Below are 138,240 nucleotides of genomic sequence, written 5' to 3' on the forward strand. Positions count from 1 at the left end.
TATGTATGTATATATATATATATGTATATATATATATATATATATACAGCATCTTCTCTTGTATATAGAAGATGTGTAGATATGTGTATATATATATATATACACAGCATACATTTGTGAGCTATACTGGATTTCTAAATTATGTACAGTAGCTCTACTATACTACACTAGTCTACACCTCTTCAAGGGTTATTTTTCTATAATTTCCCACAAAGCATACACCACAGTGTGCAGCATCTTTTTTAGAGCCTTTCATGTAAGAATTACAGGCTATATATCAAATAATAGTCTTGGTTTAGGATTACACATACAAAATGATCGTATCCCTGCAATCTCAGCCGTACCCTGAATGTAGCAGCTAGATATCTATTGTTGTGTTTTATGTGAAATGGAAAAAAAAAACATAGTCAATGTTAATGTGAGTTCACAACCCTTAACAACAGCTGGTAAGACTTGAAATGGCCCAATTCATTTAAAGTCCTCCTTTAAGAATAAATCTTTTTTATTGGGCTGTTCTTGAATGTGCTTTCATTTAAGGAACCTCTGTCAATACGTGGCACTCCACAAGGGCAAAATCGACCATCTTACATTTACTGAGAAAGATGGTTGCCCTCGACGCAGTAATACATTGACTTTTCTGTAACATCTGAGTCATTGGCTGTTGAAAGAAAGCATTGACCTGATCGCAATGACTGCAGGTACACACTTGTTTCATACAGCAAAATCAACTGAGGAAGCTGTTTTGTTTATGCTTTACAGATTACACCAGCATTGTTATCAGTGATCACTTTAGAAAATGACATGGTTTTCAACCCTCACCTAAGGTAATGTTTTTTTTGTAAAATTATGTTGTACTGCATGTTGTATGGCCATAATAGACATATGAACACATTACGGTCCAATTAACTATATGAGCTCCCACAGTGTGTGTAAGAATATGTAATAGATCATGTTAACCCCCTGATGGCAACAAATGGAGAAATAGCTACAGTATATTGCTGATAGAGGTTTATAGAGGCAAGCACTTAAAAATTTATCCAAATGTGTTGAGCAATCACGCAGAGAAGCTGAAAGCTTACTTAAGCTTGGTATCAGGGACAGTTCAAATGTTTGTGGATGCTGATTTGACCCAGCCATTGCAGACTTGTGGAGGAGATTCATTGAGTAAGAGATTGATGGAGGATTGTTTCAGATTGAGATTGATTCCGGAAGGAGAAAGATGTAAGCGAGCACGCTGCAGGCTAACGCTGGTAAGCCACACTACCACACATAAAACACTATTGGAGAGAAAGACTTGTCTACCCACAATACTACTTTTGTAAATACATCTTTTAAAACCTGAAATACACACCAAGGAGTGGCGGCGAAGGCAACGAGAGACGCTGGAACTGCTCGGAGCACGCGAGCAGGCTGTAGCTCCTGATGTCCAATGCCAGGAGGCCCGCTCCAGAACATTAATCAAAATGCGGCTGGGTGAAACAGTTTAACACAACACAAAGCCCCTCTAAAAGTAGGAAAGATACACTCATCCAGGCCAGCTTAGTCTCAGTCTGACATTAAACGCAATACGCAGGGAGAGGAGACAATATAATTAACATTACGGGGTATAGTAGCTGTGTTTTGTTGAGCCCAGGTTAGCTTAGCCTTGTAATGGCAGAAAGTAATTCTGATGAAAACTGTGAGCCTAGAGGATGTTCAAGTCAAAATTACTGCACTCTGTCAAGGACAGGGGCACAAATCAAAGAGTAATTGCTTAGCACCAAGTTTGGTGTTCGTCTGCTAGAGCGGATTGATTTATGTTCCATAAAAGTTTAATGGGATTTCAGCAGGCCTTATATATAAAAGGAGGGCTGCAAGACTGAGCTGCTGCTTTGGTCCTTCCTTAGCTCTCTGCTCTCTGTACCATCTGAGACAGGCTTACTGGTCAGGATGCTGCCAAACAAACAGCTGAGTGGACACAATGTTTCATGGTTTGGATTTTGATTCACTGACTGAGGCACATTAAATCACAGTCAGGCAAACATAAGCACACCTTTTAATGCTGACGCCATGAACATCCTTAGCAAAAAGCTTTGCACTGCTTTCCCCCATTTCAGTGCTAAGTGGTGTAATAAGTGTGTTTAGTGAAGGTCCACATCTTACTAGGGTCAACAATTCCACTTAAAACACAGTCATTCAAAAGTGCACCTCACATTTTGGCCTCCGACACCTAAACATTTCTGTGTTTAATTAGCTTGTTTTTTTCACTGAGCCACTTCATGATCCACTTTTCCTTATTCGACAGGCAGTTTATCAATACAAAAACATCCACTGAATTGAGATTTCTTGGTAGTAAATAGTTGTCAGGTACGCATACTGAAGATCTGCAGTTGTGACAAAGTTGTCATTGAACACACAAAAAAGAAGTAGGCCTCATCAAAATTTCTGAGTAGACACACAATTATCTTTGTGCAAATGCCTATTAATAACAACAAGTGGTAAAGACTTCATGTCAGGGATGTTCATGGATGCCAAAGGCTGCTATGGTATTTGAGGATGATTATTGATTGTTGTTGAGTTTTCTTCTTGTACATTCCATATTTTAAATGCATTTCCCTTTTAAATGCAATTTATTTTTAAATTTCCAACAGAAAACAAAGCCTATTTTGGAAGCTTTGGAAGCTTTGGAACCTTATCGGCTCATTCCCACCTTTTATAGCATATTACTCACAAAAAAGGTAGTAATGCACTGAATATTATGAACTCACTTTTGCAACATCTCCAATCGTTTAAATGTGCAAATATATTCTGAATTAATGTATCTTTTATAGAAAACACTGTTGCAACATTTTGGTCAGACATTTCTGAAGTCTTCTCAGACTGTCTTTGGCAATTCTTTACACAATTGCTTTCCTGTCTGGCCTGACTCCTGATGTGCCTAATTTACATCCAGATGCAGGCAGTCCCAGGGCACTGTGGCTAGGTAATCTGGCAGACTTCTTGTTTAAGAATTGTGCTGTATACAGGACACGTAAAACAAATATACGGACAATGATGTTTTAGATATTGTCGCACAACAAAAAAAATCTTCAGGACAATATGTACAATTTGATTACAGTGTGTCACGGACATTTAAAAACATTCAATCAATGCAGCCTTTTTCTGTTGCCTACTTACAGTATGCATTGAGACTACAGCTGGATTTATATTTCATTGCTTTTTTGTCACAGTTAACAATAAAAATGGAACACCACAATAGAAAGCAATGCAAAGTGCTAAATGTTGTAATTGTTGTTTTTACTTCCAAGCAGAGATAAGTCTCATTCCTAAGTGGACAGCACAGACAGAATATTACAATATCTAGCTGTTGCAAAAGCATACTACTACTGCAAAGCATGCAGCAACACATGCATCTGTACTGCTGAAAACACGTTGCAGGATCCCCAAGAGTGCACTGATCTTCAGCCCTGTTTCCATGATTCATGCATTTACCAGTAGGATGTGTATAGGAAGTTTGTAATAAGGAGGCACAAACTAACATTTTCTCTTTAAGGCACAAGCCAACATTGTCTTAACTTCTACATCAGCCAAATGCTAATTTTCTCTAACACATCAATGCAGCAGCTTTTCCATCATGAAATACTAGAAAATGAACCAGTTGTGACTGTGTGCTAAAGTCTAGGTGTCTCCACTGACTGGTGGTTATCTGCTGCAGAATCACTTGAATTAAACATCCTGATCCACTGATATGAACCATATTTAACTGCAGTGTACAGGGTATAGACGAGGTGCAGAAATTATCCCATACAACTTCAATTCTCATTTTGCCTGTGTTCATATTGCAGGGCAGGGAATTTGCATTTGTCTCGTAGATGAAGCGAGACAAATGTAAATTACAACCATGTTTCCAGACACAACTCACAGAAAACCTACTGCTGAATCAACCCGTCCAGAATACGTTAATAGCTACACATACATAGCTTATGGACGGAATATGGCAACAAAAGGCTAAATTTACTGAAAAACACTGCAAAAACACATTCAAAGACAACAAAACCACTGTATATATCTACAGTAATTATTACTTATTGGGCATCATAAAACATTAATTTATAACATGGCAATGGCTACGCCAGAGTCATAGCATCCCTTAATTTGACTTATTCTGGCAGCTAGCATAAGCAGTAGACCAGTGGCCAACTCCATGCTGTAGGAGAGCCAGGCTACGGTTAAGGACCAGCCGAAGGACACATCCACACGGGCGAGGTTCTCTGGAGACACGATACGCTGGAACTCCACCATGGCCAGGTTCGAGTATTTGATGTAGATGCTCACCCCAGACAGGGTAAAAATACCTGTTATAGTGCACAGAAACAAACAGATGACACCATTGGGGAAAAAAAGACCTCCAGATTTAAAGACATTCCCTTGTGCCTGTTACATGGAAATGGATCCATTTTGAAGAATTGTAACGAGATCTCTTACACCAGTTTTTACAATGAAGTCATTAAGTTGATCATGCATTAATTAGAAAATAATCCTTTTCCAACATTATTGTGTTCACTTAACTTAATGGATTGTATTAGATAATATACACTAAAGCCATACATAGGAAACAATTAGTAAAATTGTAAAGCATTAAAGATTTAAAAGCCATTTCACACAAAATAATTATCTCATTCATATGCAAATTAATCCAGCTAAAGGCTTCTAAATTAAATCTTAACATTTACTCTACAGGAGGAACCTGTGGTGTATGTTTGAAGGTTCTATTAGGTTTCTTTTTTGATTCCAAAACAGACTTGAGGTATAGTCTTTAAAATTACTGCAGAGGTGTGCTGACAAGAATAACATACGACTGAATGTCAACCCCAAAACACTTTGCATACTGAGCGAACACCACTAGGAGCACAATTTAGACTGACCTTTAGTGTGGCAACATAGAAGGAACCACAACCAGTTTTGTATAAAGTACTTGAAAGCAATACTTGAGTAAAAGTACAAGTATCTTACCAGAAAATGACTTTGGTAGTTAAAGTCTCCTTTTAGAATATTACTTGAGTAAAAGTCTTAAAGTATCGATATTCACTGTACTTAAGTATAAAAATAAATTTTCTGTTATTCACTGTACTTAAGTATAAAAAGTAATTTTCTGATATTAAATGTATTTAAGTATTAGAAGTAAAATTAAAAGCAAAAAAAAAAACTTTGATGATGAACCTAATGGCCAAAGGTGTGTAATGTTATCTTCATCACCACTGTTGTCGGGGTGGTCATCATCTGTTACCATGGCGGCAGAGCCTGCACCAGGTGCTTCCATGACACTATCAGTTATTATGCTTCCTCCTCTTTTTCTTTAGTTTTGGCCTATGTTTGTTTTTTACCACTTGGCAACAAACAGGCATTAGGGCACCAACTGGAATGGAGGGTGCATTACCTTGGCAATCTAGGAGCAATGATTTGCCAAATCTGCTTTTTTCCAGTGTAACAAATTTCTTCTGATTTTATTTTGTAGTAATGAGTAACTAAGATGCTTAGGGGAAATTTAGTGGATTAAAAGTAAAAGTTTCCGGAAATATAAATAATGAAATAAAGTACAGATTCGTGAAAATTCTACTTAAGTACAGGAGTGAAGTATTTGTACTTTATTACATTACAACACTGACCACAACACACTGAACAATCACCTGCTGCAGTTCAACTAATTAAATAATATTTAATTAATTTGAAATCACAATTGTGGACTTGTCTCTCAATATCTATCATGTAGTGTGGCTAATTGGCAGGCAAGCAATTAGTAGAGAGAGAGAGGAGAGAGAAAGAGAGAGAGAGGAGAAAGAAAGAGAGAGAGAAAGGTTAACCAATACAAGTGTCATACACAGTGCTATAGGAGGTACAGCGGGTTCTGCAGACCTGCCTTTCATAGAGGGCAAGCAAATCCTTGTCACAATGGCTGCATTTCCACCTGGTATTAAAATCCAATCTGAGTGACTCAATCACAAGTGGACAGTTCTAAGCAGCTCTGTGTTTCCAGCCGCTGCCTTGACAACTCAGACTCGCTGGAAGTAACGATGTAAGAACATGAATGTCTGTAGTAATATCCTACATATTTGTCAAATCTAGGACGTTTTATGAAACTAAAAAAGGGGTTGTTATATACCGGCGGGTGCCTTTTCCAGGCAACCGCGGGGCACAGAGCTCAAGACAGCTGAGTATATAAAAAGAGCAGGCAGCACTGGAACAAAAAAAAGTGAGACATCACCAACAATATAATAATAACATCCAAAACACACACTTCACAGTGGTTTCTGTGACATGAGATATACATTGAATTAGTACATAGTTCTGCTTACAGTTGAGTAAGCTGTTTCTGTGCGTGGAACTACCCATTCAACTATAAGACGTGGTAATGTGATTAAATCAGATTATGGATTAATTTGACCCAGTTATAGACATAATGTTGTTAAACTACAGTGGTAATTGTAGTGTGCTGGAAATAAATGGAGTAAATACCTACACTGATTTGTACAAGTACTTATGAACACAGTCTGTCTTCCACTCAGGTTCCCATTGCAGTTGATTAGTACTCCTACGTGGGCAAGTTTTCACCTTTAGTTCTCCTCTACAGTTGATCCATTTTTCATGTAGTCTTCTGTGTACAGCATGACTTCCCTTGCACTTTATGTGAGGTCTGAGCTCTTTCTGCACCGATACCACACTAAGGATTTGTTAAACATCTATTGTGCTTCCTTAGGAGAAGCAATACCAATTTTAACATTTTAATGGAGTGAAGGTAGCTTTTTAAAACAATTTCGAGTTGCAGAGCTGCAGAATAAGACCTGAGGCCAGATTAATCAGCAGTGCTGTACATGATGTGAGTGTTCAGAGTGGAATTTCAAAGACATATTGACAAATGGCTCAACATTAAACTTGTGTTTGGATATAGGCATATCTGTCATACTAAAATTTCAAACTGAGAAATATGTCAATTTTGGGTTTGTGTGGACTAGAGTGCACCTGAGTTAGCTAGCGCCAAAAGGGGCGTTTTCTTCTTCGCTAAAGTAGATTGAAAAGGTGTCCTGCTGTCCTGCTGTTCAAGCAAAGGAGAGAGTCTCACAGAATAAGCAATTCCCATCAGCGGAGAGAGAGACAGAGCTAATTGTCCTGGAACAAGCAATTCTGAGATGAAGCTGCAAAAGAAGCATCAACAGTTTGTGTTTAATTGCTACGTGCTATGTTATGGTAATAAATGAGGCAAAAAAATTCTCATTATTGAAGTTAACTTTCAGTGTGCACAGTTGAATGCTGTTTCATCTAACTCTATTGAATCTGAACCCAGGTATTACTTCTCGTCTATTACCTCTCTTGTAGGACTAGATGGTCGGAGATGTTTTGCTGATGAAGGCAAGAGGTCAGGATGTCTTGGTGTACAAGGCAAACAGTTCTCGGAAGTACAGCACTAGAAGACAGCTTCTTTGACATTTGAGTTATGCATAATTAACAGGTACAGTACAATAGGCAAACCAGTGAGAGAAATGTGAGCTATAAGTACATCTCTTAGGATACTTCTCTTTATGCAGGCGGACAGGAGGATCCTAAGTTAGAGGGAGAGGTATGCTTTGGCTATTGTTGGGTTGATTCCCACTTTGAAGGATGCCTTCTCTCCAAAGGGCTATGTGAGTATTGATTAGTTTGGTTAGTATTTTGCTGTTCTACAAAACTATTTCAAATTGCATACAGTTTTGTGTGTATTTGAGACATAAATGTGGAAGTTCCAGAAAATGATTGGGATTTACATTCTAACAAAGATAAAGCATGTACTACATGTGTCCCCTGATAAACATTTGCATTATTTTTCGATTAATGTTTCACAATTCTGTTTTTTAATTCAATATCATAGTTCTATGATGCTAAAAAGGGTAGTTAGGTCATAATGCTTAACAAAGGCCTATAATGTTTATGAGAAAAATATTGAGGAAATTTGCAGTGTTTTTGTGTTTTGTTTTCCTTTTAACTTTTATGAACATTTTTATTAGGACTGTCAATCGATTCAAATATTTAATCATGATTAATCTCATGATTGTCCATATTTAACTCACAATTATTCGCAAATTAATTGCACATTTTTTATCTGTTCTAAACATACAAATTTAACACTTAAATAACTGAAGTTTCTTGCTACTTTAAAGTTTCTATCCACAGCACTTAAAGAAAACACACTTTTAAAGTAAACAGCCAGAAGTGGAGTTTTCAATTAAAGTGCCCATATTATGAAAAAATCACTTTTTCTGGGATTTGGGGTGTTCTTTTGTGTCTCTGGTGCTTCCACACACATATAAACTTTGAAAAAAATCCATCCATGCTGTTTTGAGTGAGATACAGTTTCTGAATGTGTCCTGCCTTCAGTCTCCTAGTGAGCTGTTTAAAATCGGCTCGGACTGTGACGTCACAGTCCGAAAAGAGCTGGCTAACCACAACCGTTAGCTCGTTAGCATGCTAACCGTTAGCATTAGCATGCTAACGCTAATGCTAACGCTAGCATGCTACGTCGTTCTCAATAGCAAAGCACTGCTACAACACACACAAGTTCACCATAATCTACAAAAGAACTACTTATACGTGTGCCCTCATTTAGAACTCTCCCAGCTAATCCTGCCTTGTAACTGACCAAAGTTGGAGAAACAGGCTTTCTTTTACTGTCTCTAGAGCTAGCTAGCTGACATGATCTACATCTGAACTACTGAGCATGTGCGAGTACAATCAAAGCTAGTACAGAAGAAGAAGATGAAAAGAGGTCTCACTCTGTAGCTAAAACAGAAACCAGGTGAAAAGAGGATCTGCAGCAGTGAGAGAGAGCTGTGCAGTACAACAAAAATATGGTGTTTTTTGAAAATGAAACCATGTAAACCTATTCTGGTACAACCTTAAAATATAGTTATGAACCTGAAAATGAGCATAATATGGGCGCTTTAAAGAAAATTATGCACGTTAACGTGCTGCAGATTGTGGTGTTTTTAGATTCGATTAGAATATTCAGTTAAGAGAGATTGGCTGCTGTTTTGCTCTCATTGTTCACTGTGAAGTTAACTGGAGTGAATGTAGCCCCAATGTGTAATTTTATTCAACCTCAAACATACCGAAATCGAGATTCAAACTCATTCCCTTTTGAGTTCGGCCCTCATCAAATGCATTCTTTGATGGATATTCTATTTATTGTGACTGGTGAACAGCTGAACCCTTCACATTGAAGGAAAAAAACAATCTTTTTGCCACTGTATTGCTGATGAAAGCATATCCTTGTATTGCCACATAGGGATCTAGCAGATCAAATCTTCTTACTGTATGGACCACACCGAGGACATTTGTGCACAAAAAGGACTCCAGTTTCATCAAAGACACTGAAGAATACTCAGTTTGGTCTTTGAGCTGTCTTTGAGCTGTTGATATTAAGTTTATATTTTTGAACATTCAATACTTTTATTCATTCAGATATGAAACGGTTAGCAATTATAATTTTCAATTTGAGCTAAATGCTATACTAGCATTGAAACATGCTCACCAATGTTATTACATTTAAAGGGGTGATAGAATGCAAAACTGATTTTACCTTGTCATAGTTGAATAATGACAGTTTAGTGGGTAACTGGGACATACATAGAACCTCTAAATCCCATTGACACCTCTTTTCTCTGCAAATCTCACTATTTGAAACTGCCTCTGAAAACGGGCGAATCTCAACGAGCCGCAATAGTTGACGTCAGCTATTGCGGCTCCTCCTCATTTGGCTCTAGTCTGTGTTTGTCACACCCCAACATTTGCATAGGCTACACAACTGACCTGAGATCAGTTAGTCTTCTGAATCTAGGTCGTGCAGATCTCAGAAATTGTATACATTGTTCATATGGTATTTTACCATTAAATTCACTTCTGAGACTTTTTTATGCGAGAAATCAACTATGTAGAGGTCAAATGTGGACCGTTTTACGAAAATTGATGTCTAATTGCAAATTTTGTCCGACTGTGTGTCGGACTTCAGAGGCCGGTGCTGCCTGTGTTGCCCCTCGCCGCCGCCCGGCCTCCTTCACAGCCCCCGGCCTGCTGTGAGCTCGAGTGAGCTCCGTTACGACTAGCAGCCCACAGCACTGCGCAGAGTCACCGGTAACACCGCTAATGGACTACTAAACGCCGGTGCTCTGACAGAGCTCCAGGGCCTGCAGCTCCCCTCTTCCTGCTAGCTAAATGGCCCGTGTGTGTGAGTGAGAGCGCGGTCAGCGAGCTTGTTACACCAGCAATCTGTTATCACAGGTTCCAGTTAATCTTTTAATGTGTGTAATTATAATGTGTTGAGTTATTTAAACAAACGATTGGGGAAATAAACGCCGCTTGTCCGTGAGTCTCATTGATAGAGCCTGCAGCTGGATGGAGCTCTATCAATGAGAGCTAGCTAGCCTCCTCTTAGAATTCCTCTGAAATTCACAAATATTCATCAACTTGAAATCGGACACCGTTGTTAGCTTTATAAGACATTTAGTTAAATGTTGTGTAACTGGCGTGACGGAATTCAAACTGTAAATATACTCGAATTAAGGCGAAAAGGAAGCTAACTATCCGTGATTTGTAGCTAGGATTGAAGGGACAGTCACAGCTAACGAAACCCTTACAGCTCACAAATATTCATTCACTTGAAATCGGACACCGTTGTTAGCTTAATAAAACATTTAGTTAGATGTTGTATAAGTGGCGTGACGAAATTCAAACTGTAAATATACTCGAATTACGACCAAAATGAAGCTAACTAGCCTCAATGTGTACACATAGGATTGAAGGGACAGTCGCAGCTAACGAAACCCTTACAGCTCACAAATATTCATTAACTTGAAATTGGACAACGTTGTTAGCTTTATAAGACCTTTAGGTATGTTGTATAGCTAAGTGGCGTGACATGTGTGTAACATGTGGTAAGAGATTGCTGGTGTAACAAGCTCGCTGACCGCGCTCTCACTCTCACACAACGGGCCATTTAGCTAGCAGAGAGAGAGGAGATGCAGGCCCTGGAGCTCTGTCAGGGCAGCGGCGTTTGGTAGTAGTCCAATAGCCCAAACGGTGACTTTGCGCGGGTATGAGGTGCTGTGGGCTTCAGGGGAACATGAATGTGTGTACCAATTGCATCAAATATCTGGGTTTATGCATAATGAGATCAAAATTACATTTTAGGAAGTTTATGATTGGACTGCCCAAGATTATCGGGACAACAATTTGTGTAATAAGCCACAATATATCTAAATATATATATATATATATATATATATATATATACAGACTGTCTATGTGATCACACTCAATTTCAACAAAAAGGAAATTCTGTTTATATTTTACAGAGACGCCATTTGAAAGAGAGAATGACACAAGAGAGCGTGCCCTAATGATTCCAGAGCAAAGTCTGACTGAGTTTTTCAATCAAGAACAAGCTTCCACATTTTTGGGTCACTTTGTCATGAAGAGCAATCACTCTACATGCTGCGATCAATACTGATATTTATATCAATTTCCACAGTAAGAATGTTTGGTGGTTTGGTGTCACAAATCATGTTTAGGCTCATCAGAAACCAGCTTGCAATTATGATTTATTTTATGGTAATATTACTGGCAAGTGCCATGAAAAATTTGTCAGTAGATCATAACTACAATCCTCCTTCTCACCTACACATCCCTCCAAGCCCTGGCCACACAGCACCTTTCTGACCTTCTGCATCCATACACCCCACCCCGAAACCTGCGGTCCTCAGACACTGGCCTGCTCTCCATTCCCCACACCAGACTCTGTACCTTCGGAGACAGAGCCTTTAGTGTTGCAGCCCCATTCCTCTGGAACACCCTCCCTCCAGATATCCGAAATGCTACATTCCTGGACAAAACTCCTCAAACACCACCTGTCCGTCACAGCCTACAACCTCCCCTAGCTCTGTTTCCCCTGTAATTGTGTAAAGTGTCCTTGGGTTTTATGAAAGGCGCTATACAAATAAAAAAAGTTATTATTATTATTATATTATTATTATTACAAACTGTTCACACCAGTCTACATCATTGTTGTAGTGTTTGGTAAAGGGTGTCAACACTGTGATTTAGCATATGGGAGTCTGATCTCTTACAGATGGTTGAGCTGAATCAATCATGTTTTTTTAAATTACAAAATGTGACAAACAGATTGAATGAAGTGTCGGAAGTCTTGTACAGTACGCTCTCACCAGTTTAATGTATCTTTCTCCTTATTTCCTTTATAAATTCCCCATTTTCACCCTTCCAATAACAGGGTGAGCAAAACGATCCTTACCTAGGGCAACGCAATTAAGTCAACTGGGATATTGAATGTCCATACAGAGATATTTATTATGAGGCTGCAGATTCTACCAATAACAGTCCTTCCCTATTGGCCCTTAGTCTAAGTAGGTTAGAATGGGATTTTTGCAGTTGCCTTAAGTCAGAAGTAGATCAGAAGTGAGAGTGAGCAGTTGAAATATATATACAATATGCCAGCCACACACCTTTTTCTTCAGGACATCTTACATACTGACTTAACCAAGCAAAGGATTTGCTTTAAAGCAGCTTACACGCACATGTAATTTGCCACAGGCTCAGACAAAAACAAACAATTCTGCGTGGACTTACTGCAGAAGAGAACGTAGGCTGCTGATCCAGCCAGCAATTTGGGACTGCTGGCTAACGAACTGACAAGTCCAAAGATCCAGCCGAACACCAGCAGGACTAGGCTGAGGGGCAATATGATAACCACCACCTTATGCAAGCCTGCAAACACAAACGCACATACAAAGACACTGTGGTTACTGTGCTTAACGATTATAACTGTGCTGTGATTTGGTTCTAGTGCCCTAACTACAAGCCAGCTGGATATACTACTGAGTTTGACCCATTTGCCTGCAGGGAGCCATTTCAATTGTCAGTTGGGTGTGAAAATCAACTGGAAGAAGTGTTGAAGTGTTGAGATTTGCATAAGATAGCTTCTGTCACAGTATACAATTTATTGCTGTATTTCATTGTCCAACCTGCAAACAGGGACTGTTTCAGAAAACACTATCCTTTGCAAAAATGTTCATGTTTGCTTGGGTTTTCTCACAGCATATTGTTACTTGTAAATGTAATCTCTTTAGCAGCCAACTACACCTATACATTACATTTGTCAGGAATCACTGACTCAGTTCTTTAAATCCACCTCATTATCAACTCCTAAGCCAGTTGATAAACAAAACCACTCACCAAGAAGGTGCCTTTCCACTTCTGACAGGCTGGACATATTTGCTGTAAAAGAAGGGATGACTGAGCTCATGTTTGCTCCTGAAAATGTCAAGGGAAAAGGTTATTAATGACAAGTCGTGTGGACGGAGCTGAAGGACTAGAAATTTGCTACTGGATACCAAACGTCACTTTTTACATAAGAATTGTACAAATAATGATCAATCTATTTAGAACTTCAACACATTGTATGCTTAAATTGATCAAACCAATTAAAGATGTCTCTGTATGACATATAAAATATATGTCATACAGAGACATCTTTAATCTACAAAATGAATTTCCTCAGCCCTGAATTTTCAACAGTTTTGCACCTCTGCGCAAATAAAGCTCAAGTTGCTGCTTCTGTGAGTTTAGCCAGTGCAGTTTATAATATAACAATATTGTGTCAGCGCATGTTCCACTTTTATGTCAGGTGCAATGCTTGAAGAGCTTTTCGTTAATTGGCATTTGCTTCTGAACTGCTGGCGGCACCAGCAACACATTGGACACATCTGGGACCTCAAACTGTGCAACCAACAAGCAGATTATATTGCAGCTGTGTATCCAAGAATATCCTTTTGAATCTTTTTGCAGCCTCCATGAATGTTCGCCTGCAGCTGCCTACAGGGTTTGATACAGATGTGAGGGGTTACAGTTGCTACAGTTATTACATTTATTATACTCACTGAATGAAAAGTGAGTTTTCAAGAATCTTATTGTGGAGTTAATAATTCAGCTAATAACCCATCTTTGCCATATATTTCTCCAAGCTAAACGCACTGGCATGTCGCCTCTTCTGTGCATTAGTGTCACACAGCTAAGATTCACTGCAAGCAGTTTTTGCCACCCTAGCATGTAAGGAATGAATCAAGGCAAAGAGCATCGGCCTTGCCTTGATTGCTGCTGAAAATGAACATGGCTACGCAGCAACATGAAAGAGACAAAGAGAGAGAGACAAAGAGAGAGAGAGAGTGAGAGAGAGAGAGAGAGAGAGAGAGAGAGATGATCCGTGAACAATGTATGGATGTTTTAACGGCATTACATATAACAGTTTTTTTTTCTTTTTGTCAACATTACAGACGAGCAATAGCCTACTGTAATTTGCACAGGTGGGAACAAGTGTTTTACGAGTTTTAGGTTGATGCCACATGATGAAGGCTTCTCACAATTACCCAACGGTGGGAAGCCGCGCAAAACTTATTCCGGAAAAATGAGGGCTGCATCTGATTTTAATACAGCTGAGCTCACACAACATATAGGCTACTTGAGTAAGACGTACCCTCTGAATACAAACTCATAAACTACAGACTATGTAGGCTTAAGTTGAGTTTACATACCTTCATTAATTCTCCACAGTCCAGAATGTGAACTTAGGTCGTCTGAACATGAGCAGTTGGGTTTATTCACATCGACGATAATGTACCAGTAATCAGTCCATATAGCCACAGCAAGGAGGCTAAAGCTGAGCAAACCTGTAAACCCAGCTGAAATAACCACCAATCCGTACCTCATTATTCAGTCCACAGTGCAATAGTGCAATTTCTATATTTTTCTACACTGTATTCTGTATCGACAGATGCGCGATGCGTAAAAGCTCTCCCGCTGGATCCTTCCCTGTAAAGTGCTGGTTCTATGTGGCAATCACGGTCCTAAAACGTAGTTTAGACGGGAAACTGAGCAAAACACATGACATTAGGCTAATTGTTTACTTTAAAAGGGAAAAAAAACACTACAAATAAGAGAAGATACGCGTCTTTCGGCACCGCGGTTCACATCACTCTGACAGGTAATGTTGGCTTACAGCGCTCTTGGATTGATCCACAGAGTTAAGTTAAGAGGATAAAGCGCCACACTTTCGGTGCGGAATTCCAAAATAAAACCGCGATCGTGTTGTGAAGCTGCTTGCAATTTATTTTTTGAAGCAAACAAGCCCACATCCGCCCAAATGTTTAGTTATCTGATGATCTCTTGACTGTAATTTAGACTATTTTAAATGCAAGGCTGCTGCGTGCTATGACCACAGGTATCCTAACTGGACCGAGCCTACCATTAAACGGTAGGCAAGCCTACGCCGAGAAACAACAACAACAACAACAACAACATATTTAACAAATAAAAATCTAAGGAAGTAGGCAATCTTGCATAAGAAAATACAAAAGCACTCCCGCGGCTAATATGATAATCACATTTAAGAAGCTCGATTGGCATAGCATCCGGTTACATCAAACAATCATTTAGGCTAGTAGACCTACCTGTACATGTGGTTGTAATTTATGACACAGGCCGGCCTGTGTCATACTGGCCTACAGCCAGGGAGCGGAAGGTCTAGGTGAGGCAAGATGATTGATGTTTTGGGTCTAAAATACAGCACACCTGAGTCCAAATGAAAAAGAAAAGACAGCATGCTGGTGCTGGTAGCTTTGTAAACCGAAGCTAAACGTTTAAAAGATATGACGTTGTTGTGTGAGGAACAATAACGTAAACATGTGGAGGGACGCACTGGTGGAGCCTGTCGAACTGGCTTTCGCATCAGTCTCTGAGGTAGGTGTTTTACAATTAAATCCCAAACTTTTCTCTTTTTGTCAAAAAATGCAAACATAAATGAAGTACAATATACAAAACAATTTACATAGCATAAGCAAGCCAATAGGCACATTCACAATTCACAACAATCACAGCCTAGTCTGTGTGGATATGTCTATCTGCCTTTTAAACAATCCATCCCCCCCATTCTTCTTGTAAACTGCCCAAGCACTGTCAAATTGAATGGGGACTGGGATGAAAAGCAATTATAGCCTACTGCAAATTGTACTGAGGTCTAAACTCTGACTTGGCCACTACTCCAGGATATTTTAAAGCCTGTGTAGCAAATAGCTTTATGTTTTTTGTCTCCCTGGATAACAGGCTACATTTTTACCAAGTTCTCTTGCAGACTGCAGCAGGTTTTTCCTTAGGTTATTCTCTGTAGCAGAATTCTCACTTCACAGGAATAGCAATAGTTTTTCAAGGTAAAAGAGTGCTGAAAATGCACCCACAAAAAGGAAGCAGAGGACATCTAACCTTTTAAGAATATTTCAGTGTAATTTCACACTTGTGGGCACAATTATTTTTCATGACGAATATGATTGAAGCAAGCATTAAAACTGAACTGGTAAGAACATTGGACAATACATTTTAAACACTAGATATAAGAGAATATATATATATATACATATGATAATTTGTCGTGCTTATGTGGTGGAGGACAATACAATGGGTAATTTGAACGGGAATGGAGAACATATTTCTACTCACAACTGTGGAGGTGTGATGGGAACCAGGTGTACTCACTCAGCTCGCTGGTATAAGTGGGAGTTATATGGAGTATTCTTGCAGTGGTAATATTGCAATGGTAATGAGGCTCATGTCACAATTGTTACCTAAGGTTTTATGTTGTTAACTGTTAATTTACTGTAGGACATGGATTGCATCACTTGACTTCTTCCTCGCCAGCTCTTACCAGACTTTTTTGGCTAACTAACACTAACTAACTAGCAGGCTTGGCTAGCAAGGTGCAACCTAGTCTATTTCCACAACGTTCCACGACGTTCCACTTCCGGGATTGCTCTCGTTCTGCCGGAAATTCCGGATGTCACTCTTTTCGGATGTCCGTTTTCGGATGTCCCGTTACCTTCCGCTTTCTTTGTGTTGGCATTTTACACTCCGGTTGATTTATGAGGATTATGGTTGACTGCTCCTCAGATCTCTGCAGGGTAAATCAAGACAGCTAGATAGACCATCTGTCCAATCTGAGTTTTAAGTTGCATGATGAAGACGCATTGCAAGACGATTGTGATTGGTTTAAAGAAATGCCAATAAACCAGAGCACGTTTTTCTTTCATCCAGGAATGCTGTGTGGATTAGGCAGACTCTCCTCTGCAACGCTGTGGTGAAGGTCTGGCAATGCGAGACTAGGTGCAACCTAATGCTGAACAAGAATTTTTTAGGTGACCACAATGTTACAATTAACTTTGATGAAGTCAAAACACACAGTGGAAGGGTCCAGGTCCCAAGACAAAAAAGTTCACAGCTATCTAACAGAGTTGCCATGGTTAGCTTTAGCCTCTATCCTGTCGCTACCACGGCGACATGTCAATCACAAGGTAGCCACGCCCTAAATCATACCCTGCTTTACCGTCTTCACTCTAAATGGGACCATAATTTACAAAATGAACATCACGCTGTACTGAAGAAGACTTGTAGCCAGCGATTGAGTCCATAAACTTATTAGGACAATGTTTACTGAGGTAATAAAGCAAATGAGAAGTAGGGTCATTTTCTCAATCATACTTCTTTTTGGAGCCAGTGGAGTTGCCCTCTGCTGGGCATTAGAAATAATGTAGGTTTAAGCAAAGATCAGCTGGTCTAAGGGAATTCAGCATTGGCTGTGTCAATTCACTTTTCAGACCCGGAAGCCACGTCCGTCCACTTTTTTTATACAGTCTATGATCATAACAATATGAAATTAAGACTAAAGTGTACATATACTGTACAGGCCCGGCAGAAAATTTAACAGAGTACTGTGACTCATTTCCAAATACTTTCATGGTGTTTCTCTGTTCCCCCTCTACCAACCATAGACTGTAAATTAGTGGACAGAGCATGTGGGACGTCACCCATTGGTTTGTGGAGATCTGCTATGAGTCGTCGAGTTTGCCGTTACGGGCGCAGCCATCCTGGTTGCGGATTTGGCGATTTTAGACGAGAGGGAGGAGTGAGGGAGGAACCCTTACACTCTACGTTACGTTACATACGTTCACTGGCAATCACATCATAGCCACGCCCTAAAATGGCCACTGCTTTATCGCCAATTTTAAAATCAACGAGACTATAATTAAAAAAATGAACATCATTCTGTGTGGCAGAAGACGTAAAACTAGCGATTAAGACCATAAACTCATTATGAAAATGTTTACTGAGGTAATAAATCAAGTAAGAAGTGGGTCACTTTCTCATAGACTTCTACAGAAACCGACCTCCTTTTGCAACTGCACGTGTCTCCCCCTGCTGGAATTCAGATAGAATGCAGGTTTAAGGCACTTCTGCATTTGCAGCACATCGCCGAACCGGATGCTTTGTCCATTAATATTAACAGTCTACGCTACCAACAGAGAAACTGCATCTGGACTGCTCAAATGTGCCACCTGGTGGTTGTTGGTGCACACTGTATATTATATTATATATGTATTAAAGCGGTAATCATGTTAAATGGAACCTCAAACATCTGTATCTGCAGTCATTGTTAATGGCACTAACTTCGATCAGTTCCTATTTCAAGTGGATTAGTTGAATTTGTAATCTTGTGTACTCTGCGCCATAATTAAAGTATGATTTCCCACTGTCTTTTCCTAAACCTGTAGTATGTACAGACAGCTGAGCTCACAAATGAGAACACAATGTTAAAGCCTTGTCAGCCATCTCAGATGTTCTCAGTCGATAAAAAGTAGGATATCACCAACTTTCTTTTTTACAGGTTGCCATTTTTAGTCAGAAATAGGTAGACAAAGTTAGAATTACGTCTGGCATGTTCTGTAGCCAATTGTGGCCATTTTTATAGACAAGCATACTTTTATCCATTTACATCAGACACCAAGGAGAGGGAAATTGTAGGATGGGAAATGGATGGGTTCTTCTGGATCACTGCAATTTTCTGATGCATCAAACCTTGTGCATTCTATTTGTAGTTGAATTGCCTTTCAGTTTCCACAAATGCATCTGCTGTGACATGAAGGGAAATAAAAAGGGTACATTGCAATAAATAAACCGTGCATTGACATATAATTAATGTAATTACTTTCTATCTATCTATCTATTCTATTCTATTCTATCTTTGGGAGAATCCATCATGATTATGAGACTTTTATCAGAGTAATGTTGTAAGTATATTATTAAACATTATTTCCTCTCTTTATTGTTATTTAACCAACAGAGATTGATGTCTTATAGACATAGACTGTGATGATTTTATATATATATTTTTATTTATTAAGTTGCAAAAATACAGACTGCACACAACAAAATGTTTTACAAATGTAGCTATTTAATTTCCCATCAAATAAACAGAACTATTCAAAATATGTACAGTAAGATTGTATCTTCACTGCACCTTTAAATAAATTTTTTCACTCAAAACTAAAATGCCATTTTAGGTGGAAAGCAGCATTGAAATGCTATGATGTGTTAAGTTGTTGAGTCCCAGTTATTTATGTTATCTTTTTAAGTGCTCTTGAATATTTTCACCCAGAACATTAGTGACCTGTGTATGTTTGCATCTTATTTTGCAGACTTTACAATATTGCTTAAAACCATGTCTGTCGCTTAAATGAACAAAGTTCTGCAGAGGATCATTGAATTGGCTTTTGCTTAGTGTAAAGTAACTCAGTGCTCGGTCACAAGATCAAGTTTGAATTTTAAGCACATAGGTCTCATAACATATTACAAGTGCACAGGTACAGTACGACTGAACTAGTGGACCTGTTTGAGGTTTGACTTGCTGGTATTGTTCTTTTTTTCTGTTTGCATGTTGTGCTACAACTGTGGCTTTTGCCCGCAGCTAACCTGATGCATTTTTTAGATCACTAATTCAGTTTTTGCAGATAGTTGTAGGATGTAACTCGCAATATAGTTTTGAAAATGCAAAGGACATTTTTTTTCAAAACATTCCGTTGTCATGTGGACAATCCCTAAAAGGCTTCACAGTTACACTTACTTCCTGTCCCACAACCATCCCAAATGACAAATCTGATAAATGTTTTACTGGTCGGGAGTAGGAGTGGGGGCTGGGGTTGCCAATACAATAGTTTGAGCCCTGTAAGCTAGTTGAGCTGGTTGAAGGCTTTCTACCGTAACTGATAATCTGCCTCTGTATTAGCTGGTAAATGCTAAATAACTTTTAACTTCACTTCAAGGTTTGTAATAAATCTCCAGTGTTTGATGTACCGTTACTTCTATTCGGCTGTAATTTGATTGGCCTGCTTTGTGTGAGGTCTGTGCTGAGTCCTTGCACTGTCAATGAGCTGAGCCTCAAGAGGACTTGTTTTCACTTTCTTTCCATTTCCATTGTTATGGTTATGAGCTGGGCTCATTGGCTTTAAGGTGTTTGTAGTATTGGTATTGCTCTCTTTTAGGTCCTAATTAAAAGTGGCAATTGGTCTATTTCAGCACGGCATCTGTTGTGTGTTGTCTTTCTGTGGACTCTTCAGCTTGCAATTTTTCAAACCCTATACCCCAACCCGCCCACTCCGCTCTGCATCAGCCAACCTGCTTGCTGCCTCCTCACAGCGAAGGAGAACTAATCACTCAACGAAATCCCGACTGTTTTTGGCTCCTAAATGGTGGAATGAGCTCCTTATTGACATCAGGATGGCCGAAAACCTACTAATCTTCTGCCAAAGGCTAAAAACACATCTCTTCCGACTACACCTCGGATAAAGGAGGAGGAGAAATTTATTATATATATCTTGATGCTGCACTTTCATATGGCTCTTTGTAGTATTACTTATTTAAAGCTAATGTACTTGCAATCACTACTTGTTGTCTGGAGTTTGCACCTTCAAGGTTGAACGCACTTAATTGTAAGTCGCTTTGGATAAAAGCGTCAGCTAGATGACATGTAATGTAATGTAATGTTATGTTTCAGTTGGGTGTTAATAATTGCCTTTTATGTCAGGGTTTTTTCACACATCACTACTATATATAGCAAAATAATTCAGTTATGGATTTAAATATTTGTAGCAAGGTTTAGGTTAGGTATGTGTCAAACATGTTTTATGGCATAGAAAGTCCTCCTTCCTTTGTCTTTGAAAGCTTTTAAAAAGGAATTGTGCATTTGTAAAACCCTATTGTGATTTTGGCCTTTTTCTTCCTTTCCAGATTCACTGCCAAGGTCCAGGTATGGCAATATAATATTTGTAAAAATACAGCTGTTATAATGCCTCTTTAGATTTGGCCAGCAGCATTAGGTACTCAGCAGTTTTTGAGAGTATCTTACAGATGGAGACCAGGGACAACTGAAAGGTGAAGGTGTGGTTTGTTGTTTGATAATTTGGTTTAAAACCAGTCTGACTTTTGCTGATGACATGATGTTGAAGAGGACGTTTTGAAATTGGATGTTAAGGATGTTGCAGAATAACTTGTCCAGATGCCAATTACGCATACACTGTAACAAAATTTCCTGTTAAATTATAGTAAACTACTGGCAGCTACAGTTGCCAGCTTGGAACTGTTATTCTACAGTGTACCTACTGTGATCTACAACAACAGTTTAGTACTGTAAAAATATTACAGTACTGTGCTGTATGGAAAATAAACATTACAGTATTATACTGTCAGCTCTTTGTTTGCAATTATACTGTTATTTTACAGTTCCTACAGTATTCTCCATTAACATCTTATTACTGTAAAACTGTAGAATGTGATCTTCACAGTGATATAAACTAATGATTTAAAAGTTTTACATTTAAAAATGAAAACCCCTGAAATAATAATAATAATAATAATAATAATAATAATAATAATAATAATAATAATAATAATAATAATAATAAATGAAAATAGCTGTCACAAAAATGGCTCAGACAAGAGATGGCCTGAACATTAAGCATTTATTAAAGCTGAACATTTTCAGTATCTACAAAATCCATAAAAACACCATTACTACCTGGTTGTCAGAATTTTTTCTTGAACTATGACAAGTGATGGCTAACATTACATTCATTACATTTTGTATTTTCCTCCCCAGGTCTGGTTTGACTGTTTGCAAAGCATACAAATTATCAGCTAATTCAACTTAATTTAACCTTACTGCTACTTTTTTTACTTCCTCCTTTCACCCAAAGTGGGTTAAAGTCACTGCATCAAATGCATAGCAGCTAAGAAACTAAGTAAAAGCTAACTAAATTACACACATTCCATTAACAATAAAAATTAAACATATCAAACTGGCTCTCAATAATGGTGGGTCCAAAAATGAACCTGGACATCTGAGACAGATGGACTGAACTATACTGGCTAAATAAAGCCCTACTCAAAGTCTATCACATTTTTTAGTAGAGTGGCCAAATGGTGATTCACCGTTGTTGCCTTTTTGTGGACCACCTTCCCCTGGCTGGCCTTTCTTCCCCTCTCAGGATTAATCCCAATAAGGCGCCTAAAATGTAATAATAGAGAAAGCATATAAGATATTAGGTATGGTAAGTAAAGATCATTTGCATTTAATATGGAACCATATCATGTTTTATCATGTTTCCACTACAAGCCTTCACAGCAAAATAATCTTTAAAATACTCTCTCAAGAAAAAAAAATCATTACATCAACAACTAGTCAACTAACTTTTAGCAACTGTACATAGTGCATATTTGAAGCTACTTTTTAGCTTTTTGCATCAATCTGCATAACAAGCTTCTCCCTATGAACTCCCATAAACCGTTTTACTTGAATAAGTAAAACAACAAATGGTAAAATAGAACATTGTAGCCCACTTTAATTAGATCTGACAACAAATCAAATGAACCAAGCCAACTTATGCTAATTTAAGTAGCTTAATGTGCTTCAATAGAAAGCTAAACTTTTGTCCACATAGTCACATACTTGCTAAATAACAGTAACGTATGCTAGCGTGCAGCACGTACTTTTGACTCAATATTTTCGGCAATAAAAATAGTCAATCAAATGTTAATACAACACAAAATCACATTAGCATAATGCTTACTTGCAAGTTTATATTTACCTTCTTAAGAAAGCCACAGGGACAGGATGGATGAGGGTGCCCTGCGCAGTTGACGAGAGAACGGTGAGGAAAGCAGCAGGTGATGCCTCAAGTGTTCCATCCAGTTTGGTCAGTTTAAGAGTCCGGATGAAAACTATTCCTTCATTTTCTTGTGATTGTGTCCTCGATCTCAAATAAAAACACTGATGTGTAGGCTTTTTTTTAATTTCATTTAATTTTTTATTTTGCTCAGATGAACTATTAAATGGACCAAAGATCAAGTCTGATATAAAGTTAACTGAAAAAGAAATACTATATCATACTGTAAGATTATAGGTAGCTTGCTGTAAAAAATAAATACTGCTTTTTACCGTAAGATTTTACAGGAGCTTGCCGTTAATATTTTGTTCCTCACAGACATCAGAATTTACAGTATTCAACTGTATTAGTGGAAAACGGTAGCCTACACTACTGTGCAAAATATCCAGTATTTTTACAGCAATTTGTTTTGAAGCAAGAAGCTATGACAACATGTCTTCCAATTTTCGCTTTTTTGGTGACGAGGATTCCTTCTCCTGTGGCTCGGCATAAGCCTATGATCCTCCATTATGAACTAGTGCAGGCTTTAAAATTTCTCACTCACTGATCTCCTTCTCCTTTTCAGGTGGTTTCTGTCCCGTAATGCTGCCTCTGAACGAAAATTCGTTGTGGATTAGCTAGACAGGTAGGCTAGTGCTTTATGTCCCTCTCAGCTATTATAGTTTTTTCAAAATGGCAGAACGACTTGGAAGCCTCCTTGGACTTGCCCGTCCAATGTAAATACAGATAAGAAATTCTTCGCTTACGAGGATAAGTCAGATCATTGGCAGAGGTAATTTTACACCAATAAGGACATATTTATGAATGAAGAAATTGATTTTAGCTAATAACATACTTAAAACACTACACAGTGTACCTTTAAAACAAGCACTTAGCTTTAATCTCTAAGGAAACAGAATTGGATTTCTTTCTCATGTTTGACCTGGACGCAGCACAAATAACTCCATTTTAGTAGTGTTTGTCCAGTCAACATTGGCTGCAGGCAAACCTAGTTAGTGTTGCAGTACAGCACACAAAGGGAGTGCACAGTATTCACCGAGCCATCCATTATCACCAGAGATATACAGTTTTCTGGTTCACACACAGTCAGACAGAAGGGGAAACTCAGGTCAGAAAGGTTGATTACTTGGTTACTTGCAATGAAAACATTTTATTCAGTTTTTCATATTTTGTTTGCTTTGCTAAATTATTTGGCACTGTCATTCTTATTGCAGACATTGCACAGTTAAAATACCTCGCCAAAGCAGAGTCTATTTTACGTAAAGGTAAGTTAATCTGTTAAAACATCTCCAGTTCAGTGAGTATGTGTAATGATCAGGCCTAGTGAGCAGAGCAATTATGGGCTGTGATGCTCAAAGAAAACTTTTGCCAGTGTAATTATAGAATTAAACAAAAGCAGGCAAAGTGTCAATGTGAATGGGCTTCAGAAAGTTTAGTGTGTGTGTGTGTGTGTGTGTGTGTGTGTGTGTGTGTGTGTTTTCAAGAGAGGCAACTGAAGTTCTTAGAAAGAAATTCCATGCTTTGTTGTGGATAAAGAATTCCTATACATACTGTTAAATCATGTCTTGTTCTCTTTAGTTCATATAAGTGTTGTGTACTGCAAGTGACAGCTGATTCCAGTTCCAGTTTAAAACTCGGTGTTGTTGAAAGTGTATTAATAGATGACAGGAAGTCGTTTGCAGTGTGGGGGATTGCTAACAGGTGTTGGGCTTTTTGTGATTGCAGCAGGATATGTTACTTTTGCAGCACTTGTCACTGACTATTTACTGTAACAGAGAATGAACTAAGAGAGGTACACACTGCCACCCAGTGCAGTGAATGGGAACATCATCTTAGCAATACCACAATGTTCAGAGTCCTCTCTGCCTTTTATTTACAGATGAATGCTGACAAGGTTGGACTGTATTGTGGTTGGAAAATATCTGCCAAGGGTACATTTTAGCATTTTCCAATTAATACCATCGTTTTCGAATTATTTTCTTGACAAAGTTAAGGCCATATACTGAGTTTATTTTAACCAGATACTGGGCTCATCTACACATAAAGCAGACATTGTGTCATACTGTAGCAGGAAAAGCAATTATTGATACCTCAGTTCCATTTATGTCCCCCAGTGTGCCAGCATGCACTATATCAGGACCTTGGAGCCAGCACACCTAGATTGAATATTAGTCATCTTTAAATAATTACACTTTTTTTTTTACTGTGTCAAAGTTTGCCCTGTGGGAAAGGCTTATATGTTGAATATGAGAAGAAGAAGAAGAAGAAGAAGAAGAAGAAGAAGAAGAAGAAGAAGAAGAAGAAGAAGAAGAAGAAGAAGAAGAAGAAGATAACATTAACCACTAACTCTACATTGTTTGGCAAACCCTCTCTACCATCTGAACTACTGAATCACACATTTCACTCATATTTTCATAGTTTGGCAAAATTCTAGTCCCAAAGTCAACAAAAATATTGTCAAGTTTTTATTGCCATCAACATTTTCAAAAATCATATCAGAAAACGAAAATATAGTGACACAATAAACATCTATATATATTAAATACATTCTAAAATATAGCTGGAGGCTCTAAAGAGCTGATACAGGATGCATAGATGACCAAGCATTTTAGACCTTGCTTTCTAAAATTTCTCTATAAATTGCAAATTGCACACATCACAAAACCATTGATTTAGACATTACACTTGAACTATTTCAGATCTTATATCTTCCTGGGAAATAACTGACAAAAAATCTGCAGGATAAATTGTATACAGGTTCAGGTTGTACTGCACACCAACATCCGTGCCAATAAAGTCTGGGCAGCTTGTGCCCTTTAATGGGTTTCAGGAGTAATCAATTCAGTGAGTCCTGTGAGATCAAAATACAAAAAAGTTCCTCCTTAAAAGGGTTGTGCTGGATAAGGGTCAACTAGAAGCTACTGATCACATTCGACAAAAGCAGTGTTGGGTAGGTTAGTTAAAGGAACACTCCAGCATTTTGTGAAATACAGTTGTTTGCCGTTTTGTCCAGAGGGAAGACATATATTCCTGCTTTGTAAAAAGTAAAACATGTTTGTTCTCCAATGCTGTCTGAAGGAGCTGAAGTTTGCTGCCACATTGGAGCTGGGTTTGACCAACAACCACTGGGCAAAGAGCTGCACAGAGCACTCATTTCACAAATGAAATTCACTACATCTTCTCATCTGACTCTGGGAAAACAGATGGAAAAAAACTGACATTATTTTAGGATTTGTATTCGAGCACATTTGCTTCTGTATGTTTTATGGGATGTCACTGTGGTAATGGCCTAATGTAATAACTAAATCCTTTAAATTTTCTAATCATACCACCCAACTCTGAACATGAGAACGTGTATAAAGGGATGTAGAGTTCAGTATGGTTTAAGGCCCCGAGGCAGAACACCAGAGAAGCACTTTCTGAGTTCATACCTGGTACATTAAAAATGATGTATAGTCCATCAAATGCTTTAAATGTGCTCCCCCTTTGGTGTATTGCTTGTCCCTGATATGGATATATAAAATGTCTACTGATAGAATTTTTTCCTAAACATGTCTGATCTCTGTATTTCTATGTGTTACACAAAACTTATTTCAGTGTTTGCAAGTCCTCTTTGGATATACATTGCTCAGCATTGCAGAGGTGCCTGAGATAATAGTCTATTTGCTCCAGTCCACTTCATTTATTTCATATTGTGCTGGAAGCTGTTAATGGTCCATTAAGAAAAACGAAAACACCATTGGCACCAGCCATTGTCTTTGAAGACAGTGGTGCATTATCATTGCTTAGAGTGACGTCAATGACCACACTGTTCTTATAGAACATGTCAAAGTATTGAAATCATTTAAAAGCTGTAAACAAATGCAGTGGGATTGTTGACAGAGGTTACAGAAGTAAGATCCTGACAAACATAGTTGACATAGGTCTAGTCACCTAGACCAAATAGAGTTAATTTTGTATTTAGAGTATCCCTGTTTGTTTCTTTAGTAAACCCAAGAATGCAGCCACACTGATCCATCATTTGTTTGTTTTTCATTAATATTTAGTTAATTTGTGAATGTTCAGGAGTGAGGTGTCCTTCTCTACCAGATTTGTATCAGTTTTGATAGACAGAGAAATCATCAAAGGTTTTTTCAGCTTTTGGAGATATATAGTCTATTTAGTCAGTGAAAATCAGCAGCAGAAGGACTAAATGTTCATTTAGTCCTTTAGGCAGCATCACAACAACTTAGGACAGCAACTCTCTTTGTTCAGTGACTTATCAGTGTGGCTGCCCTCAAAGATATTTGTTTGTCACCATACCTATATTGAACAAAGTGTGGCTGAAACAATTGGGACCGCCGCTGTCTTATTCTGTATTTGTGAAATTATATGTGCTCACACATGTATGTGTTGTTTGATGTTGGCATTGTCATTTGAAAGACAAAACATTTAATATGTACAATAAAAACCAAACATATCTTCCTAAAGTGTTCTCTTCTTGAAAAAAAAAAACTAAAAGAAAAACATGGGAACAGGCAGCTAGTATAAAAACAGGCAGAAATTTTTTACCCGGTCAGTCTGCTTCATTTGTTAGAAGTGGGTCCTGCACCCCGCCTTCTTGCTCCCTCTTTGAGGAACTTGATTGAAAGGGATCAATACTCCCAAAGAGAAGATACATCAACGGTTGTACCATGACCCATAAGCGTACCTCCCTGGTCTCCACGAAGGTACTTGCCATCAGACCCCTTGATGGCGACGCGTCCATGTTCCAGGAACTCAAGGAAAAAGTCCTCTGGCTTTTCTCCATCTGTGCACACTAGGCCACTGCTAGAGACGTACCAGAACTTTCCATTGACACCTGCAGATGGATATCAGTGGATTATTGATTGTTAATTGAGTAAATGCTAAATATCTATTAAAACAGGATATAGATATATTGGATGTTATTGGGCCTGTCACAATTATTATGTACATAATCGCCTGATCCCGATCATTTGAGCTGACCGCGATCATTTTGCATAATCTTTGGATTCCATAATCAAGGGAATTTAAAGCCAGTGTTATGAATATGGCAACAAATAGAAAGTGAATTAGGTGCATATTCATCTGTTGGGTAAATACAGTGTCTCCACGGTCCAAGGTTCCAATGTCAGGACCAAAAACATGGTAAAAGTTTGGCTGTCTATATCTTACAGCTGTTGGACAGGTTCTTTTGTTTCAGCTTATATTAAACATACTATATTAATTAAATGTCTTGAACCACATTTTTGTTACATTATAATGGCTTGTTCTACAAAACAGTTTTAGAATAAGCTATTTAAAATAAATCTGTTACCACAACTATTTTGCCAACGATCGCATAATTTCGATAGCAGCCATTGAAATTGACAACATGATCGTGACAGCCCTTATTGTTATGCAGAAATGTAGTATGTCATGCACACATGAAAACACTGACTTTTTACATTGTAGGCGCCATCGTTGAAGATCAATGAGAAAATGTCATAGACAGATCGATTTGCGTTCAGAGTGTTGGAGTTCTTGTGGTGACACACAAAGCCATTCTCTCCACGAAGAATCAACATAGGGCGGTTGATGAGTTTCATCAGGAATAATTCATCATCACCTGCAATGAAGGACAAATAGCCTACTGTTCATCTCTTGTGCAATAAGATGTACCTGTGGCACAGCATTGAATCTCAAATGGCTTGCCTTAAAGGACTTACCCACTGTATCGCTGACTGCTGAGAGCTGCCCATTCTTCTTTGTACAAACATACTTTCCATTACTTGCTTTGAGTGCCACCCTGTGTCCTCGCCACTCAATGTCAAACATTGTATTGACCTCTCTGTGAAAAACAAAATGGAGAGTTTAGATAGAGTCAATGAAAAACATAGAGAAAAACTCCTCTTTGAAAACTATAAGACTTACACTTCTGTGGCAGTGGATTGGATCTCTCCGTGAGTCACTAAAGTCCAGTAGGATCCGCCATTGGTCCTGAACATAGACTTTTTGCTCTCCTTATCAATCTCCATCTGGAAGGTCTCCATGTCTGTCTCCACATCCTGATTGGCTGAAATACTCACTCCTGGTAATAATGGAAGAAAAGACAGACATACACCCATCATTTTGCCTTTGTTAAATAGATATTATAGATTACACATAATTTTGCCTTTGTTAAATAGATATTATAGATTACAATGTTGCATCCTATGGTACAGTACAATGTTTTGGCAAGGCATTGCTTCAAGGCTCCAGCTGTGCAGATAAGCCTCAAATAATGTAAGGGCATGTCCAAGTGCAGTAGTAAATGCCAACATATTTGATGATGCATTGACCCAATTCTCAGCATTACCGTCATGGCATTGATCATGAAAACTGGCCTAGGTTTTAAATACATTTTTAGATTGCAATGTTTGCTAACTTTTAATATGTCAATATTAATAATTTCATAAAACATTGATTTGGTTTTCCGAAATCCATTCTTGAAGTATAAAACAGTCATCCCTGTTAGACTTGAAAGGTGATGATCGTGTTTGCTCCATCATAGAAAATCAGAAGCTTTGCTCAGGTTGGATTGGAGAAGTAGATTATACTGCAGGATGAAACATTGGGATGTTTTGTCTTTTCTGCCCACTATGAAAATATGTAATTATTGGAAATTTATTTTAACCTTTCAAGTAAATACGGGTTCAGTGTTTAATTTTTTATTTATTTTTTATTTGGGCAGAGGATCACTTTAAACAATTGACCTGCTTTTTAGTCATCTGTGAGCTGTGGATGTTCCCATGCTTTGCTTTGTGAAACTTAGCTCTTCAACAAATTAACAAATTATGTGATCAACTCATGTGATCTGTTTTGCATACAAAAGCAAGTGTGTAAGTAATGTAAAGCTAAACAAAACACAGAATAGCATCCAAACTTTGTTTGAAATTAGTCAGCTAGTGCTCTGTTCACTAAACCTGAGTGCCTCACTCGTAGTCAGTCTAGTGTTATGCACTTAATCCATATGTATTAACTCTGTCTGGTGGAGTGGGTTAGGTGGTGGATGATACACAGACACATACAACTGAACGGTGTCTGCTGTAGTTCAAATTAGATGCCAAAGAAATGTCCTTCAACCTTTCTCTTAAGCCTGTTACAACCCTAATCCCCCACAGTCACCCCTCCACCCTTCCTGTTCATTCGCTTGCTGTAATTCCCTGAGTGGTGAAATGCAAATCTGCACTGCAGGGCCCACTAAGCAGCTTTCAGTGCCTTGTTCCTTAAAAAACATGGAACTGCCACAAGGCCAAACAGTACAGTTAAAATGTAATTAGTTGCTCTATATTATGAAAATGAGTACCAGGTTGTTAAAATATTGCCCTGATGATGACCTTTTTTAATGCAGAAATCTTAGTCATGCATAAGCATAATGACTGCAGTCTAAAGTTAGTTTGAGGATCCTTGTTCCTCAGATATGCTATAGAATTGCAATATAGAATGTGCACTGTACAGCTAGTTTAAATAAGGCTGCTGGTTGTTTTAATTTTAAAATTTAATTTTAAAGCTTTAAAAAGCTGCATCAGAACACAATTTGCTTCCCTCTCCTCCCACATTGAAGATCACATCATGCAGGCTGACAAGAGACTATCTCATCTGTCTGGTAAGGCCTGGTTGTAGCTTTCTCTCAAGCTGCCACCTCACTGGCACACTGGCCGACCATAGATCCACACAATTTGGAGAACTTCACTCGATGTATGACGGTAAAGAGTGAGTAGCTGCAAGGCTTAAAGTTCATTGATGGTAATTGACACCCGTGGGGCAAAGATCTGTCCTGAAGTCATTTGCACGCTACTTAATCTTCAATGGACACACAGTGGAAATGACAAAGCCCATTACCACAATTATCTCCACATTATGGCTGTCAACCATTCTGGATCCAGCATGTAGACAAGAAAGGCAGGGCTTTCTCTCTCATTAGCTGGTACATTTTGTTGATTAACTTTTTTGGTTACTGTAAGGTAACCAGGATTCAATTAGACAAATCCAGGATATTGCAAGTTATTAATAATAAACACTTGCCAAAAAGAAGTGCACTTTATTGTTATTGGTCTTAAGGCACTCGTGTACTCTAGTTCGCTATGTGTTTATCTATTTTACATAGGCTAGGGCTAGACTTTAGTCATCCTGGTTCATTTGTTTAGTGGCTTTGACTTGTATCGAGAAATGCAGGGAAAAGAAATACTGAAAGGAAGCAGAATATAGAACTAAATCTGAGAGGACAACTGAAATCCACAATACCTTGATGATAACTATTGTATTGAACCACATACAGTGAAGATAAACTGTGACAAGACAAAACAAAATCTGTATCTTACCGAGAGGTTAGCTAGGGTCATTTAAAAAAAGGGTGTACACTCAATTTTCAAAAATATAGTGCACTGCTTTCTAAAGGATCTGAAAATGGTCTCACCTACTCTCTAGTGCTAACACTGGTACAATAAAGTGCACAAGGACTTGTGATTGAAAAACCATAGTGGGGAAAATTGCCGTTTCTGTCAGTCAATTTCATAATATCTTTTCCCTAAATGTGAACTCAGCATGGAGCCTTTGGGAGGAGTTCTAGCTTCATTTAGCTTACATGTTCGCCATATTGTTTTCATGCCCATTTGTTACCATGAAGGTACATTTCCCTCACCTCATTTTAAATAGAAGTTTCTTTGAAATGTATTTGCAAATAATCAAATTTCACCAATGAAAAAAAAATCATTCCACTTTAAAGTTCCTCAATGCTTAATACTGGATTGAGAACATCATACTGTTAGTAGCACTCCAATCCATTTCTTTTTGTATGAAACTATTCAATTTTAGATGTGCTTTTTTCTCAAGACTAAATTGCAGGCTGATTACCTTGTTTGACCGAGACAAATCTTTTATTGGCGGCTTGAAAAACTACTTGTGGATGACTCTCCTCAAGATCAAACAGCTCATCTTTTCCAGGCTTGGAACATCGGCCAGATCGCAGTGTCCCTGTTGGACCCACTGGGGTCAGATATTTCCCATCACAGTCCTTAAAAGCCAGCTTTCCAGATTTCAGCTCCAGTGTGAAGCTAGTCGTATTGGCGTTCTCCTTTACCAGTTTGCCATCATTGCTGAGGAAACGGCTGTCACAGGTCTTCAGGCTGTACTTGCCATCGAGGTATACCAAGGTGACCAGGGAGTCCACACCCCAGGGAATGTTGCTGTCTACTGAGATCTCTCCATCTGAGGAAGACAGATGGGCATAGCGCTTACGTGCCACACTGAGCAGGCTGGCCTGCGGATGTAAAGCCAAATGGACGGCCCACAGCTCTTGTTCCCCAATGGCTTGGGCAAAGCAGGATAGGTAGTCAGCGGATCCTCCAAAGTAACGCAGGTAAAGCTCTGACTGCAGTGCCCAACGACCATCAGATTGAGGCACAATGAGGAAACGGCAGTCAGGGTCAGGCTTCTCCGCCCCACATGTGATCTTCCCATCTTTGTCAGAGGCCAGATAACGTCCCAAGTGGCTGCGAAGGAACACTACTTGGCCATCTTGCTCGTCCTGCTCTAAGGTCCAGATCTGTTTCTTCTTCATGCTGACGCCTGAGGCGTTCACCTTGAAGCCGAAGGCCTCGGCTGTCAGGTAGCGGTTCTCATAGTTGATGAGGCCAAACTGTAGCTTCAGGGCCCTGTTAATTCCGTTTGTGGGCATGCTTGAAGAGGCCCAAGTTAAGATTGCAAGTAAAGAGGTTTAGGACTAACAAGGGAAAGGGTAATGGGGAAAAGCAGGCATGAAACAACTGAAAAGCAAAAATAAAATGCTTGATTTCTCCCCTTTTCTGTATCTCAAGCTGTAAATTAGCTCAACTTATCTCCCTTGATGGATTGTCTAGTGTCCCTTCCTTCTCCCGTCACTTTCTCTCATTCCCCAGAGGGCTTGCACAGGCACTTGCTCTCTGTTCCTTAATGAGTTAGGATTAAAATCAGCAGGACACAGCACCTCAATCCAACAAGCCGCTGACGTCACATACCAGTGCACCAACCGCAAACCTCCCCTCCTCCCTCTCCTTCTCTGGTACACACTCCACTCAGATTCATTCTCTATCTCTTCCATATCTTCCCCTTACTCTCATCTCTTCCTTTTCTTCTCCACCCTTTTCTTCCTTTTTTTGTAACTCACTCTAGCACATTCATTTGTCAACCTGACTCCCTATAGGTAGTTACTCTAATATTTAGTTCCATTTACTAGTAGCCAGGACAGCCTGCTTTGATCTGCTGGCCAGCCACAGCCTAATTGGAAAATGTCCAGAGAGTAAAGTTATTTTGGTTGCATTGGACCAGGGTTAATGTACATAGCTGACTGATTTAGAAGCATAGTCTTAACTCCCAAAGCAGTACAAAGTTATTACCCCACCTTGCCACATGCAGATAGAGAGGACAAGCAACATTATGTTTGCTTCTAGTCCTCAGAGATATTTAAATTTGTGAAGCGTGTGAGCTTAGCTTAGCTAAGAAGGATTTGAATAGCACACATTTGAATGAACACACATCGCCCATTTGCCTCCACTTTCAACTTTGTTGATTCTCAACCTAATTATTGCCAATCCTTCCAGACCCTCCTCTGTTATTCCATAAGTCAATTAATAATAGATGACATGACTCCGTGACCTTTGTCACAGTGCACACCAAGGTCAACCTTTGTAAGAGCATTACCATCCTCTTTTACAAAGGCTCCTGGGAATGTTGAGGGTAATGTCAAGGAGAACAAATAAAATAAATACCTAAACCACAAAAGTGTGTGATTTAAAATATAGCACAAAGCAAAATCCTTGGTGTATTATTTATTCTTGATAATCTTTTTAAAGGCTGCACTCATCTATTAGCCTTGACAGTTAAGAGTGATTAGCGATGTGATTAACGCTCTAATGTTAATCTTAAGACATAGGTTGGTAAAAGCCCAAAGCTACAAAAGAAGTTGTTTGTTGAGCACAAACATATGTAGGACTTTGATGTGTGTAGTAGCCAAAGGACCGTATTCTTTTTATTGAGGACGTACAGGATAAGGAGCTCAGATACTGTATCTTGCGCTCCTACTTGTTGAAAGCCAGTTTAGGTTTCAGTCTAATCAGGATGTCAGACCCCTCCATGTGGAGGCCAACTTGGGGACCCAGAACTCACTGGTACAGGTCAAGTTATGTGCCAAAGCAAACTACTTCGTATCACGTGTTGTCAGAGCAGGTCTTAAGGCAAAAGTGTTTTAGCTGTTCCAAAAAGTTTTATGAAATGTACGAACAATTACAGAATGAAAAAGAGAGAGCTTCAGAAAAGTGTAAATGTGGATCACAGTCTCACTATCGCCATTATGACATATAATACAAATTCAACCTGTACAGTAACTATACGTATACAGGTAAGTGTACAGTTTTAAGTCTACTGTGGGTTGCATTAGCTTATATTTTCCTCCAGCTAGCTGTGTGGGCACTGATTTTATTTTTAAGTCAATAGAAGGGGCAAAATAGCAGAATCTCATTCTTCAAACTTGCCCAAACATTGGTTGGTCTGCTCTTACTCACCTTGAATTGTGATTAAAAAGCTTTCACTTTAACCCCAAACCACCATTCACAAATACAGTATACAAAATGTTTCATGTGTTTATACCCTGTGCTCACTGGGTGGCAGCATTGCCTTGTACCACTACACAATAGTGATTAACTATTACAGGTAGATGACGTGTTTACCATTAATAGTCTAAATGAATGCAATACAATGTAATCTTTCTGGTGTTTATTTGTATCGCAGTTTCTGAAATACATTCTATGGTACTCTTTTTGGAGGATCTTAAATGTATCTATTTATTTATCCATCCATCTATCTACCTATAAACCCAACTTTGTTTGTTCCCATAATGAGATAGTGAGCATTGAGGTATTGATAATTGTGTCAAATAGTGTAACTTTGAAATGTATGTTATGTCAGTCCATGCTTATTAGATTATTTGCAAATACTAACTGATGTACTGATACTGATGTATAAGAGGAAATGCAATAACAAGGGACACAATTGTACATGTCAAAGTCAAATTACTTGTCATACACTAGGGATATTACACAATATGTGAAAACAGTTGTGTAATGTATTCTGGGACTCTGCAGGATATTTTTCAAGTCTTGGAAAACAACTCCAGTCACATCACTTGAGTAATCTTGGTTTAGGCTTGGAGACTACACATTACTAATTTGACAGAGTTCCCCTATAATTTGCTTACCATGAGAATTTTGGGACCTAAATGGCATCACAAGATTGGAAAGGTTTAGAGATTTTGTGCTATTGTAATACCAGAGTAGATTGAAAAATGCAATCCACTAGTGAGATCTCAATACGGAAATTAATTAGTAAAGACACATTATGACACATCAAGTTCCTATATGAATGATTTTGTTTCTGGATGACAAATATAACCCAATTATCTATTTTGGGACATGGTGCAGCTTTCAATTAACTTTACAGTTGTGTGTACAAACAGCAGTTCTTCTGTGGTTAGTACAATTCATGTCCAGTAGATGCCAGTGTTGGCTATAAATTGTAACTAGTTTGTTTTCTCTCACAAATTTGGATTCCTGTGTTTACTTGGTTTTGCTGTGAAATAAGAAACATTTCATCAGAAGAATGTCTTATTCTCTCAAGCTTCCTAATAAAAGTATTTTTTTTTTGTTTTTTTAACACAAAGCAAAAGCTGAATTAATTAATGACAGTGTCAGTTTGCAGAGAGTGTATAGATCTATATTACAGAGTTCTAGTAACCAATCCATATGTTTTTATTGTTAAAGAGATGTAAAATTAAGGGATGTTAAAAAAATGAAAGAACCTGAATGCCATATCCCCTGCTGAAGTTCCTGGTTAAGAGCAAGTCAGAAGAAATAATTCAACATTTGCTGTTAGCTCTAAAATAAAATGACTGAAGGATGGGAAAAAAGAAAGAAAAAAGAATGACAGGGATTGGTTCCTTGCAAATACACAGAGATATGCATGTGGACACATACATGCACTCACACACAGATCAAATGGTGGACGAAAGTCTCCCCCTAGGGCATGAACATGGATTAATGTGCCCAGTGCGATTATTTCATTTATAACTGTCCTGGACCTTTTCAGATAAGACAATTTTTCAGGTTGCCATCCACTAGCATCTATTAGCCTGCCAAGCACTCAGAGCTCCATTTAAAGGGCCAGCACCATCCCTGTTTAGCTTTCATTGTAAAGCACATTCAGAGAGGAGTAATTGTTGTCTAGTGGCAAATTAAAGCAGCTCAACAAACTCCCGGATGTGAAGACAGTACATCTCTTCACAATGAATGTTATCAGAAAGGTGTAGGTGCGGATTCAGGTGAGTTCCTTTCCTGAAAAATTCAATACTATTACCCTTTCTTTACGATTGTAGAAATGATTGTACGTTAGCATAAACCTATGGGGTCGTGTCATTGAAATGGCTGAAGGTTCATAAAATCATAACTGTTTAACTAGCACCCCCAGTGTTCATGCCCTATATACAGTACACAGGTCCAAAAATGTCCTTTATTTGCTTTCTTGTGCCCCCTTGGGAACCTCCTGCTGCTCCCTCTGAAACCAGCAGAGGAAAACAGCCCATGCGATATGCAGTAAAAGTACAATGTAAAATGGCTGCCTTGGCTGGGATTCTCCTTCCTCAGCACCTTGGTGCTCACTGACCCCATTAATCCAGGTGTTCATTCATCTACAGAACGATCCTCCCACCGGCCGTTAAGGGCTCACCCCACTGTGTTTGCACAGCCCCAACTCAGCCCAGCCCTGGCCTTCTTGTTCCTGCTCTACCCAGTGTAATGGAGGCTGCCAATGAGTAGTATGTTGTAGTAAGTATGGGCAGCCATATAAATGAGCCTTGGTAAATGTCAGGCCTTTTAATACTCAGTTGTAATGCCACATTTGTTTTGTAGGCTGTCATTTGATATAGAGTGAGCCAAACTTGTTAAACCCTCCCCCCTCCTCATTCTCCAAGGAGTGAAGACAGAGAACTGGTCAAGCAGAGAGAGAAGGTGCTTTAACTTAATTGGAGGTTACATTGCTGTCAGTGCAATACATTGACAAAGACAGCTTAACTCTCAGCGAAAGCAGCCTGTAAATAGGTAAGCAATAAAAGCAGTTTCTCAATGATTAAACTGCAGACTGGTGGACACAACATACAGCTGTGCACTGACTGGGCTCCTGTTTCGATGCAGACAGCATGAGCTTTAAGGGACAGGAGTGCTCATGTTAATGTCATCCTTTGCTCACTGGCTCTGACAGCAGGGCTAATATGAGGCCTCAGCTTCTGCCATTCTGACAATTCCCTGTCTCTTTCATATAAAGAGAATGACCATGTGAATTACAATGACAGGTACGTGTGTCTGTCTGTAAAACTGTGCTTGTTTGTGCGTGTGAGTTAATGTCTAAGCGGATGTGAGCTTGCATGCGTAGCTAATACTCACCATCCTTGTGTGTTTTTTGTTTGGTGCCTGTGCGTGCATGTGCATGCATACATGGTAATTTATGTGCAAACATGTGTCTCACCGTCTCCACATGTTGGTCTGTTCACTCAGTGGTATATACAAGCTCTGCCATTCTGCAAGAGCCAGACATACGTCGCACTGCATTTTTTCTCCTTCACTTTTTACTGCATTCCCACACATAGACTGTAAAAGAGAGTGATTTACACACAAAGAATAAATACTGTGAGCTGAAGATACAATCTATTCGCTATACCCCTCCCTGTGCTGATTCGAAAGCTTCAGTTGGTCCCAGGTTCCTTTAATAGGGTCAGAGGAGCATGATTGTTTAGCATCCCAGCAAAATATGTTAGTAGGATTGTTAGTACAGTAGCCAGGGAAAGGTAGGTAGCCAAGAAAGAGGAATTATTAAAAATGGTGCAAGTCTAAAACATAACAGACAATTACAATTAGGGATCAAAGTCAAAGATATGACAGCTACTCACGGTAAGGTCAATATTGGCACTGATATCTAATGAAACTAAGGTCACAGCTTAGGCCAGCAGTTGGAATAGAGGGATATGTGGGAGAAGAGATATGATAAAGAAAGGAGAATATAACCTGTATAACCAACGTCTATCTCCATAAGCCCTGAGCACTTGCTACTGTATGTGTTCATCTACACAGAGAGATGCCATTTGTCCTTGCACACAACCACACACACACACACACACACACACACACTCCCTACAGACTACGGTAGCTTGTCTGACAAATTGAGTACATTTGTTCACTGGAGAAATTTTCATTGAGCAACTGGGGCTTCTCTTCGTCTCCTGTTGTTTCTCATTCAGAGGTTTCCTCCCCTCTTTCTCTGTCTGTGGGTAGATTGTTTACAGCAGGAAGTGCCTGGCATCCTCTCACTTGGCATGGGGAGATAGTGACTTGGCTGCTGCTGATAGCCCAACATCATTCACAGTCCCAGCGCCTGCTTCAATGTAATTCATGTGCTTTTGGGAGACATCCTTACCGGAATAGAGAGCATTTTGTTGATTATTCCGTCTGTTTTTGATTACATCCTGGCTGGCCTCGGAGAGCTAGCGGACAATTTAGCTATCATTGCTAAATGGGTTAATGGGGCCCGAGCTGGAGGTTTATGTTGGGGTTCAAAGCAGTAGGTTGGCTGAGATTTTCAGTTGCTACAGCAATGATTACTGCATAAATGTTTGTGTGGTATTTCTCTTCCATGTACTGTATGTGTGTGAGCATGCATGTGCCTAGAGGTTAACATTTTTGGTTTTGAGTGAGTGAAATGTTTCAACAATTGGATGGATCACCATTAAATTTGGTACATACATTCATGACCCCCTCAGATACATAAATGTCCTCTTTAGGCCCCATCAGCCTCCAAATGTTAGCATGCTAACACGCTAAAATAAGAAGATGATCATGGTAAACATTATACCTGCATAGCATCAGCATTTTAGCATTGTCACTGTTGACATTTGCATTTAGCCTCACACAACTTCTAGTATGGCTGTAGACTCAGTCTAGTTTAGACAAAAGCCTCTTTCCGACCAAGTAGTTACAGGAACGTATTTATAGGAGCAGTCCACTTCTAAACAGTTCTGCTAACTACTCTCTCCAAAACCGGTTTTACCATTTGCATTCGCACTGGCCAAGTGGCCATAGGAACTAGTAGGAGGGGTAAGGGAGTGATAAAAGCACGGCAACGGTCTTTATAGCGTCGTCACTTAAACCACAATAAAGAATAAACGGAGTTCAAACAGCAGCGTTTAAAGACTAGGCTGGAGTACTTAACAGAGAAACACAGAAGACGAAGGCCCCAGCGTAATATGATCCTAATTGATATGATGGAAGAAGATAGAAGAGCAGACGAAAGGACGGGTAAATTTAACGAGCATTAACAATTAGCTGGTTGAATGCGTGATGTTTGTCTTATGAGTTAGCATACGTAGGCAAATTGCAACAGACAGTGAAGAATATGTAGCCTACTGTTTGTGTTTCAGACATTGCTAGGTCACTAAGGATCCTATGTGGAAAAGGGAAAAGGGAAAGACCCTGCCCTGAATCAGGAGCTGAAAGAGTTACAGGAACTTAATAATCCCCAAATTGGTCCAGTCGGAACGCGAGAAAAAAAGAGTTCTAGGAACGTTATGTTCTAGGAACTGCAAAATCCCTCCGGTGGGAAAGCGGCTAAAGCGATAAGCAGTAGGCAGTATGAGGGATGTCATCTCCCTTGTTAGCAAAATGACTAAAATGCATGCCCCTTGTTAAACTCTCTAAAGTCAGCCGTGTTGTATATGACACAAAACTATGTGATATAATGTAATATTTAATATCTCCATATCAATACAGTGTAGAGACTTACTTTTTTTGTTTAGAAGCAGAGAAATGCGCGTTTTCACGAGATCTTCTAACAATTGTAGGTCATCCAGAAGCTTTTTTAAATCATGGTGCAATTACAGTGTCTTTAACATAAATAAATAATTATGAATCCAAAAATCAACTCACAAATCTTTCAACCCAGCGTTATGTCCTGTGTTTAGCTGTGTAGCCGTTAGCTCCAGCATTCCAGGAATATGTTTGGTGTCTTTGTTGCCCTTCCAGACGCGTAGTAATCCGACAGGGAAGACTTTTTGGAGACTCTGACAAGTAATTCTAAAGCGATAAATCCATCTGAAGAGCATGCTATTAAGTCATCGTTGAGTATGTAAATAATAATAATACTCCGCTAGCTCTGGCCAGAGTCAAGATGGCGCTGACTGATGGGTCTTTGGACCAATCACATGCAGTTTGTTAGCTGAATGTGGCGTTTAGTCAGCCAATAGAAACCCCTAGCAGGAGGGACTTGTATTCAGTGTATGTGTATTGGGGAAATAGACAAGGGCCAAGAGGCCCCCTGGAGGCTGAAGTGAGTGTGATTTGGCCTAATGATGAATAGCAGACAGATAATGCATTAGAGAGGACACAACTAAAACATTTTTTATAAGCGTGGGTAGTTTTATATTTTCATTAGTTACAGAGTTTCTTTTTGTTTCCCCTGATTGCCAAGACTTGGGAGAACAATTTTAAAAGCCAACAGTCTTAGTAATTATTGTTCTCTGTGTGATTTCAATACATATCTGTGATATTTTATTTCCGTTTAGTATTTTCTTTTGTTTTTATAGTCATATAACAATTTATACATTTATGTGACATCCCTGCAGCATGCATATCATGATATACTAGGTTCTCCTGAAAGAAATGATGTATATAACTTGTATAATTGTGAAACACAGGGTTGAGGTAATACAAGCATTATTACACAAGGAGACCAGGCGAACCAAAGATGGCTTAGGCTTAAAAATGGCTTAGACCTCTGAGGGTTAACCTGCTAACCGCCTAACTTAGCTGTGTATTGATAAATTCATGGTGCTGTCTGTGGTGCTGTAGTAGCAGTCAGATTTGTAATTTTTTACCACTCCCTTCTGCCAGTTTCGTCTTGAATCTATAATATTCTCCAAACTATATAGCTCTGGGGTTATTAAAAAATACAGAACCAAAAGAGTCATCCACGGGGTGGTTCGCTAGTTGTGAGTGAATGAAATAAACCAGGTTTGCCACCCCTTTTAAAAATTAACAAATCGCCTACTAGCTATAAGTCATCAGATGTTTAATACATCTCATCCAGATCAGTCCCTGTTGTTTGCCCAGCGGTGATGTCGGACACACTGTAAAAGAGAGGATATTGGTGTCTTCAAGGCGCAAACAGAATATGTGCCCTTTGACCCTTGAGATGGATGTTGCATGGTCTGAATAGTGCTAGCTTCTGCATTAGTACTCCAATTGCTCTCTGCTGACGTGCTAAGCCTACTGGGGCTGTTTGTGCTTGGTAAGCTTGTATTTCCTTGAGCACGCACCACCTGTCAGCAAGCAACACAACTGTGTGTGGATGTGTATTTGTGTGTGTGTTTATATGTTCATTCATGGACATTACAAGCGTGTCACAAACCGTGACTATTGGCACAAGTCATACACATATGTTGTTTTTCTACTGTATAACAGTAAGAGATTGGCACTCTCTTATTAAGGAGCTTTTAGACTGTGTAATTGTATTCCAAAAGCGATAGTGCTAGTGTATACTTATGTTAGTGCATGCAACTTTCCCGAGGGCTACCTGATCCTATTAAAATATCCAACGCACATCAAAGGGTTAAGAGCTGTCTGCCTCTATAGTCATTAAGCCCTCTCTTAGCCACAGTAAATCAACGCTGTGCCGGCAACAGCTGCTCTGATCACCTATTAAAACTTCCATAATGTGCCGTGTGTACAGAGTGGGGCCTGTAAGCTGACACTGGCCAATAGACCCCAGATAAAGGCCATCTTGAGCCTCTGATATGGTTCCTATGGTCAGGATAGCAAGGGAAGCGGAGCTGAGTAGGAAGAGATGACAGAAAAGGCTTGTCATTAAGGACACATGCCTCAGGACTTGAAACCATGCAGGATATAAAATGGATATGCCCTGTACTGTAGATGTATTCATATCTCAAGGCACCAGACTATAAGATGTAATCAAGCCTTTAGCACAGTTGGTTGAAGTATTTAAAACTTAATATATTCAAAGCTGGAGATTTCCCCAGCAAATGCCTGGTAGCAGCTGAGAAAATACTTTATTTGATGTGATTGGAGCCATACATTAGACCTCAGTGTGAAATTGTTTTTAAATACTGATTGAATGTCAATGATCAACTGTAAAACATGCAAAGAAATTAATATGAACATGTATGTGAATACACAGGCAGATTTCTGCAGTCATCTACATTGGTTAGTTTTGCAGCAGAGGACTTGACGAAAGGATAGATTTTCCATTGATGTGCACAGGAAATTGTGGGGACATTGTGTGGATATCAAAAGCAGGACTAGCTAGCTGGACTACTGTCAGTTTGTACAGAAGTGCACACTCAGGAGGCCCGTCTCCATGGAGACACAAACTCCATGCATGAGACTGCCCTCAGGTGAATTCTCTGTGTGGTTCCGGCAGCTGAATTGGTCCATTTAGGTTTCATTTTCTTTCTTGTCTACATCTTTATATTTCTCTTTTTCTTTCACTTTCTCTCCTACTGTTCAGCAGCAGGCCCTGTGCCTGACTTTTCTATCTCTTTCTTTCACTCACTGACTTTGTTTCTCTCCCGCTGACAGGTAGCAGGGCTAAAATTCCGGAGAAGATATAAGGTGAAATTGGGTCTTTGTACATAACAACTGTCACAGGCCATTCAAAGGGTGGATGCTGATTTTCCTCTGCCAAGGTTGCAGAGATGTTTGTCACCTGATCTCATAGCGTGGCCCATGCATGCTGCTCTTCCCTCTCCTCTCTCTGACTGAATTTCTTTCACGTTTTTTTCTCCTCACCTCTCTTTAACATTTTCTCTTCCTCACTTACACTTGTAGATTGTTTTTCAGCCGTCTCACCTCTTTATTACACATACAGTATATGGCTGTGCCTCTGAATCCTGTTATCATAAGGTACATTTAGTGCTTTGAGTTTGTTTCGAATTTAGCACACCAACCCCAATGGATTTGTTTGAAGAAAATGAGAGATGTCTCCAAAATGTCTGATCAAAGCCTTGCTTAGTTGCCTAGGGGCTTCAACTCGTGTTGATAAGATGTCCAAGTGCCAGTCATGGAGCTTATGACTGCCTAGTATCTAAGCAGATTGTATATTTTTAAAGTGCTAGATGTATTCAATGAGGAGCCATCCAGTGTAGGACATGGATGTGTTTAAGGGCTCTGGCAACCGGCACTGGGGGCCTGGCAGCTGCGCAGAATTCTTTTATATCTTGCTATGACTGGCACTTTTATACACACACACAGGCATGCATGCATGAGTTCCTGCTCTGTCTCTCCCTCTGTATGTCTCTCTCTTTAATACGCTCACTCACCACTTGTGCCATTATACATGCTGATATCCCTTTTCATCGTGGGTGAGGCTACTACAGAGCACGGCTAGGAGAAAGAGGTTCTGTGTGTGTGTGTGTAGCAGCTTAAACTGCTGCATGCATGTGTCTTCATCACCCTGAGAGGTCTGCGGAGAATGTGCAACAGAGCATCAGTTGTTTCGACCACCTGCATCCCAGGATAGGGGAGATTTTCCACATTATTTCTAATTTATTTTTATATCTGGCAGCTTTAACAAGAGAGGACAATAGATCTGCCCTACCTGTTGATCAAATTTACCATGAGAGAGAGAGAGAGAGAGAGAAAGAGAGAGAGAGAGTGTGTGAGGTCTGTCTTTGAAATATCTAATGAACCAATCTACTTCACATTAGGTTTCCTGGGTACCCAATGAACTTGGGGTTTGGAATGTGGAGCAGTTTGCAGAGCGTTGGATATTAAACTGTGAATAAAACTAAAAGACCGCGGAAAAAAGGTTGAGGAAAAAAAGCACTGCCATATTGCTGGCTCTTCTGTGTCTACCCTTCACATTTAAGGTACAACTTAAATTCACTCAGCATTGTGCTAACAGGAAACTTAATAAAAAACTATTTCTACCCTTCACAATAAAAGCCCAGCTTAAATTCACTCGGATCATTTTGTTTAGAGGAAACGTTTTGCTGACTCTAGATCATCATATAGAAACTATATGGTATTAAGTTGCTGTGAGCTGTAAATTCACCACTTCTTCCTTCTCACACAGACTCACCCTATGCTCACCCTGGGTCCGGTTGTTCAAGTGTGCTGTTAACTTATAACACTAACAGCAAACCGTCAGCAAAATAAATCAAATCCATACGTCAATGTTAACCGTCAAGCCACTTAGCCTGTTTGGAAATGAACACCTCTGCTGAAGTGTTAAATTCGTTAACAATAGGCTATATATGACGAGACAGCACCACCGTCACAACGCTGACTGTGGCGATATCATCATGCAATATCATTGACAAAAAGACAACACTAAAATGTAGTTAAAGAAAAACTCTCTTTATTTGCATTGCCTTTCACCTTTTTCTCCGCCCCCTCTGTCTCTCTCTCTCTCTCTCTCTGCACACACACACACACACACACACACAATTTCGACGGCATACTTTGTCAGAATAGCATACCGGAAGTTTACTTTTATAGCGGGGTCTGTCAATTTGCGCTTATTGTCAAAACAGCATACCAGTGTTTGTGAAGGGTATGCTGTTTTGATAACCCCCGGTTTTGTTTAAAAAAAATACAGTTTATAAAGGGGTATGCTGTTTTGATAAACCCTGGTTTAATAAAAAATACAGTTTATAAAGGGTATGTTGTTTTGATAGCCCATTTTTAATAAAATATACAGTTTCTATAGGGTATGCTGTTTTGATAACCCCGGTTTAATAAAAAAATACAGTTTATAAAAGAGGTATGCTGTTTTGATAGCCCATTGTTTAATGCGATTAACAGCCCGGTCTCATGGAAGTTCGTGTAATTGTGACGTTATCTTGACTATCTGTCCAATCTGACTTTTCTCTTGCACAACTATTTTGCAGCGGCTCTGTGCGGAGTTTAGCACAGCCCATGACGATTCTGATTGGTTTAAAGACATGCCATTAAACCAGAGCACGTTTTCCTCCCATCCCCGAATGCTATGTGGAGTAGCCAGACCTTCCTTTAGCGCGCTTTGGAGGAGGGTTGAGAGCTGTTAAAGCGAAACTATGCTATGTGAAACACACCTAATCATGCATACACACAGTTCAATTGTTGGCACTTGTATACACGTGAAGGAACACGTAGCCACAGACAGGCCCATATTCCACTGTCCCCAAGCAGTAGCTATTGTATTGTGATAAATGGAGTGTCTCCTGTCCATGTAGCCACAAGGCCCTGCAGCGGTCCACTGGGAGCCTGGAGATGCTTGGTGGCCTTTCTATCAGGTTTCCTGTCTCCTGACTCAGCACCAGCTGTGCACACCAGCAGGAAAAAGAACATGCAAAGGGTAAACATAATTCACTGGAGATTCATGGTATAGTATGACCCTAAGGCACTCAGTTAGACAATAGTCTTTCTTTTACCTGACAACGAGCCAGGCAAAGCATTTCGGAGGAAGGATCATCATGCTCTGTGGGATAATGGCCCCTATGGATGATGTCATGTAGAAGCAGAATATATAGGGTACTTACAGAGAATGTGTCAAAATGATGAAAATGCTGAATGTTTTGTAATGGCATACTATAAAAAGCCCTGTTTAAGTTTAAAGACGTTTGTGGCAGCTTGTTCTAGATCATCTGGATATGATTGCTGCCTGTTTACATCACAGCAAAACTGTATCCCGTACAGAGACACTTAATCAGAAGCGGAACTTGGCAAATTTGTCTTGTGGTTTAAAGACAATCTCTGACAGTTGCCCTGGCTGACTCTATGCCCAGAAGCCACTCTAACATTGAAGGAGACTGAGCTTTTATGGCAACAATGGCAGGCGTGCCAGCGGAGCCAGGCAGTCATCATGGTAGCGAACATGGTGGGCTGTCAGAGAGAGCAGTGTGGCACACTGTGTGGTTCAAGCGCCTGCTCTCCTCATAATGGAACAGCTGTTTGGAGCGCGGTGCACCAGGGCGCTGGAGCACAGAGTAAATAGAGGAGAAGAGCAATGTAAACAGAGATGGGATGGCGGGAGCTGCTTCCCTGCTACCGTGAAAGGGGGTAAACACCCCAGAGATTTAGACGGAGGGGTTGTCGACACAGGAATGCACAAACACCACTACACAGGAGGATGTGGAAAGAAAGGGGGGTGTATTGTGAAATAATGAAACAGTAATGCTCTACTCCAGCCTCAGGTTCCCATACAATTACCTGATCTGTATGTTTTTATTTTGATAAGACCGAAACTGCTACCTTGGAGACCAATCCTAGTTTCTCACATTTTAAATCTTAATATTAACATATGGGTTAATTATCAACCACATGCCTTAATTTGATTAGATTTTGGGCGCAACTGATTTATTGAGCTCATAGTTGATCTCCCTCTTAAGAGGGCCAAAGGCCTTTCTTTATTATTTATGAGATATGGAGCGTTTCCAGCTGTCCTGCACTAATAAATGGGATAGTACGAGAAGGCGCCTGACCCTTTTTATGACAGGCTGTAACTTTTCCAGCTGTTGGGTCAGTAGAATACTATGGACAGTGAGAGAACAACTGTGGCTGTTGGCACAGTATTGTTTTGACACAGAAAGACATCTATTCACATCACGTCACATATTAGATCAAACCCAGAATCATGTAGGTGTTGAGGTCAATTAAAGCACCAAAAGTGACAACCAGCCCCTCTGACTGTGCAGACGGGCTCAGGTGACTGCTGAACTCGCATCATCTTGCGTCTTGTTTCTACAGCTAGGTCATGTACACAAAATTGGGCCTGGGAAAATTTTTATCTTTTGGATTCAGAGACCCATTATAAAACTGCATCTATCCCCTGAGTACACCGTATTCTGTGATTGCTGCCAAGCTAGGTTATGAGGGAGCAGTTTAGGCCAGATAAATATCTAAGATAGTTGGAGACCGTGTGGCTATTAAATCTCCTTTCTCTCTGAACCTAAACTCTCGTGGGGAAAATAACCCCCGAGTGCACCATCCTCCTCAAATTGTATACTCATATGAACATGCTGGATTCTCCTTATTTTTTCATTTTCGATGTTTATTAATTCGTGGCCACACTACAACTGTATCACAGAATCAAAGGAAATATATGGAAAAGGTGTTAGAGGGATATTTTTTGGATAAAAGATGACGTGACACAATATTACGCACAAACAAAAAGAGCAAAAAGTCCCTGATAAAGAGTCATGTATTTGTTTTTTTTGTCAGCGCCATGTAAAAAGGGTGGCAATGTTACATCAGAGTTTGTGAGCAACATACAGTATGTAGCGAGGAGCAACAGTAATCCCATGTAATACTGTGAAAAGCTCTTTTAGCATAGCTGATACAGAATCTTTACAAGCCACTAATAATGAGCAACAGAGAAATGGATTAGGGGTTGCATGGCTGGATCTGGGCCACGGCAAGCAACACACAGCACAGTTAGTGAGTTGACTGTGTGCTGGCATATGTGTCTATGCAACACAGGAGTATGCTTTACTCTGGCGTATCCCTGTGAGAAGTGTAGGTATTTGCAAACAGCAGGTGGTTCAGCATTCTAGTCACCTCTGAAAGACTTCCATTGTGCATGCTGTAAACGTGCACACAGTTTCAGCTTTTGGAGGTTTCATGCACTTAAAGTTGTTTGAAGACTCAAATTTATCCCTAAACAAATGATGGTGGGATTGTTTACCATAAGATCCACTGAAAGACTTTCAAACTTGCCTGTAATTTTCCTTTTTGCATTTACACTACACTACCATATTCTCTCATCTGCAAGTCTCACTCTTCAATATTTATATAAATCCAAATGTTGACGTCAAAGATGTTTTTTCAAGCCGAGGCTGCACTTTTGCTTCACTCCTTAGAGGAATTGCTTCTGTGTTATTTCTGCATACAGTACAGTTGAAGTTATTCTACAGTGGCTGTAACTGCTCCATTATGGATATTCTCAAAAACGAATTATCAGGGCTTTAGTGCCCTTTAAGAAGAAGCAGTCAGCGTCTGAATGATCTGTTTGTCCTGCTCTCTTCTCCCAGCACCTTGTTAAGACCCAATACCTTACCTCAACCCTCCTGACACACACACACACACACACACACACACACACACACACACACACCGACACACACACGCACACACACACACACACACACACACACACACACACACACACACACACACACACACACACACACACACACACACCAGGCTGTCTGTCCCCTGTTCAACCCCCTCACAGTCAGAGGCCAGACAGGGTCGCACAGAGGGCGAGACATTTATGAGGTGTAGATATTTGTGCAGGAAAGCATTCCTCCTGTTGACACTGAGCAACAGTCTGGATGCTGAGCGAAACGAAACAGACAGGCACTGAAAAGTAAAGCAGACTGACCACTCTGTCGAGTAAGAGGTTACAGAATCCAGGTTATAGACCTTAACATGTGGTCCAAATGAGGAAAGCAATAGACAACTTTGGTGCATTGACTGGTTTTAGTGAAATTATCTTTCCCACGGATATAGCATGTTTGGTTGGTTTAATTCAGAGTGTTGTTTGTCAAAAATATCTGAAGTACAACCTAGATTGTCCTGATGAATATTATCTTGACTTTGTATCTCTAAACACAGAGGAGTAATGAAGCAAAACCTTCTAAAACACATGATTATAACCTTAAGACCCCCCACACACCCACTCTTAACCCCATCATAAGCTCCAGTGGTGAGGAGAGTTCCTCCTATCCCCATGCTGATGATGCAGGAAGGACCATGGCTCAGACACGGGGCAGTGGCCATAGTCAACACAAAAGGTCGTGGTGGTAAACAGAGCTGTTTGTGTTCACTGGGCTGCTGCTGGAGATGACTGATATGCCCATTAGACCCTGTCTGGGCACTAGGGGGATGGGTAGCGGCACTCGGGCTCCATGCAAGACAAAAAGACCCTTTGGGCATGCAGAGAAAGGTCACTGACCCGTATTGTGTCTACGTTCAGGCCTAGCCAGTGGTTATTTCACATATTCAGGTTACAGAGATTGACTTTGTCAAAGCTGACGAGCATGTATGCAAATGGACAGATGCTGTAGGTTAGGGATGATGTTGTGTGATAAGAGGCATACACCTGCTGCTCCAGGCACTGGATGGAGAAGGTTTCATATTGCTGCTCCAGGCATTTTTTGCACTATTGTAGACTAAAAATGCCTGATACACTGTGTCTTTGAGACGAATAGAAAAATAAGGTGTTCCAAGTCTTCAAACTTATTATGTGTGATGTAGTGTGCTTTTACTTCCACTAGAGAGCACTATCCTTTACGTCTATCCATTTCAGATACTGTATGTTAAAAAATAATGTGTGTATATAAATCCCTTGATTTAGATCAGAAACAAACATTTCATATGAATCAAATCTTGCATTTTTTGTTATGGTATTTATTTATATATCATCTATAAAAATTCTTTATCCTATACCACAAATTTATTTCTAAAAAATGCAGCACAAATACAGAAAGACACTTGTACAAATCTTGAAAACATTAACACACTCAATGCTGACAGACTTGTTAAAGGGCTTGGGACAATATTGTAATTTTAGTTAGCTTTTGGTTCTCATGGGTCTCTTGGTTTTCTACCATCCCACAGACACACTACCAAAGAACCAATTCATTTTAAAAGAAAATAGGCAAATGCACTTTCTCGTGAATCACAAAAATCCACATCTATCTCTGAATCAGTCAACATCATATTTACAGAGCTTGGCAGCTAAACCCAGTAGGCTTTATTTGATGCTGGGACAGATCTGTCTCTATTTACTAAGGAACTCAATGCTCACATAAACTTAGTTCAGCCAGAGACACTTACATCAAAGAATTTATCCCAACAAATAAAAGAATTTGGCAGAAATGAATCCACGTAGCTTAAAATTTGTAAGGGGAGCACATTAAAACTCCCTAAGGGGTATGAAGAACAGAGCCTAGCACATACAAATACAGTATATGAGATATGGGATGTACATAATGCACAACAAGGGAAGACCTGCCATAACCACATCTAGTAATAAGAAACTAGAACAGGTGGAAGTTGGGGGATGGTTAAGGGAGAAATCAGCCATGTGATTTAGGTAAAAATAAACAGTATAAACAGTAGCAGCAAAGGTAGCACAAATTATCAAAGGAATGAGTGCAGGTTGTTTTCTACTCCTTTTTGACATATCTTCCTGGTAATTGGTATAGTGAAATGATACTGATCAGCCGATGACATGCACAACTTAAGTGCTCTGTCTGAACAAGTTACTCCATTTCTGTTAATAGGTACACTTTTTGTTTTTTACTTCCTTTTAAAACACCAATACATTGACCTGTTAGACAAATTTACCAATGTACTGACACAAGGTTAGTCTGTTCTTAAAACAGTGTATCTTTGGTATAATTGTGTCCGTCTGTCCCAGAAAATGTAATGTATTATGTCTTTCATTAGTCATTACAAAACGGCTTAACATAAATGTGTTGATGGGAAATGGCAGGTGCAGTGAGATGAAGGGGACACAGCCAGAATAATAGAATTAATTCACAGAGGTTTGCCGATGAGAAGAATCCAGTGTTGCTTTATTTCTTTTCACTAGATGGCCTCTACAAGACCAGTTTTATTTAAGAAATGCAAATGCGACATCACACCGAGAAAAAAAAAAGTCACATTCTCATAAAGCGCTCTTGGCATGAACAAACAGCAACATTGACAATAAATAAAATGTTGGCGAACAAAATAAAACTTTGTGAAACAAGAATACTCAGGATTGCATATCAAACAAGACAAAAAATAGACAAAATGTACTTGGCACAAATTAAATAAACGTAAGTAATTTTCAGATTGAGTGAATCAACTCTATGTCCATTGCTTTGTGAATCTGATTGTCCTTCACAGTTAGCATTGAGTATGTGCGTGCACTGTACAAAATAGACACAGATGGCTGATGAAACTTAAATAGAATAATTTCAACAAACTGCCAGTACTCATCTTACTTTGTCAGTACCTTAACCTTCATAGTCACACTTCCAGGAGGCCTTTTTGCTGCATATGTCTGCCCAAAAAAACTGTAGGTACATGTGCAAGAAACCATTGTCACAATGCAAAGCCAATATATATGCACATAGGGGAGGACATGTATTCTATAAGTTACCAGTGATTTCTGATCTCAGTTCAGTACAGGTGCTTGACATGTTAAATTTAAATAAAGGAAATAAAGATATTAAAAGACACTTTGGTATTTTTAGGTCATTATGTGCTGAACTATGCATTCATTTAACACATTTTCATTTAAAGACCCAGTCTTGTTCTAAATTGATTTGTGTGGACATGATTATAGTGATGCCAGGACACTAATCACACACAAACATTGTGTCAAAATGTTATGCTCATATCATTGATCTTAAATCATTTTTGACCCGTGATTGCAGTCCAGTGGGATCTGCCTTATGATGAGGACCAACTGAGAGGTACATAAATAAAAAGATGTTTTTAAAAGAGGATAACAAAAATGCAAAATAACACAATACTTTTACAAAAAAAAATCCACTTGACCTATTTTTTTTTTTTAAACAGAATGACCCCCCTCTCTCAGAAAGTGAGTCTTGTCCTGTTATAGACTAAATCCTTCTGTCTTTGTTTGTGCTCTGTCTGTCTCTGTCTGTCTCAGCAGGGCATATGCAGTGCAACACTAACATCTCCAATCTTGACTTCCGAACGCAAAGGAAAAATGATGTAATGTATTCTACACCCATATAAAAATAAATCAATTGCAAACATGGAAAGATACATCTCATATATACAATAAACTCCTATATAAAATAGCTTTTATGTACATATAGACAACAGACAACAATACAATAATTGACCTGTACAATATACACCTGAACAGTTAAGACAGGCGAGAGGTACTGAAGTGTATGGCTTGATTGGGAAAAATTCAAAATTATTTACAGACATCAACTTTACATCCTTTACATGTTTTCAACTTCCCTGGAATGAAGAGGTCTAGGGAGAACCCCATGCCTTACTTTTGTTTCCATTCCCTTAGGTAAGGCTACCTTTACGTAAAGAATTGGTCCGGAGACTATTCAGCCTCATAATACTTTGCCCAGTCAAATGCACGCTCAGCTCACCTTTGGCGACATATGATAGGAGCTGGAAGTATGAGTCCTAAAACCATTTATGAAGCTGTCTATCACATAGATCCATTAAAAAGAGATTAGTTAGACAATGAAACACCACTTATTGAATTTTGTGATACCCAGGAAGACCCAGACCTTCCTCTATTCTTCTTGAAAGGATCAACCAGATGCCAATAAACTCCAGTGTGTAACCTCAGACAGCCATGCTTTGGTGCTGACATTTAATCCATGGGTCCTTGCATACCCAAGGAATACTTGTTGTCTTCCCAGGCTGGAGGGTCTTGTAGGTAAAGTCATGGACTTTTATCATTCCTCAAAAGGAGTCCTTCAGTAGTGTCCTCATGGAGGTTCAGCACAGGATGGAAACCCCTTCAGTAGTGACCAATTGACCAGTGGTGGGGTCATACGTCCCAGCCAGGTAGTAGAGGTCTGGGGAGGTACTGTTCGGCTTCTGATTGCGAGTCAGACACTCATACTCTTCCCTGCTCACCACCTGGCACTTATGAGAGATTGTCTGGACGTCATTCTCATCCTCATGACATGACTGGTACAGGGCATGCTGGATAGGGAAAAGACAGAGTACGTTGCAAAATAAACAAAGAAAGAATGTAATTTCAAAATACCAAATGCTACAAATGACAGTCTCCATAAAACTCTAACGTCCATCACGGCTCACCTTGCCATCTCGATGCCTCTTGCCGAGCTTGGTCTCTTCAGGGTGGTAGAACCACTTGACTTTGACCACCATGCTGGAGGTCCAGGATTCCCAGAGGTTCTCAATTCGACCTATGTATGGAAGGTTAGGGCGTCCAGCTGAGAGGAACACAGCACAATCTCCCACTCTCACTGTGTCTCTGCCTCGCACAATGGCCTTATAAAAAAGCTTCCTGGCCTTGCCCTTAAGACCTCGCCGCTGTGGAAAATTAGACACTTTGTCCAATCTTGTTTGATAATGATTCTAGAGATTTTGTATTCTAGTCTAAGTGAACTGATATTATGAAAGAAAAGGACAAATATTTGCTACATTGATGCAGTAGAAACATAGACGTAGACTTTTCTCACCTGTGTAGGGTTTCCTGACCACCTCCACATCTGTCGTCCTGCAAGGAAGGCAGACATCTTGGGCCTTGGAATAAATGAGGAGTCATTTGGAAGCATCCTAGGTTTCTTCACGAAATCCTTAGATGGTTTAGAGGTGGAGCTGGTGCATTCTTTCCTCTTCAGGGACTTGCTGTTGGAGACCTGGTCAGGGGGGCCTCCTTTGGCATTGGAAACAGCCACAGCTTTGGCCACAAAGGAGTGCTGATGTGGTCTTGAAGAAGTTGAGGGTTCAGAGGGTTGCAGGAGCCCCCGGTGGGAAGACAGACAACTCTGAAGCATCAGTGTAGAACTGTCCTCATCCTCTGAGCTGTAGGAGGAATCATTGTCCGAGGAACACAGGCTGGAGCTGGAGAGTGAGCCTGAAGAAGAGGAGCTTGAAGAACCAGAAGACGAAGAGGAGACGGAGAGACGAGACAAAAAGCGGCCAGCCGTCCTAAGTCCTCCTGAGGCTGCAGCCAGTGAAGCCGTTCTCCTCTCGTCCTCTTCATCATCCAGATCAGAGTAGGAACTGTGACACTCTCTGTGGGAGCTGAAGCCCGGGTCGCCATAATCATCCAGACGCAGAGAATAGGAGGGCTTTCTTTGTGGTGTGGTTCCTTTAAGGAGAAGTTCTACCCTGGATGCACCACCCTCTTTGTTGTCTTTAACCAGCAGGACTGGGTGAGAGTAGGCCTCTGTCCTGGGCATCCCACTCACACTGGAAGATCCACCTCTTAACAGCAGAGCCTTGCTGTTTTTTGTCTTGGGGGAGGTCACTCCTTCATGATCTAACTTGACTAAGAACTCGTGTCCCGATTTCCTGCTCTTTGGCACAACAAGCTCATCTTGCCTGCGCCTCGGGCCATACGGCCCACTTCTGGGGCCCAGAGATAAACCTGGACTTGGGCCTGTAGATGGAGTACAGAACGAGGAGTAGCCATTTGCAATGCTGCTGAAGGAGTCCACCTCAAAGGAGCTGCTGCTGAAGAGACCTTTGGCTGGGGTGGAGGCCAGTGGCTGGGTCCTAGGCAAGGGGAACAGGTCATCCTCCGTCCCTCTTAAGGCCTTCCTAGGTGCCCCATTGAGCTGAAATAGGTTGTCAGACGACCTTTTCCTAGTGTTGCCCAACGAAGGCCACCCCAGGAAAGGTGAAGGATTTTTATTGGCATTCTCAGCCTGCTGTTGCTGCTTTTGTTTTTTCCCAGAACCTTTGGGTCTCCCTAGAATGAACAAAATGCCCAGTTTTAGTAATACATCGCAAATGGTGAAACATGACTTTGTCTTATTTGTACATATTGTACACAGACTCCTTTATTTGTTCCAACTGTTCAATCTAATGCAGTCCAGCACAATAGCTCCACAATAGCTCCACAATAAGTCCTGTTTTTGAAAAGCTTCTGCTGGTCAGTTAATGTGGACATTATGTCAAAGATTTGTTAATTCAACTCCATAGTCTTCATCATTAGAAATAAGTGCATGTCCAAAACAACACAAACAATAACCAAATACAGCCATAAAATCCCCAGAGTTAAACTAGACATTTCTCTGACATGAAGAAAAACTGAACATTATAAACTTCACTTCAAATTTCGAAGATAACATAAGATCTTTTTCAAGGCTATTGTGTTGCATTGCATAGCTGAGCAGTGTACAAACCCACAGAAATGTATTTGGAATTTTAGTAACAGGAAAGAATTTTTTCACAGCTTTACATTTTCTCTGTTATTTACAGTAAAATTAAGTGTTTCAGGGGGTTTATTCTTACCTGGTCTTCTCTTGTTAACAGTTAGAGTTTGGCTGTTCGTTAAAGTATTGACAATGTTGAATCTGTCATAAGGTCTGTCACTGAGGGGGGCCTGCTCCAGACTAGAACTTCTCTTGGCTGTTGTCTCGCTGGGTATCAGCAGGGCAGGAGATGACTCCCCACCTAAAAGACAATGGGCAGTTAATTATTAGCATTTACTTACAGGTAGACCACACAGTGCAGCATGAAAGTGAAAATGCCCAGTTACACAGATAGGAGACACGCACAGTGAATCTGGTATCCTGGAGGCAGGAGGCGGATGTTTGGGAGAGAAATCTTCCCTCGGTCTCCATCATCAAACTCGACCATCACTCCTACTTGATGTGACTTCCCTTCATCAGATGAACCACATGCTAGAGACAAAAATGCACTTCTTCAGGTAAGCAGGAAAATTTGCAAATGCAAAAAATGTATTATGTTCCTAAAACTAAATATATGCTTGAAGATACAGATGACACAGGAAAACAGATATAGAGAAGATGATGTCTCACCTCTACGGACATAGCCTGGGTATAGGCAGCGTGAGCGTTCGCTCCAGTAAGCGCACACCCTGGTTCCTTCACTGAGCATAGTCTCGGACTTTGGCCGTACATCCAGGACCTGAAGGCCAGACCAAAACATAATTAAGATTCATTACAGACTGCACGCGCACGCGCACGCACGCACACGCATACACACACACACTTGTGAGAGCCATAGAGCATTGTGCATGGGAAGCCAGTGTGCCACGTTTCCAAGCGGCACTTATCTCATGCCAATGTGCCAGTCAGGGCTGAAAAGAACGGAAGCCATGATGCAGTAAATCCTGACTTGCTGAGTAATACTAAAGAGGATCTGAATAGAGGGCTTGTGATTGCAGGTTGCCAGATCCTCCCTCCAACAATGCAGGCAGCCCCAGCATCCGCCACTCACTTGGGGCTCTTTCAGGTTGCTTTCATTTACTGTTGCCATGGCGAGGGACCCTTTGACTGATGAGGTGTGGATGTGGGTGTGTGTGCATGGGGGAGGGAGAAGGAGCATGGTGAAAATAGGGGCATTGGTGTCAGAGTCAAATAAATGGCTTTGGGACTAATTTAAAGACAAAAAAGTATAACTATGGCATAATTAGGACCAGCTGCTATCTGATGAGTGTTTAAATAAGACTAAAGTTAATGCTGAGAGAATCAGTATGAGCGAGCTTACATGGATGAACGAAGGAGGAGACAAGTGGCCAGATAATAAAAGGAGCAATATATGCAAGTTTGTGCAGAGTTGTGATAACGTCCATATCACAAAAAGATTTTATAAATCACTCATAACTTTAGATTAAATATGATCACAAAAACATTATAAATAAGGTCACAGCATAGTTATCATACCCTCTTGGCAGCTTCTCCTTTCCCCTATTAGAATGGCAGCAAAAGCCATTAATCCAAGGCACAATCATGCCAGTTAAACTCTGCTCAACTGTTCCAGGGCCATCCTCTCTGGACACTCCAATGTTTGCAAACACAACGTCCTATGTCCTGTTTGGCAATAGTAAAGACTTATGTCCACAGTTGGAGAAGATGTGGGTATGATGGCTTTGCTTTAGGTGGCCCAGCTGTTGCAAACCAGCATCCTCTCAGTAAAAAGAAAATCTAAGGTCACCTGCTTTAGTAAACACTAAAACTCCATTCTGGATGCAAAGCACACCAGAAAGCACGTTACCTAAATGCAAATGAACACCAGCCAAGAATGTGCTGAGGTTTCTACAATGTATAATTATGTCTCATTACATGGATGACTTAAGTAACCTGTAATTGTATCTTAATGAGTGAGAATTACAAATCCAAACGATCTTGTGGTTAAGATAAAAGAAAGATTGTAACCACCCCAAGTGCAACTGAAAAAACTAAAGGGGTGAACAATTTTATTGTGAAATATAGATATGCCTTCTAATAGCTGGATAGCCCTGCACTTTTGAATCATTCCAGGTCATCATTAGTTATCTTCACTTTATACGCTGTTGTGTCTTTATTGATCTGAGCCTTTAAACAACTCTGTTACCTTGGCAGCAGTAGGGATGTAAAGTTCACATCATCTTCCATTTAAACTCCAAAATGTGAATAGATCCACAGAGCTGGGTTTAACGGACATTCACAGACACTCACACACACAAACCCAAAGATCCTGTCTCCTATATGTTCATATGCATTTAAGAGGTTTAGATGGCCTCAATGACCCTAAGAGATAGTCAAGAGAGATTGAAAGAGAGGAAACGAAGAGGCTGGCAGAGCTACAGAGAGGCTGGAAGGCTATGTAGAATTGCAGAGAGTGAGGAAGATGTTTAAGAGAAATTTAAGTGTTAAATGACCCAGAAGACCACACAAGTGACGTTTTTTTACTGTAACAAAGAGTGTTTAGTGTGGCGGGGGGAACTTACAGCTTCCTGTATCAGCTGCTCCAATGAATAGATTCTTGGGCGGTTTCCTCTTTCACCGTAGATAACAACGCTAAAGCTAGAGAAAAAAGGACAGCAGAGAGAGAGAAAAAGATATTTTCAGATGCTCGTATCATGCTTGCCTGACTCCCATGTTATATGTTACTCCCACTCTGCTGTTGTGAAAGCATCTTTTTGCTGCCTGAGCTGGAGGAGCCGTATTTATACACAGAGCTAGGTATGGGACGATGTGGGGTTTGTAAGGTAAGGACGAAAGACATGAAGACATATAAAAAGAGGCAAAAACTTAGATACTTCAGATAACTTCTAGCCCTCTCATGTTGAATTCCTCTTTTCATGATCCTAAAGATGCCAACCCCAATAAACCTTGTATACATAATTTATTTTATGGTGTGTTGTTGTCTGGAAGTACGTGTTAGCCTCAAGGATAATTCATTAATTTAATTTCCCACCACTTCGTGCCATGTCTCAGTTTCTGCATATAAATGCCATGTTGTGTAAGGTTTAGCACATGTGCAGACTGAAGTAATCTAAGTCCTTACTTCGATTTCAACCTTAATGACCTCCTTAATAAATAAAATAATCTGATTTAAGGTATTTGAATGACATATGTGAATTGAAATACTCTCTGATTGATCACTTGGACTGCTGCATGTGTGCTTACATGTCTGGGAGCTCCAGCGTGTGGACCCTGGCAGCATATAGAAGCTCATCCTCCTTGGAGATCAGCACCTTTAGTCCATCAGTTAAGAGCTCTTTGGTCAGGACACAGTTGGGAACTGCATAAGGAAAAAGCAAATATCACATTTAGTATTTCACAACATCCCTGAAACTATCTGCTGCTTGAAACACTGTTGCAAGACATCCAGTGTTATATTTGACCTTCATGGCTTTTGTTTCTGTATGAGTGGCTCCTATCCTCCTCTTCTTCTGAGAAGCTGCTGCCGTCCATCTGAAAGCCCTCATCGGCCGCAAAGCTCTCCAGCAGCCGACTCACTGCTCGTCCCTTTGGCTGTAAAATATAACAGAAGGGATGCACAGAAAAATAAATGAATGCAGGGATGGATTAAAAAAAGTGGAGATAGAAAGTGTGATAGAAGAAAGAAGAAATTGTTTAGCATGCTACTCAAAGTAGCAATTAACCACAGGGAACTTCACAGTGCCTGTACTATCTCCTATCAGTAGCCATTTTTTCACTCTGTCACAGCAGAAGGTGTGAGCCGCCCCCCTTCCCACATCTCCTCTCCTCCACTAAGATTACTCAGCAGGAGGCCGGGCTATGTGCAATTGCTAAGTACTTTTAATAGTTCTACAGTAACGGTCCTCAGGGTGAGAAATCGAGGACAGTAAGACGTCACCTGAATTGTTAATAGAATGTGTGAAGAAATTTTTGTAGAACTGGATTATATTTGGCGGTTTGCATTTGCTTGGCTTCCTGAGTGAGGATTGAGTGCTTTTTGTATTGACTGTGTCTAGTACCTGCTGGTCCTTGCTCCTCCGTCCCCTGCTGCCCTCCTCACTCTGCGAAGATGGGGCCCCAACTGACCAGCAACCTCTCCTCTGTTGAAGTTGACATGAAGGTGGACAAAATGAGTGGTGAGGGTATGACATATAACAAGCTCTCTGGTTATGGTCCCAGTTTGTGCACATAAATGATCAAAAATAATAATGTGCAGAGTTGTCCTTTGAGGGTATGAATTATTAATGTAAGGGAACATATTTATGATAGAACATTTATAATTCAAAATAGTTTCTGCTAACCTTGTTGATTGCTCCTCTTAAGATGGTGCTCTTGCGGGTCGCCCTCTTTAGCCTCTCACTGGTGGTTGGGAAGGTGGCCAGTCCCATGCTCCTCCTGTAGCGGTTTCCTCTGGTCCCAAGGCTGCCCCACCGAGGCTCCTTAGACCTGGGTCCACATGGCCTTCTAACCCCTTCGGGTCGGTGATCTTCATGGCGTTTTTTGACTGGAGTGGCCAGGCCAAGCCTACAGGGGGGCTTCTTCCTTACTTTGACCTCACCTTCTGCTCCAGACAGACTCTGGGAGCCTGTGCAGTATAATTAGAGAAACAGATTTAGACCAAGCTAACTAGCCAGGAGGAGAAACACAAAACAGATGCTTCCCATGAAGATGTGGTGCAGCTTTGTTGACTTATGAATCAGTTTCAAAGGACAGTCTTACCATAAAGCTCCTGTCTCTGTTTTTTGTTCCTGGCTTTCTGATTGGCCTCCAGTTTTACAACAGACGAGGGACTCGGACCTGTCACGGAGGAGCTGGAAGTGACTTCTCTGTGGGGATGGGCTCTGTAGTCTTGACCTTCATCAGTATCATAACTGCCTTCCTCTTCTTCAATGTCTAATGGACAAACAATACAGCATTGAGATGCTACTATATGAACTTACATGGGAAATCCATCTCTTTAAGTCATTACCAGCCCATGGAGTTATTTAACTTGCCCTCCATCATTTCACAGGCACTTCATTAGCATTTAAGTAAATAGTTTAACTGTTCATAGAAATGATGTATGAAGTGCTTTGCCTCTGTGGTATTTCCTGGTGTGAACACACATGCTACAGAGCTAATGTGCAAGGGAGTGTAGGAGTGAGTTTGTGTGTGTGTTTGTCACTGCACTTTCTCAAGCAGCTCTTTGACTCAGTCTGCTAGTCTCCAGGGCTGTCAAAGCCTCTCACAGGCAAGTGTCCACAGCTGTGGCTGTACGTCTAGCCCAGACCATCCAACAATGCCGATCACTGAGGTGTCAAATGTCCATGCACACCCCTGTCTGTTACAAGCCATTTATCAACACCTATTTACTCACTTCGTATTGCTTTTAAAGTGATTTAACAAAAGGCACTCTGGACTTACCAGGATACCTGATTAAGAGGCACCCTGGTAACTCACCTCAGTACTTTCCACAGCGGCCCGGGGTTCAAGTCCAACCTGTGGCCCTTTGCTGCATGTCATCCCCCTGTCTCTCTTTCACTTTCCTTAATCTGTCTTAATCTGTCCAATCCAATAAAGGCAATAAAAGCCAAAAAACATAATCTTAATCTTAAAAAAAGAAGAAAAAAAGAGCATACCTGATTCAATGCGTTAGTGACAATATGTCAGTTTTTTTTCTTTATTTTTAACTTGGCAAATGTGCTTTATGTACTGCAGCCCTTCCTCATTTGTTTTCTGAAGAGTAATTTTATTTCTTTAAAGGGTGAATGTTTATAGTCTTTTTATCAACCAAAAATACCCTCGACACGACAGAAGTCCACAACATACTTGTCTGTCTTTGTAGGAAAGGAAACAGAAAGGGTCAAGACCAGGAATCACACCCAGGTCTTTCTTACTGTGAGAGGAAAATGTTTACCACTGAGCCATATTTAGTTGCTGTGGCCAGTTTCATTACCCATCACTGTGTATGTTTCATAACCAGCTCTCAGTGGTCACTGCCTCACCTTGATCAGAGGAGTCACTCTCTGCAGGGGAGCTCTCTCCCTCCTCCATTGCCTCCTGCCTCTGGCCACGGAGCACCCTCACTCTGGGCTGGCTCAGATGGGAAGAGCCCTGTGTCAGGGTGGTGGATCCCTTTTTACGCCCACGGCGCATCAGTCCAGTCCAGCTCTCTTGGGGGCCACTGTCCACACTGGCTGCTAAGAACGTTTGCAAAACCAATCACAAATCTAGGTTAACAATGGGACTTTAACAGTTAATTTATAATAATATTTAACAGTGTGATAGTAAAAACACAACACTGTGCTTATTAAAACAAAACAGCACGTGGCACAATCAATAACTGTGATTGCCATTATCTACCTGTGTCACTTTGTCCCCCCGACTCTCGCCTGGCCTCAGCTTTGCTTGCGCCCTGGCTTCTGTGTCCATGCTTGGGGTTGGAGTTGCAGGGCGAAACATCCTTGTCCCTGGAGCCCATCCCTGAGAGAATCTTTTTATCCTGGGCTTTCTGTTTGAGCTGAGTCATATCACCGGCCAGCTTGGAGCTGAGCATGCTGTGAAGACTGCTTTTTCTGCAGCCCTGTGCTTTTATCTGCTGCAACAGAGAGAGATGACAGAGCCAGTTACACTAACGGTCACAGCAGCCGCAAAAGCATCAGAACGTCAAAGGGAGAGGGCTCTCGTTTGCTCACACACAGAGAAGAAAAAGGAACAGTAGAAGCCCAAATGAAAAATATATTAATATGGAGAGCAGAGGATTTGACTCCTGAGGGTAGCACCTAATTAGAAATAGTGTGCAACAAAGGAATATATCAAACGCACAAAAACAAAGAGTGGCCTCTTTCATTTCTAGTTGCATAGAGGACTAAAGGGAGGAGGACAAGGGGACCCTGACCTGTGTGCTGCTGAGTCGCTCAAAGCCTCGACTGGACAGCCTCTTCTTCCTTCTCTGGCTGTCTCCGCTCCCTCCTAGGTCCTCAGGCGACAAGGCAAGCCCCGCCCCCATCAACCTGCCAGTCAAAACAAGGGAGAGGCATTCATTAGAGAAGAATGGCAGTGGTTTGAAAGAAAAAGAGGGGGTAGGACATCATAGGGTAAAACAGAGTTGAGTCACCTTTCTGAGGGATCTAATAAGTCTCCTTTCTCGGTCTGATGAACAGAATGACAAAAAAGGACATGCCAAGTGTCTGAACCACACACTTGAAAAATTGGGATCTAACAAGGATCCTGGGATTGTTTGAGGGCAGTGTGGCATTAGAAGCCTTAACGCTTCATCTAGGGAGTGTCTGTGCAGCCTGTGAAGCACTGCATAGCTTTGAAAGATACACTGAATGGTTGGAAGGCATTGCATTTGTATGCAGCGCTATTGTTCTCAGCGAATATCATAGCTCCCTTTTCATTGTGGCACACTGTTTCCCCTACACTGAGCAGCATCACAGGCCAACCACTCCAAATGCCCTTGAATTTCCCTCTGGAAGCCTGCCCATAGACCACACCGACGTGAGTCAGGCCATGCTCAAACAAAAGATTAACTTCCTCTCTCCGAGTGTGCATGCAGCCTAAGAAATCAGTCACATTTACAGAGTAAGCATGGTTTAAATGTGAAGCAGATAAATGAAGCGCATTCAACATTTCATGTTAGTTCTTTGTTTGCATATTGTACCACGTACAATTCCGTAACTACACATTGTTTGGAATCAAATGTGTGTGTGCTTCTTTGTTTATGTGAACACCGTTTGTATGTAATCCTCATTTGTGTATAAATCTCATAATCAAGAGTGTATCAGTGGCGTGCATCTGTAAGAGAATAAAGGCTATTGTCGGGCAGTGGGACTGTCTGCCCACTGACTGATTGACAGGAGAGTGACAGAGGTGGCAGTGAAGTGTGAGTTGTCCCTGTGAGGCAGATGCAACCACGGCTTGCCTTCCGCTGCTGACAAACACAATATGACAGAGTCCCTCCCCTCAGTGGGGGGCTGGTGGGGCTGAGCGTACAGTGACTAATTTAACAGAATTGATTAGCAGGGTTTGCTTGCTAGCAGTAGTTCTCTCCAGCCTTCCCCCCAACCAAAGCAGCACCATAAAAGACCCCAGCGCTCTACCCACAGGAATAACAGAGACAAACTCAAAAACAAACAATGAGTGCATAAATGCTCATGAGCACACTGCTGCATCCATACATAATTGCACAGATGCATAGAATGTGCAGGCAGGGAGGCTTTAATTTATTGCTCACTAAGAGAATACCACACACACTCTCTGTGGTTCAAGCAAAATAAGGGAAGGAAGGAGACACTGAAAGGCTGGGCTGTTACCCACTGACCCACTGCCCTGCATCATAGCACCCAAGCGTCAGCATCTTGTAGTGGGCATGAGTGGCAGGTGCAGTACTTGATTTTACATAACCCTGCCATGTAACGCAACATGGGGCTAATCATTTCCCAATCTGCCCGTTCCTTGTTCAGATGGGTCACACACAACAGAAACCAAAGGGAGTACACCCTGGCTGCCTTAAAGAAAAGTACATGAGCTGTGGCTCAAATTTTAACACAATAAAAAGACAGTTGAGTGTACTGAGGCCTGCAGAACACCCCATCACCCCCATGTCAGGCTGCCCCCTCCCTTCCACTGCACTTTGCTGCAGGGCCTCGGCCGGTCACCCTTACATTTGGGTGTCATTGTCACCCAGCATCAGCATCCCCACTCCGACCAGTGCTGGGCTGGCGAAGGGGCATGGGTATATTGGTGGAAGGAGAGTGGAGGTGACACTGCAGAGGGGCAGCTGGGAACACTGTGGACCGTTGCCCAGAAACCACAGTGAGAAAAGGAGGGAGAAGAGTAGAGATAGAGAGAGAGAGAGAGAGAGAGAAAGAGAGAGAGAGAGAGAGAGAGAGAGAGAATGCTGCGAGGTGACATTTAGTGCTCTAAGCCTTTCCAAACCCTGATGACAAGGCTAATTGAAGCCTGACAGAAAACCTTTATCCCCTAGACCCTTTTGGTTTATCAGTTCCCCCACCTCCACCAAACAGCACCGCACCCCTGTTTTGACAAAAGCTGACCCTTGCATTTTTTTTTAAATGTCCCCAACACATTTTGAGATAAAGTAGGGTCCTTGTTCCTTGAATATCCTTCAATATGTATCCTCTATTATCTGTCTTTCTCTTTATTGTTATTCCGATGCTCTGCTAACTATATTCCACTAATTTTTTTCCTCATACACACATGGACAGAGCTCTAAATGTCAGCTTATCTCCCAGTGCCTGGACTGTCTGACCCTCATGTTATCCTTTGGACCCCTGGTGACCCAGTGGGGCTGTAATGGCAGCGATGTGTCACATTCCTGCTGGTGGGACAGATTACAGGAGAATTCATGGCTCTTATTACATCCTTTGCCTGTCATCTCCTGCAGCAGCAGCAGCACCCACACACACACACACACACACACACACACACACACACACACACACACACACACACACACACACACACACACACACACACACACACACACACACACTCCTGAACATGCACAGTAATGCCACTGAGGTGGGTTAAAGCCTTGAGACCTGTGAGCAGTTTTTTTAGGCATGTGTAGTCCATATATCAAGCATAAAGAAATATTCTCTACTAGCAGACATACACACAACTGACACTTATAATGCTGTTATACGATTAATGCCACTGTTGATTAGATTACAAAAATGGACTCCCTTGAATGGTTCAGCTGTGTGTTCTCCCATTTCCTGTTATGCCAATTTGAGACAGTTCCTGTATGCCAGTGATACAGAGGGGCTTATCGGGCAAGATTGGACCACAGCCAGCCAGCGTAGATGGCTGAGTGATACTCACTTGACTTTTCTTTGGCCCTCAGATGAGGACACTGGACCTGTGGTGAGGGTGGGTTTCCGCTTCCTTGGCCGCCCCGGTCCTCGTCGCGCTGGGCTGCGAGGGGTTTCCTCCTTCCTGCTTGCACACGCAGACATAAACAGAGAGAGAGAGAGAGAGAGAAAGAGAGAGAGAGAGAGTCTGAGATACTACAGATATCTAAACTGAAAAGGTCATAGCATCAAAGAGTGCAGAAAGGAATCCTCTTAGGAATTAGAAGCAATTGTGTTTAATTTTATTACTTTTGAAATCTCTGAATGCAAAGGGTAGAGATGCGTTTAAGGGAAAGGAGGATAAGGTCACACTCACTGATGATCGTGCTTCCTCTGAAGTTTGGCCAGCTCTTTTTGCTTCTCTTTGTAGCAACGTTGTAGCTCAGCCAACTTTACACGCATTGCAAGCTCAGGACCATCCATTGTTTCCATGCTACCTTTGGCTGGGCACACCTGAGGTACACATCATTTAGTGGTTATTTTTAACATTATCTATTCGTTTATTTAAATTAAAACATTGCAACCCTATAGGAACTTTGTTTTGTTGCAGTCTTACTGGTTCATTGCGAGGTGTCCAGCTGCATTTCCTACGTAAATTGAGGATCCTGCTGGCTGGGAAGTGTCGCCCTGAATCAATGCTGCTGCCTTCATCTGAGCCCATCTCCAGTGCACGGGCTGTGGCCAGGGTAGCAAGGCTCTGGAGGTCAAACATCAGTAACTCCTCTTCTGTTACGGGAACAAAATAAATGTTTGGTTCATATTGTGTCCACGCATGCTTGATTTAAAGACACTACAATTGAACTAAGCTTGTTTTCTTCAAATTTGTCCAAGAAATATTTTATGCGTGTGAGTGTTACATGTGCACATTCAGCATCAAAACTTGTGATATAGTGAATAAATGGTCAGAAAGAAATAAATTGAGGGGAATTGGGCACATCGAAGCAGCAGCATATAGTTTCAGAGTTCATATCAATGTGGACTCACCAGATGATTATATGTCAGTGGCCATCTGGGCCAAGCTCTTCCTATATAGCCCTATCTGCCTGTGGCACTGACTGGACTATCTGCCATCAATGGACTGAGCTAAAGGCTGAATATCAGGGGTTGCAATCTAGTCACAGGGAAGAAACATGAACTTTTGTTAACAAAGTAATGCTATCTTCTTTACATATAGAAATAAATAAATACTGATTCTTCTCACTTGTTTTAGTACTTGTTTTGGTAAAGACTATTGTTGTGACTCGACATGTGCCACTTCCTTGAGCTGTCAACAGTATCGCATCAGAAAGACAACATCACTGACTCTAGAATCGGTTGATGATATCCTTTTTATAGAACCCTCTTTTGGGAGCGATTAAATGCATTAGGATGCTGTGGTAAACAAAAAACATCCTTTTGCATGAATAAAAAAAAACACATGGCGCTTTGAAAAACAAGGAAGCTTTTAAAGGCACTTTAAAACAATGGGGTCTAATTAGCCAGGCAATGCTCCAGGGTACTGAAAACATCGACTGCTTTTGTGATTACACACTAACTTTCAGTAACGTGTTGTGTGTGGGAGAAAGAGAGGGAAGCCAATTGGTGTGTCTCTTTCCCTTTTAGTTAAAGTGTGTGCATTTGGAATTGCATGTGTTTGGTTGTGTGCGCGTTTGTGCACACGCGTGGATCAAACAGCGGCGGGATGGAGAGACAGAGAGACAGCTCCCTAAGGAAAGCTGGAACGTAAAGAGAGGGATTGAGAAAAGGAGGTGTACACCCCTCACTAGTAGTTCAGCCCTGTCTTCCTGCTTCTTCTCCCTCTCCTGAGGCCTCTGCATCGTTAGAACAGCCTTTTAGAAAATAAAAGTGCCTTTAACACACCAAAGAAGAGAAACGGCAAGTAGGCATGCAGAGAGCTTCTCTGGGGACATGTTAGAACCCACCAGAGGCTCTTGAGACCAGCAGGAAGAGAGGAGTATCTGGGAGGGAACATAGAGCGATGGAGGCTAGGCCTGAGGGGGGAGTGTGAGTTTGTCTCAGCGGACGCAGAGGAGAAGGAGGGTATACTACGAGAGAGAAGTGAATTCTGCTGATATGAGTGTGTTTCTGTGTGCATGTTAATGTGTATGAGTAATTGAGGACCCATTGTCCCTCACCCTGGCTTTTCCCACAGGTGCGCTTTTGCTGTTGCAGCTCCAGATCTGCCAGCTCACTCAGAAGCTCCATACCCTGGTGGGGGTTAGGCTGCGACGGGGCAACTGATGGGGTGCTAAGAGGGAACAAGGGAAATGGAGGTACATCTGTGCAGAAGGCAGCAGCAATCAGCAGCTCCAGACTCCAGTAGCAGGGCACAAGAGGTTTGTGGGACACGGCAACTGTTGCATGGTTTTGGCTAGGGGCTGAAGCTGAGGCAGGGGAAAGACACACAAAATCCACTGAGGCGTCATCAGGGGTCATCTCATTATTGTGCTGCTGCTCTCTGTCCTTTGCTCCGTCAAGGGCCGAGGACTGAGGCTCAGGAGATGCAGGGTCAAGCTCGATGATGGTGGGCAGCTCTGGCTCCTGCTCTCCAGGCATGCTGGCCTTTTGAGCATGCTCCGCCTGGCCCTCCTCCCCCACCAGCTCATCATCCTCTTCCTCTTCCAAGGTGATGACAGCTTCGGGCCTTTCAGGCTCCTCTGTTGAAAGAGGGACTGGACAGGAAGCAGCCTCACACACTGGGCTCTTGGCAAGGGGGCAAACCAGCACCTCTTCCTCAGCATGCCCCTGCTCCTCTACCTCCCTCTCTCCAGGCACATAGTTGGCTGTGGCCACCGCTGCTACCTCCACCTCCTCCCTCTGTTCCAGAACCACTCTTTCCTCTTCTTCCTGCTCCACTTCCTCGGGTTGGAGTGGCTCTGGGAGGGACCTGACCACCACTTGGCAGTCTAGCTCCTCCCCCAGGCTGGAGAAAGACTGGGGAGCATGCTCAGCAGGCTCCACTTGGACTGCTTCCAGGTCGGCTGGCTCAGCCAGTTGAACATCCTGGGGGGAGGGCCCACTCTTGTAGCTCATGGCAATTGCAGGGTAGGTGTATCCAGGAGGCAAGTCTATAGAGAGAGAAAAATATAGATAATAAAATCATCAATCGTCAATATTGGCTAAACAATTCTGATAAAACCTCCCACAAAAACATCTCATAATGTCATTATTTTGTAAGTGATATTTTGGTGTAAATACAAAAGAAAGCACCAGTTTATGCACATCAAGTCCTTCCACATCAGGCCCACTCTAAACTTAATTCCCTTGCTACCCTTGAGGTCACAAGGGATGAAAATCAGGAAAAGGAAATGCACCCTGCCTTGACCCCCCCCAGCAGTAGGAAGGGTAGAGGGCCACATGCAACCGTGTGTGAGTGTGTTATTTGAAGTGAGCCAGGCTTTGGTTTATCAGAGCACCTGACACAATTCCTCTGGTGTGCGGCGGCTGTTAGCCAGACATTAATGATGATGAAGAGAGTGCAGGGCCTGTGGGGGTGGAAGAGAGGTGAGTGCTGCTATTGAGGTTTTTCTTAGTCCTTACCAAGGTAACGGTAGTGGAAGCTCAGCCAGCAGCCATTTTCTGCAGCTTTGAGCTGATCAGTCAATCAGGGGCTTGCCTACAGAGCCACCCACACACATTACCACAACACCAGTAGACAAAAAGGATCTTTTACAACAGTGGCTATTCCAATTACCACTGTATATAATGTACAAGATGATACTATATCTAAGAATCCACTGTCCCTTTTTCTTTTGCTGTGTCAGAGTTATTTGGCTTAACATCTATAACTAGCAGCATCTTAAACGGATTATAAACAGCAAGTTCATTGACGGGCTTTCATCTGATGTTATCAATGTAGCTCATACTGATGCCATTGCCCAGACATTGCAAAGGCAGTTGGAAAACTTTAAGGCACATTTGTATATTTTTGTCTGCTTTGTTTGATTTGTATAGATACTTTTGCTTATGCTTACCGGGCTCCAGAGACTGTGGGTAATCCTGTGGGGGCTGTCCCTCTCCTCGCTTGTCCTGGGATTCGGCACCCTTGGGCATCTGAGGTGGGGCAGGGCTGATGGCAGGTGAGTGAGGGGCTGCTGCAGCAGGGCTGGGAGCAGGGCAGGGTGTGGAAGGAGTGCTTTTTGGATGTGGTCGTAGTGACGGGGACTGGCAGCAAGGGGACAAGTGAGCGGCACAGGCCCCAGGGGGAGAGGTGTTCCTCTGAGGTGGGTTGTAAGAGTAAGGCTTGGCAGGTTTAGACGTTCTGGGTTCCGAAATGAGTTCCTCTAATTCAACCGGCCTCTTCTGCATCTGTGGAATTAAAATAAAGTTATTTTCATTTCTACAGTTAATGAAAGGCCCTACAAATCTGGAAGATCTCAAGCATGTGCATTTCTATATTAGCTATATATTATAATATATATATATATATATATATATATATATATATAATATATATTATAATATTGTAATAACTAATTCCTTGCAATCTAGTCATTGACACAAAAAGATACATGCTCAGCAGCCTATATTCAGTGATTTTCTCCATCCTTGTGAGAAAGTCAGCATATCCCAACATTTTTTAGGAGAGTTAAAAGTAGACCAGATAGTCTTGTGAGAAAAGCTGACTCATGACTCACTCTGCTTGAGTCTTGTTCTCTTTGTATGTCAAAATCAGAATCAGAAAATTATTCATTGCCAAGTAAGTAACACTTACAAGGAATTTGGATAGATAGATAGATAGATAGATAGATAGATAGATAGATAGATAGATAGATAGATAGATAGATAAGATCAGATTTAAATCTTAATGCTTCTTGCATATTTTCACTTATAATCACCTGTGAATTGTGAGTAGCATGATGTTGCATGTCCATGCCATGTGCAGCCCTGTGCTGCTGCTGGGTTTGAGACTGTGGTTGTGGTTGCTGCGACTGGTGGCTCTGGTGCTGATGTTGATGCTGGAGCTGCTGGTGTTGCTGGAGAGCGTACAGCTCCTGTTGCCGTAGAAACTGGGATCGGGAGTACACTGCAGGATGCTGCATGTGGGAGGGTGGGCCCCGGGCGCCATACACAGGGGGCCACAGCCCTGGCTGCTCCATCACATCTAATGAGAAAAAGGAGGAGGAATGTGACTGAGTGGGCTACCTTAGAACAAAAAGACATGCATGCACATACACACTTTAGCAACCTTTTCCTTTGGATTCATTCACATTAACACTATGCACACACTAGACTACAACATTGTGTTATCCATATCCTTATCCTGTCATTGTCTACCTCCCACACACCCATTTCAAAACAGTGAAACCATTATGGATCATTTAAAAATCATTGTATTCACATTTTATAGCAACGACAAAGACAAATGTCTTTAGAAAAAAATATTTTTGACTTCACAGAACAACATCTCTCCAGGCAGCAGCAATCCCACACTCTCCAGTGCTCTGAACAGAAAGCTGTCTCCTAAGAACTGCCTTGAGAATTAGCTGGAATGCTGGAAAAAGTTATAACAATGTTGAAATGTGAACAGATGATGATGGCTGTAGGTTGGTTGGAGGTCAAAATACTGGGCTGGAAATGCGTGTTTGTCTCGCCGGAGCATTCAGCGTGGACTTAACTGCCGAAAAGTCCCACCTGCCCAGCCAAATCGTAGAAAAGGGTCCGCAAAAGAGCCCAGCAGGAAGCTTAGTTCCATTTCTGTGGGTGGACAACCTTTTTCATGTGGCTTTAAGGACCAGTGTAACTTGGTGTGGGTGATGTGCTATGACAGAGGTCCCACTTGGGAAGTAGTGGGCCTACACTGTAGGAACCTCAAAAACCTAATTTTTACATTCTCTCACCCTTTGCCCTTGACTCGCCCCTGCACACACTTTCTCCTACACAACCCCAAAACTCCTTGTTCAGAGACATAAACTTGGATCTTTCCTGTGGGAAAGCCTTTGTGGAAGTATTTCCCTTCACGGCTGAAACTCCTGTGGAGCACAGAAGGAAACACACCGTAAAGGATTGTGAGCTAATTAAATGTCACAGCCTGCTCACTGAATATGTGTCTACAATGACTTTTGAGAAGTGATCTTTTCCCTCAGTCTCACACACTTTCTCTGCTGTGACGATGAGAGCATTTTTCCTGCAGCAGGTTGTGTGCAGAAAATGTTTGAATTGTATTGTCTGTGGATGAGCCCATTAAAGGGAAGTTCATCAGCAGTCTTCACAGGAAGTGATCCTGTGAAGAAAGTGCTTTATAAATACACTTGACTTTACAGAGGAGAAACCAAGGTTATGGCATACCCAGGTGATGGGTCGCAGGATGGGCGGGAGGCTCAGTGGGTAGGACCACCAGCTGGGCAGAGGGGTCCTGAGGCAAAGGCAGGACTGGCTGCAAAGGGCCTGGCATGGCTGCAGAGAAACCTGGGGGGAGATTCTGGTGCAGGGCTGAATGACCTATACCTGCTTTATAGAAAGGATGCCCGTTTAGATTTATATACCCATCACATACAATGTAAAACACTGCTACAAATATACTACAACTATCAATCATAATCATAATCATAATCATAACTAAATTATGAAATCAATTCTAAACCTGACTGGGAACCAATGAAAATATGCTGAAAGTTGAATTTACATGTTCTCTTCTGAATAATATAAAATCATGGCAGCTGAATTCTGCACACATTTGAGATGACACAGAGTTCTGTACGCACTTAAGGAAACTCATTATTTGCTGCTGAGCAAGATTATATAAAAGCATAAATGACTGTAAGTCGATGGAGCATAGAAACGCCTATGTTTTTTGCCCATTCCATAAAGAGACAAGCAGAACTGTACTGCCTGTCTTTACATGATTTGTAACACTGTAAAAAGTCTCCAATTTCCCAAAAAATTATATTCGCTCACCATAAGAGTGTCCTGTCATCCAAAGGGACGGGCTTCCAGTTCTTGGCATCCAATGATGGTGTGCAGAATGTGCAGCAGGATCTCCTAATTGGCCAGACTGGAGGGAAGTCCCGCCTGGGACCATGAGATGAGAGGTGAGGTCTCCATGACAGCTGTTGGAGGGGTGACAGCTGTTGGAGGGATGGATTCTTGCAAATTCCACCCTTTCCTTATTATCCCTGGCATCAGGATGAGACAAAATTAAGGAAATGCATATGAATCCAACCACTGAAGGTTTTTAACAATAACATATTTTAAATGGGTATTGAACAATGGCTTTGCAGTTGCTTACCTGATATATGCATCTCTCTCTCTGTCCAAGCAAGTCAAACCTATCTGTTCCCCACTCAACCTCTTCCTCTCCTCTTCAGTGGTGGGATCTGAAGGATACATAGAGCGGGGGGGACCTGCGAGACAGACATTAGCTTAACTATTAGCTCTTACCTGGTGAGGACATGTTCCCAAGTCTTTCCCAATTTCTCAAAACACTACAATGACTCACAAGTAGGGCTGGGTACCGTTACCAGTACCAATACCAGTACCTTTAAAGTGTGTCCCATACCAATAGAGTATTTCACTTGATACATTTTTTTAATGGAATACCCATCATATGAATGGAAGCATCTTGGCATGCTGAACTGAGAACTCCATCAAATACACCACGCTTAACTTCACCACACCACAGATTGTATGGGTTGTAGCTGCTGCGGTAGTAGGCCATCACTTGTCGCATTAAAGCAAAGAACGCTTGCGGTGTTTCGCTGCAAGCAAAACCATACAAATAGTAATTCTTTTCTAGATCTGGGTATGAAAAGGATCGAATGCAGGTATTGTTTGACTGGAGAAGTTTCTACTTGGTACTGGGTTATTTTGGTCAATACCTTAAAAAGGTATTAAGTACCGATACCCAGTCTTACTCGCAAGGGACGTACTGATGCTGCTTATTAGTTTGCCATTTCAACCATACTTTGAATTACAGTACCAGTCGAATGTTTGGACACGCTTTCTCATTCATTTGAATTGGAAAGTGTGTCCAAACTTTTGCCTGGTACTGTACATACCATACAACAACAACACCACCACCACCTCTTAATGTATTTACCAAAACTGAAGGTTTGTCTCATCACTGCAAACGGTGCTCAGTGACACCAACACTCTTCAAGCTTATAGACATTTTTGTTTTCACATCTAATTCATCAACAGGTCACAGATAATAAAAAATTAAAAAGAACTAGTTCTCTAGAACTCTGTTCCCTGCACCTCTGTTCATGAGGAGGTGACCTAGACTGCTTACCTTTCACCGAGGGATGTACCCTGCCCTGTCGGCTATTGGGATGACTGTCTGCTGAACGACAAGGTGGCTCCCTCTGTCTGGCCACAGCCACTGCTATTCCCACTGGTGGCTGTCGCACCTCACTTTCTCCATGACCTGTGTCCCCCATTTCTCGGCCACGCCCACTGTAATCAGGGCGCTCGTTATCGTTGCCGGGGCCCTTTCTGGAAGGTAAAGTCTGTTTGTTGACCTGCAGGGCACAGCTCCCCCCAGCAGGACCTGATTTGAGGCTTCCTAGACCCCCAAAGGGGCTTTTCTGGGAGAGGAGCAGTGGCTGTTGCTGGTTGCTGTACTTCAGTAAGCTTTTCATGGCACTGCTCTCCCCCTGCGTTGGGCCCTGGGGCTCAGGTTGCTGCTGTGGCTGCTGCTGTTGCTGACTAAGGGGAGGTGCGGGGGGAGGCTGTGGAGGAGGCAGGCTAATTCCCGGCTGCTGTTGTTGCTGTTGCTGTTGCTGCGAGTGTTGCCCACCAGTGCTCCCTAACTCCATGTAGGACTTCCTCTGCTCCTCCTCGGGTTGTGACATGTGGTGGGGAGGCCTCATGGTCCAGGGTGGCACTTGGGGCTGCTGGTGGTGGTGCTGCCCATTGCTGTTGCTGTAACCATAAGGAGAAATATCCATCTTTCTTTTTAGCTCCTGGCTAGTCCCCTGGTTCAACTCAGCAGGAGAAGGAGCATCTGGGCCAGGTCGGCCATGCTGCTGGTGGCGTATCCTGGCTACCTTTTGGCCATCTCTCTGTAAGGAGCAGCTACCTCCACGACCAGTGGGGCCATGGGCTGCTCCAGCCCCACTATGTTGACCAATACTTTTACTTCCAAGTGGGGAGGAGTTAGGCTGGGGTCTTGGATGGGAACAGTCTCTGTAAGGAGAGGTGTTGACAGAATGAGGGACAGAGTGTCCAGCTTTGGGCCCCTGGGGCAGCGAGGGCCTGAACACATCCATGTCCACACCACTGTTGATACACTCAGCACTGCGTGATCGTACAACCTGGTGTTGCTGTTGGGGATGTGGAGGCTGTTGTAGTTGGGGAGGTGGAGGAAGCTGTGAAGGCTGCAGGTGTTGGTGGTGGGACTGCATCCAATCTGGAGCCTTCTCTGTTTTTCTGTATGGGTGCTGTTGTTGTTGTTGTTGTTGTTGTTGTTGCTGCTGCTGTTGTTGTTGTTGTTGCTGCTGTTGTTGTTGTTGTTGTTGCTGCTGTTGTTGTTGTTTTCTGTGCCAACTACTATGGTGCCCACTGCCTCCATTCTTTTCTATTACCTTATCCTTGGCATTGCCGCCTCCCCCTCCACTGCTCACACCATGGCAGTCGGGGTTACCAAGCTGGAATGGCCCACTAGATTTGTCCCCCAGGCCTGCCACAGATGGCACAAATGTTGGCCCTGTGACTTTAGGTTCTCGCCCCACATTGACTGGCCCCCTCTCATGTGAGGCAGAGTTGGCTAGAGGAGCAGGAGGGGGTGGGCAGAAAAAGTCTGGGTGGTGGTGTGTATGGTGGGAATGATGTGGGTGGTGTGGGTGGCTGGGGTGAAGTTGAAGGCAGTGGAAGCCCCCTGGGTGAGGATGTGTATGGGGGTGAGCATGGGGATGCGAATGGGGGTGTGCCCCAGCAGAAGGACCCATGTGCAAGGGAGGGGGTACAGCGTAGGACAGAGAGTGGTGGAGTGGTGCCTGACCCCTTTCCAGACAGTCTGAAGGTTGTTCACTTATCCTCATCTCCCCACTTACCCCCTCCTTGGTGCAGCGACTACTGCCACTTGACCCCATATGTCTGCCCTGGCTGCTCCCCCCACCCCCCATAGCCCCAAGGGCTGTGCCCTCCCCCCCACAGCTGGACATGGAGGCCTTAGTCCCTGCTCCAGTTCCTGCATCTCCGTTTTGCATCTTGCCATTGTGCAAGCAGGCACTGAGGGGCTTGCCCATACTCTGAGGGTGTTCCTTGCTGTACTCCATTGTGAGGGATGCCTTGTGCCTCTCCAGGGCTCGACTGTTGACCTCCTCCAGGGGTAGTGGATGCTGTGGATAGTGTGGATGCTGCTGATGGGAGTGGGAATGGTGGTGGTGTGTGGGCTGGGGTGGCTGGTGGCTGTGGTGCTGTTGCTGCTGCTGTCTCTCTTTTGCCTCCTGTTTGCTACTGGACCTCTCCTTGTCCTTTACAGGTACAACTCCTCTCTCCACAGACCCTTCTTTGATGCCCTTATGTAGACCCGCCCCTACCCCTGGATCTCTGTCTCTGCTGCAGGACCCCTGAGAGTGTCCTGAACCTGCCCTGGACATTGGTGGCAGACTGTGATTGGCTGAGATGAGAGGGGGCTGGGATGGGAGACCTCGAAGATAGAAGTTTTCTGAGAAGAAGGAAGGCAGGCAAGTTAGGCAAAATGCATTAGTCAAGAAAGGAAAAAACAAGGACAGAATTCGATTATTCAGCTCTCATGATAGTGTCCCTAGGCATCCTTATATCAATATCCCACATCAAATTACACCATACTATGTTGTATAAATTGGATTTAAATGTCTTATTTCTGTCTGATTAAATTTTAATCACCGCATGCCTCACCTTTTTGCGTGTCAACTTAAATTATATTTTATATAAAAAAAAAAAAAAATTATCATCCTAAATGAAGAACAAGCTGGTGCGTGACCTTTACTGACCTACATCAGGGGTAAAAGGTCATTTGGATGTTGGGCCTGTAAGCAAATACACCTGGGCTTATTACATCAAGCCCATCTGGAGGACATTTACACCACAACCAAACACAGAACTCATTTTGCATCGGGACATTCAAAAACACAATGGACTTTGAAGGTGGAGGACAGAGAAAACATGGATTGAGATGAAAGCCCACCGCAATATTAGGACAAAGAATCACCATGACAACCCACTTCCATTGGAATCGGGTAACTAATATATCTAAACAAATCAATGTTAATTGAATAAGCCTATCTCTACTACTGTATAATTAATTATTTCACAAGATTGCAAGAAATAGATCTAAAAAATAAAATCAAAGTACTGTAACTTAAAAAAATAAAATTAAAGAGATATTTTCTTATACTTATCTTTTGCACCTGCCTCACCCTTCATCATCACTTTCAAACACAACTCGCAGGCGGAGTAAAGTAAGGAAGAGTGAGATGAAGAGAGAAAAACATGGCTAAATGAAAGACAGACGTATTTGTGTTGGCAAGCATGCGACCTGATCCCAGAGAGTGCAGATGCAGTTCATTTGGCCGTGTGCGTGCAAGCGTGTGTGTGTGTGTGTGTGTGTGTGTGTGTGTGTGTGTGTGCGCGCGCATGCAGCACCGTGGTTTTAACAGGAGCTCCGAGTCTTGAATGTCTCACTTTCTGCCGGTGGAACAATGGGGCCAGTGCTGTGAGCCGGCTCTGGGGAGGGAGGAGTGTTGTGGTGGGCTTAATGACCTCGTCTCAGAGTGGCCTCCACATGCTCCCATCTTAATGAAATGCATAGAGAGGGCAAACAGTCCTGCAGTAACATAGGAGGTGCTACTTTCTTACTTCACTTTTTCTGTCTTTTACCTATTTATCTATCTCTCCTCCTTTGTCTATTTCTTTGCTATCATGATTAATTAGCAAGCTTATATGTCAATGAATCTACAGCGGGAGGAGGGGGGGGGGATCCTTTGTTTAAGCAAGACGTTTATCTCTGATTTTGGGGGAAGAAAAGCAGAGAGCTGTTTGGCAGTCTTTATCCAAGCTGGGAGAGGGGCTTTTTTTTCTGCGGCAGCATGTTGTTTGTGAGCGTGACGATTGACGCCGTAATCCCTTTTCACAGCGTGGTCTGGCTGTGCCCGATAATGCCAGCCCGCTCAGTTTCAGCATGCCCTCCAGTGGGGCGGCAAGAGGGGGACTGCTGGGCACGGCAGAGCCCATTCAGCCATTAATCTGGCCAGGACAAGGGAAGCTGCTGCTGCTGCTACTGCTGCTGCTGCTGCATGCGACGTGAGCAGGGTCTTAGTGCAGTCTGCTGACTGCACAGCAGCCTTGCTCTCTTTCCCCCCACACACTCTCACAGACACACAACAAGTCAGCATCGGCAAATGTGAATGACAGAGGGGAGTTCACAGCGCATGCCCTCCTTTACAGAGGCGGAGCAGGGGCGAAAAGCAGAACAAACAGCTGCATCCCAGGGAGGGATTTCCAGAAGTTCTGAAGGTATTTCACACAGCATGGTGGGTTGAGAGAAGCAGGCTGACAGGGAGGACAAAGACGGGGGCTGGATATAGAACAGCACCTAGAGGCAGTTAAGAATTAAGCCTGCTGAATTAGAGGCAGACGACAGAGTGTTTCATTTCTCGCGAGCACAGAACCATCCTCTCACCAATACTATCCACTCCTCTTATACCTGCTCTACAAAAAAGGGAAGAAAAAAAAAAAAATACACCAGCCCATACTGGTTGTAACATGTCAGAGATAGAAGGACAGAGAGAGAGCATGGCAGAAGAAAACCAAGAGGAGAGGAGGAGCAGGCTGAGCTGCCTGTCAGGTCCGCTAATTGAGAAAAAGTGACAGAACCATTAAGACACAGTAAGGGAGGAGGAGGTGTTCGGCGGAGGAGGGGCAGTAACTGTGGTGTGGATCTCTTCAGGTTTGACTAATTGAAAGGAAGGGATGCAGGCTGGCACGAGAGAGAACGAGAGAGAGAGAGAGAGAGAGAGAGAGAAAAAAATGAAAGAGGCAGGAGAAAGAGGAGAGGTGGGGGGAAGGGGTGCAGCTTAAATCCCACAATAGGAAAAGCTAGCAACTGCTCACAGAAGGAAAGATGGACAACTGAAGATAGGCTTGAAAAAGCGTATCAAACAGAAGTGGATTAGACAGGTGTGTGCGTGTGTGTGTGTGTGTGTGTGTGTGTGTGTGTGTGTGTGTGTGTGTGTGTGTGTGTGTGTGTGAAAATCGATTGTTTTTGGCATAACGTAAGAAGTCATTTGGATCGCAGCCAGCTGGCCTCAGGCCTGCGAAGAGCGGTAGTTGTTGGGTTTTTCTTGTCCATTTTTGTCCAAGTTTATGGGGGGTGGGGGGAGGGTATTCAGGGTGTGTGTGTGTATATATATATATATATATATATATATATATATATATAAAAACAGTTCCTAAAATTAAAATAACTATTTCATAAGCTCAGAGGGCCTAATAGATTTTATCAGGTGTTATGAAAAACATTTTGCATTACATTTATTTAAATGTTCACTACATGTTTTTTTTCTCTTTCTTCTTTCATCCACCATAATATACTGCCACCTCTCTCTCTCTCTCTCTCTCTCTGTGTGTGTCAGTGAGTCCACGTCTCCACTCAGCAAATGAATAGACAATCCCATGTGTGACACACAATGGCTTTTACTGTATTTGGCAATCTACCTGAAGAGAGAATCTGAAATAAAAAAATATATTTTAATCCGTGCAACTCTCTGACATCATGTAAGCCACTAATGGTTTAGTTTTTGTCACCTTATATAAATATCCCAGCATTTGTAAGAGAGTATACTGTACACTTTCATTTTCCCAACACAACAAATCCTCAAACAAAAGTCCACACAGTGACTCCCTCTGCCGAAGTCTTCTTGATCCAAAAGGACCATACCAACACTGTAATGTGGTGATGTTATTTATAGGTTTGCTTAACATGTCACTCAGCTAATGGCTTGTCGCTCATGCTCTCAATAGAAATGTGGTCTGTATGCATGACTTAACTGGCCCTCTCTAAACACACTCACACCATGTCCACACTAATGTGCGTGCTCATGTGGATTAAGATGAAACACATGTTTTTTTTTTCTCAGATTTTGCCTTCAAACCCCAGAAACTGATTAGTTTTTAGTCCAAGTCCAGACTCAATTTCATATCCAGGAAAATGGTAGATTCTAGCGCTATAATCTGTGGCAAACGTGTCAGAAGAATAGCAGAGACAAAGACATTCTGCACCATGACAGGTATATGCCAGAGACATTAGGGATCATACAGTAATCTTTGAATACTAATTTGTGTTGCTATGCTTGGATTTGCATGCAAACAGACACTTTAAAGACACACCTCACACCAAAAAATAAATAAAAAAAATCCAGAGAATATCTTTAAGGTTACAAGCCGACACACACACACACACACGCACAAGTCAGTGCCTGCTCTGCTGCTGGTGGGGTTCTGCTGACACCCGGAGAGAGGAGGCGAGAGTCTGGGTAATTGTGCCGCTCATTTTGATGACTTGCTTTTTATGCAAAACAGGAAAAAGACAATATGCAATTATCTTGAGGAGGGAACAGCTGAATGTGGTTGATGAACAGTCTGGATTCAATCATGCTCTTAGTGCGTTATATGCAATTAAACTGCAATAGAGATAATGGCCTCCATTGCCAACTGAGTAATAATCCCAGTCATAATCACCTCCATTACTTTTATTAGGCTTGGCATTATCATCATCACTCTTATTATTTATTATACTTTTCCACAAGAAGAAAATCTTTGACAATGAAACCCTGAAACTATAAGGTATAATATAATAATATTATAATTATAATATAAGGTATAATGCTTACAAAATGAGTTTTGAGGGAAAATGTCTTTGACTGAGTTGATGCTAAAGTTCAAATTTATTCATCCTGTCTCCACTGAAGAAGTCTAGAGTTTCACCTATTCTCACCACTGTAGCAGCTGTCCACTGACTCAACCCCTTGTGGCCAGGACATGAGAGGTGTGTAGGTGTGTGTGTGTAGGTGTGTGTAGGTGTGTGTAGGTGTGTGTGTGTGTGTGTGTGTGTGTGTGTGTGTGTGTGTGTGTGTGTCAGAGCATCTCAGCTGCACTGCACCCAAACCACACATCACGCAACTGGGGCGCCGCTGATCAGTGACCAGAAATAACAAACACTCCCACTGGCGTCCCCCCCCCCCATGGACTAACAGCTGGGCTATTCTTAGAAAAAAAAATAATACAAGAGGGCTGAAATAACAAGAGTCTGACAACTTCAAAGACTGTGGTTCACTAGATGGCATTGGCGACCATCACATCGTGTAATTAGCAAAAGATTATGAACGTGTAAATCTAAAAGTGACTGAAGTGAAGTCACAGGAAAGCAGACCTTGCATTAATATATCAGTGGGTGGCATTGGATAGGTCTTACAATTATCTGACATCCTTAACATTCGAGTTCCCGAAATGTCCAAGCAGATTAATCTCTCTACTTTATCCTTGTCAGACATCGTGGCGATATCTAAGCAGAAATGTGAGGTGTTGAATTGAGTGAGTTTATATTTTCCTCACTGTGTGTGTGTGTGTGTGTGTGTGTGTGTGTGTGTGTGTGTGTGTGTGTGTGTGTGTGTGTGTGTGTGTGTGTGTGTGTGTGTGTGTGTGTGTGTGTGTGTGTGTGTGTGTGTGTGTGTGTGTGTGTGTGTGTGTGTGTGTGTGTGTGTGTGTGTGTGTGTGGCCAGGATTTTATAATCCTGAGTGCCGGGTGGGAACTACCCTATTAAGCAGTGATGGAGACACCAGCTGAAAGCTCTGCAATCACTGCAACTTTTTACTGGCTCGCGTTCACGCGTGCTGCTTCAGAGAGTCTTGAGTGACATTCCTGCTGACGTGAATCGAATACCGCAAGATTCCTTGGCTGAACTTTTGACCCTGTGTCCCCATCTAGAAACCATGGCACTGTATTCCATCCCAAACATGCTGGGCCCGGGCCTATTTTGGTGCACAAATAAAAGGGTGGGAGCCTGGCTCTTGCTAGATGATTACAAGCCGTGCTTTGTTGTAAACCTAACACAGCCTAAAAATACACAATATCAGAGTAACAATACACCCTGCAAAGCTCTGTCCCCGATACTGCCTAGACATGAATAGTGCCTGATGCAGACAATGTCGTCAAATGAGGGGCATGTGTTTGTGTGCATGGTGTGATTTGAGGTACCTTCATGCGAATGGGGAAACCAGATTTGCGAGGCGCTGGAGTGGGGGCCGCCCCGGAAGGAGGGTGAGGACGGCGAGGAGGGCGGCCGGGAAGGGTGAGACGGGTGGGAAGGGGGGGAACCCAGACTACTGGCCAGAAAGGTCCCCATGAAGGAGGCGGAGGAATTGCCCATCAATCCACTGCCTGCATTCCCACAGGGACAAAGGTAAGGAGAGAAAACATGGTTAGAATAAGAGAAGTGCATGTACACAGTGACCATGAGTGTGAATAAAATAATAATAAAACAAAAAAGAAATGCAGATGTAAAAGGATGAAGCCCACTGGCCATCTAGGTGGAATCACAGAGCCAGGTAGATTTGATCGCTGCCCTGGGGAGAGGGTGAATGAGTAAGAGTGTGTGTGAGAGAAAAAAAGTGTGAAACTCTCCTCCCCCTCACTGACAGCAGAGTCCTCTCCCCTCGTCTTCTCTCCTCTCACATCGCCTCTCCCCATGGGCAGACAGAGGTCTCATCTCACAGCTGAGTACACACTTTCTCAGGCTCTCTCCCTCTCGCTCTCACACACTTTTGCTCCTGCTCCCCAGTGTCCTTTTCTCAATTTCTCTCCCTCCCTCCATTATCTTATGCTCGCCATCTCTCACTTTCATGCCCTCAATCTCTCTTATTGCTCTGCTCCATTTTACCTCATCTCTGTCTGTCTCTCTTCCTTTCATTCTGCAGGACTCTGACAATCCTGTACTTTCTTCTTTGTTTCCATTTTGGGGTTTTACTCCTTTTCGTTGCTCCCTTCGGCTTTGTCACAGTGGCCCTTTCCTCTCTTCTCTTTCCCTCCTCTGTCCCATCGCGATGAGCAGAAATACACTATGGGCATGCTTCTTCCCAACCCTCATTGTCTTTTCTTTCCCTCCCTCTGTCCTGCTTTCTTTCTGACACATAGCATTTCTTTGCTTTGTTCTTTACTATAATGATGGCACCAGCAGAGCAATCTGTCCCTGGCTGGCTGAACTGTGTGTTTAACAAGACTATGATGAGTAATTGACCATTTGTAGCAGTGCCCATGTGACTGGGGGCTGACTGTCTATTATGCATTGCTGGGCAAGCTGGAGAAAACACACTGATTAACCACTGCTTAAATTACATTCCCATTACGCGCCCGCCAGTGCACTTGAGCGAGGGGCCCGGGTGCCCGACTCTTTGCACATTCGTTTCCCTCAAGTCACACTGCCGTGAAGTCTCATGCATATGTATGATGCCTGGATGAGAGCACACATGCACATACTTGCACAAACTCACACATTGGTGTGTCATACATTGTGCGCACAGGGCTACCCGTGAAAACGTTGGGGAGAGCAACATGGTAAAAATTCATTATCAGCCCCTCCTGACGAGCTGATCTAACAAGAAACGCTGTGTGATTTGATTTTCTTTAAGCATGAATCAGTCCAAACATGAATCAATCCTTTTCTGGGAGTGAGAACAATTGCGAGGAAGTCTTGATCAGCCAGGCGGTGAGTGAGCGCATCCTGTGGGCAGACAGCAGGGATAAACCAATCAGTCTGCCGCTTGCTCCTGCACCGAATAGCCCATGGCTCGTGGGCCAGAGCACAGGAGCATGCCGAGGCACACAGACAGACAGACAGACAGACAGACAGACAGACAGACAGACAGACAGACAGACAGACAGACAGACAGACAGAGAGAGCAGACAGACAGACAGACAGACAGACAGACAGACAGACAGACAGACAGACAGACAGACACACACACACACACACACACACACACACACACACACACACACACACACACACACACACACACAGAAAAAGGCATATTCTTGCACACACAAACCAACTCACATTGTGCACCACAGCCCCAGACAGGTGGAAATCCCCCACAATCCCCAACCTTACTTTACCTCGAAAAACTACCGTAAAACCAAGCCTCCGTGTGTGTGTGTGTGTGTGTGTGTGTGTATGTGTGTTCACACAACGGCCTATCACAAACTCACGAAAAAAAAATAACAATCTCCTTCGTGTTTAACTAGCACATTTAAAACTGCAAGACCAAATAGCCTCCGAAATTTGGCCACAGGAGTTTTTAACTATGAGTCAACCTTTTGAGTCAAAGTCAGCTAAATCTATTTTCTGATGGAATGCTAGGGACAAAAATACAGACAATACGAGGACTTCCACAACCATTACAAATAGGATATACAGAAATGATGAGGAAGACTTTAAATATCTTTAGGAGGCAGCCACATAGTAATGGGTGCTATAGCAACATCGTACATTTCGGTGGGAGGTAGCCTAATGACATATCCATGCTTTTCTCCTTTTCAGCCCTCCTTTTCTTCCTTCCTTCCTTCTCTGCTGCCACCTCCTATCACCCCTGACCCTGCGGAGCACTCCTGGCAGAGCTCTTAGGAGAGCAGGGTGGGGTTCAGGGGCAGTGGGGGGGGATGGATTATTGACATGCTGGGCACACATCCCGCACCCATCATCCAGACACCCAGGGCTCCTGTACTGTATTGCACCGCCCTCAACATTGCACACTCCTCGGCCCTCTCTTTCTGCCTGTCGCTCCCAGGAACCCCAGGTTTCCTTAGTGCCTCTGGCTCACATAAATCAGCTAATCCTCCTGCAATATTAACAGCCTCGCCCCAGAGAGAGAGAGAGAGAGAGAGAGAGAGAGAGAGAGAAAAAGGGTGAGAGAGACATAGAGACTGACAGAGGCCACGAAACCCCTCTTCACACACCAAGAGAGGAGAGAGCCTCTGCCAGAAAGACAAGGAAGGGAGAGGGACAACATACAAAGGTAATGTCTAGATGTCAGACAAGGGGATTTTTAGGTTTAGGCTGATGTTAGCGGAGAAGGGAGGAAAACCTTGGGAGGGTCTCGGATCAACTCATACACAACACAACCTCTCGGTGATCCAGTTTGGCCATATGGTTGAGAAGAGCATTGATCCAATCTAAACTGTAGTAGTACAAAATAATAATGCAGCCTTCACCTCTGTCACGTGGGCTTTTGCTGTCTCCACAGCCTGTCACTCAGTAAATGACCCCTGCCACTGTTACCCCTTTCCACCAACACAAACCTATTTCTGGGCTGTGAAAGTGCCCGTTTGCAGTTGGTTAAACTGACGAACCTTCTAAGAATCTTTGCTTTTCCATGGGCCAGAGAGCCAGATCATTAACGTCACTGTATACATCAGTATACATCTCAGTTTTCCATTCCCGCTTCCAAATTCTCGTTTTTGGCACTTTTTTCAAATTAAATTGACGCTTTTTGCACAAAAAACAATTGATGCTTTTTCCAACGTTTTGCATGCATTTTTCTTTTTTCAGAGCTTCAAAAGCGTAGAAAAAAGCTAAAAAAATGTTCCTGATAAAATTTCACAAATAGTGAAAAGCGGCGAAAAAAAGTGTCAAAAATGTCAACAAAAAAAAAAATGTGTGTGGGTTTTGAGACCTATTCAACACTGCTGCTTCAATTTCAAGCTCTGGTTTTTAGTTGGTCTTGTTGGTCACGATAATATTGCCCCTGTTATAATTGGTTCTTGGTTCTAGTTATAATTATAAAAAAGCTCTTGGTTCTTTGGCTGTCGAAACACAAAGAACTGGTTTGAGATTAGGCACCGGCTCCGAACCGGCCCTCAAACTTTCTTAGTGGAAAAGGGGTTGGGGTTGTATCTGCTGTTGGCCTCCTGCTGAGAAATATACAGTAGCCTACATGATGCTGCGCAAAAATGTCTTTCCCTTGCAGTTTGCTCAAGAATTCTCATACCACTGTTTAACATACGGACATGAGCAACACACATACTGTTTTAATATGATGCCCTCCCTAAACCCATTCAAAGTCTAATGAATCAGAGGTGTTGGTGAGAAAACACACAGGTTATTAAAGTGTGCTGGTCCGTCTTGGTGTCGGGGCAGTTTCAGTTTGGGTGCCAACCAAAGCAGTGCAGAACAAGTGGAGCAAAGGTCCAAGGCATGACAGCACTGGTGCTGGACTCACCATAAGTGTTTATTTAGCAGCTTATTAAATGGTGACATGGATCCAGGGAGCCTACCACTGCTACACCAGCTCCTTGTAAAGTTGTGTTCTCTAGGCCTGCATTTTTTTTTTTTTAAACCCTGCTTATTTATGTTTTTAAGTGGTGCCAGCAGTGCACTTGTATGGGCTGTTAAGAAAACCGGGTCATGTGCATCCTAATCGGCGCCGATCCCTGACAGCAATGAAGATTAATCCTATTAGAGAATTAAAGGAGAGGGGAGCATTGGGATGGGGGAACACCACCTCCCTCCCTGACATCTAAACATCCCACCCTGACACCCTCACAAGCACAGTTGTGATTAAATGGGTTAAAACGTACAAACACAGAAACAAACACACAAATATCCCAGAACCTCTGGAGGTGGAGGTGGAGGTGCTACTCCACCTACGCTCCAGTGTGGGTGAAGGGCGAAGAAGTCCAGTTTGTGCACAACAACCGAAACACACGTGCATACACAGTAATGTGGGCCCAGGCAGAAGCCCCCGTGCACGGCATGGAGTGAGCAGCAGGCAGGGAGGCGGAGCAGGGAGAATGAAGGCCCAGTTGTCATGGGAACAAAAGAGAAACAGCGCTTGAGGCAAGGAGGCTGAATGCTAGCTATTACAACAGAAGTGGGCAGATGCAGTTGGTCAGTGTGCTGCTCAGCGACAACAGCCTTTCCAACCTACCTTGAAACCCCACCCAAGCATGCACGCACGCACGCACACACGTGTGCACACACACACACACACACACACACACACACACACACACACACACACACACACACACACACACACACACACACACACACACACACACACACACACACACACACACACACACACACACACACACTTTCTGCAAAATCTAATCTGGTTTAAATTGTCAGGCTGTGGGGACTGAGGTGTCATAATCTTTGCCCCTACTCATTAATGTAACTCAAGGGTGAGTGGTTGTTTGGTGTCTTAACAAGGAATTATACAGTAATAGGATGTAATGGGATTCATGTGGGCCAAGCAGTGATGGGAAAAAAAAGCTGAGAAAACAACAAGCACCCACCCACAACACGTTGTCGTTTTGAATGCTGGGAATCGGATCAAAGTTCCCCCTGGAGAAATACACACCCATTTGCACGCACTTGTTGGCTTGGGAACACACACACACACACACACACACACACACACACACACACACACACACATACACACACACACACACACACACACACACAGATCTACAACTATGCCTATTGTCTAAGAGAAGATAAAGTACAATTATTTCCCAGTGCATCATATTTCCCTGTCTGCTCTTGAAAAATGAACCAGGTTATTCTGCAGCTCTCCGTCTTATCTGCAGACAGCAGCCTGAAGGGACGGACGGACGTGTCATCTAGAGAAGGACACCAGACAGACAACAAGAGATGAGAGTAATGGCGACAAGAGAAGAAGAGAGACAGGGAGAAAATTGCAGGTGTGACTAAATCAACCTGTTCCTCCGCAGCTCAGTGATCAGCCAGTGTCAAAGAGGAGAGGATAGAAGCAGAAGAAATGCCAGGAGATAGAAACACATGCACACACCATTACTTTATAAGACCTCCGATCACAGAAAGAGTCAATGAGCACAAGCCAGTTGAGGTTGCGTTGTCAGCGGTCAGTGCCATGTGGCAGCCAGCTTCTGAAGCTCTTTATAACACACCCTGAATGATCACAGCTCATATACTCTCCCCTCTGTCATGTCCTGTGAAACAACACACACTCCCTTCCTTCTTGTTTCAAATACATTAAATATATATCAGCAAGAGTTAGATGATCAAAGAAAAAACAAGAAACCTTTTTATTTCCAAGATCTGTTTAAAATCTAGTTAGTTGAAGTAGCTGTTGCTAGTATTGCTTTAGCTCCCTGACACAGCAAGACAACACACCAGATCATGTATTGGTAACATATTAGAATGGGATTTTGATTTCAGGCTTCAAGTTTGTTATGTGGCCTGGTTTGGCTCTTTAACACTTTAAAAGCTGAAAGAAGGGAGTCGAGACTGAAGACAGAAGCGCTGAAAGTTAATTCAAAGTTAACTTACCAAGTGAAAACATATTGAGCAGGATGTGTCTTTCTCATCAGACTTTCCTACCGATGTAGTTTCATGTTCTGCCCAGGAATTCAGACGCCCAAGAAGAAGCCAGCCAGACTTTCCACACATATTCACTCAAAAACACACAACTAAGTTTTCTGGCCCTCTCTGGCGACACGGGGAAACTGGATTGGATTGGGCAACTGCACACACCGGCAGCAGCAGACAGACTGCACACGCTACCCTGAAGGGCCGCTGACTAACCCAGCGCCTACTTCCTCACAATAAAACACAGCAGGAATTTCAAATGGCTGAAAGAGGGGGGATTTCCTTCAAACAGTCAAAGTCATCTTGAAAACATTAGCGCAACTGGTAGCCAAATTTTCTCTTCACTTCAGAAACAACTGTAGCAGGAGTTTTTTTGTTGCTGTAGTTGCTTGACCCCCCCGCTTTACAAACTCCCTCCCTGACTTAATCTTTTTGGGTTGGTGGGTGGTAGGATGGAGAGACTAAGGGAGCGGCTCCCTCTACAACTTTAGAAGGAGGCTGGTCTGATCAGAGGTATAATGAAGAGAGAGAGAGAGAGAGAGAGAGAGAGAGAGAGAGAGAGAGAGAGAGAGAGAGAGAGAGAGAGAGAAGGCGATCAAGTCCTGGAGCTGGGCCCAGTGCAGAGGTGGGGGAAAGTGCCAGTAGCGCACGCCTCCGACACTCCACACTGCGTGCCTGTGGAGTGAGTTTAGTGGATGTGGTCAGTGTGGGGGTGGGAGAAGTGGAAAGGGAGCAGTTGGAGGAATAGATGGAGTGAGAATGTATGACAGGGCAACATCCAGAGGGGTGGTAAGGGGTGAGAGTTTAGACTAGAAGTGTAGATAAGGGTGTGAGGAACTGTGAGAAACTTTGAGAGTGAAAGAGCAGCAGAGAGTGTGTGGGAGTGTGTGTTGCTGAGCATATGTGAGCCTCCGTGTGTGTGATTGTGTGTGCGTATGGTGGTCGTCTCGCTGAAAGTTGACAGCCTGTGTTTGCAGAGTGGCTTCGTGGTCAGCCACTTGCTTGCGATTGAAGCGATGGCGGGATAAAATGGAATTTTCTTTCAGTACTATGCAAATACAATTGGCTCGTGGAGGTCAGCCAAAGCACACCGCCCACTTCACCCAGCTGTTTATACAATATACAAGTTGACATGATAGGATAAGAGATTCTAATCCTAAACAAATTAGTCCGACTGCCTCGTCTGAAAACCTGAAAACAAATCTGGATCCACACAGGCCGTGATGCTACAGAGAAAAACATAATTTAGCTGTAGTAGGTGTTGAGCGATGTCAAAGAACATGCACACATCCAATATATGTTTCTCTCCATATATTCTATTTCTCACCCTCCTTCACTATTTGTACAAAAGTCTGCAAAAACAGGTGTTATCACATATGTGCCACTACCTTTAGCCCCCTCAAGGGGTAATTCCACCTCAATTAACTTTAATTAATAATTCATAAAGGCTCCTTTTCAGAGAGGGAAATCATTGTCAAAAAGGGGCTCCACCTATAATCCAATCACTCCTTTTGCCAACAGTGGTGTGGAGGGGGGCAGGGCAGACGGAAAGAGATAGCAATGTCTGGAAGAGTTCCTGCTGAAGGTGTTTTATGGGCACAGCAAATAAAGAGCTGGACACAAGGCACCGGTGGAACTATTTGCAGAGCAGCAGACCAGGAAGTGTGTCGTTTAAGAGACAATAAGAGCTCTGATTCTCAAAGTAAGAGCTAGCTGAGGGTTGAAGGCTTGGGGAAGAAGAAGAAGTTGGGGTATGGGTAAGGAGGTTAAGGGTATAGCAAATGGCAGGCCATGTTGCTCAGGTTTAATGCCACTGATGGCTTGTCTCAAAAGGAAACTGGACAAAGAGTAGCTGGTAAATGAATGCTTAAGCTGCTTATACATATAGCCGACGGCCGACCGTTGACAGAAAATCCAGTCGAAATGATCAGTCTCCCCGTGTTGGTCCAAAAAGTGCCACAGAACACACCAAAAAGACAAGACGAGACGTAATACATCTCTATAACAGCAGGCGGCGCTAATCTGTATTGTTGCCCAGGAAATGAAAACCGGCAGCTGATTGGACGAACGCGTCACATGGGTTTGTTTTCTCCGGAAATTCAAAGCCAGACTGTCATGGCAGCCGTTCAGAATACGATCTCATATTGTACTAAAATAGTTCACTGAAACATTTTAAGCGAGAAATGGGCCATGCAGTTGCTGAATCTGTCTTAATTTCAGCTCAACAAAGGTCAGTTTAAAAGATTTTCGTCAGATTTTGAGAGACTCTAGTCACCTCATTCCGCTCCCCATTTCCGGGTGAGTCCCGACTGCCCTGCCGGCGACTGAACATGTCAGGTCAGCCAACATGAACGCCGACAGCCCCCCAGACTGACGACGGCACGGGACACACCGAACAGATTCGCGTCACTGACCTCGCCAGACTGTCTAACGGCTGATAATCGGCTAAGTGTGTCAGAGCCCTTAGACAAAAGGCTAAAGTAAAGGTAGGGTCTGTTAGGTTTGTGCTCGTAACTTGGACCTGTGTTTAGGTGTGCTCGCTGTGATCCGTGTGGAAGTAGTGCAGTAGTGTGCTGAGTCACTGGCCTCATCTGTGCAGAACAAGCAGACATTCCAGGCTGGGACACAAGAGGTGGGAGGACAGATTTGAAACAGCAGCAGGACCAGGCCAGGGCAAATCAGCTCAAGGCCCATTACCTTCCTTTTACACCCACCCACACATGCACACTGACATTCCCTACTCCCACAACACAGATTTAATAGCAAACACAAGAAAAGCTATGTCACAACACAAAAACACCAAACTCTGCTTTCAATTTCTCTCATTCTATCCTTTCCCTGAGAACTTGAATGTCCATGATGTAACAGGAAGTGCATATTACACCAGGCCAAGAGTGTTTTCTCTCCAAGCACCATCTTGTTATTTCAATCAGCATTTTACTTTATTAAATCCCCGTCCACGCTACACAATAAAAGGAATTGTTTTTTGTCTTGGTTACAGATGAAATGCAAGTGTATCTTATGGAATGGCCAATAATGTTCTGACATTTTGCTGGGCGCTTGCAGGGCCAGAAGCACTTTGTTCTTTGTATACAGCAGCTACACACTTCTCAAGGAGAACCATTTGTTATCTGTCCAAACTTTGGAGAGTGTGCTTGTTAACTGACCCATTGTTACATGAGGGCATTTCAGGGCCGTTTGCTGCGTTCCTGCTCTTTATTCCTGAGGCATGAAATTGTGATTACCATAGTGGGGCTCATCCATCTCATTCTCTCATCCACAGACGCACGCTAAACATCCACATTTGTATTTTGGTTTCTTTCTCTTCCCCTCTCTAGTTGTCTCTGTCTTCCTCTCTCATGATACACACACACACACACACACACACAGCAACACACCCAAGCACAAAAAGAGCCGCCCACAGCTGCGTCAGGCCATCTCTCTAACAATCCAATCTGTTTTCTTTCCCATGATGTTTCCCATTGGCACAGGGAGGAGAAAATCAGATTTACTCCCCCACAGGGCCCATGCAGTTGCACTGATATGGAAAATGATTTCAGTGCTGCTTGAGCCCATAAACATTATTTTGGTCTCCCCTGTTAATGACACATTTCTTCCCAGCATTGTGGATCTCACAGAGGAAGAGATGAGTGTGTGGGAAGGGGGTGTAGAAGGAGGGAGGAAGAGGAAGGGGGGAGGAAGCCTCTAGGGCCTCACATACAACAGGGGAGTCCTTCACCCCTCAAACTGCATCCTGACATCCAAGACTTATTTCACACACACACACACACACACACACACACACACACACACACACACACACACACACACACACACACACACACACACACACACACACACACACACACACACACACACACACACACAGCTAATCAACCATGCAGGAACTTAAATTGTCACAGCCTTCAAATAAAGTCCCCCCAAAAAAAACAGAGCACAAAGATATCCCAGCTAGAAAACAAGCATAGTCAAAGAGGGATTTCTCACCTCTCTCTCTCTCTCTAGCTGTCAGACTGATTCCAAACACACTGCATTTGGCTCCGGGGCTCAAAGCAACCACACTACAATTGTGTCATACAGCCCACATATCTTTTATTGCTGGTAGCAGCCAATATAGCATCCCCCCTCCTCCTCCTCTTGAACATAGGGATAAAATTTGTACTTTTAGTGGTAAGTTACAAACACTCTCTGCCCGAGGCATATTGTCAACGAGAGGAGCTCGCTATAGCCTCAAGTCCTAAATACAAGTCATTTAATATGATGGTGTTAAAAAGAGACTCCAACAGGCCAATAGCGAGGCACTAAACCTCCCATTTGGCACCCGTTAAAACCCATCTGCAGGACCAAATACGAGGGGGGGGCGAACAGGAGATGGCCATGTTAGATGACTAAAAACTGTCTTCCACTTTTGAACGTTCTCTCACAGGTCTCTCAATCTCCACATCCAAAAATGGGATTTTCATGGTTCTCCTGTTTCACTGGAAACATCACATGGAATGCTCTGGATCTGGTTTCTTTTACAGCTGATGACTGATCTGTCTAAATCCATTGGTTTTATGTTCTGGCCAAGGGGATGGATGGGTGACTAATGGCGGCTTGCATGCCATGTTTTAGCCGACGCAGCCAAAGATCAGCCAACCAGGTCACGGACACAGACATGCTTGGTAGTGGGAAAAAGGCAGATTAAAACAAGTGCTCAGCACTATTCTCTCTAATTAGTCCCCTGTTAACTTTTGAACATAATTGGTTAATTGAGATGTGGTTAGACTGGGCAGGTTTCCCCTCCCTCAGGGTGACCATACGGCTCCAGCGTTTCAGCCTGGCACTGCCTGGCACAGGAGGTGGCTACCTCTCTCTTTCCCTTTTTCTTTTTCTTTTCTAGCATCCCACCGCTCCAGTGACGAAGAGTAATGATGCCGCACAGGAGGCAGTAAAACGGTGTTTTGCGAGTGTGTTTTAGCAGAGATTGTACCCATGCACTGCACATATGCTTGTGCCACATCAAGGCAGCTCTTTGACTACTCAGTCCTGGGTGGTCTAAACCTCTCTTCTCAACCAACAGTGCTAGATAGATAGGCTTAGGAAAAAAGGAGTGTGGATGTGGGTGGATGTTACCTCACCACAGGCTAGTGTGTTCTGTCGAACTCAGAAGTCAGTTTGCTTTGGCGGAGACATGAGCTGCGTAAGGATGGGGAATAAAAGTGTGGTGCAGTACATACACAGATAAACACACACACTACCCCATAGGCGTCCCATTGCTCGAGTCTCCCCATCTCCTCCGCTTGATGTATAATGATACCCACAACACCACATAAATCTGCAGGCAGCTCGACTCATTGGAGCAGATTTTGCCTGTTGTCTTCCCTTTTTCACTTTCATCCCCTCTTCTTTGCTCTTGCGCCCCAATCCTCATTCCTTTCCTTTTTGCTTTCCCTTTCGTTATATGACCATTCTTCATTTTTACGAAACGGATTTTTAAAAACTCCTTTCTCCCATTTCTACTCCTCTGTATCTCTCGCTCTTGTTCATCCTCAGTTTTCCTGAGGCCTGGGAGGCTAATGAACATCTTGTTTTATGGGGAGTCACAGGTTCACCCCTCACTCTGTCAGAACCGCCCAGAAATTAAATCAGCGTCCCAGCATTCAACTGGCAACCAGGGCTCGCTGGAATGTCCTGTTCACTCTTGTCCTCCCATCCTCTCTCCCACCCTCTTCCATCTGTGGCTCGGCGCCTCCTTTAGGTCGTGGAGAGCAGCACAAGGGGTATGATTGAAGAGAATGCGTCGTCGCTGTTTTCTGAGTTCTCTTGGATTGGCCTATAATATGATCATGTTCTGAAGTGATGTGTGTGAGAGAAAGAGAAGGCAGCTCCCTGCTCTGGCTTCTCTCCTTCTGATGTAGCCTGTCAGAGGAGCAGAGACAGAACAGTGCAGATAACGGAGCCGAGAGCCACTGCGCCAGCCAGCCAGCCCAAGGTCTTTCTGCAGCCCTGAATATAATTTGCTGCTGGTCCGCAAGGGGAACAAAGGAGAAATGTTAAATTCTTGTAGCGTTGGCCAAGACAAACGCAAGCGTTTTTGTTCTGATAACCTACAGACAAGGGGAGGGAATGCACCTGGGTAGCCAAGGCCAAACAATATACAGTATTTCCTTGTAAAGAACACACTGTATAATACGCGTGCGTCTCCTTGACTTCTGTTGTTGCAAAGCTTCTTTGCCGGAAGGACAATACTCCATTTGGCCCATACAGATAACCACCTTCTTTCCCACTGTAGCAGCCTACACTTTCAAGTGCGTACAAGGTCAGCCAAATCACACAGTAAATTCTTTTATGAAATGCATCTGACAAACTAGGCTTTAAAGTTGAGTTATGTCTCCTGACTGCTAACACTGGTCATCCATGATATGCTGCTGCCGGGGCCTGCTCAACATCTGCAGCAACACACTTGAGCAGAGATGAGTAAAATTAGGAGCATTTTCTGCAATCTGTACAGATGTACAGAGGAGAGAAGGTCATCCTCACCCGAACATGAGCAGATGAAGTGTAACATAGAGCAGGGCAGCCATAAAAAGCATCTCCTCTCCCTTCTCCAGCTGGTTAGCTTGATGTAGCCTTTAACGGCTAGGAGTAGGAAAGGCACAATCCAAGGTCAAAGCAGGGAGACCGAGGGGAGGGATATCATCTTGATCAACTGCTCATGGCTTGTCTGTCTCGTTGGTTGGCTGCACAGCTACCATTGCAGTCGTCTATCTCCTTTGCGGTGATCACATCTAGTCCGCTGGACAGGTGGGCGGGCCAGACGGTCACGTCACCCCCCTCCTCACTCTACATTGGTCTGCAGGTCGCATTCAGAAACGGCATAGAGGAGGAGAGAGGCCTTGTGGGCTTACAGGCAAGCATCTGATCGTTCGAAGTTAACAGATGTGATGCAGCTGCTCATTTTGTTTGCCATAGCACATCCTCATTCTGTACACACACACACACAAATACACACTCACTGAAAAGGCAGACACAAAAATACCACTATATACACGTTAGCAGGATGGAAATTAAAATCATATATTTTGCAACTGCTCAATAGCACTACTGGCAGTGTTTTGGGTCTCAAATAAAAACCCTACATCCCAGAGTAACCATTAAACCGACTTTGAACAGTGTGCCTATGATTGCACATGTTGGCTTTTCTTATTTTTCTTTAATATACGCTTAGCTCTGCTGGCCATAAAACATGTCAGCACCTACACATTGGGCCAGAAAGCCTATATGGCGGGCCTGACCAGTGAAATGATTTGGGTAATCTGTGCAAGGAAGACAGCGAGTCATGGCGGTGGATTTAAGGGAGGAAGCATGAGTGAGAGGTAGCGCAAAGAAACCTCAGCTGGGTGTCCTCATATCTACGGGAGAGCAACAGCTTTCAGCAGGTTATCACAACGCCAGTGTGAGCCAAGCTCAGTCTAGACCTGGCAGAGGCCATAATGGATAGTGAGGGGGAGGCAGGGGGGGACTTGGAGAGACAGGGAAGGAGAATAAAGAAGAGTTATTAGGGTGATGTGAGGCAATGAGGGGAAGAGGGCCTATTGAAATGTTTTGACACAGAAAAAAAGCAAATGTGACACAGGTACTTAAACAATGGTTTGAAAAGCAAACCACAGACATCTTTCTCTCTGTACCCTCTCTCTCCTCTTGCTTTCTTCCTGCTCAGCTTGACACACTCACAAGAGTGACAACTGCAGACGCAAATTTCACAAACTGCTCGTTCACGGCAGAGCTTGTCTCATGACTCTCAGGCTGGCCTTCATTCTCTGCCAGATTGAGCAGCGCGAGCAGAGTCCAGGTCCTTCACCCAGATTACTAAAATCCTAAACACCCCATTATTTTCATGAGCTCACAAGAACACCAGGCAGTCTGGTAGCATGAACAGCATGCCAGGACCACAACTTGATTACACTACTGCTGTACAGCCTTGCTTTATCAGTTATGCATGTTTTGTGCCATACTGCATCCGCAGCAGCTTTGACTTGTAGTGCCATGCGACACATTCCCTCACAGCCAGTGTGTGTGTGTGTGTGTGTGTGTGTGTGTGTGTGTGTGTGTGTGTGTGTGTGTGTGTGTGTGTGTGTGTGTGTGTGCGTGTGTGGTTTTTGGAGAGTGTGGTTTATGTCTTCTTACTGTATTTGTTCTGGCACCATGTTCTATTGTGGGGCTATAGGCTTTGCACTCCTCAGATAAGAGAGCAGTTATGTCAACAGTGGGTGCTGTGAAGGAGCCGCCTGGTCGTGTTGACATTCTACAACACTGCTTATTTACTCAGACCACAGAGTCCAGCAATCATCTAGCCTCTAATGCACTAATGACGAGAGGCCTCTTGGGGTGGAGCCCCCTCCCGGCTCTGCCCGGTACTGGCTTTCTCAGCTTGTCAGGTGAGAAGAAAGATGAGGGGGTTGGAGATAACTAATGGCTTTGAAAAACCCTGAGTTTTAACCCGACTGCCAGCAGATTCTGAAAGAAAAAAAAAGGTTGACAAATGCTTTTTTACAATACACACAAGCCCTTGTAGACGCAGGCAGCATGAGTCTGCATATTGAGCTGAGCAGCCCCATCAGTAAAGAGTCAGTGGAGCAATCCATGCATAATTATGGAAGGGGGAGGGGGTTAATTGACTTCTTTGAGAAAGATCCTGATTTCTATCAGCCAGTACCATAATCATGTGAGCCAGGGCTCTCATTAAGCCCCCTCCCTCATTTATCTCTCTTCCCCTCTAACCCTTTACCCTCTCCCTCCCTCTCCTCCCCCGCTTTGAAAAAGGGTGAAACCCCAAACCGCTCCTGCGGTGTCCACAGCGGGCCAGGAAAGGGTGAGGCAGATTTATAGCTAGCACCTGAGTGAGTAAGGTGCACAATGGCACATAAACACATGAGTGCACACACGCGCGCACATGCACACACGACTGCAGTTGACCTGACTGTGGCCCCTGTGCGGTGATACACTGGCTAGCAGGTATTAGCAGCAAACGTGTGTCCCTATGGCCAGAACTGTTCTCCACAAAATTCAGACCCATGTTTTTTTTTTTGTTTTTTTTTCTACAATAATGCTCAAACCACAGTGAAGCTGTAACAGCACCATAACAAGTGCTTTGAATAATTTACAGACAGAAAGTATACACTGCCTAATGACATGCATACCTACCACAAACAAATACATACATTATGCTGACATGTCAACACATAATTATTTACTAAAACATATCCACTATGACAAGCCTTTTGTTCAACATGGTTTTAACCTGATACGTTAAAAAAACGCAGCTCCCTCCTGGCTGCTTCCCTTTTCTTTTCTCTTCTCTTCTCGTTCCTCTCCTTTCTTTGGAAGCAGTGGAAGATTTGGGTAAAAGCTGAATTCCAATGAGAGAGAGAGTGAAAGAGAAAAAAAAAAGGATGACGTGGAGGAAAGAGATGAAAAGTGACAAATGAGAGATTTCCTTCACAAGCTCATAAATCAGTAGACGCGGGCAGGGCCAGTATGAGGCCTCTCTCAAAAAGCCTAACTTTTTTTTCCCCTTTCACAGCCAGCGCTAACCACCCCTCTCCCTTTACATGCACGCAAACACACACCTACACAACCATATGTGCATAATCACATACACAAGAACGCACACTTTCTCCCAAATGGTGTGTGCTGGAATCGCATTCCCACTGCTCTCCACCAATCTGGTTGAGGCGCAGCGGCCTGCCTGACTGGCACAGAAACACATCTCATAAAATCACTTACAGTTAGAAGTAGTACAGGCTTCAAAGCGGCCTGCATTCAAACCAGTCCTGTTAAAAGGTCCAAGCACGTGTGCTGAAATAAATCCTGCTTATTCTGTCACATAAAAACACACTGGGTGGAGGGTTAGGCGGTACAGCTGCTGCTACAGGTAAGCGGGATGGACAGACAGACGAGGGAAATGAGCTCTTCAGAGCAACTGCTATATGCACACAGTAGGGTGCAACACACTGGGCGAGGATGTGGAAGAGCAGAGCGCAGAGACATCCCGCTGGGTTTGGAGGTATCTGCTGAGTTGGTGGGGAGCAAAAAGAGTGAGCAATGGGAACAACTGTCAACAGCTCTTTTTCAGCTCCAGTGTTTGTTCCAGTGAATGTGGACCGTTGTGGAACGTGAGTTAAAAAGCACGTTAAAAGTCGTTAGATTGGGCATATGGGCACTGTGGAGGGAGAGAAGGTGGCGACGACGCCCTGGTTGGAGATCAGAGAAGGCGCAGTCACTGCTAAGAAACTTGAGCCCTTTGCAGGATGGTCCCAGAGACTGCCGAATTGATGGAGATCCAAAATGACTTAGGATCTGCTTTCATTCTGAATGTTCACCATCTGCTTGGCTGGAAAGAGAAGCCATGGAGCGGGAGAAAACTCTGTCAACTGACAGATGAGACAGTGAGAGTGTGTGTGTGTGTGTGTGTGTGGTATTGTGTACTTGTGCAGACAGTGTGACAGTATTGATCCTCAAAGCAGCTCCACTTTCTGAAAGGAGATCTGTCAAATAGGGAAACACACATTTACACACAAGCACACACACATTAAACCAAATATTGTGTTAATACATTGCGGACCTCATAGCTTTCTCTAAAATAACAGACATCTGCAGCACCATCACATGTTCCAGTATACCCGACCATTCTCTTCTTCCCACACTGCCGCATAGTTTACTCCACCTCCATGCCAGTGGTATTGATCCATCCAGTTTCCATGTGTGCAGACGACTTTGGTCTGGTAAATGCCCTGTTACCAAGGATGACCACTTCTCTCCTCATACTTCACTGGTCTGTCACACATTAGCCGGGAAGGTACAGAGCTTCCACATCACCAAAATAAACTGAATGCATGTCCTGTTTTGTTTCCTAACAACCGCACACAAATCCACATGTGCGCAACCAACTCCATTTATGATCCCTTAGCAACCACAGTCTACTGCTGACCTCCAAAAGCCCCACTGCATCACAATTTGTCCTGTAGTTCTCTAGTAGTCTGAATCTATGACAGTTCATTTACTGGATAATCGCCGGAACATCTGGCAGCGGACGTCCCTCTCCTTGCAAATACTGCGTTCGTTTTGGCAACCAACAACAACCTTTGTGCTTGCAAGCTACACGCTGAAAATGGCAAGTTTTTAAGAACATTTGGATCGTGCAACAAGGCAGGCCTGCTTGGTTCTTTTTGGGAATGGTTGTAAAGACTTACAAAGAATATGTTTACAGCATTTACTATCTATCTGGGATGTTTTGGGCCTTATTAGTGGGGATTTGCTATCGACAAAATACACAGTGATACACCGTTAAAAGCAAATTACATTTAACCATGTATCCAGCTAATTTAAATAGCTCACGTTACTTTACTGTGTGAACATTTAAGTTCATTTCATATTGTATATGGTGTTTTCTTTTGCGGGGTGCAAATGTTCCACCAAAACAAGTTCCTTTCCGAGTCCATTTTGCAGAGCCACCGTTGCTGTGTCTGGGGCTTTGGGCCGCCCAAGAGTGTTGTGGAGTAAGGTCTGGCAATGCGAGACTACGTCTCTCGTAAAATCCCCTGAGCAGTGCTCCAGCCTATCCATGACTAACCCACGAGGTAATCAGCAGAGATGCAAACAACAAAATTCCTGTTACTGTGTTGAAACATTTCTCTGACCCAACACAGAAACTACAATGTCTGTATTCCTTCTGGATACATATCTGGTTAAAAGAGAGATTAACACTACACGTCAGGCCTAAGGACCTGATGAAGAAATGGCAGAAACTCCCATAACTGTCATTCCATATGCTGGGAAAGCAATGTGATTTAAAGCACTCACCGGCAAAAAACAATAAACCGCAGCTTCTCGCAAACGGGGGAGTCTGCACACCTGAGAACAAGCTGTTCCACGAGCAAAAAACAGGTAATTAAAATCATGAGGTGAAAAATGAACACAGCTTCTTAAAATTCTTACCCGATTACTTATGCAACAGATTTACAGTATAATGCTGTATAAATCCATCTGCGCGTTATTATTCTGATTACCGTCACAGATATATTGGCTAATCAATGTGGTAATTGAAGCAGTGGAATTTACTACATCGCCCCAACAGCCCCGTGCAGATGTGGAGAAGAGAGAGATGGATGGAATATAAAACGCCCAGGGCTGAGGTAGAATTAGGCACCTGCATCAGTCCCCCATGTGCAATCACCCCCACATGCTGCCCTCTCAGCTGCCTGCCACTCTGTTTCCTCTCTCACTTCTTTTATACAATCTCTCCACCACACAACTCCTTTGATTGCTCTTTCCCGTGGGCATACGAGCACACACACACAAATACAACACGTGTACACAAAAACACACTTCTTCTGTACTGTTCAGAGACAGTTGCACCAGCTGAGTTTTGATTTGGCAAAAAAACTGCCTCTGCTACAAATACCGACAGGCACTCAAAAAACAAGCGGAGCACGGTTATCACACTGAAAACACACAAACCCACCCGTATGAAAGCAAAATGCAAAATGCACAAAAACATGCAAAAAGCACAGGAAATCAGTTTTAAAAGCAAGTTTAATCACAGATACACATAGATACACACACACACATGCATCCATACACCCTCCCATTATGCTGTAGAACCAAAAGGCATTCAGCCATTTCAGCAGCGTTCTGTGAGCCAGCCAAGTGAGAGGTCTGTCAGTGCATTAGCCAGCATGTAATCATAGCCCAACCTCACTGCAATTAGAAGTGGTTCTAATTCTTCACTGGAAACACTGCCTTCTCCCACCACTAATAGTTTACTTTACTCCAACAGCTGACAGACCCAACCCTGCCTCTCCGCCTCAGCTTCACACACACACACACACACACACACACACACCTGACAGCTGTAGCTCGTCTGTCAGTATGGGAGATCAAAATGGATCCTGGGAATAGTCCCCAGCCATGTCCCTCTTGTGCCACATCAATCCTATGAGTCTTTAGGCAGTGCCACATTTCACCTATGCCGTGGAGCTCTGTGACTAAAGACCTCCTCCCTGCCTTCCCTCTCAGCCGCCTTCAAGGGAAAAAAAATCTCCTACTTTATCAAACACGACAGAGAGAAATGACAGCAAAATCATGAAACAATTGCAAAAATACAAACCCGAGAGCTCCTACAGGCTCTCTGTAGATGAGGCAGGCGTGTGAGGGGAGGGTGGTCAGATAGTGCTGGGGAACCGTTAGCTAATGAAGACTGAGGAAGAGGGAGCACTGCCTATACTGATGGTATTGCTATTAGCCTGTGAGCCGTTGCACTTGGGTGTCACTTCAAAGCATCCCCCACTATTAATCAGAGACTATCCAGCCCTCGAGCAAGGGCCCCGCTGGTGGTGCCGCTAACTACCCCCCTCAACATCAACACAATGGAGCCATCATTACGGCCGTTACGCTACGCCTCGGCCAGACAGCGCACCTTTATCTCGGCATATACGTTACATACTCACGGCCAATTAATTTACCTGCCATGTCTCAGAATAAAGAGGGTGGAATGGGTGGTGGCAGTGGGGTATATGCAAGCACACATTTCCATTATGTAGAGGTTTATGTATTTGGGTGGGGGATGGGTAGCACCTGGCTCAGGTTGCATCCAGCGGGCTATGCATTTGGCCTCGGGGGCTCTTTATGAAAGCACCTGGAAGAGGCTGCAACCTGTCTGGCCCAGACCCACAGGCCCAACCCTGCCCTGATCTGGCTCTCACCTGGCAACCCCAGGTGGGCCGACAGGTCTGACAGCCTCCCCCCTCCAAGCCCCCTTGGCTAACAACAGCCACTCAGCTGGATATCAGCCACCAAGTTTAAGGATTAACTATTGCACTGGCCCTGTCTCTTTAATACAAAATACATTTTATACAACTAATCCTTAACATCAACTCTTTCTTCTTTTTGTTTTGACTGTCGTGATGGACAGCACTTTACGCCACGTCGAAGCGAGAGCCCGCGGGGGTGAAGAAATTATTGTCTTTTTTTTCTTTTCTTATTGTGAACTGAATGTATCAGTGAGGCTAATGGGGGAAAATGCATTGCCTCGTTTGCCATTGCTCGCTTCTCGTAAATTTGCACATTCATGTTACATGAGGATGAGAGAATATGATACAAGACACTGTCCCCCTCCCCCTCCGTCTCCTGGTGTACTGTACTGAGAGCCTGCAGACTGTAGCAGCGCTGAGGGGATGAGATAACCGTTCACCATTGTGAGAAAAGGCTGTCAGCTCTCTCTCTCTCTCTCTCTCTCTCTCTCTCTCTCTCTCTCTCTCTCTCTCTCTCTCTCTCTCTCTCTCTCTCTCTCTCTCTCTCTCAAGAATATAAAAAAGCTGGAGCAGTGGTTGCAGAAATAGTCCTGTTTCTATAATTAGATGTAAACAGACCAACCAGACTCTCATGCTTGCTCTGTCCCACTGGCCCCACAGCCTCCCGGGAGGCAAGATGTGTGAGTGTGTATATGACGTGCCAATGTTTGTGTGTGCGTGCCTTTGCATGTCTGCCTGCATGTAAGTGTATGACAGCATGTGACAACTGTGCATCTAGTCGTGCTGTCGCTATCCTCTCTTTCTCTCCGTCGGTCTGTCTGTCTCTTTCTCGTGCACACACAAACTCTGTCCCCTCCCCCACATTCACCAGAGGGTAGGTCAGTGGCCGTGCGCGGCAAGCAGAGGAAGCTAATGCATGCAGCACCAGCAGACAAACACACATCTGTTGCTGAGGAGCCAGTCATTTGCCCCAGATCCTCAGGACACATACTGTATCAGAGAGAGGAGGCAGTGTAGCCTAGTGGTCACACCAGGCAGAGGGGCCAGAAAAACTGTAGTGTGAGGTGAAGGGCAGAGGCAGACCCACTCTAAAAAAAAAAAAAAAAAAACATGGGAGACAATGAATGTACAAGAGAAGGGAGGTGGGGGGACTGCAGGGAGGAGCAGACAGGCTATGGACATGGATCATCAAAGAGAGAACATGTATACATGAAAGAATTTGTGGTGTAAAACAAGTGATTTGGCAAATAAAACAGAAGGGGAGGGAAGGATTTGTGTTCTAATCAATGTCAGAAGAAGCACAGGAAATCCATGCAAGAGAGAGAACGAATAAATGAGAAAGCGAGAGAGCAACAAGTTCCCTTTGGATTGAGGACTAGGCAGCTGGTTGGATGGTCCCAAGAGACTTATTAAAATGGAATTCCTGATGCTAATCTTTGTTTTCTCACAAAAGGGCTGACACATCCTTGAGAGGCATACTGCATGTATATTTAATGGAAAATCTCTGCATATATTTAGCAGCACACCTCATTGTTTGGTACCGTGTGTCACCACCGCCCGCTGTTCCTGCTGACAGTCGCCGAATCGTGGGCCATTATTTGAGTTCATCTGCACTCAGTCCTGCCCCTCCATTGAATACCATCTTCGTTAATGGATCATAGTCTGCTATTTGAAATGAAGAAGTCTAGTATAGCTACAGAACATATAGTCTGGATCAACAGAAGTGCATTTCCAGGATAATTGCCTAACATCATGCGCCTCAGTTTCTGCGTTCTCAAAATCCCTTCGCTTTGGGAAACAACAACAAACTTTGAGCTAGCAAGCTACACACTGAAAATGGCAAGTTTTGAAGAACATTTGGATCGTGCAATAAGGCAGGCCTGCTTGGTTCTTTCGGGGATTGTAAAGATTTAGAAAGAATGTGTTTACTATTTAACTAGGACGTTTTGGGACCGATTGGTGGGAATAGCTATGGATTAAGTACACACAGTGATACACTGGTTAGAGCAAATTACATTTAACTATGTATCCAGTTAAGTTAAATAGCTCACGTTACTGTATTGTGTGAACAGTTAACTTCATTTAATATTGTATGTGCCGGTTTTTTTTTTGTCTGAGTTTAAATGTTCCACCAAAACAAGTTCCTTCCTGTGACTATTTTCCAGAGCCACCATCGCTGCGTCCGGAGCTTAGTGCTGCCCTAGAGGATTTTGATTGGTTGAAGGAATGCCAAAAACCTCGAGCATTTTTTCTCCTTTCCAAGAATGTATGTGTAGTGTAGCCAGACCATACTCCACAGTGCTGTGGAGATAGGTCTGGCAATGCGAGACTACAGAACATATGACATGAAGATAAACACAGGAGCAGAAACTAAATGCTGTACAGAAACAACTGCTGAGTTGAGGTTCCCTTTCAAAATGAATCCCATACATTAACAACATGTTACAACTGAAACTTCAGCCCGTTCTTTTGTAGAATTTCATAGAACCGGGTTGTACGCTAAACTGGCGTTTGACAGATCAAAAAGTGGGATTTTCAGAACTCATCTTATTTGCAGAGAAAGATCGAAGTAGGACCGCTATGCAAGCTGCATCATGTGCATTAAATCATGCCAGTAGCACTAGTGGCAGATACAGAAGGGACAGACACAGTCGTTAGAGGGTTAACAATGCACCTGTCTGGGCCTCACAGCCAACCACAGGGTGCCTTGGCTCTAGAGTGTGTGTGTGTGTGTGTGTGTGTGTGTGTGTGTGTGTGTGTGTGTGGGGGTCTGGAGATCACAGCACACACACACACACACACACACACAGGGGAAAAAAAACAACCACCCACCCAAACATAACCACACACACGCTCATAAAGTATTGTCACTGACCACAAATCTGCTAACAACAATAGAGCAACGGCCCTTTTTTGTTCTTTTCACTGAACGATTACAATAATAAAATTGAAATTAAAAAACAAGTAATCTGGATTTTCTGCTTGAGCCGTTAATAATGTCTAACAGCTGTCACATGCAATACGGCCATGCGCTGAGGTGGGCCTGGGGCTGCCCGATGAGAGGCAGGCTGATACTGGGAGAGGGTGGGAGAACGAGGGGCCAAATTAAAAGAACGAGAGCAAAACACAGAGAGAGAGAGAGAGAGAGAGAGAGAGAGAGAGAGAGAGAGAGAGAGAGAGAGAGATCCAAATCACAAACAAAACCGTGTGCAACCACCAGCAGTGGTTGACTATTCAATCTTGCAACAATACATTTTCAGTCCAGCTTTTTTTTTTTATTATTAAGTGTTGTGTGTGTGCGCGTGTGTGTTTGTCATGGGAAGTGAACAAAAGACTTTCATAGCCTCATTGGATTCTTAATGCAACTTCTCACTTCCTCGTGTTGAGTGTAAAAATAGATGGGAAGGTTTTGAAATCCAATGCCCTGAAATCCGATACAGGAAGGTATTACCCTGCCCGTCACTCTCACCCGTGGGTCTCCTTTGTGTTTGTCCTGTGTACACGCCCCATGCTCGAGGCGAGGGCTCTGTGGCACCATGCCACACGGTGTAGTGTGGGTGGCGGTCTGTTTGAAGAGCCCGTCTCTGAGGCAGCATGGCCACTCACTAGCCAAATTCCTGTTGCAAAGCCAGAGCCCTGCTTTTATCGCCCCACTCAACCTAAGCCTTAATTTTCTTTGGACAGTTTTGCTGATGAGCAAAAAAAAATGCAAAAGAAAGGAAATTGATTAAATAGCTTATCTTATATCCAATCTGTCACTTAAGTTACCTTAGTGTAATGAAACCAGATGCTGTTACTCTTTTTTTAAAGACTGGTTATTGGACACATGGTATGATGATCTAATAGTGACAAAAAAATTATATTGATGCCTCTAACCATTCAAAACACAGTGAGCGCATTTTACCCCGGTAACAAAAGGTATCTGAAAAGATGCAAGAGACCTACTCTTTCAAAGCAATTGACTGCCCTTGCAATTCATTTGGGCATTCAGTGGGGGTGTCAGAGTAAGGTGACAGATGGCAGCGGCACTGGGCAAGGTGCTATTTCAGCCAGGTGTAGGACGCCAAGCAACACCTCCACCATTCAGGTAGACTCCTGTGACATTGCATCTGAACTGTGTCATCTCACAACAATCCACAAACGAGCCTGAGAACAGGCCAACGTTCTCACTCTGTTTTGCAGAGCCGGAGCAAAAGAGAGAGGGAGCAGGCGAGGCCTGAGTCAAAAGGAACTTGGCCAAAGACCCACATTCTGTCAATTTACTTTCACAACAGTCGCTCCTAGATACAAATAGCCTTTTTAAATGTAATATTTAACTTGGGTTATTTAGAATATCAGTTTTCTTTTCACTCACCTCCCACCCCCAAAATTGTTAGATCTAGAAACAAAAGACAGGCCCTGGCTTTAAGTGGGGCTGGGTGCTGTGCTGCTAAATAATTACACTGAGCATGCAACACACTACAGCCACCACTCTTGTCTGGGGTTAACAAGAATGAGGTGGGGGGGGGGTAAGTAAAGCCAACGGGAAGCAGGGTATGAACTGGGAGTACTCACAACACAAGAGCTACAAGGCCAAGAAGAAGAAGCAGCCTCCCTTGCCACAAACAACCCACTTACTGAGGTTATTCTTTTAAAGACTCTGGTTGTAACCAGCCCTTTGCTAACCCCACCAAACACCTGTGTTTGTCTTTGAAGCATCTTCTCAACAACCACAGACTCATGGGATATTCCAGCAATGAGACGTTCAATAAAAGTCTCAGTAAAGTTATTTATTCCCCTTTGAAGAAAAAAAAAAAGGGGGTTAGGCAGACAGCATAGCTAACCTTTGAAGGGGGAAGCTGCTTGGATATCCAGCTAGGACATAAAAACCAAGGGAATGACAGAGACATCCTACCAGAAAACAATAAAGGGGGTGGAAGGGACTGTTTTTTTTTTTTTTTTTTATCTGTAACAGCAGCCGTAAAACACACACAAAGCTGGGGTCTGCAACAATGGCCCAGGGCAGGGGAGGGTGGCTAAAACAGAGGTGGCAGGAAGACCACCGCTTCCCAGACACAAGGGTCTTCCTGCTGGAAAGAAAGGAGACTGAGAAATGAAGGGGAGGAAAGCGAGGACAGCTTATGGAAAGGGAGACCGGGGAGATGTAAAGGAAGGGGAGGCCGAGTGAGCGAGATGACACAAATATGACCTTTGATTACATGGGGTGTTTAGAGCAGAGCTCAGCCATGGACAGCCTCTAAACCCCTGTTGCTCCCACACAACCACACCTCAGCCAGAGCACACTGATCAGAACAATATGGCTGAAAGATGAGCCCCCAGTCATAAATGCCAGCAGTAAAGACAGCTTCACTGTGTCTCCTGCTTTGACACTATCCAACATCTGAATCCAGGCCTCACAGCCAAGTGAAGACAGTCTCGAACTCTGCGCCGGAGCCAGCAGGAGATAAAATTACTATTTCAAAGTCCTTGTAAATGGACTGGCTGAATTAAACTGCATTAGATGAGTTTACAGGTCTTTGTCCCACTGCATCAGCAAGCACACAAAGAGAAGTTGCTCCAATGTCACATTCCCAGAACACAGTGAAAGTGCAAACTATAAAATCGACCACCTGACATGCATTACAAATGACTGGCTTGTAGTAGGTGAAGATGGACAGAGGCAAATGCACACTGACAGAATCTCTACCGGTTCTAAGTTATCGTGCTTCAGTGGGCAAGATGGTAGGAGTGTGTATTTGTTGTTGCTTGATTGCAACCAAACTCACAAGTGTGCACGGGAAAAATAAAAGAGATTTCCTCCCAAAAATATGTTGAAATTCTATAACCTGGAAAGGAACAATGCCAAGGGAGGGTGTTGCAACTGCCATCACTCTTTCCAGCAGCGAGGGTGAAGGGAGCGCTTACAATAAATAACTCTGCAACGTCAGAGGAGCCCTTTCAAGGAGCCACATCAGAAACCTGCCTCTGAATGCATTTTTACATCAACCCTGAAATATTCATGCTCTTTGTAAAGTATTCATGTGAACCAGTGTGCAAGTTAGTCCCCAGGGGGAAAGTGCAGAGAAAACTGAAGGGATCCAACACAATCCGCAAACAACATGCTCAGTTGTGCTAATGTTGCTAGCATACGGGACACTTGAAGGGACACTAATGACCTGCCCTGTCAAGACAAACAACAGTCTGGGAGCAGTTTGGTCAGACAACCAACGAGCATTTTACTGCTCTTACATAGTGTGACTGGCCTGTATTCGTTTGGGTAAACTAACTAAAAAACAACAGAGTTCATTAACATTAACTGTTGAAAATACACAAATTGCAACAAAAAAAATACTTAACATGTTTCTGATTGTATTATATATTATCTGGACATATAAAAAGGTAAAATTTTGTGTGTTTTTTTCTTGTGTCAACTGGATTATAAATTTGCATTGTGTGCTGTTTTGATGAATTACCATCTTAAAAATATATTCCATGAATAATTGTGAATTATGCTCCATGTCTCATCCAGCTATTTGCATTATGGCATGCTTGACATTTTCAAATATTATTAAGATAAATCAACGATTGTACATCAGCAGAGCACAATAACAAAATAATTCTTATAGTGCCCAGAAGGGATTTAGATATGTGAACTAAAATTATTCTCCATGTTAATTCAATAAAATAATAAAATGTAAAGAATTAAGTCATTCTCCAGATCTTGAGGATATTAGATAGACTTCTCTCCAGTCACGCCCATGTGTTACTGAGGAGGCTGGGGAGAACAATAAACCACCTGTGCTCCTCATTGAACAGTGATGACATTTGGAGGGTAGTTCTTCGTGTTGGTGCGGCACAATACTACAAAAGAAACACCAAATCTGGTTGGGGGAGCACCTGTACCCTGTAGCCAGCATTACCCTTCATGCTCTCAACAAAACAGCCATACGAAAAAAGAAAGAAAAAACATACGGATGCAGGCTGTGTGTGTGTGTGTGTGTGTGTGTGTGTGTGTGTGTGTGTGTGTGTGTGTGTGTGTGTGTGTGTGTGTGTGTGTGTGTGTGTGTGTGTGTGTGTACTGCCAAAAGCAAACAAGAATGGTGAGAGATGAATGGTGAACAGCGCCTATGAATTCTCCTGAATGACTAATTATACCTTGTGTTTAGCATGATTTTGCAAATTAATTTAGAATCTTTAGCCTACCAGAATACTGCCTATACAGTAAAACCATTTAACGACCATGAATAAACAAATAAAATAAAAGGGCAGAATACAAAAAACATTGTCATAGGTTACGTCGATGCTGTATTTAACAATCTACAACAACCACCTACACTTAGCCCCCTTATAATTTTAGCTGATATACATTACATCAAATAACTTTAAAAGGCTAATTATTTCCTGCTCTCCAGTGACCCAAGAATCCTCAGCTACTGCATCATAAACATGTGTTTCTTAGAAGCCACATTAACATATTTTCAAAGCACATTGTTTCAGAAGTGTAACTGTTTGATGCAATCAATATGCCACCATTGTGACTTATTTAAATCTCTTTTGTTTTACATGGGTGGAGGAAATGAAAAGCTACAACAGTATATTGTGATTCAGTCCACTGCAATGCTGTGCAAGATTGTTATATATTTAAATCTAATAGGCCTACATTATGTCCACCTCCATATTTAAAAAAAAAAAAAATGCATCAGCTGTTATATACTCTTCTATTCAGCAGTTATAAATTCTGACTGTTCTATCTGGACACAAATGTGTGTACTCATGTTTGTAAAGATTCACATTTGGGAATGTAAGATACCCAAGTCACTTGTTAAATCTGATAAATGCACTGTGAACACATTTGCACCCCTACACTTTGAAGCCCAATATAGGAGGAGGATTTTCTACTAGCTCTTCTTCCTGCAACCTCCATACATTGTAAACCCATGCAGACTCGTTCATCCTTTGCTTGCTTATGGCGCTGGATATGGCCCAGGGTTTTTATTTTTTATTTTTTTGAGCTGGTGTGACACTTGTCAATTTAACGTGAAGTGACAAAATCTCATTTCAGATTCAGCCCCATGAGCCAGTGGGAAACCAGTGCCAGTGTGCTCTGTCCAACTTCATAGTACAAACTAAAACAGATCTCTAATGCCATTTTTAAATACCATGGCATTTACCTCTCTTATCAAATGGCTATTTGTTTAACTAACATGTCTTTATTACCTTTGAGATATTAAGGCTATAAATGTTGATTCAGCTTAATCAAAATTGCTTTCCATAGGCGTAGTGTAAATCAAATTTCACCAGATTTATTAGCTGATATTTGAATAGGGAAACTATGTCAACAGCCACACCTGAGCAACCATTTATTTAAAACAAAAAGCCCCGTCTTTTATTATTATTTTTTTGTGCAAAAATAATCAGTTTTGTAGGCTAGGCTACTATCACTCACGCTGACAAATGCACAGGCTTTATAACGCAACATTATGAGAAGAGCATTTGAAACAACAGCCAGCTTTCAGATAAGATAAATGTTGATGGGAACAAACACTTTAGTAGCTACATTCTTGTATGACAAAAAAACTCCGTACGTGTTTGACTAACCTGAGTGGGGAGCCATTGGTATGTGCGAGGGGTAGTATTTCCCTGGCGTGAAGTGACCGCCGTGCTGTACAGAGCCGTGGCCCGAGGGAGCGATCCGAGAGGCGGCTCGGTGCACCAAGGCGCCCCGCTCTGATAGGAGGTGCGCCGGAGCAGCGAAATCCCGTCCTTCCATTCCGAAGAATGTTGAGTAATCCGAAATCCGGATAGGGCAGGTCAGAAAAATCAAATGCAACCCATAAAATAATCCTTTCCTTCAGATCTATGTGTTGCATTCAGTCGATCGCAGGCTTCCCCAGCCAATAACGCAGCCCCCGATCATCTTTTCTGTCAAAGGAGAAATCCAAAGCTATTTTCATTATCAAGAAAAATGGAAAGCCCCGTTAAGAATTACACGATGCAAAAATACTGACAGTGCGGTAAGAATGTAAAAGAAAACTAAGCATTACCGCCCCAGTTAATTTCGCTGTAATACCTTTCTGTCACATATCATGGCTTATTTTGCATATAGGCCTAGCTGAAATGACCCATTTAAACCTAAAACTCATGGTGTAAAATAAGTTACCGCTGATAGAAACGGCCAGCGAGGCGTCCAAAAGCCCACTGAGCCATGCTCACATTCAGCTCTATTGATCAGCCTGGATATACTGTATGCATCATATGAAGGAGAGCACTTCATATTCCACAGACACAGGCACAACGAGTAGATAGACACATTTTACGTTTCTATATAGGCTATTCTATTTAATAATGTTAATATATATATATATATATATATATATATATATATATATATATATATAAACAATTAGGCCTATACCACGTCAGCAGTCGCCAACTGTCACTCTCTCACAAAATCATGGTTATAGCATATTCAAATGTGTTTTATGAAATTGTGATTGCTGCGACAATCTAAAGAGGAGAAGGAGAAAGTCTGTTGTCCTGTTTGGGTGGGTTGAAATAATGGAATCCTACTCAGCCTACATCTCAAGGTGAACAACGCTGCCTGTCTTCTCCTGCTCGTCCTATTGTCTCGGATTGATACAGGCGTTTTTCTGCCTCCATAACCTCAATCCAGCTCTCATTGCACCTAGTCTACAGTGATTTTCTATATCAACTGGCATAAATCAATCAGATTTATTATATTTTGCACCTTCTACAAACTACAAAATATCCTTGTTTATCATAAAACTGTCAATTGAAAAAAAGAATGCACCATGCATCGACCAATGTGCACAAGAAGGAACCTGCACTGTCAGTTTATAAAGTTTCGAAACAAATCATAAGAGACCTACTTAATATAAGAATACAATTAAAATACCGCATAAGAGATGCATCAGCTCCTGAAAGACATGGACTCTATCTCTCTTTGTGTGTGTGTGTGTGTGTGTGTGTGTGTGTGTGTGTGTGTGTGTGTGTGTGTGTGTGTGTGTGTGTGTGTGTGCGTGTGCGCGCGCGAATAACTGCACTCTCACTGTCTTCATCTGCCTTGACCTATTTCAGGTCAGGTAGCCTAATCAAATGGAGTTGTAAATACATTATAGGCTATACTCTGCCATGCTACAAAAATGGCATTGTATATAGTCGAGATGGGAAGAAAACCCATTTTGCATGAATTAAAATAAAATGTAATTTCACTGCTAAATATAGGCTACGTTTTTGTCTTTACAACAATCATCTAAACGTGACAGCCCTTTTTCTTGTCCCTCATTAATGGCTGTGAGTAATTAAAACAAAGCAAGCAAACAGAAGGCAGCTTAATTGTATAGGTCCAAATGAGTAAACAAATAAATGATGACTGAATGTTCTCAATACAGGAGGATATATGTGTGGTTTTATATTAAATATTCTCAATTTGGGGTCCCTACAGGGTTTCTCGGAGGGGTGGCAAAAGGGCCCCCAGCAAAATGAAAGCATAATTTCACCATAAATTAAATAACAACAAAAACTAAATTCTACAATATGTAAGAATGGCATATTTTAATCATATATGCTATTTTACTCTCAGCACTATTATCTCCCCATGTAGCCAGTTACAGCCGAGCCTACAATTCAGTGCCACATCAACAACAATAAAATCCTTCCATACGGAGCTCCCTGGGACAAAATGTTATCCACGGAGGCTTCCCTGATCTAATGTGTGTGCATCCTTAATGTGAAACGTTTACAAAGCCTTGCTGTTGCATACATGATAGCTGGGTCTCCAGTTTGAGGACTGTGTAGAGATCTAAGGTGAATGGCCGCCCGTCAGCAGGACTGCCTTTGTCTCCATACTGAGAAAGTGCTTTGCAGTCAGCCATTACCTTCCCCCTCGCCATGCTGTTGTATTCATCCCACTATGAAGCCCATGTCTACTAACAACCTCAGAATAAAATTATTTAACATTTACGAGGCTGTGAAGAGACTGCTGCTTTGTAAATGTTCGCAATGTACGTTCGTAGGAATTTAATTGCCGTAGCGTAAACACACACGGTTGCTTCCTTTCATTCCAGCCTATAATGTTCGAAAAAAAATTATTATTTTTTTTTTTTTTTTTTTTAAAGAGGCCCCCCCCTTTTTTTTTAAGTAGTTGTTTTTTTTTACAGAATCCAATCGAAAGCAGAAACGCAGATAATAAATCAAATTACGCTGTAGAGGTCGGATCGCGCTGCGAGACAGGCGGCTCTCCATGACTGAGCTGGCCGGCAGGGAGTGCACCTCGACCGGTTCGGGTAGAAACACGTCTCCTGTCCTCTCAGTGCAAATGATCTGCTTAGAGTGTAGGTATTGCAACCTGACTAAAACCATAATCGACACCCCACCGACAACTTACAGAAAATATAGCCTACATTTTTCAACAATTTATTAAATCTTGGCCAATTGCAAAAAAAAAAATACAAAGCCTGGCACGTTTCTAAGGATAACCTAATTAAAAACAAAACAACATGCAAATAAGTAGTCGATCAATAATTAAATATTTTATCTATCCTAATTACAAAAATGCCCCTAACGTCAAAATATAAACTATAACATTGTTATTAATAGTATTGTAAATAATTTTAGTAACCTAACGATTATAATAATTATAGGCATAATAGTAACAATTTAAGGTAATTTATTTTTTGTCAGCTCACTGCATTAAATCATCGAGTTATTCCACATAGGATACACCTCACACATCCTGTTTTGTTATTTTGTAAATTATAGCACTGCACTGTGTATAAGGAACAGAATGTCACATATAGCATTTTGGACTAAAATACAGCCTCTGTCATCTTACAACGAGTTAACAGGCCTTCAAATATTTGTATTCAATTAAAAAAAATCAAGTATAAAAAATGACTACTTACTGGTATGTTAAATCCTTGCATAACAATAAATTAAAAAATCACAAAACACAGGGAGGGAAGGAGCAAGGCCAAGTGCGACGCCCATTTAAAATCAAAATTTGAAATAAACCATGTGGCTAGAGAGAAATCCTACAATATTTCCATCTGAGGCTGTGCAGTAGCCTGCTGGTTCAGTCTATGGAAGCAGTGGGACTAGTCTTCCGGCCTGGCTGGATCGCGGCTCGGATCTCCGAGCAGCGGTTTCTCTCCCGGTGCAACTGCGTACCTCGCGTTTCGGGGCAGGGTAAACACGCCCTCCCATTGGTCGGATACCTGCATGTTAATTAGCTCGTGCCGCCCGCCCGGAAATACGGAAGGTTCTGATTGGCCGGCAGGTCAGGCCAATGGTGTGGTGACTGGCAATGCTAAACAGAGAGAAAAGCGCCAGATTTAAAGCACGGGATGGTCTAAATCACTTACAATAGAGCTCAGTGCAGCCTGAGCAAAGCTTAAAATGCATAGCAGATATAAAGGTCTACAGCCTGCAGAGAATTTAGAGAAATAGTCAGAATTGCAATTCAATTGATGCATGCAACTTACATTAGCCACTTGGATAATGCTCCAAATATATTTTAATGAAAACTATTTACATTACCCTGCTATTTACCAAGAGCTTTAAGCCTGAATGCATCGCAAATATTTACAGTAGAAAAAAGAAAACATGTCAAATTAATGTAAATACATTTTAGAGGTTCAGGTGTATGTGTGCTATCAAGAATAGCATACCCCGATTTAACTTAAATGGGTTTGATATCTAAATCAAAAAGATTTATACCACCTTTAAAAGTGGGTAAAATATGTTCACATTCCTTCCTATGTGACCTGAAGATCTAGGTATGTCATAAATAGCCCTACAATATAAAAAGTGCTGAAAAATAATGATACAAGTGAAACATTTAAAATACATTTATTCAGCAATGTTTAAAAACACACCAGTTTTGAAGTTTTCCAAGCTGAATAAATTATATTTTATAATTAACGGATTGATATGTAGGCCTATTTTTCAGCTGTCACTGAAAACACCCTTTAAAAACCATTTTGCTAATCATTGCTATATCAAACATTCACTATCTATATTATTTCCTTCTTTAGAGTCACTAGAGGCTTTTCGGCAAGTGCTTTTAAAGCCAATTTCTGAAAATCGTCACTGAATCATGCAGACAAGACAGTAATTCCACTATTTTCCTAGCGTTATTACTATGGACTTTGGTTATTACATTATGCTAAATGTTTACAAATGAATCCCTCCCTGTATGTAAGCTCTGATTGGCTGGCGCGGCACCAGAGCATTGTCAGTCACAGAGTGTAAACAAGACTCTGATTGGCTGTTGGCCAGTCCGCATTGGGCTGTCTGAAAAAAAAAGAAGAAGAAAAAAAGGCAATAACTGGCCCTGCGGTTTCAAGGCGTCCCTGGTTAGATGATGAAAGGGGATAAGAAGAGGCAGTTTCAAGGCACCCCAAAGGCGGACCCCCATTGGCCCTGAAGCCATATGAGTCAAGCGTGAATCAAAGGGAATACTGCAGAGAGGGGGAAATGATATGTTGGATATTTAAAATAATCGAGGTTAGTTTTCGGATAAATGCGGACCAGCGATGCTAATCATTATGAAAAGTTATGAAAACAAGTGAAACGAGCCTCGAAACAATTTGGTTTATAGGCTGCACGTGAGGGTGAGAAGAGAGAGAGAAAGAGCTCCGGTTGTGGATCGCCCTACCGAAGTCCGCTTTAATGGAGAAAATCTGCATGGAATCTTTCACCATTTTAAAGTGTGGCTGAATGAGGTTTGTCGTAGGCTATAGTGGGGTTAGCGCGGTAAAAAAAAAAAAAGGAGAAAAAAAAAATTTACGGAGTAATTTGTTTGAAATAAAAATTGACTTTGAGTTAATCGGATAATCGCATGATGTTTGTAATAGTTGTGGTATGTTTTTAGTCGGTAAATTCAGATTAGGGTGTAAAATGCTAGTTGATATGAAGACGATGTAGAGACGATCATAAATGTGGTGTAGCCACTGTTTGAGATTTGACATTGTTTGTGTAACCTATATTTGATTCTGCCACGGGTTTTCTGGGAGGCTCCCTGATTTTTGCTTAAATAAATAGTTGGCACTTTCTGATATGCAATAGGACTACATTTTAAGTTAATGTTTTCTCTATAATAATATTAAAGAAGATAATTGTCTTCATGTACTTTTCATTTTGGTTATTATTCAACACAACTGTGCATTAAAGTAGTAGGCTAACATACGATATACAATATATATTTGATCGATTTTTACACTGTAAATTGTTTTGGGGTAGCCTATATATAGGCCTATGTGTCATCTAGCCTAACTATCAGATCACAGGAAAATAAAATTCTTAGATTTTTCCATTTTATTTAATATTTTTTAGGCAAAAAAAACTCAAACTGGCTCAATGTTATAATTGTAGGCCTATAGCCTGGTATTCTACATTCACCTAGACCTACATCAATTAAAATACAAAATATTTCTGAAATTCTCTTCACTTGCACACATTAACGTCTAGCTGAATTTAAGAGGGTTTTTTTTGCGTCCACTCAGTGGGACCATATATAATTTACCACAGCTTACACAATTTTGTGCACTGCCCTGCTGTGTGAGATTGTACAAATGGTCGTCTGCTTTGCTTGAATACTATATATTTTAGCAGAAGGTGTTGGAATTTCATCTCATCATGGGCTCCTCTCGAGTGAGTGCATGCAATGTGAAATAGTCAAAGAGGTGGTCAGCTGCATGAGCATGCACGGTAATACGTTTCACACGCACACGCACACTCACACACACACACGCACACACACAGCAGGCAGAGTGATAATTAATGCGAAGTGAGTGATTTCTTAAGAAAAAGACCAGTTTTACGACGAGGATTGTCCTCGATCAATGAAGCGTTGATGATTGACAGTGTGTCCCTCCCACCCACGTCTACAGGCGGATAAAGGGCCCTTGGGTACTGAGGATAGACAAACTGATTGTCTATACGCTTTTATTTCCACATGCACATGAAATACTCTATAAGCATGATCATCTGGAACATTTAATGTTCGGAAAATATTTGTTTTATAGGTCAAGTTTGAAGAAGAAGAAAATGCTTTACCTCGTGATTAAAGTTGTATGGGCATCTTAAAATATACTTTTCTTATTATTTAGCTACTTAAATGCTGAAAATCTCACTGCAAGAACTTGCTTTTTAACAATGAATTGAATCATCCAAAATGAGTGAATGCGGGACTTGGGATCGGTTTTTAATACGTTTAGTTTGGTCAGTAAGTCATGAAACTGAAATAATGTGGAGTGAGTTGACAACAGATTGCCTTTGATCTGTGTGTGTGTGTGTGTGTGTGTGTGTGTGTGTGTGTGTGTGTGTGTGTGTGTGTGTGTGTGTGTGTGTGTGTGTGAGTGAGCATCCAGGATCCATGATCTGATTGGGTATTAGTCCACATATCAATTAACCAGCTGAAATAAATCACATTGGTTTATTTGTATACATAACTTATAACATTTTGCAACAGCTTTTATTTTGAGAATAGTCTTGAGAATATAAATATATATATATATATATATATATATATATATATATATATATATATATATATATATATATATATTTTATGTTTATCATGGATGTATGGCCATAAATGAGGTAAAGGTGTGTGTGTGTGTGGGGGGCTGCTACATAAGAACTGCTTGAATTGTAGTGGCATATGGCATAGCCTCGCTTGCCAGATCATCCACACGCTGAAGGGTCTGGCTACTCCACACAGCATTGCGGGATGGGAGGAAAACGTGCTGTGGTTTATTGGCATTTCTTTAAACCGATCACAATCGTCTTGGGCATTGCTAAGCGCCGGACAGGAGCCACTGCAAAATAGTTGTGCGAGAGAAAACTCAGATTGGACAGATAGCTAGCTGTCTCAATTTACCCTGCAGAGATATGAGGAGCAGTTAACCATAGTCTTCATAAATCCACCGGAGTTTAAAATTCCAACAAATTCCAAAAAGGGTCTTTTTATTTTATTTTTTAGGTTGCATTTTAAGTGGTCAAAATATACTTATTTATCAAAATTAGACGATTGGCCTATACTGGATAGGTTTTTTATAATTTTTTCTTTGGTGCTCCATTATACTATGAGCAGTATCCACACACTTCACTCTTCATGCTTTAAACGATCTTTTGTTTTCAGCCAGCCGAAGTATGATGTGAATTACCTGGTTTAGCTGCCCTTTAGTGAGAGTTACAGCTTGGCGAGAATTATCTAAAAATAAAATTAACAGTTTTATTTGTGAGGTGAAGATCGGGGTTCTCTCTTTGAAGAGAAGACAGATCCATGAAACAGTGCCACCTTGCAGTAGGCTTGTGGTTATGCCATATGTAATCTATATCCTTGATGTTCCACTCCCGGGATTGCTCCGGTGAAAAATCCGCCGGATGCATATATTTTCACCGATTTCCGTTTGCTTCCGCTTTCTTTGTGTTAGAATTTTAAACTCTGGTGGATTTATGAGGACTTAACTGCTCTTCATATCTCTGCAGGGTAAATTGAGCTAGCTATCTGTCCAATCTGAGTTTTCTCTCACACGACTATTTTGCAGTGGCTCCTGTCCGGCGCTTAGCACTGCCCAAGACGATTGTGATTGGTTTAAAGAAATGCCAATAAACCACAGCATGGTTTTCTCCCATCCCGCAATGCTGTGTGGAGTAGCCAGACCCTTCTCCGCTCCGCAGCGTGTGGATGATCTGGCAAGCGAGACTATGCCATATGCCACTACAATTCAAGCAGTTCTTATGTAGCCCCCCCCCACACACACACACACACATACACACACACCTACATCTCTACCTCGTTTATGGCCATACATCCAAGATAAACATAAAGTAAATGTTATTTATATTCTCAAGACTATTCTCAAAATACAAGCTGTTGCAAAATGGTATAAGTTATGCATATAATAAATAAACCAATGTGATTCATTTCAGCTGCTTAATTGATATATTGACCCATTGACCCAATCTGATCATGGATCCTGGATGCTCACACACACACACACACACACACACACACACACACACACACACACACACACACACACACACACACACACACATTTTGTTACTGAAGCATGCATTGTATTTGTCTATATAAATGGAAGATCTAGTAATCTGCATTAGCCCACAACCCTGTGAAATCCTCTGGCACCCTTCTTTACCTTTAAGTTCACAAGGGAACGTGACATCATATTTAACCCCCTCATTACCTCAGTGGGGATTACAGAAGGGCCCTGCAGCCCTGCAGGCCCACAATGGAATTGACATGACAACATTTGCGAAGTTCATCACCAGTTAGAGGCTGCTAAGTGCAATTCCACGCTAATAGCAATGGACAAAAACTTTTCAAAAGTGAACTCATGAACGTGCTCTAATACTTAAACTATTGAATACTATTGATTCACCAACACTCACAGATCTAAATGTACCAAATTAACCCATTTGTAGTTGCCTGTATAAATATGTGTACATCAGCATGTTTTTGATTTGGCATTCAAATACCACTGCACTGATAATATAATATACAATAAATAAATGTAAGATAAATTAATAAACAGCTTTAGTTGTCCGTCCGTTCATATAGCCTGTCTCACATTAAGTCATAATGTTCCTTAACTAAGTCTTGTGATCATGGATGTCTAACACAGCTGTTGAAGGTCTAACAACACACAAGAGCAACATTGTGCCTCCATTATTAAACTCATCAGCCATGTTGTTACCCAACATCTGCAGTGAGAGGTGCTGGGGGACACTGGGGGGGATGCTCCCATGGTCATGACTCATGTGATTAAGATAGCTGTCACTAAAAAAAGCTCTTGTTTTAGAGAAGAAAAGGGGGTTTGTGGTGTGATTGATTTCTTCCCCAGCTGCAGGTTGGTGGTGGAGCATTGCATAAGCATCACATGGCTGAACTGGGTAGTGATCATGTAGATCAGTTCAGAGTCCCAGACACAGACCTAGTATCTCAGACCCAGGTCTTCTTCCTCTTTTTATTCACAGTTCCCTCTGCATTCATTTTACACAACTCTCGCTTTATCTTCTTCCTCTCACAACCCCCTAAATGCTTGGGTGGATTTATTAGGATATTCTGATTTCTCTTGCCAGTTTTATAGATAAATAACACCACAGGAATTCTGTTGGCAAATGGTGCAAATGAAGGCTACCGGTATGTATGCCCTTTTTACTGTATATAGTGATATGAAAGAGATTGTGCTGTGCAGCAAAGCCTGTTTAAAGTTGTCTGGTAACAGACTTCTAAAATCCTTTGCATGCAGATGAGATGATGGAGATCAGATTTCATGACATTTCACAATAAAGTATGGAGACTGAAATGTGTGTGAATCACAGTTTACATTCCCTAAAGTGCAAACTATGTCTTTTTTCCTACAAAGTCATATCATTTGATATTAATATAATGACGCTGGAGACTTATTGCAAATTAAAGACTAATACATGTCCATATGGCTGTTGGGATGACATAGAGGCATAAACTGTAAATCAGCTATAAAAACTTGAACAAACAATGCTAAAACTGTAACTTTGCCACCAAACGTTTGTATTGTGAACACCACCAAAAATCTAACAATCGCTAATGTGAACCTCAGTAGCAAAACCTGACAGACACACATGTTTGAGGCCAGACAAAGAACCCAGAGGTTGGCACAGTGGAAGTATCCTCCAATCATCCGCCTCTCTGTAAACTGAATCAAGAAGGTGCTGAGACCGGGGCCACCAGTTACTGATGAATGATCAATAGGGATTCAGTGATTCAGGCCTTGCAGGACAGCAGGCTACTGCCCTAACTAAGAATGTGTGGCTTGGTTAAAAGCCTCAGTTGATGCTTATCCACAGTAACAACAACAATAACAAGCATGCACTGAAGTCAGAGCATGTTAAAATGGCTTCTGATAACAAGCAACTTTTGAACAATCAGTAAAACTAATTCCTTTACAATTATCTGATGTGGTGCATTGGTTTTAAAGTAATAACTAAAGTGTACAGCTGTCTGCCTTCATGCACTACTTTTTATTCTAAGCATCTCTCTCTCTCTATGTCTCTTTACTTGCTGCCATAAATCCAGCTCAACCATCATACCAACGAATCCGTTTATATGACATGTATATGCTTTTCACATGAAGCGTCCCAATTAAAAATGTCCTCTGTAAGGCCTAAACCATTTTCCTGCTTGCCATTGTGCCCCCCTATAGCAGATGGCCCCTCTGTCGTATTAATTTCACATCCCAATGGCCGATTGTGGTTCCGACATAAAAGTGATGAGCTGTATTTCAGTGTCCCGGCTGATACAACTCCCAAAGATATGAGGGCATTTTTATGGATCTTCAAATGTGCAGTTATCGCTCTCGCTGCCCACCTGACAAGCTTGCAACGTGTGCCAAAGATAAAAGTTTAACAGTGCCAGATAATTGCAACAATGCCGAAGTGGAGAAAAGAAGAAACAGCAGCGGAACACAACGGTTCAATGAGTAACATGTGCTCTAAAAGCCTCAGTGTAACCCTTTAGGTAGAAAAAGTGGAGGATTATGCACAACTGATATTTCCACTATAAACAAATAAAGACACATTTTTTACAATATTTTGAATGTTGATTTCTGGTTTGCCAAACAAATAGACCCACACAAAGCAAGAGAGAAAAAGTGAGATGAAAAAAGTGAGAAAAGTTGATGGTGCACACCATGTGACTTTAGTGTCTTTTATGCAGGTATGCCATATCAGTAGGTTGTCATATTTTATTAAATCACTAGAGATATGGATTTAGAATTATTTACCAACAAACACAGAGCTAACTTTCAAATGTGGTCTAGATACAGTAAATGTTATTTATATTCTCAAGACTATTCTCAAAATACAAGCTGTTGCAAAATGGTATAAGTTATGCATATAATAAATAAACCAATGTGATTAATTTCAGCTGCTTAATTGATATATTGACCCAATCAGATCATGGATCCTGGATGCTCACACACACGCACACACACACACACACACACACACACACACACACACACACACACACACACACACACACACACACACACACACACACACACACACACACATTTTGTTACTGAAGCATTTTGTTACAGTGTTATCTTATTATTTATCTGTGCCTTCAGTGCATGCATATATCTTTTTCTATGTCCTTTCTTTTTCATTCAGATTTTTTCCCCCAGAAATGTAATATCTTTGTTGTTGTTCAAAATGAAGGTAAGCATGTTTCTGCATAATGATATACATACTGGCAGTACATGTGCCAGTGCACCACTTGCCCCTTTGACACAGATATTGCAAGTTAATATTATTGTTTGGCCAATTATGACCTGGGAGCCATGTTTTCCCCTTCTCAGGAGGACATGACACATGGCCTAGGCCAGAGGATAGAATAATGTGTGGCAGAGTGAATGGCTGCACATGCTCATTAGTATCATTAATCACCAGGGACAGAGATGCCTAATGATAGAGAGAGGAGGGACTTCACAGAGGGAGGAGGGGAAAGGATATGACAGAGACGAAGGATTCCTCAAGAATATTAACATTTGGAAAATATAAGTTGCTTTCAGATTCATTTAAATTGATCTATTTTGGGCACCCCTCGCAGGGATTGCTCGAAACAAAAGGAACAGTGTAATTAATACCAGGCTTAATTGTCATTCTAAATTGTCATATAATTCTAATTTAATGTGGTGTTCTCACTCAGAGTGCGAGGGAAAATTGGGCTGAGCCAGTTCCCTTGTGGAAAAGAAAGAATCTCTGTGGAGATCAAATGGGTGTGTGACATTTTCTCACAGACATTTGATTGTGGACTGAAGGATTCCTCTTATGGGGCTGCTTGGCTGCTGGTTGCCCACTGTAGCATGCAGCTATTGGAAGAAGCTGAGCCTTAAGCCATATCTCAGGGCGGAGAGTGTTGGGTGGGGCTCCGCTGGCTCCTCTGCAGCCTGTTCAGTGGGAGCAAGAGGCCCTGAGCTTGGCTGTCCCTCTGCAGCAGCAGAGGCTCCGGGGATAGTCGTGCATGGCGAGGGAAGGCTGTTTGATCAGCACATATTTTTAATTGGCTCCGGGCACCCTGGAGTGTCAGCATTGCCACGGAGTAGACTCCTATTGCACCTTTCCTAATTAAAATCATTACAAATTCCAGGCGCATCATAAAGGATTAAATGAGACTTGTGTGTATGTGAGTGTGTATGTGAGTATGTGTGTGTGTGTGTGTGTTTTATTCATTGGTGCCTGTGCATGGGTGCCTTGTCTCCTTGATAGCTAACACGTATAGTTTAATTGTTTTTCTTCTCAGTAACAGTAAATGAGGGAGGGCTGGCTATAATCCTGGTCCAGTTGTAATTTGATTAAATTACATAAAAGAGAATCTCTGAATATGGGGGAATAAGTTTCTATATGTCTCTTCAAGATAACTGAAATTAAAAAGAGCACCAAAAACGTCTACGTTGGGGAGTGTTGAACCTGCAGTTTTAGGTCTTTTATTGAATAGTCACATCTGTCCTGCTGTGTGTAGCGGGTTTTTAACAAGAGTAGTTTGTCTTATTTGAAATAATTGATGTCAGACAAACTGTGCATCTCTAGAGAATTATTTTGAAAGGCTTGGAAAACAAATGGTCTCAAGAAAACTTGTATTTAACTGTAGTGGATGTTTTATTCATCACTTATTTGGTGGAAATAAAACTCTTTCTGTGTATTAAATCAGTTATAAATATATGTATATAGATGATGAGGATGTTGTATTAAGGTTCAGTAATTTTGCTGCTATACTGTGCTTTAGGGGGCTATGGAAGGAGTGGCTTCAGTCCCCTAAACAAAGGAGGCTTAAATCCCTTAAATATCTACCAGTGGGACTTTGCCCTGAGGGAGCATTTAAACAAGGGAGTGTTTCTTTGGTCTGATATTGGAAGCTAGAGTTCATGAAGTCGAAATGCGAGTAAAGACTATGGAAGGATTTTAAGCGCTGGCTCTGTTAGAAAACATGTGCCTAAAGCCTTAACACACACCCTGACACAAACATTAAAATCATATGACATATGACAGAGAAAATTACTACAATTTATAAAGGTAATAACCATGTCTGACCAACGTTTAAGATGAATATCTCAGTCATGAGCCATTATGAGAAACTCCACAGCATTCAGGGACTATACATATGTGTTGGACAGAAGCCTCAGAGCGTACGTTGTAACCGATAGTTATGGCGATAGAGATTGATTATGTCTCTCGTGAAACACAGTGGGACTTCTGTTCACATCAACAACCAAAAAAACTACAGCAACTCATATAATAGTTAATGGGCAGTATTGTCCAGCAGTGAATGGACATGTTATGGGTAGGCAGAAACAACAATGGACAGTATACAGACGTCCCAAGGTTCACTGCAGCTCGTTGTGGTTGCAGATGTGAGGACTAAAGTAGTCGTAGATCGAATTGTGTAAACACCGATAGAAGAACAATGTTTTTGATTGTCAAAACTGCAAAAAATGGATGAAATACAAAAATTACAATGTGATTTAAGTGAATTTAAATGTTCCCTTTATCCGGTCAAAGTTTCTTCAGTTCCTCAGCATTTGTTAAAACCAACACAACAGGATTTATTACAGAAAAAATGTGGTTATTCAAAGCTCAACTTTCGAGAAAATGAAAAAATCCAACCACATATTTTGGAGGGCTGCATTTGTGGAACATGATCGCTTGGTTCCTATTGACTCAAGAAGGACAGACAACAGAGAGACGTGGCAGGCGAAAAGAAAGTGAAAAATGGATCGGAAAGATGAGTGAGGGTGGGGGTGTCTCTTCAACCATCGCCGCTTCCTGTCCGGAAAAGTCTATTCATCATTTTCACGTCTTCGTGTCATGGCTTACTTTGGCAATAGCCCGAAGTGTGGCAATGATGACACACAGGATTGATGAGGTGCAGGCGGGGGTGGCTGGCAGGGGTTTGGGGTGGAGATGGTCAAACCAGATGTGTTGATAGGTGGGGCTGGGATGGACCACGAGAGGGGACCTGATGAAGGTCATGATGTTACCCACTGCCCCCATTAACCATATTTGCAGACACACATTAATGTAGGCCACGTACAAAGCCTGGACTCTATATTCTGGTGCATATTCAAATACATCCTCAAAACACATCACATTCCACCAACACTTTACTCATGATGTGGATACCCACCTGCAAGAATTCATGACACATACATACAACTCGGATCAAATCACAAAGACTACATACTGTATTAGAATATTGTAAAAACTTAAAATAGTAACAGTGCGGGGAAATGCATTTTCTTGCTGGTGGTTACATGAGACTATTGATACCCTGTACTAAATATGAAACTACAGCCAGCAGTTGGTTAGCTTAGTTTAGCTAGCTTAGCACAAAGACTGAAAACAGGGGGAAACAGCTAGCCTGGCTTCATCCAAAAGTGACAAAATCTGCCTACCAGCACCTCTAAAGCTCATTTATTACCACATTACATCCTGCCTGTTTAATCCGTACAAACACCAAAGCACTCAAATTACAAGTTGTGGTTTAACATTTTCCAGTCTTTGTGCTAAGCTAATGTAAAAACATTGCTGGTGTATATTACTTTGCATGCTAACTATTAGCAACATTGTCATCACTGTATATATGTTGTACAGGTCTGTCCTTTGTCCATGCTGTTAGTTTTAGCTTGAGTCCCCAGTTCATATTTTTGTTGATGCAGTTCATCATACACTGCAATGGTTTGAATATTCAATATTTCTTTAGATTGTCAGTTGTTTCGTGTTGTTCATTATCAAATTTTATTCACTAACAAATGCTCAAATTAGCCTTCAAACTAATATGCACCACCTTCTCAGGGGCATGTGAAAGGTTAATTAAGGAATTAATTAATTTAATAATTGTATTAGTTGTTATGGTTTGTGACTAACACATGGTGGCAAGAATGCAACATTAAATCAGAAAAGATCTGGCTCAGATGTCACACTGTACCTTGAAGTCCTGTACTAATTCTACATTTTAAAGTCTAAATTGCCTTCTCTCTTTTGTTAACTAGATGAATGCTGGCAGGTCCACATTAGCAGACACAATGATGCATGAGTGGGTATTGCTGGACTCCCCCTTGTGGTAAAATATTGGACAACTGGAAAAAGACCTCAGTCTGCCAGACAGATAGGAATAAATGGAAATGTGAAGAGGTAACTGAACTCAACCTGAATTAAATTAGAGTGAGTCAAGAGTAATATCAAAAGGTGTTCTCTCTTTCTCCTCTCCCTCTCACTTGGCTCTGTAGTGTATCCCCTGCTGGCATCAGGCGTACTTCGAAGAGCGTGGTTCTCCCAACTCAGTAGCTGATCAGAACCAGGTGGGTAGGCCTCCATGTGCTTTCCATTTGTGCAGGATGTAAATGGATTCAATTAGATCCAAATGCACAACCTGTCAGCCAGGGGGAAGTGGCAGACTTTCAAAGGCCATTAGATTATGGACAGGATTTGGAATAAAAACTTCACTGGCCCGGGATTGTGCCATTAAATTGGTTGATGTGAAACTATTGAAGTGAATTGAGCTTGCATGCTGACTGTGCGCTATTCGTGTGGGTGCAAATTCTGTCACACACACCGCCTCCCAAATTATCATTAGCACCCCCCCACCCCTCTCTTTTTTTCCATCTCTCTCCCTCCTTCCTTTAAACACACACACAGACATACAAATGCAAACACACAAACGGCATACATAAAAGCTATAGTATATCCTCAGACATATTGCCAGTGGCCTTGCAAACTTGCCTGCATTACAAACAGTAGCTCTTGTCAAATGGCTCCATCAGTCATGGCTGTTATGAAGCCCAGCCATAAAAATTAAAGACTTCCAGCAAACTGACCAACTGTAGCATGTCTTCTTTGTTTTGATTGGCTGGAATAATATGATGTCTACTGTTAACATTCGGTTTCACTCACCAGTCTCCATAAACATGTAAAATATGGCGGGATTTAAGCCTGTTGAAAGAAAAACGCTCCAAAGGAGTCATTGATGTATCCTCTAAGCGGTTATGCATTTTCACACTTTTGTCAAGGAGGCTTTACAGAAATGTTTAAGCAGATGTGTTAACTACAAACCAGTTTCACTCATCATGAATTGGAGCGGGGGAGAGGCAGTTGAGTTGATAACAAAGGACTAGTTATAGGCGATAGACAGGAGAGAGGGTTCAGTTGACCTATGAGTTTAATGCAGAGAGCCTTTACTTCACAGGCCTGATATAGAAGTGAATCAATGGGACATTTCTAAGCCATTATTATCAATCACCATTGCTTAAGACACCCTAATGAGCTCATTAGATACGACGAACAGCAGATTGATTGCAAAATGGGGCAAGTAAAAAGTAAGATGTAGAGAAGTAGAAGGTGATGGAGGAGAAAGGAAATAGGTCTCATGGATTTACAGAAAGAAGAATGGAAGAGTGAAATTAAATGAGTTAGAGACAGGCCATGTATCTTGGGCTGTATTTCAAATACAAATTTTGTGCATCCTTTCAATCTATTTTGCCACCTGCACAGGCAATATGAAGATCACAGAGACATATTTGTTATACTGAGATGCAGAGGTGGTTTCAGAAAGGCAAGATGTCATCAAAAATGACCACAAACCCTTGCAGCTATAGAAATGATGACTTGGCGTGTCTTCCCCCACACACAGATGCTGATCTTAGCTGTCTGTCGTATGCAGAATAAAGCGGTTTAAGGAGAATCACCAGCTGCCTTGATATTATGTGGACATAAGAAGGAGGGAGACAGAAAAGTAGAGAGCAAATAAAGATGTAAAGAACAAAGGAGGAAAGTCAGTGAAGTTGCAGAAGCAAGAACACAAAGACGGCGGGGGAACGGTGTGTATGAGAGTGTAAACGATGTGATTTGGGCAGACATTTGTTCCCCTTGGGCAAGCTTGATAGGCCATTCTGTCTGATTCGGGGGAACGTAGGAGAACCCCGCTGCTGTTGGATTTTGGCCGCTGTGGTACTACAGTGGATAGAAAAAAGAAGAAAATATTGAAGAGAAGGTCAGTATTAAAGCAGCAGCAAACCTCTCCGTTTCCACCTAGGACGGAACAGATGTGCTCACAACTGCAGCTGTTGCCAGATGTGAATAAAGGACCATCTGCATGAGCTGTTACTTTGTGTGACTGTGTGTTTTAAAAAAAGCAGGCACTGAAAGCTGCAGCTTACACGAGTCAAATTGAGTAATGTCACTATTTCTGATGATTTGATTCTTACACCTACCTCTCCAATTACACCCTGTCAGGATTATTGTAGATTCTAATGGCCTCAAGGTGAATTTTGGCTGTTTTATGGCAGGAAAACCAGCTAAACGTTTGATTACTGGAACATAGTTTGGAGTGTGTACATAGACTTTCAGCATCTTGTCACACTTTGATCTCATGTGTGGTCAATTATATCCTGAAGACTGAGTCTATTCTATACTGACACACACAGCCTGCGAGGCTCATATGTTCATTCATTTGGCTGGAAATATCTTAAGAACTAAAAAGCATGATGGCGACTGAAAAGCCAAAACGAAGATTGTAAGAATAATAAAAGAGGAAAGTCATTTTTTGTATGATCCTAGAATATAAAATGTGATGAGACATATAAAGCTATAAAGTGTTATGAGACCCCAGGAGATGGCAGATTAAAATGTGCAAGGGCGATTTCCACCAATAAAGGTGGAGACTGTGGCTGCTCCACCGCTGTGCTCTGCCTCACCAGGCAAAGAGAATGGTCTGAATGGATTTCAGCAACCTTCATAAAGACAGGACTAAAGCCACTTCACAAAAGGGAATAGAAACCAAGCCAATCAATTAATGCCTCCCAACAATGACAAGCATAGACAGGGAGAAATGCTTTCAGACCTGGTATATGTTTGAAACTTGCTGGGTTCCAACATCCTGTGGCATTGAGCAAGAGAGTCAGGGTCTACTCTCTGCATGTTTGCGGCTGCTTTCTTTGTGTGTGTGCATGCGTCTGTGTTCTGATGTGTTTGTGTGTGTGTGTTTGTGTGTGTGTGTGTGTGTGTGTGTGTGTGTGTGTGTGTGTGTGTGTGTGTGTGTGTGTGTGTGTGTGTTGAAAAGCTGACTATTGAATGAGTACATTCAACAGAGCACCGAGCTCTTTAAATGCCAATGAAAATAAAGAGACGGGAAATTGTAGGCACTCTGAAGCAACAGGGAAAAAACCAACAGAGCGAGACAGAGGAAGCAAAACCTTACAGCGCCAAGAGAGACTTCATAAGTTTTAGCAGCCCCTCCACTCAAATATATGGCGGCCATAAATCCTCCACTTAATGTCCTTTGGGCTCCACTTTTTATGGGTAGTGACAATGACAGTGAGTGACTTCTTTTTTTCAATGTTAATCAACACAGCAAATTTCAACAAGGCTGTCTGGGTAGACGCCAAGGTTTACTCTTTCAAAAACTCCCGTTCCGGTAATGACAGTCAACATTACGCTCTGTTGCACTACACAAGACATTCAAAGGGATGTAAAATATTATGTTTCCACTGAAGTTTGGAAGGGGTAAATCATTCAATAGAATGCAGACAGACCAATACATGACACTGTACTGTGTTAAGAAGGCCACACAGTTTCTGTTAGGTTCCTTTTTTTGGCATTGTGTGTAGTCTACGAATCGCTCGTAAAAAATTAGATTTGCAGTGAATGCAGATACAACATGACAAAAGAAGTTGTACTTAAGTATCAGCTCTGAAATCTACAGCTCAGGTTTTAAAAGTAACAGCCTTCTTTGTGACAAATGGTCCCTTTCAGAGTGGTAAAATATTAATGCACAAAGCTGAAGGGAGTATTTTAATGTAGTTGGTCAAACTACTTCATACAGCCCTGTATAGTCTTGACTCCAACAATAGACCCTGTTATCATTTCATATAATTTTCATTCAGGCAAAGTAACGATATGGTTGTTAGATAAAAGTGGTTCACTTAAAGTAAAACATTTTAAGAAATATTTTTTTTGCTCTCTGCGGAGAGTTAGAAGAGAAAATCAATACCACTCTTAGAACTGTCTTATAAATGCCCATTAAATATGAAACCACAGCCAGCAGCTGTTTAGCTTAGCTTAGCACAGGGAGAAACAGCTAGCCTCACTCTGTCCATAAGTAACAAAATCTTCCTTTAGCATCTCTATAGCTCACTAAATAACAAGTTTTGTTAAATCTGCAACAAAATGTAAAAATGTCAAATACACATTTTACTCCCTGCTGTTTTAAGAATTGTTGAATTTTATTTATTGGCTCTGTTCAGTTGCCAGGCAAACAGCTAAGACCCCAGAAATAGTCTGGCACATAACCCCTGTAAAATAGTGAACTGTTGTTATTACACTTTGGTTTTTATAGGTATTAAACAGTGTCAATGTTGAGATGTAGAGGTGCTGGTAGGCAGATTTTGTCACCGTTGGACAGAGCCAAGCTAGCCATTTCCCCCTGTTTCCAGTCTTGATGCTAAGCTAAGCTAACCAGCTGCTGTCTGTAGCCTTATTTTTAACAGGAGATATGATATAATATGAGAGTGGTACCAATTTTCTAACTACCTAACTCTCCACCAGAAAATGTAAAATATTTTCAAATTTTTATTTTTTTGGTATTCCAGCTATTTGCATTTGCACTTTCATAACGTTGGGGGAATTCAGAAGAGATAAAAAAGGGCAACATTGAAACAGGAGAGGCTTTTAAAGGTGAACTATTATGCTTTTCCGTTTACGTTTTTTCTTGAGGGGGGCTTAAAGAGACAGGCACTCCAACAGAGCGTCTCAGACAAAGGGTGAATACAGGTGAAGCAGCCATGGGCAGTATGAGAAAAACGTTTTTTTTTAACATTAAAGTGTGTAAATATGTTCTAGTAGGAACACAAAATACAAGAATGAACCTGAAAATGCTATATAATAGATCACCTTTAATTCCTTGTATGGCCCAAGCTCCAAAAACTACATTGCCTTTAATGCAACTCAACGGCGTCTGATATCATCAGGGTTATTTTTTCTAACTTCAGAAAGCTCCCTATAAAGCCACAGGAGACACGATTATACAACTGTTTTCACAGACTGAGTAGTACTTCTTATGATGACTAAACTGAACTTAATAAATAAGAGGGGCGGCTGGGGATCAGGAGGTGGAGTGGATTGTCCTTTAATCAAAAGGTTGGTGGTACGAACCCTGACTCCTCCTACCTGCATGTTGTTGAAGTGTCTTTGAGCAAGACACTGAGGGCCCTATCTTGCACTCAGCGCAATTGCCTTTGTACACGACGCATGTATCATTCCTATTTTGCACCCGACGCACAGCGGACTTTTCCCTCCACAGACGCACGTCGGTAAATTAGGGAATGAATTTGCGCTCCCGGGGGCGGTTCAGCGAAAAGAGGAGGCGTGTTCCGGCGCAAAAGTTCCCTGGTGCTATTTTGCAGTTTCAGAAAACAATTCCGCCACTGACCAGGAACAACCTGGTCTAAAGTCAGTGGTGCTATAGTCTAAAGTCAGTTGCGCGTTATTCAGATGCTATTTTAGGGGCGCATGCTTGGCCATAATGTAGCGTGAAAAAGAAAAATATTACTGAAAATGCGCTTTAGGTGTTTGGATAGATCAGGAGGCACTTTACAGTACAGTCCTCAAAAAGTCACAGCATTCTTTGTGGCTTGTTGTGTTTTACACAACATTTCCGTGAATCATGGATGTGTTGATGACATAAATGAGGAAATATTAGAGGACTTAAGGAGATGTGATGTTGAACTACGGTGGGATTGGACACTCGATGCGCTCCTGGTGGAGCGGTTGGACGGAGATGGAGTGGGGGTAGGAGGAAGAGGAACAACAGGTGCAGGTGGTGCGTTTGGAGGCCCACGCTCCACGGCTGCAGCAATCCTCTCCAGACTTGGGAAGATGCGCCCGAGAGGCCGCAGCAACATCGCCACCCGGCCAAGACGGGTATTTATTACTTTGCCGCATCTCGGACAGCTCCTGCTGGTGTGCGCCAGGCAAATCCGCCGTTATAATAGCAATCCGCCATGGAACAAGCGTGCCTGCTCTTAAAGGGAATGTGAGATGACGCTCTGATTGGTTATTTTCACGTTACGCCCAAACCACACCTAGCTACTTCAGACCAACCCATTTTAGATTTGCGTCGGGCGCAAGAGTCATTTATCCCGCCGGTATAATAGCAACAGCGCCCGAGATCCGCCCACAAAGCTACTTGCGTTTCACGTTTGATACTTGCGTTTCAGATCGTTAAAATAGGGCCCTGAATCCCAAGTTGCTCCCACTGGGCAAGCCAGAGCCTTGCATGGCAATTCTGCCACCATTGGTGCGTGTGTGTGTGAATGAGAAGATAATTGTAATGCGCTTTGTCTGGTAAGGTAGAAAGGCCAATATCAATGCAGTCCATTTACAATTTAAATTCAGTGGAGTGCCTTTAAAGGTGCAATATTTTCCATTGAAATCTAGTGGAATAAAGTCTCACAAAGTGACAACATATTCACAGTGCCAGTAAAATTAAACAACCACAGTATTTGAGTAAATGCACTTATTCCAACTCCACTTACAAATCCAACATAGTATCAGCCTCTTTGCAGCATACAGTGCCTTAAGCAGCCTGTGTCTTTCAGAAAGACGAGAATCACTCTCCAAACGTTTTCAATCTTTTTTTTTTTGCGCGTTATTAAAGCTCAAACACCTCTATGGATGAAAAGGCTTGCCTTTGTGTATATTGTTCATGGGAACTTGTTTCCCATCTGGTTTGATGATTACTCATGTTTTTACACCCCCTATTTTATAACTAGTCCAGCAAAGACAAGTGTGCACCATCATTCACTGTGGCATCGAGGAAGTTTAACAATCATATGCATGCCCAAACAATACTCTGTCCAAGGATTACTCACTGTTTTCTCTGGAGAGTTTGTTTTTCTATGTTGTCCATATATCCATGACTCCATATACCCGAGCTTTGTGATGTCAGCCTTTTCTCTCCATGTTTCTAGGTTGTTCACAGTCGATCTATATGGCTCATCAAGTTGTCATGGCCTTCCAGCTTTTACAGCATTCCTTTCTTTATGTCCCAAGCATTTTTTTTTCCATCAGTGTACACTGACTGCGCTGTAAAATAAGCAGCCCAAAAGCTTTGAGGTGCACTCTAGACCAGGTATGTTGTGTTGATATTGGAGGAGTCCCGCCTTCCTTCAGAGTGTCAGTGTGATGCCACTTTGGGCTTGGCCCTCCTTTTGGAGGAACAGTAGGAGGTTGCAGTCTTTGAAAGTCTGCCTTGGTTTTTTTGTGTGTGTTAAAACAAAGGGATTTGTGCTACACAAGAAAAAGCTGTGTCGGAGAGAAAAAGAGAAGGAGAAAGCAGAAGAACGTTTGGTCACCACAGCATTGGTTTCATGTTTATCATCAATAGAGGAGGAGGAGGAAGGGATGGTGACTGAGTGGCTACTAGCCCAACAGACATGATAGATGTCTTTAATAACCGCTGGCTGCTTTTTTAGTGTCCTCCAGGATTTGCTGTTATTAAGATGTAGGTCTTATTATGATGACCACCTCTTTCACTGACTCCCACTTCACGCTGGGCATCAGTACAGACAGTCAAAATAAACACAAAGTCAAAAGCCCCCCCTGTACTTGTGCTGATGTGGCACTTGTTGATGGTGCCGGCATGTCTCAGTCATGAGCATGGAATATGTGGCTTCACAATCTTCAGCAGTAAGGCGAAAACAAAACATCCTGCTCCGTGATCACCTGTTGAATCAGTTAGAATAAGCACCTCGAAGCCCTGTGGCCACTGATCTAACATCACCACATTACAGGGTAGATTGCAAAAGCATGTTTAGGTCAATGGCTTTTGATGGTTTTATTAAGCATTTCCATTAAGAAAAGGAAGGAGAAAGAGAGGCTCGTTGGGAATACATGTAGGACCACGGGAGCCATAAGAACTCATCACTGCTGAAAAACAAAATGAGAACATTTTATTGTACTTCCATTTCTTTTGAAAATAACAATCACAAACACTCAGTCCTTTAGTGTGTCTAAGTAGCTTCAAGCTTCATCACAAGCATAGATTTGGTGAGGGCCCATGTTTTATTAATTTGCAGATGAGCTCAGCTATTGATGGTGTTGGTCGCCCATGGGTTCAATTAGGATAATACAGGGAGAAGGGCAGATTATGGGCAGCTATTTAAGTGAGGGTATATCTCTTCCTGACAGTTATAGTCCAAATGCAACACATTGCACCTTGGTGGTTGTGAGCGGCGCCATATCAGTCCTCTGGTGATGAAACATGCCTGTGTGGCAGGTCAGCTGTGTGGAGACGACACCAGGCTGTGTGAGCCATGTAGCCTGTCCTCTCTGAGCTAACAACACTGGCCTGAGTGCAGCCTATTCCCATTCAGTTAATAGGGGCCATTTAGAAAACAGCAGTCTATATGGTGGTGCGCTGAGTGCATGCTCTACCCAGCCAACCCTAAACAGTTCCACTTAGCACGACTCACTCTAAACTATTGAACTTCTTCTCTCCGTCACTCTCTGGGTTGAAAGCATGTGAGTGTTGACGGATGAACAGGGCAAAACTGAACCCACTAAACATCACGTTTTCCAGATACAAGACAGGGTGTGTGTATATTCTCACTAGCAACCATAAAAGTAGGAACGATTGTGGCACGCACGTGGGACGAGAAACTGCTCACAGCATTTCTTTCTGTTTTCTGGGGGGAACATTTATTATGATTGATCGGGGCCTTCACTGTAACTTTGTTGTGCAATGAAAACAGTCTACTGTACATTTTCTCTGGAGCGCATTGTGTGAAATTGAATAGGGAAGCCATAAGGTGGAACCGGAGACACTGACCCAAGCATGCCGAGCCTGTCGGTTATCTTACTTTTCTGCTCAGTCCGTTCAAAGCATTCAAACAGCAGACAGCTCTATAGAGTGGCTGGACTGTTTGCTTTCTTTTTCTTAGGGAAATTTTCGACTGTTTCTCAGCTGCATTGGGGCTGCATGTTTAGGCTACAGTCAGTGAGATAACCCAGTCCTACTCTCCACACAGTGACAGCAACAGTTGGGGAAAGAGTGAGCACTCACAGGAGCAGTGTACAGTAGGTTGGCTCATAGAGAAAAAGAATCCTCCTCTGTTTTTGTTTTGACTCAAGAGCAGGTTGTTTCATTCTGAGTACTTTGCCTTTATAGCCATACATTTTTGTATTTTAACAACCTCTGTCCTCAACTTTAGTCAACTGGCTTGCTCTGCCACTATAGGTTAAGTGCCAAACGTAGAATGTAGTAGTGTATACTTTCACAGAAAACACAAAACATCTATCACAAATCAAGAAAAAACTGTTATCTGTCAACATGGCTGTAAAAGTGATGCAAAAGGTTGACTGCAGGATGAAAAAAGGATTTTCATAAATGCATTAAACATCCCAATATCACCTGAATATCTATCCATCTTAATGACCTGTGAAGTACTTCATCATCCTGACCCACTAACCTTTCCCTCTCCTTGTTTGCCGGCCACAGCTTTTCCTATTCCCCGCTCCAGCCAGGCCGGGGCAAACAGGGCACCGCTAATTTGCTTGGTCGGTCATTAATTCTTCGGATGGCCATGGGGGCAGCAGAGCAGGCAAGCATTGTTGTTTGATGTTGGGCGAAATAGTGGTGGGGAGGGAAAGCAGATGTTTGTGTTGGCTGGCGAGGGAAAGCTGTATACTTGATGCCAACCCAATCACCATCTCATGCTAGGCAACAGCTGCCCAAATACATTTTAGCCAAAGTCTGGCAAAGAGAGGCAAGGGTGACCAGATCAGCTTTAGCTCGCTATTGCTTTATTTTCTCAGGCTCCTTTAGCCCTGAAACATTCCATATTTTGAATATACCAAAGCCACTCACACTTGAAGGACTGACCAGTTTGTCTTTTTGTTTGAGATTATTCTCAAAGCTGAAGGTGAATCAGACACTGATAAATCTAAAACATAGTGCAGTTTGTCTGTTTTTTGGGTGTAGCTGATGTTCATTGTGCTTTTGCCTTTGAGGAGCGATGGGAATCTTAGCAGAGAGGACACAAAGAAAAGGAAACTAAAGACTAACCCAGATTTTTTTCGCTGGCCACGGTAAAAATATAACAATGTATGCACATACATAGACCCCAGAACAAGGACAGTTCATTTAACTCTCTCCTGCCTCTCCACTCAACTGATATGAGCCATTTATCACTGCCCACCTTCATATCTACGTGCTGCCCAGAAAGGACAGTGTGTTTGTGTGTATGTGTGTGTGTGTGTGTGTTAACTGATTAAAGATAAATATCTTCTACATAGCCAACACGTTTTGACCCTGTTGTAAGATTCTCCAGCTTTTATGAGATGCAGACTGCAAGGAATACAGTTTGTGTCCAGCAACACTCAGTATGTGCTGCCCTCTACTGCTCTTTTCATGAACATCTGTAATCTGAACATCTGCTTTTGAGAAAATACACTGTGCATGAGCTTAACAAGTGCTTGTATCAATGACTTTTTACTCTTTGTCCTGTATAAATAAAAACTTATTTTGTGTCTACTCAAACTGTGGCAGTACATGCATTCACATGTATATCTTTTCTAGTAAAGTGTTGTTTTTACACCTCAAAAAGGTTGACATTTTAAACATGCAAGAGAACTCAAGTGTTTTATACAGAGTTCAAATTTTCTTCTTATCTAGTATGTTCCTTGTTGAAAACTGATCTTTACCACAGCATAAGTTATATATATATATATATATATATATATATATATATATATATATATATATATATATATATATAAACTAATAGGGCACTATTGAGGCTTTATTGAATTTGCATTTTGGGATAAATTATTTCTTTAATATGCGCTAACGTTTTTCTCAAACAGAAATTTTGATTATCCAGAAAAATATCTATCCAAGATGCTGCTAATTGCATCCTCACCGCCTTAATTACACAGCACTTGCCTGGCTCTAATGTGATGTGTGCTTCAAGATACAAAAGACTGCTCATAACAAACATACCTCAGATGGTGCTAAGATGAAAGGTTCAGTTACAAATCACTAATTGTCCCTCTCGATACGTCGCTGTGCTGCATGTTTTAATATAATGAGAAGGCATGCACCTGAGAAAAAAACTAACTTAGTAGAGGTGGAGCGAGGGAATCAAAGGAGGTCGAGTAATGAGGACCTAGAGTGGCCGGCGAGGTAACCGTGGTTACGTGTGGTGCATTAATGTATGTAATCTGTTACTGTGTCTGTGACAAGACAAGGACATGTAGTGTGCTAATTAAAGAAACCTTTCACTGCTCCTCGCTTAGACACAGGTCATATCTCATTAAATGATGGTCTTAATGCATGGGGAGTCATTCATTACTGGCCATTTGGAGGAAAAAGGGAGGATATGGGGATGGATGGGATTCCTGTTTGAACATACAGTACATAGCATGCAAAGCTAGGTATTATTCTCAGAGGAACAGTATGATTAGACCCAGATCCTTCACCATGTTAGAGATGTAATATATATATAACACACACACACACACACACACACACACACACACACACACACACACACACACACACACACACACACACACACACACACACACACACACACACACACACACACACACACACACACACACACACACACACACACACACACACACACACACACACACACACAAAAGGCTAAATGTAGCTTAATAATAATAAAAGTAAATAATGCCTTTGTTCAAAAACATTAATTTTTATTTCTGAAATGAAGGGGTATTTACAGGAAAAAAAAAAAAAAAGAGTCAATGGCAGGCTAATGTCATGTACACTACTAAATACAAAAAATATATCATTGAAAAAAATAAACCACTTCTTCAAAATGCTTTCATTGCGGACACATTAGTCTGAAAAAACTAAAACGGCCGAGCTTACTCCTGGGATGAGGCTTCAGCAGTGAAACCAATCCCACTTTAAGAAAAAGGAGAGACGCACAGCCTTAGGGTGAGTGCTTGTACCTGGATGGTTAGTGCACAGGGACACACATAGCGCAACCATTAAATGCTAGTGCACAGGCACAAAGGCTTGTCTGCAAATAAAACAGCATTTTAGTGACTCCAGTGATATTGCAAACAAAGCCTAAGGAATGTCTTTTTGTTCCTAAAGGCTATACTGTGACCCCCCCCCCTCCCAACAGAAAGAACTACATTTTCCTACATGCTCAAGTGCCACATCAAACAGCCCTCCACACAATCAAAAAAAGATCAAGAAAGTCTAAAAGTATGGGAGGTTGTAAAGTTTATGGGTGTCACCGTCGTTTTATTTTCTCTTTGTGATCATGAAACAATGAGATTAGATCATGAGTGCACGTCAGATAAATTGAGCAGTTAAGGTTACTTTACCACGTTTAACTGCTTAATTTATCTGACCTAATCTCATAAAAAAACAATATTCAAAATGATTCTCTCGTGATCTCGACATAGTTAGCTTTGTTATCATGATCAATTTTGACATTACTCAAATTGTATTCTGATGATTAGAAAAGGCATGCCTGATAATGATCTATCATCCATACAAATAAGATAATGTCTACCTGAAATTGCTTTGTGTCCATTTTGTTAACTTTAATAACTGCTGACAACACCAGGTGCACCCTCACTCCCTATAAAAGGAATGCCAATGGTATAGTGATAGTGTGTGAAAATCAGATATCACGATATTATTGACCAAATACCTCAATGTTGATATTGCGACGATATTGTAGGGTTGACAATTGGTGCTTTAACAAAATATCTTCACAATTAAATTTTAGATAAATGATCATCAATAATGTGAATATAATGACTAAGAGGTTGAAGGCAAAAAATAGAATTGTGAGAACAGTCTTGTAAATTTAGAAAATTACATCACTTTACTGTAATGCAGCCTTTAAAACCAGGAAAAGACAAAACCTAAGTCATATTACGATATCCAAAATCTAAGCCGATATCTAGTCTCATATCACGATATTGATACGTTGCGCAGGTCTAGTAATATTACATGGACTCTTTAGTTGCTATTGCATCAGTTTATTATAATAATAA

The 138,240-nt window shown here is 42.1% G+C and overlaps 4 protein-coding genes and 1 long non-coding RNA gene across 7 annotated transcripts; 1 reads left to right on the forward strand and 4 right to left on the reverse strand.

Moving 5' to 3' along the window:
* Positions 1–3,022: 3,022 nt before the first annotated feature.
* LOC120575160 (transmembrane protein 235) lies at positions 3,023–15,079 on the reverse strand. Its single transcript, XM_039825808.1, has 4 exons — positions 14,607–15,079; positions 13,252–13,329; positions 12,646–12,783; positions 3,023–4,334 (listed from the first exon to the last, which is right to left on the reverse strand). The coding sequence occupies exons 1-4, from the start codon at positions 14,779–14,781 to the stop codon at positions 4,090–4,092; spliced, it is 636 nt and encodes a 211-aa protein (XP_039681742.1). The 5' UTR covers positions 14,782–15,079; the 3' UTR covers positions 3,023–4,089.
* A 568-nt stretch (positions 15,080–15,647) lies between these two features.
* Positions 15,648–23,746, forward strand: LOC120575161. Its single transcript, XR_005641958.1, has 3 exons — positions 15,648–15,810; positions 21,181–21,199; positions 23,680–23,746. It is a non-coding gene; the product is annotated as an uncharacterized LOC120575161 (long non-coding RNA).
* Positions 23,747–25,566: 1,820 nt separating this feature from the next.
* Positions 25,567–33,060, reverse strand: fscn2a (fascin actin-bundling protein 2a, retinal). The gene is made up of 5 exons (XM_039825807.1): positions 31,989–33,060; positions 29,028–29,184; positions 28,823–28,944; positions 28,555–28,722; positions 25,567–27,954 (listed from the first exon to the last, which is right to left on the reverse strand). Exons 1-5 carry the CDS (start codon positions 32,809–32,811, stop codon positions 27,749–27,751), a joined length of 1,476 nt encoding a protein of 491 aa, XP_039681741.1. The 5' UTR covers positions 32,812–33,060; the 3' UTR covers positions 25,567–27,748.
* Positions 33,061–50,763: 17,703 nt separating this feature from the next.
* On the reverse strand, positions 50,764–75,802 carry LOC120574213 (BAH and coiled-coil domain-containing protein 1). Its single transcript, XM_039824440.1, has 26 exons — positions 75,795–75,802; positions 73,204–75,582; positions 72,202–72,316; positions 71,871–72,088; positions 71,262–71,423; positions 69,812–70,077; positions 68,948–69,281; positions 67,109–68,041; positions 65,530–65,699; positions 65,290–65,426; positions 64,945–65,058; positions 61,991–62,105; positions 61,456–61,687; positions 61,098–61,292; positions 59,833–60,006; positions 59,415–59,698; positions 59,133–59,213; positions 58,536–58,665; positions 58,318–58,432; positions 57,636–57,711; positions 55,723–55,831; positions 55,459–55,584; positions 55,193–55,354; positions 53,410–54,647; positions 53,024–53,260; positions 50,764–52,906 (listed from the first exon to the last, which is right to left on the reverse strand). Exons 2-26 carry the CDS (start codon positions 75,512–75,514, stop codon positions 52,697–52,699), a joined length of 8,244 nt encoding a protein of 2,747 aa, XP_039680374.1. The 5' UTR covers positions 75,515–75,582; positions 75,795–75,802; the 3' UTR covers positions 50,764–52,696.
* A 4,873-nt stretch (positions 75,803–80,675) lies between these two features.
* Positions 80,676–113,269, reverse strand: LOC120574214 (BAH and coiled-coil domain-containing protein 1-like). 3 transcript variants are annotated; one of them, XM_039824441.1, is made up of 3 exons: positions 113,025–113,269; positions 109,699–110,022; positions 80,676–81,333 (listed from the first exon to the last, which is right to left on the reverse strand). In XM_039824441.1, exons 2-3 carry the CDS (start codon positions 109,868–109,870, stop codon positions 81,026–81,028), a joined length of 480 nt encoding a protein of 159 aa, XP_039680375.1. In that variant the 5' UTR covers positions 109,871–110,022; positions 113,025–113,269; the 3' UTR covers positions 80,676–81,025. The 3 variants fall into 3 exon arrangements, with proteins under 3 accessions (XP_039680375.1, XP_039680376.1, XP_039680377.1); XM_039824442.1 differs by lacking the exon at positions 113,025–113,269 and adding an exon at positions 112,323–112,419; XM_039824443.1 differs by lacking the exon at positions 113,025–113,269 and adding an exon at positions 111,884–111,902.
* Between the last annotated feature and the right edge of the window lie 24,971 nt (positions 113,270–138,240).

Source organism: Perca fluviatilis, chromosome 15, assembly GCF_010015445.1.
Source record: "Perca fluviatilis chromosome 15, GENO_Pfluv_1.0, whole genome shotgun sequence".
In the NCBI taxonomy this organism is placed as follows: Eukaryota; Metazoa; Chordata; class Actinopteri; order Perciformes; family Percidae; genus Perca; species Perca fluviatilis.

Excerpts from the sequence above, each read along its gene's own strand:
- LOC120575160 (XM_039825808.1), bottom strand. The coding sequence starts at position 14,781 with ATGAGGTACGGATTGGTGGTTATTTCAGCTGGGTTTACAGGTTTGCTC. Across the intron at positions 13,330-14,606 it reads ACTGTGGAGAATTAATGAAG|GAGCAAACATGAGCTCAGTC; the intron begins GTATGTAAACTC and ends TGACATTTTCAG. Across the intron at positions 12,784-13,251 it reads AGTGGAAAGGCACCTTCTTG|GCTTGCATAAGGTGGTGGTT; the intron begins GTGAGTGGTTTT and ends TTGTGTTTGCAG.
- LOC120574213 (XM_039824440.1), bottom strand. The coding sequence starts at position 75,514 with ATGTCCAGGGCAGGTTCAGGACACTCTCAGGGGTCCTGCAGCAGAGAC. Across the intron at positions 72,089-72,201 it reads GAGAGAGATGCATATATCAG|GGATAATAAGGAAAGGGTGG; the intron begins GTAAGCAACTGC and ends TCCTGATGCCAG. Across the intron at positions 69,282-69,811 it reads ATGCTACTCACAATTCACAG|ATGCAGAAGAGGCCGGTTGA; the intron begins GTGATTATAAGT and ends TTAATTCCACAG.
- LOC120574214 (XM_039824441.1), bottom strand. The coding sequence starts at position 109,870 with ATGGAAGGACGGGATTTCGCTGCTCCGGCGCACCTCCTATCAGAGCGG. Across the intron at positions 81,334-109,698 it reads ACCAATGGCTCCCCACTCAG|GCAGTGGATTGATGGGCAAT; the intron begins GTTAGTCAAACA and ends GTGGGAATGCAG.
- fscn2a (XM_039825807.1), bottom strand. The coding sequence starts at position 32,811 with ATGCCCACAAACGGAATTAACAGGGCCCTGAAGCTACAGTTTGGCCTC. Across the intron at positions 28,945-29,027 it reads CAATCCACTGCCACAGAAGT|AGAGGTCAATACAATGTTTG; the intron begins GTAAGTCTTATA and ends TGTTTTTCACAG. Across the intron at positions 27,955-28,554 it reads TGGCGCCTACAATGTAAAAA|GTGTCAATGGAAAGTTCTGG; the intron begins GTCAGTGTTTTC and ends ATCCATCTGCAG.